This window comes from Hoplias malabaricus, chromosome 10 (genome assembly GCF_029633855.1).
Source record: "Hoplias malabaricus isolate fHopMal1 chromosome 10, fHopMal1.hap1, whole genome shotgun sequence".
NCBI classification, from domain to species: Eukaryota; Metazoa; Chordata; class Actinopteri; order Characiformes; family Erythrinidae; genus Hoplias; species Hoplias malabaricus.
The window spans coordinates 39999319-40143497 of NC_089809.1; the positions used below are offsets into that span (position 1 = coordinate 39999319).

Sequence of the window (144179 nt, forward strand, 5' to 3'; positions counted from 1 at the left end):
TTTCTATATTTCTATACAGTTAAAATATAACTTCCTATGGAAGAACTTTGGGCTTTAAACATGTTGTACTCTGTGTGAACGCATATAGAATTTTCAACACAGATATTCAGTGTGTAAATATAAAATATAAGATAGTAATAAAAATGGAAGGCCTCAAATCCAGACATAGCTGCTTATTCATAATTACATTCATTCATTTTTGCTGTCAAAAGAAAACCATGAATCACCATTTTTGTGAATTCTTACTTTATATCATTTGTAAACAGCAGGTGTCCTTCACATTGTATGTTGTACATTGGACTGTAATAAATAAACGTTAAATGCGCTATCACACGCTCATTTACACAAAATAGTTAACATGCAGAAGCTGTTTTAGGCCCATGATCAGTTTTCTTGTGTAAATGCACGTCTTTTCAATGCAAAGTTTTATAATAATAAAGAAAAAGCTTAAGTTTGTCTCTTATTAATTTGTTGTAGTGATATAAAAAGTCACTCATAGCCCTTTCAACTAACGTGGGGCTGGTTCATGTCCAGTTCACACACAATTTTTAACAATTTGGTGCATTTCCACCAACATAAATAGGTTCTGTAAACCAAAAGGATACAATGTGTGTGAGTATGTCAAGCTAATGAATTTCAATAAAAAGACTAAGAGAAAGATAGTGCAGTGGACCAGTTGAACACCTTCTGATTTGGAAAAACACAAACCCACAAAGAAAGTCAAAAAAGAGGAATTGAAAGTGCTCCGTCAGATTATTTTTTTATTTATTTATTTATTTTTTTTTTGACTGTTTGGGGCAGGGCCGGTTCTTTTCTGCTCTGCTCTTTTACAAACTCAGAGTGACAATTCTGGCACCATCACTTTCACACGTCATGTCTTACTCTGATCTCATGCTGGTGAACAGTGGATAAACCGTCCCACCCTGACTCTGACCTGTTTATATGTGGCTCTGCAATGGTTAAAACAAGCAAAACACTGACACAGCTGCCTTTCCCATAAAAATTGGAGCAGATGTGTGTGTGGTGTTGGTAGAGGGTCTCTGGATAGCACCCCGACTCCAAAATCTTGTACAAACCAGTTCAAAGCCAGAGTTTGGAATGTGTGAAGGAATAGTTTTATCTTAGAGATTGTTGATAAACAAATAAATCACTTTTCTGTCCTCTGTATCTTAAACCCTAAAAATAAACGGTGATGACAGAGCTGTGGAATATACTGTGAACTGTGTATTGCAAACCTCCCGTGTATCATTTCTTAAATGCCTGTAAAAAGATCATAGCCTCTTAGTTCATAACAATCTACAAAACTGAAAACATTTTACTGAAATTACGCAGAAGCCATCATTATATTTAAGAACTGATCCCCATGTTGAATAACCCAGGACCCTGTACCAACTCTGCAGTTTGTAAAACAATCTGAAACACTGTAGACTCTGCACTGAACTGTAGTGAGTGCATTCAAACTAGTAACAGCAATATAATTGTTTCCAGATAATGAAAAAAGCACATCCTACCGTCACTGTTGTTTTCTGTGGAAGTATTCATGTTGAATTAGTCCAAGAACTGAAGCGACACACTGTGTAGCTGCTGTATATCAAGTGGTGGAGCTTCAGTTTCCTGAGGCGGGCTTTAAAGGCACTGAAAAAAACTCTCTGCAAAAACTATTTGATCTTATCTAAATATATCAGTCTGAAGGAAACAGTGCATCAATGCATGGATGATTTGAAGTTAGAAATACGCTGGGATTATACTGTTCCATATTCCATTTTTAACATAATTTAGTTTCTGAAACCTGAGATCAGTGTCTACACTGTGTCAAATTTGCATTTGGCAGTAAGGAATATTGCATGAAGAGGTTTGCTCATACAAATAAGGAAAATGACTTCTTTCACTGTCTCTAGGGCGGTAACATTAAAGGTTTCTAGACACTAACAAACCATTTATATCTGTTGCAGATATATATTTTAAACAGTTGTGTTGACAGTAGTTGACAGTGTTGCTGTCATCACTCCAGGCTTTTACTTTTCTTATTTTAAAAGAAATAATTCATGAAGAAGTCCTGATATCCACCGGGGCCCTTTGGAAAGTGAATGTAGTTAAACTTTTTAAAGTTTCCTACAGGACCTTAAAGCCATTGCTGCATCTTTAAAGCAACATTTACACTGTGTGCTAGTTTTAGAAAAAAAAGCCTACCTCTATAATGCCTTTTGTTTCTGACTGTGTGTGTGTGTGTGTGTTTTAAAATGTGTGACAATCCTTTTTGATGGCCGATTCTTATCGCCTATGGGAATGTCTCCAAAGATGAGAATGGAATCAGAATTATTTAATGTAGTCTTTACATCTGTAACGTTGCTTACAAGGCTCTCTGGCAACCGTGCCTCTGCCACACTCACAGTGTAACTGTTGCTCAACTTCCACTGAGTGTTGTAATAGACTCAGACTCAGTTTTGTCATTCAAAAACATAAGAACAAAATACATTTGCCCAGGCTTGATGTATAACATCAAACAGAGGGGTGCTGCAGTAGCCAAATGACACTAAGCTGAAACAGTATGGCTTAGTCTTTTGTGGAGGTAAGAGCTCATACTTTTGCTCTGAAATTTGGTGAGTACAAGCTTTACTATCCTTTCTGACAATGATGAGTGTGTGTGTATAAAAACATTAGAACATGTAATAAAAATGCAGTACCTGCTAGATAAACATTTTTACTAGGGATAATTGAATTTTCACATGCTAGTAAGAAAATATATTTTTGCTAGTAGAAATATAATACTAACGTGTTATTCAGTAAGACATGATATACATCTTTTAAAATTGAATTATCATTAGAAAAAGTCATAGTTGGGATTTTATTTGAAAAAAAAAAGATATTTTAATTAGTACAAATAAATTCATACCAGTGAGAATTCTTGACTAATTTTTATTTTTACTAATTATATTTTAAAATTGAAAATTCATCTCAGTAAATTTTTGACATCAAGCATGATTTTTTTTTACTAGTAACTGTTGTTTTTGATATTAAAATATTTGAATTATTTATACCTGGAGTGTTATTGTTACCAGTAAAAATATAAATGCAGATATCAAAAGCTCATGTTTAACTAGTAAGAATTAAATGTTACATTCTATTTAAATAAATGTAAATAGATTTAATTCAATTTAATTAACTTTTAATTATTTATTTATTTATTTATTCAATCTTAACCTTCTCTAAAAGTTACATAATGCAGTTGCCCGGAGTAGCAAGGACACGGGCTTTATTCTCCCTAACTATTCTGATACCTATCCCTATTTATCACAAGAACTACCAAACCGCTGGCATTTGGCAGTTATACCTTTAACTCTAGAAGAACTGCCTTTGGCAGGTGTGAATAGCGCTTCTTGCCTCCAGTGTTATGTAAATGAGGCCATGAGTCACAGGGGTTGACATGGTTGAGGATCATGTCCAAGCCTGCTGTGTACTGTAAACCTTTGCCATCTTTGCTTCTCAGTCAACAGAGTAAGTGAAATATGTGTGGTGACGTCTCGTTATCCACATGGAAGTGGATACACACATAATCTTTATCATCATCATTCACGCTATCACCCATCACACTCATCCCTGTTCACTGTTACCTGGTACTGGCATTGTTCGATCTAATGGCTGCAACAACAACATTTTTAAAATAAATATAGAACCCATCTCAGTTACCTCCATCATGTATATTTGTAATATTGTACTATAGTGAGAAATGTTTATTCTATTTTATTTCACTCAGCATGTAGCCAGATAGGCTATTTACTTTGGTGCAGTTTATTACATAACGTTTATGCACTTTATTAACAAGTTCTCCTATGTCTGAGGTCATCTTTCTCTTTATTCTAAAACGGACACAAAAACATTTGAACTATAATTCCAAAACATCTCAAGTCTGCCTCCTTTGTACTAATTTTGGATTGTTTTCTCACTGATGATTGGTCAAAATTGCTAAAGTTCAGATTTTTTAACCATTATTTTAAGTAATTTTGTCTTTTGAAAAACTGCCACTAGGTAAAGATATTTTTACATAAATTTATACAAAAAACAACCATCAGCTACTTGTAAATAAGACATTTTTACTTAAACTTTTTTAAAACACAAAGTAAAAGAATCTTATCAGGGCATTTTGTCTTGTTTTAGGTCAAAATATCTCACCCCCCCCATTGGCAAACATTTTTTTTCTTGAGAAGTAAGTATGACTCAAATTAAGATAAAATACTATTTTTGAGCAATTTTTATTTATTAAGAAGGGTTAAAAAAAGAAGGGTTTCTTCTCCATCTGAGTCAGTGGATCAACATAGTTCACACTATCACCCATCCCCCATGTTTAGCACCTAGTAGTGACTTAATGTACATAACAAAAGATGGCCTAATGGAATGCAAATTACCACAGCACTGCCATTTGGCAGTCTCTGGTAGAATGAAGGGGTCATATGAAAATCCTGGTAATTCTAGTGTTATTCTCCCATCTCAGTGGAGCATCACAATGAATTTAAAGCTGGAATATTTTGAAATGTTGTGTTTTTTTGTATAATTCTAAATTTGTTTGTGAAACGTTTACGAAGTCTTAAAAAAAAGAAAAAACTAAACAGAAATATGATCAATTTCTCCTCAAAATGACCAAAGTTTGCTCCTCAGAGCTCTCTGAGAATGGTGTGGGCGTGACCCATTACTAATGACTGCGTTTGACTGACAGCTCACTGGAGAACATAATGCTGTTTACATTACCATGGCAACACAGCCTTGAAACAGAGAAGTTGTGGGTTTTTACTCCGAACTGCAGTTGTCATATTACACAAGATAACATTACACAATAAAATGGCCCAGGAGGGTAGAATAGGCATTATACAGCCATTCATGTACAAAACTACAAACATCTTTTGTCTTTTATGTGCAAAGTCCGGCCCCCCAGGCCAAATGCGGCCCACATTAAGATTTTAATTGGCCCGCAGCTTCACTTAAAAAAAAAAAAAAAAACATCATTAGTGGCCTGCTGGCACTTGGCAGTTTTTTTCTTTCACCAGCGCAGTGTGCTTATGTATAGGATATTGCACCACTGTGTTAATAAACCAAGCTAAACTTAAACGCCATTCATGTCTCTGTTTTAGCGTATCCAATTTGGTGCTTTCCCCCGCTGCTACTCTGCTGTACTGCCGACCGAGTGTGGCTTCTATCTCCGCTGCTTCTTTGCTGTGCACGCCAGCCCAGTGTTACTCTGCTCTACTCTTCCCCCCTGTTACTCTGCTCTATACGTGCTGCTATCTCTGTTGTACTCAATCCATTAAGGGTTGTTCTGTTTTGTTTTGTGTTCTGTTTGCTTGTTCTGTTTATGTCTTTCATTCCCTCCCAAAAGCTTGGGGTAACTGGATAGCTAGCTCGCTCACTAATAGCTCCTAAGCTTTAGCTTTTTAGTCTCTTTGATTCAGAGAGGGGCCGTGGCAGTGGCCTATGGTAGCCTTGTGATTGGTCAGGGTAATACTGACATAAGCATTACCCACTTTTAGGACTGCTCATTTTACAGGGTGGGCCATTTATATGGATACACCTTAATAAAATGGGAATGGTTGGTGATGTTAACTTCCCGTTTGTGGCGCATTAGTATATGGGAGGGGGAAACCTTTTCAAGATGGGTGGTGACCATGGTGGCCATTTTAAAGTCGGCCACTTTGGGTCCAACTGTGACATATCAAACTTATTTGGGAATTTCACAAGAAAAACAATGGTGTTGTAGTGTGACATGATGAATGTGTATTAATTTCTAATAAGAAATTTGACTTTCTGAGATTTCGCTGGTTTTCAGGGACATCCCCAAGCCACACCAAGCCAAGATTGGAATTTGACAAATTCCCTGAAGGTCTGTGCCAGAGAGTCATAAAACTGAGACTACAGGCCCTTTTAAGGACAGTTTGTGACAGTTTGAAGGGTCATGCAACTCTTCTCAAATGCAGAATGCAGAGACACACACAGACTCAACCTTGATTAAAACTGTCTTCTCACACATTTTGAAAGATTGTTGAACAAAATAATCACATTCCTTAATTCCTTGGTTTACCTGATGAATAAGTTGCCTATGGGCACAATTGTTGAAATTAATTCCATTTAGACAATCAAATATGTGGGATTAATTTACATGTGTTTGAAGTCATTTCTTTTTTTATATAAACTTATGTAGAACCAAGGGAGCCACATGCTATGTGTGTTATGTATTTAAGAATTATGTAAAACATGGATTGTCTTAATGATATTGCTTTGTGTTAACATATAATTTTTATATTGCAAAAGTATGAGTCAAAATCTTGGGGTAGTCATTCAAAAGGGATGGTCTTCAAGTCTATGTCTTGTCTAAGTTTTATGTGGTCATAAGTTTTATGTGATGTCACTACCAAGGTACAGGAAGCAGCCAATCAGAAGCAAGAGTGTCTCCAATCCTCAATCTTTGAGATCCAATCAGATATTCAAGGTCGGGTTTTCTAAATTCTGGTGTAAAAGCCCAGTGGTGCCAAATGAGACTCTCACTTCTTTCTACAGGCTTCCTCTTTTACCCACACCTTCGCTTCACTTCACACTTTTTCTCTTTTAGCCTTTTTCAAGGGTTTGAAATGACTCTGCAGGCGCCTATGAAGGCGTCAGACTCTCATGGCTTTCTTAAACAGTCTTGGGCCCCTCAAGCGGGGTCCAGATAGAACAGAATTTCTATTTTAATTTTATCTCTTGTAGAAAACTATAGTTTAATAAAAGCAATAGTTTAACTCCAGCAAAAATTCAATGCCACCCAGAGCATGAAGGAGACCTCTGATCTTCAAAGTGATAACAAAAGCTTCCGGACCAGCGATGGAGAAGGCCACAAGCTCCCTCAGAATGACCTTCTGAGAACTTCAGAACGCCACCAGCTCTGCTGGAGGGGTCGGCATGTCTGAAAAGGGGGAGAAAAGTAATGCCCGCGGTTGCGGCCTTCAAGGCCCGCGTCTGCAGTTCTCCAGGAAGCCGCGCCAGAAAGCACCGAGCGTCAGCGACATACTCCCAGTCCATCTCCACGGATACGTAAGGTCACATGGTTTCATTTCTTTAATTGCTCAGGGGGTTGGTGCTGAATTCTTGCTGGGATAAACAATAGCCTCTCTAGAATTTAGGTTAATTATCATAGAGAAATTTCCTCATATATTAATCTCCCTGTTCCCTCTTGTATCGCTGTAATCCATTTCATTATATGAATGTATAATCAATATTCATTATTTGATATTATTATTAATAAACCAGTTGTGTGATAAAACCAATCCTTGGTTATTTGTGTGTACACTTTTCTTGTACGGAATTATTCCTTCTAGTTCAGATTCAATTTCAGAGCCAAGAACCTACGACGGGTCAATGAGCATAATTCATTAATAATGATTAATTCTAGCTAATTCTGCTGCATAATATGTGAAGATGGCCTACTTGTCCAAGCTAAAATTGGACAGGTAAAGACACTACATATTATTTAATGACTCCCAAACATGGAGCTTATCAAAATGAATTAAATAATTAATTATTAATCAAATAATAATTAATTATTATTGACTCTGCTATGTAGTTTTTATTCTACCACAACGCGTGCATACTATTTCTACTACATTTATTTTATCGGCGCCCAAAACGGGAGGCTTTGAATATAATTTTGCACAGAATTTATAATTCCTGTGCAAGAAAACCGCACACCAAGTTAAGCACAAGCCTTATGCTTCAGTGAAAAGAGCGGCCTGTGTAAGAGACACGGGCCTCACAACTGGTTTCTTGCACCTTAATCCCCTCCAATTCATAACTAGGACCTGTTCCTAAGTTAAGCCTTGAATGTGAGTGATGATTGTCATTTCACTGTTGTTTTGATTTAATGATTAGTGTGAACATGCTTTTCATTTGTGAAATTATTAGGCTGCCGCCGTGCGCCTAATTGTTAAGTAATACTGTGGATATATCAGCTGTGCTGAATAAATCTTCTTGCATTTTAATCGCATGTATGAAAAGCATATGACACACCCGTGAGAAGTTAAATTAATCACTGCGCGTAAATCTCAGTGTATGTGTATGTTCTGAATCGCCCAAAAGTCTGCGAATTCCAGCTTTTGATTGGCAAATTTTGTACCTCTGAAATATGGCTTGTTAAAATATGTTCATAAACACAGCAATTGTTTGTGAGCAGCGTTGTTCAACCTGTAAGACCACAAATCCCGGCTCATAATTGCACTCAGAATCTCATGCCTCGAATTTGTAAAACAACGTGAATAGTGAACTCGCTCTAAAGCAGCCCAAAAAAAAGGTTCTTTAAAACTGGCAATGGTGTGTTTTCCCTTCAGTGTCCAAACTGAAATGGCTCCATTAAAGCCAAACCAGTCAACCTAATCTGGGGGGAGGGGTTAAGTAAATAAGGTGTCACCACTGACCCAGCCCTGGAAACACCAGGAGCCCTGTGGCTGACTTGTGCAATTGCAACTGAATTCAATTTATGGTGCCCCATTTTCGCATGACTTGCGCTACTGCATTTAAAGTTTCTCTGGTGCATAATTGTGGATGACCTGTGCTATTGCAACTGAAGTCAATTTATGGTGCCGCCTTTCGCATGACTTGCGTTACTGCATTTAAAGTTTCTCTGGTGCACCCTTGTGTATGACCTGTGCTATTGCAACTGAAGTCAATTTATGGTGCCCCCTTTCGCATGACTTGCGCTACTGCAATTAAAGTTTCTCTGGTGCACCCTTGTGTATGACTTGTGTAAGTGCAAGTTAATTAAAAGCAGTTGTCTGTCATATACTAAATTCACATGTAAATTGTAAGTTATTTTTGATGTACTGCTTGAAACTTTTACTCATTCTTCCATAAGTGGAAGTAACCAATACTTTATAACCTGATTATAAAATCTATATTGGTTGAGGTAAAATAAAATAAAACAGCATATCTAATTAAACATTAATTAGTATTAAATCTGAAACACAACCAGTCACCAAGCATCAGTGGTAAGACCCCCTGACTGAGGTGTATTTGGAATTAGCAAGCTCAACAGGAGCCACAGTATCATAATATACAGCCATGATCCACTGCGCTGAGCCCTCTCACATGGCAAATATGATGTCACAATTAATGGCCCTCCATTTAATGGAGGAACCTAAAGGCGAGGCCTTAATAAAGGTAGCCAGCCAAATGGCTACATGAGCAATAGAAAAACTCAAACACACTTTCCAGGATATAGAATTAGAAGCAGTGAACACACAAATGATGAGCCCAAAAATAGAGAACATCAGAAATGCTCGCAAAGTGCCTGATCGGTTAATGGCACTGCATGCAAAAACAACAGCAGAACTTGCTGCAGTCAAAGATGAACTCAAACTGTCTCAGCACCTGCAGTCAGCGACAGAAAGCAAGCTAAACATTGTTAAAGCAGAGCTAGAGAAGGTACACTCACAGCTATTTAGCAACCAACAGAGAACTACTCACATTCATAGGGAGCTGCAGAATCCAAAGTCCAAAGGTATCCCTGAGTCACCTTTCCCAGCACCAACAGCCCCCTACACCAGCTCCACCACTGGAGGCTAACAGAGTTTCCCAAACACAGCTGGACATAGGTTTTCTCAGTTTAGCTATGTGCCCTCAGCACAGTACCAGACTCCCTCCTATAGGGACCTGGACAGAATCGTGCGCCACATAACGCGCTTCAAACCAAAGCCGGATGGCTCAAATGAAATCTATTCGTACCTAAAAATATAGATTTCTTTTTGCAAAGGTTCCCCGGAGCCATGGTAGATGACAGAATCTGCCTGATCAGAATGACATCCAGCAGGGAAGTCAGCAGTTTCATTGAATGGCAACCTAACTATGTTTGGAAACAATATGATGTGCTCTGTGACGCTTTGGAGAAGGAGTTCTCCAATCAGCTGTCACAGGCAGGACTGATGACAGCACTGAAAGTTAAACAACAAAGGATGGAGTCACCCCATCAGTACTATCACTGCCTTAAACAAGCTTATTTCAGGCCCTGAAATGAACCAGGAATGGAAGAAGAGTTGAATTTCAAAACACTGTTTGTCCTAAATCTCCATCCCAACACAATTATCTAGGGGTTTCAGCATGTCCACACACCTTGTCTAGCAAACAGCTGCGTGACTTAGCACTCAGAGGCTTTTTAAAAGACCAGCAAACTTTAAACCAACAGCCAGAAATGCCACAAAATTTTAGCCGTTATACTTAGCCTTCCCCCATGGAGCTAAACAAAGCCCCTAGGGCTGAATCATGGTATCCAAATCCCGCTCCATCTCATAGGCTTACAGAAAATCAGGAGAAGAATAAGCCTTTGCAATCCAATAGGAGTACTCCTCACTCCAGTCCTCAATGGTCAAGTGAAACCCAACATCACTCAAACCCCTGTGTTAATCAGTTAATGTCAGGGCACTGTCAGAATAAAATCCCAGCCAGTAGGCCTGAGAATCCAGTACCCAAAGAAAAAATTTTGGACCACGGATGTCCCCAAAACTCACACACACGTGATGAAACCCTAGACAAAAGCTCCTGTCCTAACCCGACTAACAAGAACAGGGAGGAGTACTGGCACCAGTGTAAAAGCTCAGATGATGCCAATGAGCCTGAAGTATCTGGAATTTGCACAGAAATTCCAGTAACCGCTGAACAGTTGTTTTCGCACCTGTGTTAAGAGACAACTGACCTCTTCTCAGACACCTCAGGTGAAACTGAGCATTTCCCAAGGACCCCTGAAATTCAGACTTACATGTCGGACCAATTTAATAAGGGGGTGAATATCAGACTTCTCTTAATGTCATGGTTGTTCAAGGTGATCCACCTGCATCACAGTCCCTGGACCATTTAAAAGAAAAAGGGGGTGCTCGTAGATTACACCTGACCGCAGTCCTGGAAAAGAAGCTTGTACAAGAAGCTCTCTTGGACACTGCATCAGACATCACTCTGATGTCATCCATGCTCTTTGATGAAGTGTGGGCTGCAGCACAACACGCCCCATGGAGATTGCAGTTACAAAACTGTTCCCTCCAAATTGTGCCTTATTCATACACTGGTATCAAAATACAGTCCATGGCAAGAGTGCTCATAACGATAGGACCCATACGTCTGGTTCACCCTGTATATGTGTCTCCTATTGAAAACATTCCTTATTGGCAAGGACCTGCTCAACAGGCTTGAGCCACTGATTGACTTCAAGTGTTTGAAGATCTGGGCCCAGGTTCATAAACTCCTGCCCATCTCACACTCTCATAACCTTGAAGCTCAGTCCTGTCATCTAAACACAAGGTCTGCAGAGAATATCCACACATTCTCCAGCAGTGACAAAGAATGCCATGAGCAAGAGAATCTCAGTTCATGATGAACAAATGACTGTCCAAACAGTAACAGTTCCTTTTCCTAACACCCATTCGGATTCCAAAAGGCCTCCAGAAAGAGATAAACTAAAAGACCTGACAAACCAGGCTAACCACAAAAACATCCAATGTGATTTTGATCCCATTCAATTCCCAAGTGCAGAACAAAAAGTAATTAAAGTAAAACATCACAGTCCAGCAAAATATACACTGCACACAACAGGATAGGGACAGTTTGCAATACTCCTCAGAGCCGCATTTGCAGTCAGCCAACAAAGGCTGGAAAAGAGCAAAAAGGGGATGCAAAAATGGTTATGACCTAAATGTGTTCCATGAAAGGCTGAAAAGGGGGGACAAGTTGCAAAAGTACAACTCAGTTAAACTGGCCCAAAAGTCCATGAAAAGTGAGAAACAAGCTCATAAGCTCCTGCCACATGGGTCAGACCCAGACAAGGTCCTAAATCTTGCCCCCACTATTCATCCTTTTTCCAGGAATGTGAATAAAGATCAGCTGCCTTCAAATGGGTTCCTCACAACCAGATAGAAAAAGAGGAAAAGAGCAGCAGACACCCAGAATACCTTTAATGGTATTAATCGTCAGCTTACACAATCGAATACAAAAAACAAACAAACTTTCATCTGTACTTACGTTGCGTCCGCCTGATAAAGTAATTCGTGGTATATCAATCTAGAAGTAAAAATTCTAATCTCTACTTTAAGCATTGTATTCCATTCTAACTCGTGTATCGCCATCCGTCGCTATGCACAACTAATTAATTAAGCCACGACAAACGATTCAAAAGGTGGGTGACGCAGTCAGCACACAGTACTGTTTTCAATTTTTTTTTCTTCTGGAAAACTTATTTTTCTTTGTTTCTTCAGTAATCTAAGGTGACAACGCTCACATTCAATGGCTAACAGGCTTATGCCCACTAGTTATGTTAAATCAGTGTTCTTAGTAGTTAGCTTAACTATAGAGGAACACCCTGCTTATCCAGTAATTATCACTATTCAAATATTTTTTTAAGTATTTGCATGGGTAACTACCACAGAAAAATCCCTTGATAATAATAATTTTTCCTACCTAACAAACACTTTTAAAGTGTTTGTTAGGTGAACACTAATATCCTCTTACATATTATTCCAAGCCCAATGAAGGATTACTTCCATATGAAATGTTCCCAGAAAGGTATCAACCCTGAGTGCATGAATGAATGCTTCCACTGACCTTGCTGTTCACATTCATCTTCATATTGTTAATCTGATGTTTTTGGGGGAGGAAAATATCAAACCAAAAGGGGGGGTCTGTAGTGTGATATGATGAATGTGTATTAATTTCTAATAAGAAATCTGACTTTCTGAGATTTGATTTTAAATATCCAAACTTTCACTGGTTTTCAGAGACATCCCCAAGCCACACCAAGCCAAGATTGAATCTTGAGATAAGCTTTTCAGCAAGAACTGGCTCCAAACTGGTGCCTGGATGTCTGTGTCAGTGTCAAAAAACTGACACTATAGGCCCTTTTAAAGACAGTTTATGACACAGGGTCTTGGAGGGTCATGCAACTCTTCTCAAATGCAGAATGCAGAGAGGCACACAGACTCTGTGTGTGTCTTCTCACACATTTTGAAAGATTGTTGAACAAAATAATCACATTACTTAGTTCCTTGGTTTACCTCATGAACAAGTTGCCTATGGGCACAATTGTATGAAATTAATTCCATTTGGACAATCAAAATATGTGGGATTAATTTACATGTGTTTAAAGTAATTTCTTTTTTATTTGAACTTATGTAGAACCAAGGTTGTCACATACTATGTGTTTTATGTGTTTAAGAATTATGTAAAATTTGTCTTAATGTTATTGCTTTGTGTTAACATATAATCTTTTATATTGCAAAAGTATTATTCAAAATCTTAGGGTAGTCATTCAAAAGGGATGGTCGTCAAGTCTTTTTTTTGTCAAGGGTCATAAATTTTATGTGATGCCACTACTAAGATACAGGAAGCAGCCAATCAGGAGCAAGAAAGGCTCCAATCATCAATTTTGAGATCCAATCAGATATTCCAATCCATTCCGATTTTATTTATATAGCACTTTAACACTTTCACAAAAGACCAAAGTGCTGTACAAAAATAAAATACAAAGCAATATAACAATACATTACAGGGTAAAAACAAAAACAAATTGAATCAACAAACTAGGTGACGAAAGCTAAGGAGAAAAAAATAACTTTTAAGAAGTGATTTAAAAATAGACAGTGTGAGTCTAATGTACAGGGGCAAACTATTCCATAATTTATGGGCCGCTACAGCAAAAGCATGGTCCCCTCTACTTTTATAGTTGATTTTAGGCACCTTCAGGAGCAGCTGATCAGCTGACCTGAGTGAGCGGGTAGGCTTGTAGGGATGTAACAGCTCCAAAAAATAAGATGGGACAAGACCATTTAGGGATTTAAAAGTAAGTAATAACATTTTAAAATGGGCCCTAAAGTATATGGGCAGCCAGTGAAGTGAAGCTAAGATGGGGGATATGTGCTCATGCTTACGTGTGCTTGTTAAGAGCTGTGCTACTGCATTTTGTACAGACTGTAACCAGGCAAGAGAGGACCCACTGACCCCCATGTACAGTGAGTTACAGTAATCCAGCTGAGTGGTAACAAAGGCATGGATTATGATCTCAAATTGTTGTCTTGAGACAACTGGTTTTACTTTGGCCAGCTGCCTCAGATGAAAGAAGCTTGATTTGACTACCGCTTTGATTTGGTTATCCAGTTTGAGTTCTGAGTCCATTTTCACTCCCAGATTTGTGATAACGGGCTTGGTGTACTGAGTCAAAGAACCCAGATCTAGAGGTAGGGTCCTAATGATGCCACCAAAGACCATCACTTCTGCCTTATTTTCATTTAGCTTAAAAAGGTTACCCACCAGCCAAGCTTTTATGTCCTCAAGGCACTTTAACAGAGATCCAACCGAGTACTTAACTTTTTTTCTGTAGTGGCACATAGATTTGGCTATCATCAGCATAGCAGTGAAAAGCAATGCCATGTGTCCTAAATATGGAACCCAGAGGAAGTAGGTACAGAGAAAATAGCCCAGAAAATGGGCCCAGAATTGAGCCCTGTGGTACCCTACACAGAAACGGAGCAGAGGATGACTCAGAGTCATTAATTCTGATCTGAAATGTTCTATCAGTCAGGTATAACCTGAACCATTTCAGGGCTATGCCCCCAATACCCAACCACTGTTCCAAGCGGGAAAACAGAATTTCATGGTCCACTGTATCAAAAGAAGCAGTCAAATCAAGAAGTAAGAGCACAACACAATCCACAGAGTCAGTAGATAAAAAGATATAATTAAAAACTTTTAAGAAAGCTGATTCAGTACTATGCAAATCCTGATTGAAAAACCTCAAGAATACTTTGCTCCTCCAGATAAACCATTAGTTTACTGTAAACGATCTTTTCAAGGATTTTTGACATAAAAGGCAATTTAGAAATGGGTCTAAAATTCGCAAGTATTGTAGTATCTAGACCAGGTTTTTGGATCAGAGGTTGCACTATTGCATGTTTTAGATTTTGTGGGACTATACCTGTAAGCAGACTACTGTTTATGATTTCGAGAACTGAAAATCCTATGATGGAAAAAACCTCTTTAAAAAGTCGAGGAGGGACAGCATCATTTTGAGAGCCTGAGGGCTTTAACTGATCCACAATCGTTTTAATGCAAGACAGAGACACAGGCTCAAAAGAATCAAAGACGGCAGGAAAAGAAGCAGAGACTGAGGGAACATTTACGGGAGCAGTAATTTGTGCCCTAATAACAGTGATCTTATCAATAAAAAAACGTAAAAACTTTTCACAGACAGCAGGAGAGCTTTCCATACAAGTGGTCTGCAAGACATTAAGACCCCTGTTAATAGTCTGAAAAAAACATGAGGCTTGTGACCGTTTGCCAAAACAATGTCATAAAAATGTTTCCTTTTTGCATCTTTCACAGTTTTCTGATAGAGTCGTCAACATTCCCTTAGCGATTGAAAAGACACTTGCAGTTTGTCCTGCTTTCACTTCCTCTCAGGTCTATGACAAACCGTTCGAATGGCCCGAGTTGTTTCATTTAGCCAGAGCTCAGATTTAGCTTTAGGTTTCCTGGTTTTTAATGGAACCATGGAATCCATAACAGCCTTACAGGTAGAGTGGAAACAAGAGCTAAGCTCCTCCAAACTGTTTGACTTAGGCTCTTGAAGAAATGATCAGCAGTGGAAGGTGGAAGCAGCGCACAATTTGACAGTGCTACTGACTGTAAGAGCAATATCAAAAATCACAGGCATATGATCTGAGAATACGAGGTCAAGTATGTGTCCACGTTCATGTGTAGAGCCCAGCACAGTTTGCGCCAAACTAAAAGAGTCAATAAGGTTTAAAAACTCCAGCACCATTGTTTTTTTGGGACATCACACATGGATATTAAAATCCCCTACAATAAGGACCCGGTCATATTTAGGCATGATGTCAGCCAAAAAATCTGAAAAATCATTCATAAAATCCTTATTATATTTGGGAGGTCTATAAACCACTGCACCCAAACACTGTGTGTAAGCGCCCAAGCTCAAAAACACTCGATTCAAAACTGCTGGGTGAGGATAGGCGCGATAGCTGCTTACATTTATTTTCATTCTTAAAAACAGTTGTTATACCTCCGCCTCTGCCTGACATCCGCGGAGAGTTAAAAAAGTAGCAATCCCGTGGTAAAAGTTCAGAGAAGACGCCGGACTCACCAGAACCCAGCCATGTCTCAGTCACGCAGAGAAAGTCCAGTCCTTTTGAAGTAAAGAAATCATTTATGTTGAAATTCTTATTTGCCAGTGACCTGGCGTTTATCACAACAAATCTAACAGGAGCCGGTAGATCCAAAGTGTTAGGCGTCCAGGGAGCCCGACACAAGCCCCATTGTCATGGCAATATCTAAGTATCACCAGGAAGGAAGATCGATGCTCAAAGAATTCTTTGGGGAAATCAGAGGAATAAAGACACGCAGTCAAGAATTCTCTCCAATCTCTCATTTATTAAACAAAATCATGCAGTATATATATGACCCCAATCATGTACAACATCATGTCTCGTTCCATCAACCCAAATATTCTCTTATTGGTGCCTCGTTATCTCCTATTTTATTACTGTCAGGAAAAATGGTTGCAGGCGGTGAGGGATGCCCTTCACTCTATCTAGTCTCCCCTTCTAGTCTCAGAATTGTTCTGTTCAGCACTTTCCTCTTCCCGCAGTCTCCGCTATCTCCTGGGTCACAGTAACACAACACAATGTAATAAGTCCCTTCAGGTCTACACACTAAGGCCTACATAATCTAGTAAGAATTAATCAAGATTAATTAATACAATTACTCCCTGAATATATTGTGTCATTAGTTATCAATTATCATTACTCATTGGTGTTAATCTGCATTTTCCCATCACATTCCTCCCTTTTTATGATTTAAAAAACATCATAAATGAAAACTTTTAATCATAATATTGCTAAAATTATTGTGTAATTAGACCCCAGTAGAAACACTTTTTGATTTTGATCAACCACCCACATAATGGAGCAACGCTCCACATAAGGGCGCAAGTGGTTTACTACGATACACATTACGTCTTTTGACAATTTTCTGGTGTAACACTCATAGGGAGCATCCAAATTATCAACATAATCATCTGGATTTTCAATCATCCCTGTAGGGGATAACATTAAGAAAGATTTAAGCCATCTGAGACATTCATGATGTATAACTGAATAATTGAATATTTTTGAGCCAGCTGCGAGAGCACAATCTCTAGGACACATATAGCCTCCCTTTATTGACTGATCTAGGATGTCTTCATCCTTACACATTTTACTTTTATTCCCCTGAAGTAAGCATTCTATCTTTAATGGATCTGGATGCATTTCTCTCATGTATTTGGGACAAGTGGAAGCATTGTAAGGAAACGGCATGATAATGGGAACTTCCCAAGCACCCATACACACATAACATGATGAATTTGTTGCTGTTGTAACAGCATATTTAGCCTTTTGATGCCAAAGATTTATACCTGATCATATGGCGTCGTTGGGATAGCCTGAACCTTGAAATGGCCTAGTCAATGCTGGTGCCAACAACGTCAGCCAAAAGATAAAGATTAACAGTTGGAAAACATTTATTCTTGCTTCATGGCGTCGCTAGGGTTAGGGTTAGTCGTCACTCTGTAAGGTTGGTGCCTTCTTGCAGTGCGTCATGTGGATCCAAGGTGCAGGTCCCTCGACCTTCACCGCAGTCTCCGTAGTCAGCAGGACTTGGAAGGGCCCCAACTACCATTGTCCAGTGATCCTTTATCACCACCCAGTCTCCTGGTTTCAGAGAGTGTAACTTCCCCTCCAACGGTTTAGGCAAAGCTGCTGCTGCCTGTGAGTGAACAGAGCGTAAGATTGTTAGCAATTTCTTACAATAGGGCAACATGTGGTCTTCCAAGTGTCCCACGTCATCCATGTGGCCTGGTTGATACAAACCACATTTTTGTGGCCTGCCAAACAAAATTTCAAATGGGGTTAAACCAGTTCTGGTTCTGTTTCGCATGCGCATATACATCAAGAACAGTGGCAGCAGCCTGCACCCAACTGAGCCCTGTTTCTGTACAACATTTCGGTAGTTTGCTTTTGATTGTTGCATTTCCTCTTTCCACTGAACCTACACTTTGTGGATAAAATGATAATAAAATTTCTCCTTGAGCTGAGTGAGTGCTGTACAAATGGAGAGTAGTCTATTGTCACAGCCAGTGTGTCAGGGAATACTCCAATGTGGAATAATGTGCACCAAGACTCTTGCTACAGCCTGCACATCTTGCTTTCTGGTACATTCCTCCCATTTGGAACATCCACTATCACCAAACAATACTTCTTTCCCTCACAAAAATTTCATCTGTAAATGTTCAAATAGCTCATTGGGTGGAGGATGTGCCCCTGGTGTTACTTTAATCACTCGTTGCATTATGCTGGACACAAATAAGGCACTTCTCACAATATTGCAAATTGAAAATTTAAAAACACACAGAGGGCAGACATCTAAGGTCCATCTAAGGCCTGTCATACCCCGTTTGAAAACACAGCCATCTTTACGTCATACAGTATGCATCTGAGGAATGAGAAGTGAGTTCAGTGAGAAAGACGGGCTGGAACACACACTTCCTGTAAGAGAGGAAATAATTATTTTGAGCGACATGATTGACTGCTGTGTTTGTGAGTGCATTGCCCCTAACAATCTTTGAAGTGTCTTAAATGTGAGCCTGACACTTAATCACTGCAACAGATTTGGGCAAAAGGATTGCTTTTAATAAAGCCACCAGTAAATTATGATCAATGTGTTTACCTGTGAATGTAAGAAACTTCCTGTATTACCACTTTATTCAAAAAATCATGAACACAGGAATAAGCCAAATATTTGCACTCTTACCCTCAGCCAGTTTACAGGCCTCTGTTAGAGCCACCAATTCAGCTGCTTGAGCTGAGAATGACCCTGGCACCCTGCCAGAACACAAACACTCATGCAGGGACACAACAGCCAAACCCACTTGGTTCTTTCCACACGTGTCATGGGAAACTAACCCATCAACAAACAAATTAAGATCAGCGTTAGAAACTGGAATGTCCTTTAAAACAGGTCTCAAGGAGCAGACCTGAGAGATGGCTGTCAAAAATCATGAGGCTCTCCATCATCCTGTGTAAGGAGCAGGCTTTAGAATTGTAGAACACTGAGTAGTAATATTCAGCAGTTAAAGCAACAAGGCAACAAGTAACCAGCGTGCAGCTGACAAATGACATGTATCCTGTTCTGACAAAAATCATTAACACCTCATGTTGAACCACCAACATCAATTTTTTTTAATAACACCATGATATCTCTAGAAGCTAGGATCGTCAGTTTTGCTGGAGAAATATGCACCTGTGCACTTCTAACCCCATGAGAACACAACAATGCAACATTATCTTCATGACATGCTTCAACATCAGACAAACACACCAACAAATAACCTACGTACTGAAGACGTGCACTTGGAAAAAGAAGTCCTCAAATCAGCCTTAAAGGCTGCATTAAAAATGATCAGTGATTCTACAAAACCCTGAGACAATCGGGTCCATGTCCACAATTTACCCTTAAATAAAAATGCCAACCAGTACTGGATTTCTGAGTGCACCAGAATGCTGAAAAACACATTCACTAAATTAATCACAAAAATAAATAAATAAATAAGGGCTGTTAACAGGTTTAACAGGTACCTGGGATAAGACTATGTGCTTATTTGGAACTTCTGGAGAGTGACGCGCTTGAGCGGCTTTTTCGGTTGATATTCCCTTTTAGGATTAACTACTACAGGTTGGGCGCATATCATCATCCCCAACTTTATATTTGCACTTTGCATATAAGCAGTCTGGGACTGCAGCCAGATCCCCAGGAGGAACTGAAACCCATACACAGCTCTGGTTTGTGTGTGTGTTCATGTCAATTGTGAAAACAGAAACCACAGCTGTGTATTAAACGTGTAACACTTCAGATTTTTTTACCTTTTTTTTTTCACACCCCTTCCATGACTCTGCCAATCATTCAAGGAGGTGCACTTGCACTGCCATTAAACCCAGATCTCTCCACCCATCCTCAAGAAGTTTAGACAGTGATATATGAGACTCAGAATGCAAAAATATGCTTCTCTTTTGAACAAAAAGTTTAAACAATTGCTTTTGTGAGGGTGAGAGGATGATCTGAGCCACGGAGTGACAATTTTCCTCAACAGAGATAAACAAGTTTTAGTTTTTCACTTTAAACCATCAAATTCCTTTATCCTTTATGAAAAAATCTTCATCAGGCCCTTCATGCATGTGCACAGTGTAATGAAGTTCCTCTATTTACATGACATCGACCCAGTCTGTTGGGAGGTCAGTGGATTGTAGAAATTTAGACTTAACAGTGGACACTACAAATGGCTCTGGTAGTTTTTCTGAATTCTGTAATAATTTTTTCTCTTAACCATTCTAATTGTTTAGCACTGAAGTTTCCTCCCACAGGAAAACCCTTTTTAACCTACTCTTCCATCTGCCTCACACTACTTGGCCCAAACTCTTTTAGCATGAGTCGGTACTGTGAGGCAGCTTTATTTATCCTATCTTTTCCAAGAATCTGCGTCTGTGCTGTTTTGCTGTAACAACACCCCATACTTGTACTTATATCAACCCCAAGTTGATAAACTTCTTTTTTCTCCCTTAGAAACTATTTTCCGTTTCTCCCATAGAAACAAACCTGACGTCACCTGTGTTCCTCTGTAACGGACTCTTTCTAAAGGCACCTTACTCAATAGAATGTCCTGCCCTAAGAGCTTGTCAGCTCTGGAAACATAAAAATCATCAACACCTTACCGCGGTTCAATCGGTGTTCCCTCCTGGTGTCCCGTTCCTGTCCAATATCAGAGCATCGCCGGACCCGCAGCGGAGCCACCTCCCCACTCTGGAGGCTTCTGATGGTTGGCTGGATTAAGGTTTTTTAATCCAGAAACCTCCAGATGCATGAGATATCCCGGACAACAAGCCCCCAAATTGTTATGCCAATTGTCTAATTGCAACCAGGAAGGAAGATCGATTCTCAGGCCCGAGGAGAAATCGAGGAACAAAGACACAGAGTAAAGTATTCACTCCAATCTCTAGTTTATTCACACATTTGTTACAGTATATATAGGACCCCAATCACGTATACCATCATGTGTGCCACTTGGGCGTTATTACATCATGTCTCGTTCCATCAACCCAAACATTCCCTTAATTGGTACTTCGTTATCACCTATTTTATTACTGTCAGCAAAAATGGTGCTAGGTTCAAGATGTACAGGATGTTCTTCAATTTGTTGACTCTCATCTGCCCTTTTACACTCTATCTAGTTCCCCATTCTAATCTCAGAATTTCTCTGTTCAGCACTTTCCCCTTCTCACAGTCTCCGCTATCTCCTGGGTCACAAGTTCCTTCAGGTCACAAGCACACTAAGGCCTACATAATCTAGTAAGATTTAATCAAGATTAATTAATACAATTACTCCCTGAATTTATTGTGTTATTATTTATCATTAACCATTACTCATGGGTGCTAATCTGTATATTCCATCACACCAGTGTCTGTAGTTTCAGGTGCTGCACATCTCATATCTTCACAACATACACAAGATGTGCAGCACCGGAAACTATGGATACTGGAAGCCTGTGCTAGCATTTCTCCTGCGGTGTTGCTATCAGTGTGTGGAGAGTGGGAAAAGAGTGTGTGGAGAATGGGCAGCACTTTGAACACATTTTTTAAATGGTCAGAAACTTGTAAATAACTCATGAAAGAATAAAGTTACGTTAAAGCCACACCATTGTTTTTCTTGTGAAATTCCCAATAAGTTTGATGTGTCACATGACCCTCTTCTCATTGAAAAAACAAAAGTTGGATCCAAAATGGCCACCATGGTCACCACCCATCTTGAAAAGTTTCCCCCCTCCCATATACTAATGTGCCACAAACAGGACGTTAATATTACCAACCATTCCCATTTTATTAAGGTGTATCCATATAAATGGCCTGCCCTGTACATTGGAGAGAGAGCAGGTCATTTTGAGGAGAGATTTATTATATTTCTTTGAGTGTTTGTTTGAGTGTTTTTTTTTTTTTTTTTTGCTGAACATTTCACATAACACCCGAGCTTAGAATTATACAAAAAAAATTCAAAATGCATTCCCAGAGGCTTTAAAGGCAATGTCCATTATTATAATAAAACACACTTTTTATAAAGATTAGCAATAACATAGGCTGTATTCTCCCTTTTACATCTCAGTGGAGCATCACAATAATTTTGGAGCAGGAATATTAAAGGCAATGTTCGTGATTATAATAAAACAAATACTGTTTATAAAATTGGTCTAATGTGTTTTACGAAGATTTACAAAGACCAGAGAAACAGGATTTCCTTTCAGTCGTAGACATGCCCTTTAAGTGTTGCTATCAGAAACCTTTCTTTAAAGTTGTTTGGTAACTGTCCTCCTGCTACACACTGTATCACTGTATATATTTAAATGAACATTTGCTCATTTTTAATTAACTTTGAGCTAGGAAAACTTGAATTCTTTCTAATAAAATGTAATTTTTGCAAGTGAAAACAATTAAAAATTAAATTCCTCAGATAATTATATTTCTGGAACCATGAACTGAATTGTTACTTGTAAGAATTACATTTTTGATATCAAGAAATCCATTACTAGTAATGGTAGAATTTTTCACTTGTAAAAAGTACATTTTAATAGAAAATATTAAATTTCTTAGTAGGAATTTATTAATTATTACTAGTAAAACTTAATTTGTTTTTATGTTATATGCTCATTGGTCTTTTCTTGTAGAGAGAGCACCAAGTACCACATATATGCATATACATATCTGACAACATATGTGGTATTATGACCTGTGTCTTCAAGAAATACTGGAACATAATTCAGTTTTACTAGTATAAAATTTATGAAAATATTGTCATCTACAAAAGGGGGGCACAGGAGAAAAAAGGTTGGGGACCACTGGTGTAGAGAATCATTTTAGGAGAAAATCGTAAATAAAGAACAATACTTAATTTTGTATATTTTTCTAAAGAGCAAGCCCTATGTTTAATATTCAGACAATAATCTGACACAAAAAGCAGGGGGTTCTTCAAGAGTTGTTTATTAAAACAACTCTTAAAAAAACTTCATTCATGAAACCTTCATAAAAATTATTATCAAATTCTTGTGTTATTTATGAGGAAATGGACATTTCTGAAACCTTTCCACCACATTCATGAATGCTGTGTAAACACCAGATTTTTTAATAGAATGTGTGTCAGTTAATACCAGATATCCACGAATTGGAAGGGTGTGCACCTTTCTTTACAATTAACATACCACTACCATAATCTCTGCCCATGAATTTCAAATGTCCAACTCAGTAGACTGCCCACAGCTGAGACACGAGCACATAGGCCATCATCCAGCCACAGAAGAGACAAATTCTTCAGCTATTCTTATTTATTTATAATTCATATATTTACAGTTAAGAAAAGCTGAAGAATGTCTCTCCTGTGGCTGAATGAAGGCTGGGGTGTTCGTGTCTCGACTGTGGGTGGTCTACTGAGTTTGACTGCTCCCTTGTGGTCAAAGACCAAAAAAAAATTGAGGAAGGAAAAAATATATTATGTTTTTGATGACTTAAATTTTACAAGTGATGAAATATTTCTGAACTGTTTTAGGTGTGTATAACTGACAGAAAAAGTTGTTTTTTTTGCCCTTCAGGGCTTCCATAAACATAAAAGTAACTGCCTGACCACATGCGTAACACAATAACTCAGCAAACATTTAGATAATCAGATACTGGAATTTGTGCTGAATAACAGGCTGTATTAGGAAATTTCGTTTGATCATTTATTAATTTACTGTTTGATTATTTAATTATAATTTTAGTTTTATTTTTTATGAACTTTTATTTAAAGTTTAGTAATGTCAGATGATACATTGAGGAGGAGATGTACAATTTGTTCGTGCCTCCGAACATTTTGAAGAATTCTGATATTTACGGAAAAAAAAAGTTTTAAACAATATATACACGCAAATTTATTCTGCTTGCGTTTCTTAAATGAGACCCACTGATATTGCTTAGCCCATAACCCATACCCATACAACACATTCTCCATCAGTCGGAAGACTTCAACTTGCAATAATCCATTTAAGCTTGAATGGTTATTTCTGTATTTTCTATTTGATTTTTTTTCTTTTAAAAAGTACCATTTTGAAAAATGATCTATATAACACCAGACATTGTTCTGTCTTTACTTTGTTTCAAGAAACATTTTCAAAACCATAGAGAACACATTCTCAATCACTCTGACAAACCATAATATACAGAACCATCCTTTACTAATAACCCCTTGAAAAAAAAAACACATTTTTAAGTGTTAAAGTGTCAAGTGTCAATTCCCCACTCCCCACTGAAGCAGAAGCATGCTAGAATAGGCTTAGCTTTTAACAACATCTGATTAAACCAAATTAGCATGGACTTGTTTTTGATGCACCATCAGTGCTGGTCATTTCTGAGAAGTACACTGAGCTTCCCCCCTCAGACGGCTCAGTGCTGAGCATTTACACCAATTAAAGCAAACGGGAAACAACTGTTTCAAGGCCTTAAAGGAAACACCTCTGGTTGTGGGCAATTACAGTACCATCTGGTTGCTTACATTCCAAGGCTAAGAGTCTTTTAAGGTGGAACAGCATGTTTTAGGGTTAAACTACTGTTGTTTGTACATGGATTCATTTTGACTTCTCAGTAAGTTTTATTCACTGTTTGAATTACCACAGAATGCAGTTAATGCTAATGCAGTTAGCTGTCTCCTGAATTTGGAGACCTCTCCACCTCTCCACCAAAACAGCAAAAATAAGTCAATATTACCCACCCATGGATCAGGAATAGAGCAACACCCTCATCTCGGTTCGCGCTTTACAACATTTGGAGTCTCTCTGTTGTCTAAAAACTCTCCAGATGCCTCTGCCCTGAGTCGAGAGAGAGAGTCTAGCATACCTGACCGAGCCAGGTTGTCTTTTCACTCACTCACAGACAATGGGGCTTCGAAAACACATCAGACAGGATTTGAGCACGCTAACAGACTGGAGATCGGCAAATGGTGAAGAGACATCTTTTGAATTTTATTTAAAAGAGTATTTTTAGTTACAGTCATGAACTATGTCTATGGCATTGCTCAAATAACCCTTTGTAGAACCTTTATTTTTAAGAGTTTCTATGGCATTGCACAGGGTTTGGACCACATCTTTACTGAAAAACAGCTGGATGAGGTCAGAAGGGCTGTATTCTTTCTGAATATCCAGCTGAACTTCTGGGGTCCTCCTGGGACCAAACTGCAATGGAGGAGGCTTGATGTCTTCCTCTAGGTGTCACACATCTATGCTTCAGTGCGCCAGGTGGTGACAGTTTTGTGGCTCAGCTGAGGTGTGTGGTGAACGCGGTGGGTCTTTTTGATGTCGGTGCTTATGACACAAGCCTGTCCTCCAGAAGATGTGTGAGTGGGGTCTAGAGATTGAGAAATGGTGGAAGTCCTTAGAAGATAGGACAACATGACCAAATGGAAGAATATCTCAAGAAAACTGGAATGTTACATATTATGCTGGGAAACAAATAGGCTACAAAACCCTATAAATAATTGTGGATGAATGTGCAAATAGAAATGATCTAAATTAATTCAGTAAACTCTCATTTTAAATTAACTTCCATTCATTGATTTGACTTCCATTTTAAATTACCTTCAACATTAATTTACCAGTTTCTTTTTCGGGGTTTTTGTTCCACCTTAAATGGTGCAATAGTTACATTCTGGCGCCAATAGATGGCAACATATGAACATGAAATTCATATTGTGGAAAAACTACACGTTTGGTTTAACCCTATGTAGCCAAACGTATCAAATATGATACATGATCTTTAGAGGTGGCTCTTTCATCATCTGATGAAGAGAAATACAGAAACAAACTTCCATCCTTTGGGGCAGTGTTCTGAGTTCTCTACTGAACTGTGAATGAAGTGGAAGTGTTTCCATGTCTTTACCAAACCATTACAGACTACTTGTTGTCATGAAAACACAGGAGGAAATCTCAAAGCTATTTTATTTTTGTAAAACTGAATCAATTCCAGGTGTGATTTTTATGATGTTACTTGTAGCATGTATTGTACCTGTCAAATGCTCATTAATAATAAATGTTCAGAAAATTCAATCTGTTCTTTACAGCAGCAAAACACATTTAGAAAAGTGGATATATTTTTATGAAACAAAAATCTATTTGTAGTTTTCCAAAAGCCTTTGTGTGTAAATGTGTTGACTCGGTTTTCGAAATGGACTTTGTGAGACAGATTCAGAGGACGATGATGATACTGGTGAATAATGGGAGGTCTATTGAATGACCTCAGCCCTCAAGCCAAGGTTTAGACAGTAACAGAAACAACTGTAATTCCTCTGAATGTGGAAACACGGCTGTGCGAATCAACAAAAAAGAGCCTTCATGGCTTTGGTGTTTTTATTACCATCTGTTTATGAAATTCTGTTTATGAAAAGTCAGAGAAAATAACAGAGTGCTCATGGGTGAAGGACCCCTGGAGCAGTGTTTCCCATCGGCTCAATGTTACGTTTTCCTGAAAGGTTTTGAAAAACAGAGACAATCACTTGATGTTGATTGTTTAATCCATTCATTATCTGTAACCCTTATACAGTTCAGGGTCGCGGTGGGTCCAGAGCCTACCTGGAATCATTGGGCGCAAGGCGGGAATACACCCTGGAGGGGGCGCCAGTCCTTTACAGGGCAACGATGGTTTAATTGAAATTAATCAAAATTAAGAAAAAAAAATTGTAAAAGAAAATCTAAAGAACTGTTTTAACATACAAAGTATGTGCCTCAGGTGAAGAGTCAGCCCGTGACCATGAGGACAGTGAGGAGATGGTCAGAGGAGACTTCTGAAGTACTGCAGGACTGCTTTGAGACCACAGACTGGACAGCACTCTATGAGCCTCATGGAGAGGACATTGACGGGCTCACAGAGTGCATCACAGATTACATCAACTTCTGTGTAGAATCCACTGTCCCAACCAGGACTGTTAAATGTTACCCAAACAACAAGCCGTGGGTAACAAAAGACATTAAAGCACTCCTCAATAAGAAGAAGAGGGCTTTCAGAGCTGGAGACCGGGAGGAGGTGAGAACGATTCAGAGGGAACTGAAGAGAACCATCAGGGAGGCTAAGGAAAGATACAGGAGGAAGCTGGAGTGGAAACTCCAGCAGAACAACATGAGGGAGGTCTGGAGTGGTATGAGGACCATCTCTGGCTTAAGGTCCAGCAATAATAGGGGAGTAGTGGGCAGTGTGGACAGGGCCAACGAGTTAAATTTGTTTTTTAACAGATTTGACACTGTGAGCCCTGACTCCTCTGCTGTCGGGCCTCAACAGCCCACTCCACTCCCCCTCCCCCCCTCCTGTGATAGTCCACGTCACACCTCCTGTGATAGTCCACGTCACACCTCCTCTCCTCCCCCACCAGGGACCTCTACAGTGAATCTCACAGCTGACCAGGTGAGAAGACAGCTACAGAGACTCCACACGAACAAGGCTGCAGGCCCTGATGGTGTTCCCCCCAGGGTGCTTAAAGCCTGTGCCACCCAACTTTGTGGAGTCCTGCAACATGTCTTCAACATGAGCCTGAGTCTCCAGAGGGTCCCGGTGATGTGGAAGACGTCTTGCATTGTTCCTGTGCCAAAGACTCCGCGGCCCAGTGACATCAAGGACTACAGGCCGGTGGCACTGACGTCCCACATCATGAAGACCATGGAGAGACTTGTCCTGGATCACCTCCGGCCCATGGTCCAGCCACTTCTAGACCCCCTCCAGTTCGCCTACCAGCCTCGTCTGGGGGTTGAGGATGCCATCATCTACCTGTTGAACCGAGCGTATGCTCACCTGGATAAGCCAGGCGGCACTGTGAGGGTCATGTTTTTTGACTTCTCCAGTGCGTTTAACACCATTCAGCCTGCTCTTCTGGGTGACAAGATGAATGCGATGCAGGTAGACGCCCCCCTCGTGTCCTGGATTGTTGACTACCTGACTGGCAGACCACAGTATGTACGTCTGCAGCACTGTGTGTCAGACAGAGTGGTCAGCAATACTGGAGCCCCGCAGGGAACTGTCCTCTCTCCCTTCCTCTTCACCCTCTACACCACTGATTTCAACTACTGCTCAGAGACTTGCCACCTCCAGAAGTTTTCTGATGACTCTGCACTTGTTGGATGTATCAGCAGGGGTGATGAGGATGAGTACAGGGAGACGGTGAACGACTTTGTTGCGTGGTGTGAGCTGAACCATCTGCAGCTCAACGTGACAAAGACAAAGGAGCTGGTGGTGGACCTGAGGAGGGACAAAACGCCGGTGACCCCTGTGTCCATCAGGGGGGTCAATGTGGACATTGTGGAGGACTATAAATATCTTGGCGTACACATTGACAATAAACTGGACTGGGCTAAGAACACTGACGCCCTTTACAAGAAGGGCCAAAGTCGTCTCTATTTTCTGAGGCGTCTGAGGTCCTTCAACATCTGCAGAACTATGCTGAGGATTTTTTATGAGTCAGTTGTGGCCAGTGCCATCCTTTATGCTGTTGCATGTTGGGGCAGCGGGTTAAGGGTGGCAGATGCCAACAGACTTAATAAATTGATCCGTAGAGCCAGTGAGGTTGTGGGGGTAGAGCTGGACTCGCTGACGGCAGTGTCTGAGAGGAGGGTGCTGTCTAAACTGCAGGCTATCATGGATAATGGCTCCCACCCTCTTTATCATATGGTAATGAGACACAGGAGCACGTTCAGTGCAAGACTCATTCAGCCAAAATGCACTACAGAGCGCCACAGGAGGTCATTCCTACCAGTGGCTACCAGACTTTATAACTCCACACTTAAAGCACGACACCTTTCACATGTACAGTAATTACAATAGAACAAATTTTTTAAATTATGAGTGTAACAACTCAAATGTGCAATACTCATACTGCTGTATACAGTATATCCGTATTTATTATTATAGATGTGTACATATTTGTAAAAAAAATTCCTTTTGTGTTAAATTTTTATTAGAGTGTTTATTCTTTTACAACTGGCTGCTACTGTAATAACTGCAATTTCCCCCTGGGATCAATAAAGTATTTCTGATTCTGATTCTGAAATCCACGGGATTTTTTATGGTGAATATCTGGCAACCCCGAGTGAAAAAGCAGCCATAAAACTCAAGTCTTAACTTGAAAATTTTTATTTGTTTCTTAGGTGTATCTTTATCTAAAGTATACTCTGTATACATTTGGATAGATTCCAAGTATTTTGCAAACTTATTATTAGTTAAAAATTATACTAAACACATGCATAAATCAACTTATTTTTTTATAAGAAGATATTTATGTATCTGGCCTCCTGAAGGCTTTAGTCACATAAATATTACTGAGGTGTTCTGTAGACCGGGTACCTAGTGACACTGACGGGGTGGTGGTGTGTTAGTGTGTGTTGTGCTGGTGTAGAGTGGATCAGACACAGCAGTGCTGCTGGAGTTTTTAAACCCTGTGTCCACTCTCTGTCCACTCTGTGAGACACTCCTCCCTCGTTGGTCCACCTTGTAGATGTAAAGTCAGAGACAGTAGCTCATCTGTCGCTGCACAGTGTGTGTCGCTCGTCCTCTAGTCCTTCATCAGTGACACAGGACGCTGTCGGCTGGATGTTTTTGGTCGGTGGACTGTTCTCGGTCCAGACACTGAGGGATTTAAAAACTCCAGCAACACTGCTGTGTCTGATCCACTCTACACCAGCACAACACACACTAACACACCACCACCATGTCAGTGTCACTGCAGCGCTGAGAATGATCCACCACCACATCACACCTGCTCTGTGGGGGTCCTGAGCGCTGAGGAACAGGAACATGTGGCTAACAAAACATGCAGAGCAACAGATGGACTGGAAGTGTAGAAAGAAGAAGGACTTTCACAACTTCTGCTTGTATTACATCAGATTAATTTATATCTCAGCAGTGAGGAACGTTCCTAGAAAGTTTCCCTTGGTGATGACCCTCAGTTTAGTTCCAAGGGGAACTCTGAGTGAGATACAACCCAAACAAACCAGAGTGTTGATGTGCAGAGTGAGTAAAAGAGTTATTTAAAATGTGGCATGTGACAGCAGCAGTTAAAGGATTTCCTGACGCACTCCATGGTGTGTGTTTTTTTTTTAAAACACATGAGTAAATGCTTAAATAGGGAACAACCAGTTTCTGTGGCGCAGAGTCTCTGAGCGCAGGAGACACGCTAAAGAGGAGAAGACAACACTGAGATTAACTTAGAGAGCACAGTCACTGAGGGCATTGAGAGCAGAACAACACAAGCATACACCACATTACTTGATGAGGGAAGCTACTATATTTGCACAAAATATGGTGAATATGGGTTAATGAAATAAAATCAAACACTGAGAAAAGATAAAAACATGAAAGAGGCTTTTATTGGGCCTTTTGTGATCTTTTTTTTCTGTGCTTTTGTGTAATGTTACAACCAACATGTTATAAAAAGTGCATTTAACCACAGTTAAAGCGACACTAGACACGATTAGGTATTTTTGGTCCTGGGCCCCGCCTACATTTGCAGAGTGCAATTCATTTTTGCAGCATTGTCCTGAAATCAAGGGGGTGGTTTCCTACTTTCATCCTGTGTGCAGCTTCTACAGTGCTGAACCCCAAGTAGCAAAGACAAATGCTCTGTTCTCCCTATTACAGCTCAGTGGAGCATTACAATGACTTTGAAGCTGTAATTTTAAGGTAAAGAATACTACCTAGTGTTGCTTTAAATGGTAAAACCAACAGAGAGATAAAAAAAAATAAGAAAGCAGTGTAAACTAGAGCAGAGAAACCACAACTGAACAAAAAAATGTAGAAAAGCATGTAAGAGAAGTCAGAATAAGCTGAAAACGAGAGAGGAAAAATAAGAGAACTGAGTAAAAACTAGAGCAGAGGAATTGAAGCAAAAAAGCGTAAATGAGAGCTAAAAGCAAACTTGCAAATTTTAAAGGATGCAGAGGAAGCCTGCAAAACCAAAACAACAGAAATATTTGCACATGCTTCAATTAGAATTTCAGGAGGTCGAGTGAGTTTCCCTAGAGGCAGGGTGAGAATCTAACAGAGCAATAATAAAAAGACCAGATTTTTGAGTGAATACTACTTGTTATTTCCCCCCTTACCCTTTGTTTTGGAGTGTCCTGTTACCCCTTGGAGCTGAGTTACAGGGTGTAGTGGTTGAAATCTTCCCCTACAACCATTCAAGACCCTGATACGTCATAAGAACACAAATAAAGAAAGAGCAGCGCCTTATTCCCAGGCGACTAGCGGTGCTCTGTAGCAGGTCTACACCAGTCTGCAGTGATATCAGAGGAGCTGCTGGTTTTTAGTTACATTTAGGGCCTCTATTGCCTTCAGAAGCATTCCACAATCAGATGTTAATATATGCCTCCTCACTCTTCTGTGATATAGAGCTGAATTCAGATTCTTATTCTGCATCTGTTTGTTAAAATATCCAGTTTCACTTGAACTACTGTAGTAGCATCATGTACCACAACACATTTACTTCTACATTTAATGTGGACTTTTAAATTTACAGCTAGGGATAGTGATGCCTCTCCCTTTGGCTTATAATTAACCAAACAAAGAAATGCAGTGATCAGTCAGAACCTTAAAACTCCCGCCTGGTATTGTGTAGATTCACTTGTGCTGCCAAAACAGCTCTGATTCATTGAGACAGGAACTCCAAAAACCTCTGAAGGGGTCCTGATTTATCCTGGTCCTTTAAGACATTAGCCACAGATCATTAAAGTCGTGTTTCTCAAACCTCACTGCCCGTGCTTCCAACACGTTAACTCCAAGGACATTTAACTTGTTAGATACACTTGCCTCATACAGCTCCTCTGCAAAATGAGAACTTGCTGTGGCTAATCGACTCTAGCTGACTAAAAGGGAAATGGTTTTTACAGTTTCGCAGAGCTATTGCTTTAAATTAAGCACTGAACTGAAAGTGTTTGAGGAAGTAATTTGTCACTCCATATTCATCGACCTTCTAATAGTGTGTTGTGATAATAATAATAGCAATAATGTGCAATTATTTGTCATTGTACAATGTACAATGAAATGTGTCTTCTGCATTTAACCCATTGAGTGGTGGGGAGTGGTTTTTGGTTCAGTGCCTTGCTCAAGGGCCCCTCAGGATTGAGGGAGGAGGACGGTACTGTTCCTTCACTCCTATCACCCCCAATTTTCCTGCTGGTCATGGGAATGTAACCAACAACTTTTCAGTCCTAAGCTCTTGTCTCTAATCGTTAGCCCACGGCTTTTGTGTTCTCAAAACATTTGTGTTCTCACTTTGACACTTGGGAGGCACAGAAATAATAATCATTAGAAATATAAAGGCTCACAATCATCACATTTGGGGTGGGACAGGGAAACCACCGCACTGCTTTTTTTGTTTGTTTCTCTAATAGTAAAACCTCCTTTATCTGGGAAGCTACGTTATTTTAAGATGAACTAACACCACTTGGCCCTAGAGGCCAGAGGCCAACAAGTTTTCAACCCTGCACTCCTCAATATAAAGGTGTTCTTTGAGTGATGCCATAGAAGAACCACGTTTGGTTCCATAAAGAACCATGTTTGTTTAAGAGATGTGTGAGTGTTAAGAACCTGATGAAAGATTAATAATTCATCGCTCTTTACCTATTTTAACCTATCAGCAAAAATGTTTTTTTTTTGGGAACCAATTTTGGTTCTCCTATGGCATCGCTCAGAGAACCTTTTGTAGCACATTTATTCTTAAGAGTGTGGTGCAGGAGTACCTTCTGTTTTCCTGCTCAGTCCCAGAAAGAGTTTATGGGCTCAGGTGTATCAGTATGTATGGATCAGGTGTAGTTCTGGGCTACTCCAGGACCAGGGTTGGGAACAGGGGTTTTTCAGGACAACTACAGTTTGAGGACTGCAATTCTAAGACCCATGTGTTTGCAACACTGCTTTCTATCAAAGCGGATGGCCTTCTTTCTGTGTAAGTTATTTGTAAAGGTTTATTCCGCCCAAATATTACTAGTTTATCTAAATACTTTAGTTTTAATATTTTATTAATCCGGAACCCGCCCAAAATCACTGCTCAAGGCAAAGAGCACACCCTGAGCTGAGCACAAGCCCATCACAAGGCTTATATTTGATCACTTGTAGGTTTCCAGGCTTATTCTACTCAAATGTTACTACTTTATCCAAAACCATTGTTTTGAAGGTTTATTTCAATCAAATTGTACTTTAATTTGGAATTCAATTCAACTTGATCTCAAACTTATTTGAGAAACAAGAGCCTTAAAGGCAACATCTGTGATTCTGGGAACTGCAGATCTCTCTGGTTTGTTTACGTTCAGAAGCTAAACATCTTTTAAGCTGGAACGGCTGTTGTTTGGAAGTGGCTGAAGTGTAATTTGTCTGTAAGGTTTTATTCCCTGTTTGAATTACCAGAGAAACTCATTTGTAACTGGAGATGGGTTTAGTTTTGTAGCACTTGTTTTTATTGCCCTATGAGTATATTTTTCTACACAGGGAGGAGAAGTGAGGTGTGATGAGGGTGTACTCAGTGGTTTTCTAAAAGTGGAAATGGTATCAGATGTAGAAGTTCTTTTGAATTTCAAAGATACACTCTTTCTCCATGACATCACTGGTTCTAGCAAATGTGTGAAGAGTGATGATTTCTAGAAAAGACAGATATTGTATGTTCTGCCTGTGAAAATGTCAGAGAAAGTGGATCCTGATCTGGGTCATGAATCTACCAGTGTCGGATGCTGGTCTTTCAAGGAGGGGAAGCTCAATTTTGGCCTACATCATAAAATGTATCGGTTTATTTATACGTAAATTCTACCCTCCGTTCCTTTTCAAGAAAATGATCTGTGACCCTGTCGTACCAACAAGGCGTCTTTTCCAGGGACTTGACTAGTGTCCTCTCAATGGCCAGCAGAGCTAGGCTGCTTAAACGGCCTTGGCCCATGTGAAGTGTGTCTGTCTGTGAGTGCTTTGTGACGGTGGAGGGGCTCAGCAGCACCCGCTGAACAGAAACTGCGATAAAAGTCCGAAAGAGTGATAGAAGTCAGTCTCCAAACACAAGCAGCTACAAAAAACCCACCAGAAATAGAAGCTCGATTTGTCGCTAGTCGTTTTTAACAAACAAAATGCCGCTGAGAGGTTTAAGAAAATGTCCGGTTCAACTCAGAACAGAATGAAAATGTAATGCTCCCACGGATCTTTACACCAAAGGATCCGCTGATTTGCTCATATCGCTGTCAATCAAAAAGGGATACAGCCTCAGACAGATCATCCAATCATCATGCAGAAGCTGAGCGTCCGGGCCAGCTGAGGCCAGCCCACTGCCCCATAGACCCCCGGAGACGCTGAGCGTCCGATGGGCGGGACAAAGCCCAGCATTTATCCAATGACTCGTCTCATTTCGCTGCACTTCGCTGCTTTGCTATTGAACTCTGTGGACGCTCAGCGTCCTCACTGTTTAAAGCACTGTGAAGCTGCGGGAATGATTGAGAGGAAAGTCGCGTCTTTACCAGTGATAAGAAGATTCTGAACAAAAGTTGAGCGCTGTAGTGCATATTTATTCAATGACATGTACACAACAGTAGATATTTGATCACTTGTTTTTTGACATTTTAGGGGAAGCTGAGCTTCCCTTGCAGTCTTAGAGCAATCGCCTCTGGAATCTACCCAAAATTATTTGGCACAAGATTGACACACTCTTAACTCAGCACCAGTCCACAGGGCATCCCACATGTGGGCAATATCACACAGTCACTCCACCTACAATTCTGTGTGTTTGGACTGTTGGAGGAAAGCCACACAGGAACAGGGAGAACACACCACACTCCTCACCGACAGTGACCCGAGGAGACTATCCCACCCAGGACTTTGCAGCTGCACAACAGCCCTCCACCGTTAATTAAATAAAATCAAATATGGCTGATGAAACTGAACATATCCATTTTTCAAAAGTGGTTTTCTGACCACTTATTACTTCAACATACACTGCTGTAGTTCAACCTTCCTTTTTCAGCCCCTTGTATTTAAATTAGTTGGAGCAGTTTCCCCACGTCTTGAAAAGAACCCATGCATTTGTCTGATTCGGAAACAGCTGCAGCCCTTAAGGTGGAATAGAAGAAAAAGAAGCAAATGTAGCTGTTTATTTTCCAGCTTGAGGGTTTTGTCACTTTAAATGAGGCAGTAGTTTTGTCCAGGCACCTGTAACAGCTTCACTGTTTATGGTGTTTAACGAAAACTTCAAATATTCTGGTATTAGTGTGATTATGTGAAAATAGCAGCAGCATTTAAGATGGAACTAATACTAGACCGTATAAAAACCTCAGTATATGTTCACTTTTCATTTTTCAGCTTGAAAGTTTGGTTCATGGTGCTGTGGCACTGTGATTAAGGTCATGGAGGACAGCTGTGCAGTGCACGCTACCTTTAAATATATTCCCTTGACTATGTTCATAGACTATTATTTAACAATCCATCCCTGAGAAGAACAGTCACAGGTTCACCTCACTGCTGTTCCCACAGCTCAGTTTCATGGAGTGTTTTTTTTTCCTCTTTTCATTTCCTCTTCTGATTATACACAAACTCTACCTAACTTGAGATGAACTTGTGGCTATATTTGGCACAGTAGCATGCAGAGCCATCCAAGAGCTGGAAGGTCAGGCTCATTCAGCATTGGTGTCTGGCCTTTTCCGACACAGACTGAGATTTCCTGAATCTTTCACAGTGCTATTGACAGTAGAGTGTGAAAGACCTAAACTATTTGCAATCTTTGTGCTGAGATATTAGAATTTTGATGCAACCTTTATACTTGTCCTGCTTATAGTCGGCTGGTTCAAAATGACCAATGAGAGGTTCATTGAAAAACTTTGTGCATGCTGTGAGTGAAATAAAGCTTCAAAATAATGAACACATTACAGATGCTTTTTTTATTGCTTTTTAGAAAAAAGTAATTAACATTTCCCAAAATAGGTTAGAATATTGATTCATTCATTGTTTGTAATCACTTATCCAGTTCAGGGTCGCGGTGGGGCCAGAGCCTACCCAGAATCATTGGATGCAAGAGATGAACACCATGGAGGGGGCGCCAGTCCTTCACAGGACAAGGGTTAGAATATTCATTCATTCATTCATTGTCTGTAACCCTTATCCAGTTCAGGGTCACGGTGGGTCCAGAGCCTACCTGGAATCATTGGGCGCAAGGCAGGAATACACCCTGGAGGGGGCGCTAGTCCTTCACAGGGCAACACAGACACACACACACATTCACTCACACACTCACACCTACGGACACTTTTGAGTCACCAATCCACCTACCAACGTGTGTTTTTTGGACTGTGGGAGGAAGCGGGTTAGAATATTTTATTCAAATAATAGACATGTAACAAAAAAAGTAGATTTAAAAAAAATTAAAATAAACATAACAGATTTGACAAATGATGCTGAACAGTATAAAATTATATAAATCTATGTTTGAAGAGGATTTCTGTAGAGAGCTGTTTTGAAGACAGATGAAAGCACTTTCTTGTCATTTACAAAGATCCCAGAGAGATTTAGTTTTCCTCCTGTGTCTGCTTCTGTTTAAATGGTTGTATATCACTCGTCCACACTGGGGTTCTGTGAATTTTGCGTCAGGTAGCTCTTCATGAATGGCAGCTTGTTGCAAGGCGTGCGGAGCAGGAGCCTGACGAGATGCCTCTTAAACTTCTCACCCACAAAGACATAAAGAAAGGGGTTCAAACAGCTGTGGAAATACGCCAAGGCTTCAGTGATCTGTAGACTTCTCTGAATCATCCTACTGGTGTTGCAGTCTGTATGGATGATCCCCTTCAATTCCAGGCCTTTTAGGAATGCTGCGATGTTGTATGGCGTCCAGCAGCAGAAGAAGACCACCATGACGAGGATGACAAGGCGCATGGCGTATTTCTTGGCTGTGCGAATTGTGAGGAGCCTCATCAGCACCATCATGAAGCAGTATCCCACAATGAGCAGTGTAACCAGCAGGCCCAGAATGTTCATTTTAAACAGACCAATGACTTTCAAGGAATGATCTTGTGTAAAATTTTCTTCTAAGCTGCTGTCTAGATATGCACTGCAAATTGTGTCATTACCTGTATCCTTAGTCTGAATGTACACCAGCTCAGGGAAAGATGCAGAGACAGATATGATCCAGATAATCAGACTCGCCAGAACCACATACATCTTGGTTCGAACCCTCAGGGCAAAGACGTCAAGGATCACAACCAAGTACCTGTCGATGGTCATCAACATGATAAGGAAGATGCCACCGTAGAACCCTACGTAATACATGCCTAGGACCAGTTTGCACATGGCCTGCCCAAAAATCCAGCTGTTGTTAGAGTAGTGAGCCAGGAAAGGAAGAGATAGGACCAGGAGGAGGTCGGCTAGAGCCAAGTTCAGAAGGCACACGTCTGTCATGCTTTTCAGCTGAGCTCCCATCATGATGACCCACAGTACCAGCACATTGCCAAAGAAGCCCACCAGGAAGACCAGGGAATAGAGTACCGGCAGTATATGGTTCCTGTGTGCTCTGTATACACAGGGTTCATGTAAAGTCAGGTCATCAGTGTAATAGCCAGAGTAGTCGTAGCTGGAAACAGGAGAAATTAGTGGTTACTTCTAGCACATCTTTACCACTCATCATTTCACTAACAACATGCAAATTGTATGCCCAAAATTACTAATCAACTACTAGTAAATTCAGCTACTTTAAAGTCCATAGAGACGATTCTATAATCTCCATAAAAATCACTGCCAATGGGATGCTCTGGAGTGGACATTTTCACAACGCTCAATATCCAGTGACAAGTGAGGGTTAGAAACGAATAAGCACTGGGCTATGGAACTGCATTCGCTGCAATGATGGAGCTGGAGTGTTGTGCTCTTTTTTTTTTATTTTATTTTATTTATTTATTTATTTTTTTCCTGAAACACCACTAATCATCTGAAACTGACCACACTAAAGCTTTTGTGGCTGAATATAATACAATAATCACAGCCGTTCTTCAAAACCTGGTGTAAAACCTTCCCACAGCAGTAGCCCAGATGACACGTTGATGTAAATCATTACTTGAATTTCATGACTCTTAGACCTGGTGGACAGTTAGTTGTCTGGTTTACTCTCGATCATCAGCGCAGAGTAAGGCCCTTTAATTAATTAATTGGTTTATAAAGATATAGTTTTAGAAAATACAAGTTCTCTAGATCTCACCTGTACTCCTCAGTAGTGGTGGTGGTTAAAGTTGTTAACTCCTCACTCTGTGTGCTCCACGACATGGTGATATGGAGAATGGCCAAAGTGCTGCTGGAAGGGACTTTATTTCACAAATTAAGCCCTAAACAGTTTGTGTGAAAATGTGTGTTATTTTATTATAGTTCATAATCCTTAAAAGAAGGTTTAACTCAAAATGCTCACCTGATTACGGTTATATCCAGAATCGTAGTTGAATTCACTTTCGCTGCCAGTCCAACAACAACTGAATCAAGAAAGGAACAAAGGTTGTAAATAACACTAGCGTTTTTTGCTCTGTGAGCCACATATGACCAACAAATGTCAAACTATTCAGAAAATATGAAGGAGCAGCTGCTCCACTCCGAGTCTTTCCGGATGTCAGAGTTCCTAATCTAAGGGAGAGTCCAGACACCCTGCGGAGAAAACTCATTTCAGCCGCTTGTACCCGCGATCTCGTTCTTTCGGTCACTACCCAAAGCTCGTGTCATAGGTGAGGTTTGGGACGTAGATTGAACGGTAAATCGAGAGCTTTGCTTTTCTGCTCAGCTCTCTCTTCACCATAACGGACCGGTACAGAGCCCGTATTACTGCTGACGCTGATCTGCCTGTCAATCTCCCGCTCCATCTTTCCCTCACTCGTGAACAAGACCCCGGGTATTTAAACTCCTCCACTTGAGGCAGGATCTCACTTCCAACCTGGAGAGAGCACTCCACCGTTTTCCGACTGAGTACCATGGACTCGGACTTGGAGGTGCTGATTCTCATCCCTGCTGCTTCACACTTGGCTGCAAACTGGCCCAGCAAGAGCTGGAGGTCCCGGTTTGATGAAGCCAACAAGACCACATCATCCGCAAAAAGCAGACATGGAATCCTGAGACCACTGAACCGGACACCTTCCATTTTTGGCTATGCCAAAATAAAATAAAAATTACTGCCAGCCATACGAACCAGACTCCTGCTCTGTTTATACAGGGACTGGATGGCTCGTAGCAAAGAGTCCAGTACCCCATACTCCCAGAGCACCCCCACAGAATATGCAGAGGGACACAGTCGAATGCCTTCTCCAGATCCACAAAACACATGTAGACTGGTTGAGCAAACTCCCACGCGCCCTCCAGGATCCTAGCAAGGGTAAAGACCTGGTCCTATGTTCCATGACCAGGGCGGAATCCGCATTGTTCCTCCTGGATCCGAGGTTCAACTATCAGTCGGACTCTCTTCTCCAGTACCCCCGCATAGACCTTACCGGGGAGGCTGAGGAGTGTGATCTCCTTATAGTTGGGACACACCCTCCGATCCCCCTTTTTAAAAAGGGGAACCACCACCCCAGTCTGCCAGTCTGCACTGCCCCCGATGTCCATGCGATGTTGCAAAGACGTGTCAGCCCGGACAGCCCCACAACAGCCTTGAGGAACCTGGGGCAAACTTCATCCACCCCTGGGGCCCTACTGTCAAGGAGTTTTCCTACCACCTGGGCCACCTCAGCTCCAGTGATAGACGAGCACCTGACAACTCAGCACCTCTCTTCACCCGATTGCCCAGAACATATGGCCGCAGGTCCGATGATACGACTATAAAGTCGATCATCGAAATGCGGCCTAGGGTATCCTGATGCCAGGTGTACTTGTGGACACCCTTGTACTCGAACAATGTGTTCGTAATGGACAAACTGTGACAGGCACAGAAATCCAATAACAGAACACCACACGGGCATAAGCACAAACAACCGTCAGAGCCCTTTCCCCAACCCGAAGGCGCAGAGAAATTACCCTCTTGTCCATTGGGGTAAACCCCAACGTACAGGCGCTAAGCTGGGGGGCTATGAGTAAACCCACTCCTGCCTTACACCTCTCACCCTGGGCAACTCCAGAGTAAAAGAGCATCCAGCCCCTCTCAAGGAGATTGGTCCCAGAGCCCATACTGTGTTTTGAGGTGAGCCTAATTATATCCAGTCGGTACCTCTCAATCTTCCCACCAGAGAGGTTACATTCCATGTTTCAATAACCGAGGATCAGAATGCCAGGGCCCTCGACCCCGACTGCCACCCGATCCACAATGCACCAGACCCGGATTACTACCTCTCCCACAGTTGGTGGGCCCATGGGAGAGTGCACCCTGTTGCTCCTTCCGGCTGAGCCGGCTGAACCAGGTGCTTGCCAAGGAGTGCCTCCCCCAGGCCTGGCTCCAGGGTGAGGCCCCGGTAACACTACTCCAGGCGAGGGAGGCTGTGTCCCTGTTCTTAATTTCTTCATCCTTGTCTTTATGGATCACTCTTTGTCTGGCCCATCACCTAGGACCAATTTGCCTTGGGTGACCCTACCAGGGGCTATTGTCCCCGACAACATGGCTCCTAGGCTCACCCAGGCACGCAAACCCCTCCACCGTGTTAAGGCGGTGATCAGTGGAGGGGCTTTTTTTCACCACTGTATAAATTAAATAGACAATGTATATATGTCTTGGTTTTCAACAACAATAAATATTCACCAAACTGCTATTTCAAATATTTACTGAACACTGAATATTTTAGCATCCCATCAGACATGATTTAAAATGAAATAAAAAGAAAACAGGGAAGGGGAGAGAGACCCCTGTCCAAAAAAGAGGCGCGAAGATTAATGTGTACAAGGGGTCAGAGGGGACACTCGCGCCCTTCAGGTGTTTACATCACTTCCGGTTAAACACCAAACATTTAAATTTATGGCCTTTTGGCAGACGCTCTTATCCAGAGCGACCCTGAGAGCAAAGAGACAGTGGACCACTGTTGACCCTGTCACATCCTGGCCCAATCCTGTTTATTTTCCCCTGCCATGTGGCTCTGTCTGTTTGTTGTTATTCCTATCTCCGCCCTCGTTCCACCCTAGCTCCACCTTTGTTCCGCCTCCTGGTCATTTTCCCTCGTTATCTGTGTCAGGTGTCTCTTGTTTGTTGATGTATATAAGTTCCGGTGTTGTCACTTCCTGTTATCGGTCATTTGTTATTGTATTGTATTGTTTGTTTCCTATCCCAGTCGTGCCATCATTCCTAGTCATTTGTTGTTGTTTTGTTTCTCTAGCTCGTTTCTTGTTCTCGTTCTCGTTCGGTCTCTTGCCTGTTTCATGCCCCAGTCCTGTATTGTTGTTTCGTGGTTTTTTTTCGTATATTCAAAGCCTTGTTATTTCGTGTTTCTCCTCAAGTTCGTTTGTCTTTGTTACTTCTATAATAAATTATTTGTGTTGTAGCGAGTGTGTCCGCTTCCGTTAGTCCACCCTTCATGTCCCCGTGACAGACCCACTGAGGGCAAAGTTGGAGGTCCACTAGTGTTTTACACAGCGTTTTCTGGGAGGACCACTGATGATTAAACAGAATTTTAGACAAAATGCCACATTTTAGCACTTTTTCATTCACAGTCCAATTTACATTTTTCTCCTTCATTAGGTTCTTCTGTTGTTCTTTATAAATAAGATTAGTAAATAATTGTAATCCAGCACAGTGTCAACATTTTTATCATTTAATCATTTTATATCAGACTTATACTCATTATTATATCTCTCATAGTTGTTGGTAATATTTGTATTAGTTTGTTTTCCAGAATAAAATCTCTGTGAATTTAAAATCTGTTTGAGGAGATTATAAATGAGTGGTCCGATGGTGGACCAGCAGTTGTCTACAGTCAGTGGTGTTCCAGCCTTTTTATGCCAGTGTACAGATATATGCTCGCTGTCTGGGGGATTACACGATTACTGGTATTACAGGTAGACACGCACAGTGTTAGGAGTCTTGCCCAAGGTTTCTTATTGGTGCACAGACTGGTTGTCCACACCTGGGATCGACCCCTGGTCTCTCACACCGGAGCCTAGGTGTTACCACTGTACCACACCAAACACCGCGGCTTCCAACCAAACTGGGCTCAATTTTACAGTGTTATTAGATACTAAAATGTGTATTTATTATATCTTATGAATGTTTGGAGGCTGTGACAAAAATGATCTAATCTCTCCCTTAAACCCTCACAAATACATTGGACAAACCTGTTGAACATGTTATTTATAAAAGCCACAAAAACAGACCGAGTCCGGTAAAGTTTGGTTTCATTTTCGGATTTTTTTGTCTTCAATTGCTCTCGAGCGGTGCGTGTAAATGGGTTAATACTTACATATTATTGTCTCTGGGCTCCGAGACAAGCAGCTACAACTCCTTTGATGTTCATGCGCTCTGTTTTATTTCTATACGCTGCCCACAACTCAGCAAGAGCTAAGGGGCCATCTACAAACTACACTACACAGTAAAAACGCAGCTGACGATTAGAGGGGTAAAAGGACTTCGTGTTTATTATTTGAAAATCGAGACTTGGGTGTCACCAATAATAAGTGAGAGGTTTGATAATAAACCTTTTTCTTAATATTTCTCTGTGTAGTGGCAAAATAATAATAAAAATTAAATTAATACATAAAGCCTGGCATTGCTGGTGATTACAGTTGCAGGGCATAATAAAACAATACATTTTAAAATATAGTTTTCTGTATATTATCAGAAGTTAGTAAAAGTAATATTAATAATAATAATATTTGCTCAAGTATAACCCACACGACATACCTTATATTGATAAATTGAACCATTACTGACTTGTGGTGATGGGTTTTTGAGGAAATAATTTCAATAGCTCTTGAAAATGATTGTATCCGTACACATGAGCTTAACAGCAGACCCGTGTGATGTTTAGGGTCCTTTTCTTGTCAGTAATTTGTAAGTATTTTGACCAGAGGAGGATAGGGTCCCCCCGTGTGAGTCTTAGTTCCTCCCAAGGTTTCTTTCTCAGCTCTGAGGGAGTTTTTCCTTGCCACTGTTGCTCCTGGCCTTGCTCACCTGGGGGATTTAGGTTTCATATTACAACTTTGTTTTGTACTGAGATTCTGTGAAGCTGCGTTGTGTCATCAGTTGTGAAAAGCACTATACAAAAAATCTGATTTGAGTTCTTGTGTTGCAGTCACACAGCTCCAGGGACATGAAGTTGTGGGTTCGAGTCCCGCTCCGGGTGACTGTCTGTGAGGAGTGTGGTGTGTTCTCCCTGTGTCTGCGTGGGTTTCCTCCAGGTGACTGTCTGTGAGGAGTGTGGTGTGTTCTCCCTGTGTCTGCGTGGGTTTCCTCCAGGTGACTGTCTGTGAGGAGTGTGGTGTGTTCTCCCTGTGTCTGCATGGGTTTCCTCCAGGTGACTGTCTGTGAGGAGTGTGGTGTGTTCTCCCTGTGTCTGCGTGGGTTTCCTCTGGGTGCTCCGGTTCCTTCCCACTGTCCAAAAACACACGTTGGTAGGTGGATTGGTGACTCAAATATTTCCGTGTGAGTGAATGTGTGTGTCTGTGTTGCCCTGTGAAGGACTGGCGCCCCCTCCAGGGTATATTCCCGCCCGGATAACGGTTACAGATAATGAATGAAAGAATGAATAAATAATGTGTAGGTAGACTGACCAGAGGAGGATAGGGTCCCTCCTTGTGAACCTTTATTCCTCCCAAGGTTTTATCTTCAGTTCTGAGGGAGTTTTCCTTGCCACTGTCGCCCCTGGCCTCACTCTCCTGGGGGTTTTGTTTCATGTTAAAACTTCTGTCTTTGCTAGAATTCTGAGAAGCTTATTGTGTGACATCAGTAGTTGTAAAAAGCGATATACAAATAAATTGGATTTGATTTGTTTTGTTTCAGTGCTAAACACTTGTGGGCGAGTCCAGATTTCCATTGCTGACTCTTACAAACTGCTCTTAGCAAAGAGGGTTCTTCACGTGTTCTTTATTAAAGGCATGTATTGTATTGTATTTGCATTGTATCAGCACTTTTCTTAAATGTCCAGCTGGTTACAGTAGAAAACTCGACTTTGGTGCAGTAGAGAAAATCATTTTTAAAAACGTGCTACAAAGATCCACAGACAACATACTCTCTCTGTCAGAAGAAGCAGTTCACTGAGCAGAAACTAACTATTTTACATGGTTCTATAGAGATCTCATTAAGAAAGGAACAATGTACTGTATATTTTACTAAATACAAAGCCATATGTTTAATATTCAAACAATAAGCCTACACTCTTACAACAAAGGGTTCTTAAAGTGTCCTTTATTAAAAACAATTGTTTAGAACCATTTCAACTTCAGAGAAGCATTTAAGTATGAAATAGTTCTTTGTGTGTAATTGGTTTTATATAAAATTCCTCAAGGAACCTCCTCTTTAAGGAAACCTTAAAAACTGCTCATTGTATAGTTTACTAATTTACTAAATAAAAACTCTTATTATTAATGGTCAAATGATAATCCCACACTCTTTAAAAAAGTGTTCTTCAAAGGTTATTAATAATGACAATGAAGAATCACTTGAATGACTGAAGTGTTTATTGGATGGTGAACTGTTTGGAAGATTGTTGGAGAATGTGTTGTATGTTGATGAATGATTTCACCAGGTGCAGAACCATTTATTCAATTGTTTGTGGTTCTGTACAGAACCCTTGAAGAACCATGTTTTTTTTAAAGAATGTAGAGTTTAAGGAGTTATTTAGATGAAAATTCCTGTCATCAACTGGAAAAGGAATCTAATATTAATATGCGGTTTCATGCTCTCATCAGTCAGGTGCAGCAGAAGCAGGCAGAAGCTTTTATTGTCCTCTGATTAAAACATATTATCGTGGACTGTGGCTACTCATCGTTGGTCGTTCCTGTGGAGCCTGAGTACACCGAGCCCTCGCCCCCAGACGGTTTAGTGCTGAGCGTAGTGCACTTGTTGAAGCAAACTGGAAATGACTGTTTCAGGGCCTTAATGAATAACGTCCTGAACTTCTGGCCAACGAAGGCGTAGATGATGGGGTTGAGGCAGCAGTGACTGAAGGCAATGGTCTCCACCCACTGCATGGACAGGCCAAGGTTCTGCTGCCATTCACAACTTTGTAAGTGCCCCGTATGATGAAGGAGGTACAGGAATGTGACCACGTTGTAGGGCGTCCAGAAGACAAAGAAAACTATAATCAAGACTATGATGAGCCTGATGGATTTGTGCTTCTTCTGAGACCTCATGTGGTACAAGGTGGGGATGATCTGAGAGTAGCAGAACACCATGACGGAGAGGGGGAGGATCAAGCTGATGATGTTCAGCTCTATGTAGCTGAATTGCCTCCAATAGGTGTCTGGGGGATATTCTGGTTTGCATGTTGATCTGTTAGACTCCTTCTTCTCCTCTGAGAATATCATGATTGGCAGGGAAGCCATCAGACTGAGTAACCACATAAAACCAGCCAAACCCATTCCCGCTTTGGCTGAGTGGTGCTGGGAAAATAGAGAGGCGTGTGCATGGACAATAACAACATAACGATCCACCATCATCAGGATCATGAAGAAGATACTGCCGTAGAAGCCCAGCATGTAGAAGGACGTCACAGCCTTGCACATGAAGTTCCCAAAGGTCCACTGGTTCATGGCGGCGTAGTGGGCCCAGAAGGGCAGAGAGATGAGGAACAGCAGATCAGACATCGCCAGGTTCAAGAGGCACACGTCCATCATGTTTGATCTCTCGCGGTATTTGATGAGGACATACACCACCAGGCCGTTGCCAATGAAGCCCACTATGAAGACTATGCTGTAGAGAGTGGGGAGGAAAACTCGGCCGAAGTCCTTTACATTGCGGTTGTTGCAGGGTGTGGCCTGTTCTTCATCATAACCGTAGTAATCATCAAAGTTAATGTCTGTTTAAAAAAGAAGAAAAGACCCAGAAAACCCATGGACTAATATTAATACACTGGAAATGGACAGTGTGCTGGATATTCATTAAACAACAAATCATTTTCACCAACAGTGAAACACTTTTTAAACAGAGCACATTTACAACAAAAGAGCTGAATGATCCATTCACCAGTTCCCTAATTGCTGTATAACTTGTATTAACCCCCACCAAAATATAGACAGGTTCAGTTTTGCAGATACAAAATTTGTATAAATTGTGCTGTAGTTTGAATGTTAGATCCTCTTTTGTAAGTCACTTTGGATAGAAGCGTCTGCCAAATGCATAAATGTAAATGTAAATAAATGTAAATGTATTCCCACCTTGTGCCCAATGATTCCAGGTAGGCTCTGGACCCACCGTGACCCTGAACTGGATAAGGGTTACAGACAATGAATGAATGAATGAATAAATAATGTGTAGGTAGACTGACCAGAGGAGGATAGGGTCCCTCCTTGTGAACCTTGATTCCTCCCAAGGTTTCATCTTCAGTTCTGAGGGAGTTTTCCTTGCCACTGTCGCCCCTGGCCTCACTCTCCTGGGGGTTTTGTTTCATGTTAAAACTTCTGTCTTTGCTAGAATTCTGAGAAGCTTATTGTGTGACATCAGTAGTTGTAAAAAGCGATATACAAATAAATTGGATTTGATTTGTTTTGATTCAGTGCTAAACACTTGTGGGCGAGTCCAGATTTCCATTGCTGACTCTTACAAACTGCTCTTAGCAAAGAGGGTTCTTCACGTGTTCTTTATTAAAGGCAGTAGTTCAGTTTTAAATGTCAGAAGTTCATCAGAACGTATTGTATTTGCATTGTATCAGCACTTTTCTTAAATGTCCAGCTGGTTACAGTAGAAAACTCGACTTTGGTGCAGTAGAGAAAATCATTTTTAAAAACATGCTACAAAGATCCACAGACAACATACTCTCTCTGTCTGAAGAAGCAGTTCACTGAGCAGAAACTAACTATTTTACATGGTTCTATAGAGATCTCATTAAGAAAGTAACAATGTACTGTATATTTTACTAAATATAAAGCCATATGTTTAATATTCAAACAATAAGCCTACACTCTTACAACAGAGGGTTCTTAAAGTGTCTTTTATTTAAAACAATTGTTTAGAACCATTTCAACTTCAGAGACATTTTTAAGTATGAAATAGTTCTTTGTGTGTAATTGGTTCTATATAAAATCCTTGAAGGAACCTCCTCTTTACGGAAACCTTAAAAACTGCTCATTGTATAGTTTACCAATTTACTAAATAAAAACTCTTATTATTAATGGTCAAATGATAATCCCACACTCTTTAAAAAAGTGTTCTTCAAAGGTTATTAATAATGACAATGAAGAATCACTTGAATGACTGAAGTGTTTATTGCATGGTGAACTGTTTGGAAGATTGTTGGAGAATGTGTTGTATGTTGATGAATGATTTCACCAGGTGCAGAACCATTTCTTCAATTGTTTGTGGTTCTGTACAGAACCCTTGAAGAACCATGTTTTTTTTAGGAATGTAGAGTTTAAGGAGTTATTTAGATGAAAATTCCTGTCATCAACTGGAAAAGGAATCTAATATTAAAATGCGGTTTCATGCTCTCATCAGTCAGGTGCAGCAGAAGCAGGCAGAAGCTTTTATTGTCCTCTGATTAAAACATATTATCATGGACTGTGGCTACTCATTGTTGGTCGTTCCTGTGGAGCCTGAGTACACCGAGCCCCCGCCCCCAGACGGTTTAGTGCTGAGCGTAGTGCACTTGTTGAAGCAACCTGGAAATGACTGTTTCAGGGCCTTAACGACTAATCTCCTGAACTTCTGGCCAACGAAGGCGTAGATGATGGGGTTGAGGCAGCAGTGACTGAAAGCGATGGTCTCCACCCACTGCATGGACAGGCCCAGGTTCTGCTGCCATTCACAACTTTGTAAGTGCCCTGTGTGATGAAGGAGGAACAGGAATGTGACCACGTTGTAGGGCGTCCAAAAGACAAAGAAAACAATAATCAAGACTATGATGAGCCTGATGGATTTGTGCTTCTTCTGGGACCTCATGTGGTACAAGGTGGGGATGATCTGAGAGTAGCAGAACACCATGACGGAGAGGGGGAGGATCAAGCTGATGATGTTCAGCTCTATGTAGCTGAATTGCCTCCAATAGGTGTCTGGGGGATATTCTGATTTGCATGTCGATCTGTTAGACTCCTTCTTCTCCTCTGAGAATATCATGGTTGGCAGAGAAGCCATCAGACTGAGTAGCCACATAAAACCAGCCAAACCCATTCCCGCTTTGGCTGAGTGGTGCTGGGAAAATAGAGAGGCGTGTGCATGAACAATGACAACATAACGATCCACCGTCATCAGGATCATGAAGAAGATACTGCCGTAGAAGCCCAGCATGTAGAAGGACGTCACAGCCTTGCACATGAAGTTCCCAAAGGTCCACTGGTTCATGGCGGCGTAGTGGGCCCAGAAGGGCAGAGAGATGAGGAACAGCAGATCAGACATCGCCAGGTTCAAGAGGCACACGTCCATCATGTTTGATCTCTCGCGGTATTTGATGAGGACATACGCCACCAGGCCGTTGCCAATGAAGCCCACTATGAAGACTATGCTGTAGAGAGTGGGGAGGAAAACTCGGCCGAAGTCCTTTACATTGCCGTTGTTGCAGGGTGTGCCCTGTTCTTCATCATAACCGTAGTAATCATCAAAGTTAATGTCTGTTTAAAAAAGAAGAAAAGACCCAGAAAACCCATAGACTAATATTAATACACTGGAAATGGACAGTGTGCTGGATATTCATTAAACAACAAATCATTTTCACCAACAGTGGAACACTCTTTAAACAGAGCACATTTACAACAAAAGAGCTGAATGAACCATGAATGAACCATTCACCAGTTCCTTAATTTTGTATAACTTCTTTTAACCCCCACCAAAATATAGACAGTTTCAGTTTTGCAGACACAACTTGTGTTATATCTATAGAAAGCAGTCATTTATATAGAGGGATTTGAAGCAACTGCACATGAACCTAAGGTCATCACACCAAGTCAGGTGCTAAGCACAGGCTAGAGGAGTGTAACCAGTCCATCCACTGAGCAGCAGACCTGTTTACTTCTGAGTGTTGGCACATCATTAAATATCTTTGGGATTTGCTGGAATGGAACGAACCACTCTCCATCAGTTCACTAATGCCCCTGTGTCTGAACCTTTCTGGACCCTCACAGAATTTCTTCTCTTTAAAACAAACAAAGAAACAAAACACAGTTTGGACACTTGCACATTCAAAATGTCTTCTCAAATGAAGGCTATTAATGGGATGATCAGGTGTTACAACACAGTTGGACATAGTGTAAAAACTTATGGTCTGTCCATCAGAAGGAAATAGTAGAAATAGAAAACAGGAATGGAAAGTGCTCCATCTGTGTTTTTTCTTTGGTTTTGGTTTTTACGAGGCTCAGCAACAATACAAACTTTGAACTGTAGCAGACAGAACTGTGTCATATCTCACTCTGATCACCACGCTGTAAACAGTGGATAAGCCATGGCTCTCTCCTGACTCTATCCCTTTATCCCTGGTTCTGGGGCTGCTCTGGTTCAAACAGACGGTGGAGATGTGGGGGAGGTGGTGTGATGGAAAGCACACAGGTTCATAAAGATTAGAGCTTGGTTGAAAAGGACTATAAGGGATAGAACTATTGAATTTGCAGAATGTTGATGGACAATTAATTTTTCTGTTCTCTTTATCTTAAAACCCAGCTTTGGTATGAAAATGAAACTGTGGAATGATAACAATGATACATTTCAAGTTCGTGCTGTAATGTGAAGTATTGACAACGGTCAGTGATCTTCATGTCACTCGCACCGCAACCTTGGACCACAGCAGTATCTCATATAACAGGACGGACCCGAGTGTATTACTGCTTAAATACAAATCAAAAAGACCATGGAAATCCTGTTACTCTCTTCATAGCAAACTACAAAACTGAAGGCTGTACTGTACTGAAATAACACTAATGAATTACATTTAAACCTAACTCCCAGGTTTAAAAACACGGGACCCTGTCCCAAATCTGCAGTTTGTAAAACCATCTGAAACACTGTAGACTCTCTACACTGCACTTTAGTGTCTGCATTCAAACTAATAACAGCAAAGCAGTGGTTTCCAGATTTTGCAATAATGAAAAACTTACAAAAGCTGCTGTTGTCTGTGAAGTAGTCCATGTTGCATTAGTCCAAGAGCTGACAGTGAAGTCACAGAGGCAGCCCACTGTAGCTGCTGTGTATCAAGTGGCGGAGCTACAGTTTTCTGAGGCGGGTTTTAAAGACACTGAAGAACTGAAAAATTCTCTCTACCAAAACTATTTGTTCTTATCTAAATGTATCAGTGTCAACACATACCCTGGCACACTGAGTGTGTATTATATATAGTGTGATATATAGATGACTTAAAAATGTACTGAGATTCAACTGTTACTTATTCCATCCTTGTTGTAATGTAATATAGTTATGTAATATAGTGTATACATGGTGTAACCCAGTGGTTCTCAAAATATTTATATATCATTCCCCATCTCAGACGAAGGGGGATTTCCGTGCCCCACCTGTCCCATATCGCCCCCCCCCCAAAAAAAATGGTAATAAAACACACATGCAAAATATGCATTACAATTTTCTAATATATGTTAAGCTACTAAATCAGTAGCTTAACTTTATAACACCAGAGACAACATTAACATCACTGTTCAAACATTCAAAAATACAGAAAATTGACCAAAATACAGAAATATTTAAACTGTGGTTAAGTTTCTGTGCAAAAATGTGTAAAGGCAGGTGCAGGGCGTAGGAGTGAGTTTGATATTGGGTGTGGTGTGTTCTCCCTGTGTCTGCGTGGGTTTCCTCCAGGTGACTGTCTGTGAGGAGTGTGGTGTGTTCTCCCTGTGTCTGCGTGGGTTTCCTCCAGGTGACTGTCTGTGAGGAGTGTGGTGTGTTCTCTCTGTGTCTGTGTGGGTTTCCTCCGGGTGCTCTGGTTTCCTCCCACAGTCCAAAAACACATGTTGGTAGGTGGATTGGTGACTCAAAAAGTATCCGTAGGTGTGAGTGTGTGTGTGTTGCCCTGTGAAGGACTGGCACCCCCTCCAGGGTGTATTCCTGCCTTGTGCCCAATGATTCCAGGTAGGCTCTGGACCCACCGTGACCCTGAACTGGATAAGGGTTACAGATAATGAATGAATGAATGATTCCTATGTAGATAAGGCAGTCAAATACTGCATTTATAATGATGTGGAAGAGCATTTCATTAACATTGACGTTAGAGAGTGAGGCTGTGTTCCAAAAAACACATTATGGAACTTTACATACTACACTACAGAGACACTGCTGAGGGTGGTATATAAGTGCCGGTCATACAATTAGAATATCATGAAAAAGTTGATTAATTTAGTAATTCCATTCAAAAAGTGAAACTTGTATATTATACTCATTCATTACACACACATTGATATATTTCAAGTGTTTATTTCTTTTAATTTGATGATTATAACTGACAACTAATGAAAACCCCAAATTCAATATCTCAGAGAATTAGAATAATGTGAAAAGGTTCAATAGTGAAGACACCTGGTGCCACTCTCTAATTAGCTAATTAACTCAAAACACCTGCAAAGGCTTTTAAATTGTCTCACAGTCTAGTTCTGTAGGCTACACAATCATGGGGAAGACTGCTGACCTCACAGTTGTCCAAAAGAGAACCACTAACACCTTACACAATCAGCGCAAGACACAAAAGGTCATTACTAAAGAAGCTGGCTGTTCACAGAGCTCTGTGTCCAAGCTCATTAATAGAGAGGGAAGGGAAGGAAAAGATGTGGTAGAAAAAAGTGTACAAGCGATAACTGCACCCTGGAGAGGATTGTGAAACAAAACTCATTCAAAAATGTGGGGGAGATTCACAAAGTCTGGACTGCAGCTGGAGTCAGTGCTTCAAGAACCACCATCACACAGACGTATGTAAGACATGGGTTTTAGCTGTCGCATTCCTTGTGTCAAGCCACTCTTCCAAAATGGACTGGACTGCTGTTGAGTGCTACACAGTGATGTTCTCTGATGGAAATAAATTTTGCATTTCCTTTGGAAATCAAGGTCCCAGAGTCTGGAGGAAGAGAGGAGAGGCACAGAATCCACATTGTTTGAGGTCTACTGTAAAGTTTCCACAGTCAGTGATGGTTTGGGGTGCCATGTCATCTGCTGGTGTTTGTCCACTGTGTTTTCTGAGGTCCAAGGTCAAAGCAGCCGTCTACCAGGAAGTTTTAGAACACTTCATGCTTCCTGCTGACCGAGATGCAGGAGATACAGATTTCATTTTCCAACAGGACACAGTGCACAGCCACTATCAGAGCAAGCTGGGCTCTCATAACACCTGAGTAGTGCCACAGACTGATCGACTCCACGTTGCACCGCATTGCTGCAGTAATTCAGGCAAAAGGAGCCCCAACTAAGTACTGAGTGATGTACATGTTCATACTTTTCAGCTGTACAGCATTTCTAAAAATTCTTTTTTTTTGTATTGGTCTTAAGTAATTTTCTGAGATACTGAATTTGGGGTTTTCATGAGTTGTCAGTTATAATCATCAAAATAAATAAACACTTGAAATATCAGAGTATAATAGTTTCATATAAGGTTTCAGTTTCTGAATCGAATTACTGAAGTAAATCAACTTTTTCATGCTATTCTAATTTTATTACCAGCAGGTAGGTGTCGCAGTCACACAGCTCCAGGAACCTGGAGGTTGTGGGTTCGATTCCCGCTCCGGGTGACTGTCTGTGAGGAGTTGGTGTGTTCTACCCGTGTCCGCATGGGTTTCCTCCGGGTGCTCCGGTTTCCTCCCACAGTCCAAAAACACACTTGGATAAGCGGTTACAGATAATGAATGAATGAATGAATGAACTCTCAGATCCTCCTCTGTTTCCCTAACAGTTAAATACAAGCCTCTTTCATAACTGTAAATAGCTGCTGTAATGTAAAATTGTTTAGACATGTATTTCAATTACATTCTGATGTAAATAGCTTTATTTAAAAAGCTGTGTTAACAGCACAGTGGTGCTCCAGGTAGCGTCTCTGTCACGCAGCTCCAGGGTTGTGGGTTTGAGCTCCACTCCGGGTGACTGTGAGGAGTGTAGTGTGTTCTTCCTCCCACACAGACTCAGAGAGAACACACCACACTCCTCACAGACAGTCACCCGGAGGAAACCCACGCAGACACAGGGAGAACACACCACACAGACAGTCACCTGGAGGAAACCCACGCAGACACAGGGAGAACACACCATACTCTTCACAGACAGTCACCCGGAGCGGGAATCGAACCCACAACCTCCAGGACCTTAGAGCTGCGTGACTGCAACGCTATCTGCCGCGCCACCGTGCCGCCCTACATTTAGACAAATATATTTAAAATATTCAATATTCAGATTCAAATATTTGCCATTGATTTAGATCCATAGTCTAATGTTTTTACTCATAATACCCTTTGTTTTAATGTGATGTGACAGTAAACCTGCTTTGTTTTGAATGTTTTCACACAGAAAGCTAAATCTAAGCTTGGTTTAATGTAAGACTTTTAACTTGAAATTCCCAGAGTTTATTTTCTTTCTGTCACTCCATTAAACCCTGTTCCTGAACCTGAAAATGTAAAAAATGAAATGGGTATAAATGTATGATCAGGTTCTCTTTGTGTTTCTAGTTGCGTTAAGCCCAGTATTCCCCAGCAGAGGGCGCTGCTGGCACGCGAATAAATTCTGTGAGTCCGGATGGCGCTAAAACTTGGGTGTTCACAAACTATTAGGACTTGTGTGAAGTGCAGGGCTGTTAAAGGACATTGCTCACTTTGGTATTTACTGCATTTGGCTTTTTCACTCGTCTGTGAAAATGTAAATACTGTATGTTTAGTTAAAAAGCTTCATCATCATCTTCATTTTTGGAAGATGGGGCCACCCAGAACCACAGGGAGCAAAGCTGGAACACAACCTGTCACTCACTCACTCACACTGTCGAAGTCACTCACACGCTCCCCTGTGGACAGTTTCACACATTCACCCAGTCACCCACACACACACACCTCTGAACAGTTTTACACACTCACCCAGTCACTCTCTCTCTCTCTCTCTCACACACACACACACACACACACCTGTGGACAGTTTTACATACTCACCCAGTCACTCTCTCTCTCTCTCTCTCACACACACACACACACACACACACACACACTCACACCTGTGGACAGTTTCACACACTCACCCAGTCACACACACCTGTGGACAGTTTCACACACTCACACACACATACCTGTGGACAGTTTCACACATTCACCCAGTCACACACACACACACACCTGTGGACAGTTTACACACTCACCCAGTCACACACACACACACCTGTGGACGGTTTCACACATTCACCCAGTCACTCACACACACACACACCCAGACACACACACACACACACACCCCTGTGGACAGTTTCACACATTCACCCAGTCACTCACACACACACCTGTGGACGGTTTCACACATTCACCCAGTCACTCACTCACTCACACACACACACACACACACACCTGTGGACAGTTTACACACTCACCCAGTCACACACTCAAACACACACACACACACACCTGTGGACAGTATCACACACCCATCCAGTCACACACACACACACCTGTAGACAGTTTCACACACTCACCCACCACTTACCAATGTGTGTGTTTGAACTGTGGGAGGAAAGTGGAGCACCCGGAGGAAACCCACACAGACACAGGGAAAAAGACAGTGACCTGAGGAGAGGAGCCCACCCAGGACCCCAAGCCCCTGCAGCTGTGTGACAGTAACAGCACCTGCAGCGCCCCCATGCTGCGTGGAGCTAATGTAAAAGCGAGGACTGCACACTGTTGTAGACGGTTTGTAAAGATGTAACTATGTAACACTGACTTATGGAGTGTTCACATCTGAGCAGTATCTAATCTGTTTAAATATAAACAACTACATTTAACCCCTTGAATCCCAGATTAATGTAATCCTCAGGCTTATTATTCTGCCGTTCTTTTATTTACAGTTCAAACAGGGCTCTTCTGAAGCTCTAGAAGTATTCATTAACGTCCAGCACCACAAGGTGTCAGTATGGTGCCTTTTACTCTGTGTGCAGTGAGGGGGTGGGGGATGGTGAGGGGGGGGGGGGGTCCGATAAAGCTGGTGCAGGTAACTAAACTGAGTCAAGTGTATTTTCACAGGTACTGTCAACAGGTGGTGTGTGTGTGTGTGTGTACTCATTTGTGTATTTGTATCAGCCTTAACGTTTGTGTTCTATAAGTTTCTATATGTGTTTGTAGTTTGGAGTGTTAATGTGAATGTCTTTGTGTTTATCTGTATATGTATGTGGTGTGTGTATGTATTTCTGTTTTGTATTAGTGGGTCTGTGTATGTTCATATGTATAAAATTGTGTGTGTGTGTGTGTGTTTCCTGAGAGAGAGAGTTAATGTCTGTGTGTGTGAGAGACAGAGAGATATTGTGTGTGTAAGTCTGAGTGTTTATATGAGTTTGGTTTTGTGTGTGTGGGGTGGGGGGGTGAAAAATGTGCATGCAGGTGTGTATAATTCTGTGTGTGTGTGTGTGGGGGGGGGGGGGGGGGGGGGTTGAGTAGGATCTCATTAAATGTGTGTATATGAGTTTGATTGTGTGAGTGCGTGTGTGTGTGTGGGGGGGGGGGTGAGTAGGATCTCATTAAGTGTGTGTGAATCAGCTCTCGGTGTGTGTGTGTGCTGCTTTGGCTGGATGCTGCACTCTGATTGGCTGCATAAAAAGTACGCTCAGCAGATAAAGGGCCAGACTCCTCTTCACCCCTCCACTCTGCTCTGAGTGTTTACGTGTGTGTTTATGTGAGTGTGTGTGAGTGTGTGTGTGGGTGGGTGTGTATTCTGTGACCCTGCAGAAAGAGTGTGCTGTGAGCACAGAGGAAGAGGACGACAGAGCTTTTGACAGACACTGTGAGTATGGCACTGTCCCTAATGTTGTCCAGTGAATGAGAGAGAGAGAGAGAGAGAGAGTATGTGTGTGTGTGTGTGTGAGAGAGAGAGAGAGAGAGAGAGAGAGAGCACCTGTTGAATGATTAGACAGAGAGCAAGGTTCAGTCGTAATGTGTAAGTGCTTTTAAGGAATAAAGTGGGACACGGTTCAGTTCTTTCTCTCTGAAGTGTTGGGGTTATTTTGGAGATGTATATAGTGTCACTGTCCAATAGAAAACCTATCTCTATGCATTTGTGGATGTTTAGTTTACTACATCATTAGTGTGAAAATATGGTGATGAATGAACCAATAGAAACGCTCTACTTATTTTGAATAAAATCTTTTTTACATTGACTTTAAATGAAAGTTATGAAAGTGTGAAGTTGATGTTGCAGAAAGAGAAAGGGTCAGTGTAAGGATCAGAGGGCCACACTGTGATGGTTGTAATGTTTTGGTCAGTCTCCAGAACTAAGGGCTGTTCCGGGTGTGTAGCGGTCAGTACAGACCCAAAGCGGCCTGAGGAAGGACGGTGAGCGGAGGCAGGGTCCTGGGTCCTCGTGTATCAGCGAGGAACCTGAAAGATCAAGTAAAAACAGGACTTTCCAAAACTGGGGTTTTGAAGAAAATAGGGCTGTTACTAACCTCTGCCACACTTCTCATTCTCAATCAGTCACCATCAGATACAACCACTTTCTCCTTCATTCAGAGACACGAGGAGCTCTACTCTCTCTTGTTTTTTTTTACTGAGGCTTAAAAATAACGAACTGACAGGTAATGGTCATTGTGACTGAAAAAGAAACACATGAACGTGTGGTTTCTGTCTCTGTGCTGTTCTGTGTGTGCAGTCTTCACTGGATTCACAGCTGATGCCGTTTGTGGAGGTGGAGATATCAGCTGGAGATTTTTAGGTGGTGGTCCACTCTCAGCCTTAGCACTGACTTTAATGTTGTAAAACTCCAGGGACATGTCTAGGTTTGCTACAACGTACAAAATGGGTTGTTTTGTTTTGATTTTGTTTGTGGCACATGTAATACAAGGAAATTGTATAAGATTTACATGAAATAATTAAATTCAAAAGTCATCAGTTTATTGGGTAATTTTAGCTAAACGTCGCACTGTAACTCAATTTTTTGCCCAATTATATTGTGTTGCCACTGGGTGTGGGAGGAGCTGAGGTGCTCACGGGGGAGCTCCCAGCATGCCCCGCGGCCACCATTTAGGTGAGTCCTGGGGTCATTTAAGAGGTGTGCGTGTTTTGTTCTGGTGAAGGGATTTTGTGTTCTTTTTTGTCGTGTGTGGTGTTTTCCACTAGTGGAGCAGTGATGTCTTATTTCTGATCACCCTCCGGTGATGTCATACTGTTATTATTGTGTATACATGCGCATTAATCACAAATTACCATTTAGAATTTATATTACTTAATTTTTAAGACCACTTTTGCAGTTATTACAGTGGTAAAATAAATCTAAAGATGCTAGATCAGAGATGTACAGTGCATATTGTTGCATGAGATTTTTCAGTAAATTCAACACTATATTTCAGTGTAAAAACACCTCAGTGTCACTGCAAGGTTAAGAATGAGAGACCATCCCAATTACATTTGGCCAGTGGTGGTGCTGCGATCAGACACTGAGCAGTGGTGAATGATTCAGTAGCACTTTACTGTACGGAGGGGTAATAACTGATACTACATTCTTAATACTGTATTTCCCCATAAATTAATTTACAAGTTCATAGCTGTTAGTGAATAATGATTCAGTAAGTGCAGCTGTAGAGAGGTGTGTGATATTAGGGTCTTTACCACAAACGTACACCAAAACACGGCTCAATTTAAACAGGACGTCTTCACTGTCTTTCGGATAAAATGACACTAATATCACATCTTACTACATCAGCAGCTACTGCAACCTGTTACCACCATATTTCCGTATTATTACTCACTTCTGCGTGATCTGAAGAGTTGTTAGTGACCCTTTTATAATAAAGTAGACAGGTCCATTTATTGATAACGAAGTGAAGCGGGAGGTTGAGGGTAAAGTTGTGGAGACCAGACTTTTATGGGTTTGTTACTTACTGCACATCTGCGTTTTCATGTGATTTACTCATAAACTGATTTCTCTCTCTCTCTCTCTCTCTCTCTCTCTCTCTCACATACACAGCTCTTGCTCTTCCTCTCAAACACACACACACACACATTTATACACGCACACTTATGTGCTTTGTCATATTTCGGTATGTTTATGAACATATGTGAAGTTTGGAAGGTCAAATGGTGTGTGAAATAACTTAACCCCTCCTTTCTACAGGATAAATGTTAGTGAACATTTTCCACATAATCCCTAAAAAAAAACCCCAACATAGGTGCCATATTATAAAAAAAATAAAAAAATATGTTTAACATGGGGTCGGCACCGTGGCGCAACAGGTAGTTGTCACAGTCACACAGCTCCAGGGACCTGGAGGTTGTGGGTTTGATTCCCACTCCGGGTGACTGTCTGTGAGGAGTGTGGTGTGTTCTCCCTGTGTCCGCGTGGGTTTCCTCCGGGTAACTGTCTGTGAGGAGTGTGGTGTGTTCTCCCTGTGTCTGCATGGGTTTCCTCCGGGTGACTGTCTGTGAGGAGTGTGGTGTGTTCTCCCTGTGTCCGCGTGGGTTTCCTCCGGGTGACTGTCTGTGAGGAGTGTGGTGTGTTCTCCCTGTGTCTGCATGGGTTTCCTCCGGGTGCTCTGGTTTCCTCCCACAGTCCAAAAACACACGTTGGTAGGTGGATTGGCGACTCAAAAGTGTCCGTAGGTGTGAGTGTGTGAGTGAATGTGTGTGTGTGTGTGTTGCCCTGTGAAGGACTAGCGCCCCCTCCAGGGTGTATTCCTGCCTTGCGCCCAATGATTCCAGGTAGGCTCTGGACCCATCGCGACCCTGAACTGGATAAGGGTTACAGACAATGAATGAATGAATGAATGAATGAAAGTTTAACATGAATCAATCATCTAACGTGGCATATTAGTAGTTTCATTACGAGAGGTAAACACAGCGTCGTGATCACATCTCATCACACTTACTGTTTCCCTCTCACTCTCTCTCCTTTGTTTTTTCCTCTCGTGCCTGTCTCATTTCTCTCTTACAAAGCTGTTGGAGCTGAATGTGGAGGTGTGTTAGTGTCTGAGCTGTGAGCTGCACGCTGCAGTTTTCTCGATTAAAGCTTGTCGCGGAGCTTCATTGCGTTTGATGTTAACCTCTCTCTCCCTCAAACGTTCACTCACCAAAGTGAAGTTTCACACCTACTCTGAAATGTTATAATAAAGTTTGGTTTGGTTTCCTCTAACAGCTCTACACATTTATTGGTTTCATTTCCAACCCCCAAAAATTAAAATAGATACTAGCATTTTAGCCTGTGTTTAATTATGGAATGTCAATGTGATTAACTAAAATTTTAAATCCGCTGACACCACTAATTGTAAGCTAGTTAGTGTTATGCTAGTATTAGTTATGGTTTAGTTTAGTGTGTGTGTGTGTGTGTGTGTGTGTGTGTGTGTGTGTGTGTGCGTGCGCATGGCTCCTTCAGAATGGTAGGGCTTAAGAGCTTTAACGGTATTGCGATGGTGTAATGAAGTAGAGGTGCACACTGCTGGTGAGCTGATGACCTCCATGCTGCTCTCGCGCCTCACCTGCATTAGACTGTATTAATGTGGATTACACAGAGGAAAGTGTTTACTCCAGGGAATCAGGGCCAGCAGGACTTGGAAGATTATTAGCCTTCGTGCTCTCTCCCTCGCATCCTCTCTCCTCGCGAGAAGAGCTCTCTTAACCTGGGGCAAGCCGTCCAGGACAGTCATGAATCCATGGTGCTTTATACAATTCACGTATTATTTTTACCTTAAAATCACAGCTTCAAAACCACTGTGATGCTCCCCTGAGCTGTAACAGGGAGAATAGAGCTATATCTGTTGTCACTTTGGGCTCAGCAGTGTAGAAACTGCATTATGTAACTTTAGGAGGAGGGTAGGAAACCAGACCTCCCTCCCTCTGCCTCCCCCATGATTTCAGTATTTAGTTTTCAATACCAAATTTTACCTAGTATTCCTTTAAGTACATGAACATTTTTAACATTGTTTGACCATCAAATTTCAAATTAAGGATTTACACTACATGTCCTAACATAGCTGTGAGGATTTGATTACATAATGCAACTTGAAGATTGGGTAATACGGTGGTGCAGCAGGTAATGTCGCAGTCACATAGCTCCAGGGGCCTGGAGGTTGTGGGTTCATGGGTTTCCTCCGGGTGACTGTCTGTGAGGAGTGTGGTGTGTTCTCCCTGTGTCTGCATGGGTTTCCTCCGGGTGACTGTCTGTGAGGAGTGTGGTGTGTTCTCCCCGTGTCTGTGTGGGTTTCCTCCGGGTGACTGTCTGTGAGGAGTGTGGTGTGTTCTCCCTGTGTCTGCGTGGGTTTCCTCCGGGTGACTGTCTGTGAGGAGTGTGGTGTGTTCTCCCTGTGTCTGCGTGGGTTTCCTCCGGGTGACTGTCTGTGAGGAGTGTGGTGTGTTCTCCCTGTGTCTGCATGGGTTTCCTCCGGGTGACTGTCTGTGAGGAGTGTGGTGTGTTCTCCCCGTGTCTGTGTGGGTTTCCTCCGGGTGACTGTCTGTGAGGAGTGTGGTGTGTTCTCCCTGTGTCTGCATGGGTTTCCTCCGGGTGACTGTCTGTGAGGAGTGTGGTGTGTTCTCCCTGTGTCTGCGTGGGTTTCCTCCGGGTGACTGTCTGTGAGGAGTGTGGTGTGTTCTCCCTGTGTCTGTGTGGGTTTCCTCCGGGTGACTGTCTGTGAGGAGTGTGGTGTGTTCTCCCTGTGTCTGCGTGGGTTTCCTCCGGGTGACTGTCTGTGAGGAGTGTGGTGTGTTCTCCCTGTGTCTGCGTGGGTTTCCTCCGGGTGACTGTCTGTGAGGAGTGTGGTGTGTTCTCCCTGTGTCTGCATGGGTTTCCTCCGGGTGACTGTCTGTGAGGAGTGTGGTGTGTTCTCCCCGTGTCTGTGTGGGTTTCCTCCGGGTGACTGTCTGTGAGGAGTGTGGTGTGTTCTCCCTGTGTCTGCGTGTGTTTCCTCCGAGTGACTGTCTGTGAGGAGTGTGGTGTGTTCTCCCTGTGTCTGCGTGGGTTTCCTCCGGGTGACTGTCTGTGAGGAGTGTGGTGTGTTCTCCCTGTGTCTGCGTGGGTTTCCTCCGGGTGACTGTCTGGCTTTAATTTCAGTGTAAAATAAATGAACATTCAACAAAGGAGTTCTAAAACTCCTTTAGAAGAAACGGGGCGTATGAAGTCAACACAAATTAAAATCTAAAATTATAATAGAATAAGAAAATTCTAGAAATTGTGTTCCGTAGTTAAAGGTACGTATATGTTCCCTTGAAAGCACCCACCACTGTGACATTAAGATGTGCGGTTTTACCGCGTTGTATTTTAATGATAAAGTTTTGTAACTTATCGTTTTTATTTTTATGTCAATTATGTCATGAAGCTAGATGACACCTCAGCTAAGAAAAGCTGATTTAAAGCCCCAGATCATTGACCTATGGCACAGTGGAGCTGAGGAATGTCAGTGGTGATGGATCGCAACCTCTGCTTCAGCTCATCACAAATGCATCAAATAGAGCAGAGGTTGCGATGCAAAATTATTCATCACTAATGTTCTCCTGGCGAACAGCCGTCAAATCGCTAGAAACGGCTCGTGTAAAGTCTTTCTTGAATAGTAGAGGCTTTTATAGCAAATATATTGCAAAGTGTCCACAAACTTTTGACAGCACTACAGGCTTTATTGTCTTCTGCTGGAGCAGTAACTAAAAAGGGCCATTTGTGATTTGTGGGATTACAGAGTTCAGAACTGTTGCACTTTGTACACTGTGCTCTATCCTTATCTCCTGGAGATGTGAAAAGCTCAGAAATGTGTAAGAGGTCTGCCTGGGGCTGGGGTGAGGCTGCTGGCTAAGCCACCCCCAGTCACTAGAGGGTGACAGAGACACTCTTAATTTGGGGCAATTGGTTCCACCTGGGCTACTCCTACTTAAGGGAAAGCCAACACACACCTCAGTGCTCAGTCTTGGGTTTCTCTTCTCAGAGTGCAGTGCAAGCCTGGCCGATAATTTGGTAAAGGCTCTTGAGTTTTCTCCTGGGTCTCTATCTTCTTCTCCACCAGAGCTTTCCTTCTGGTTTGTCTCTTGGGATTCAATATTTTCTTTTCTTTACCATTTTTTAGTGTAAATAAATAATTAGAAATAAGTTGTGTTCTATCTTTAATTTCTTTTGTCTCGTCTTGTCCCTCCCTTTTGTTTTGGGAAGCTCTCTCGCCTTTGTTTTCTTTTGCTCGATTCTGAGCTGATCAGTTTTCCCCTGACATCTTAAGTTTTCCTCTCATTTCATTTAGTCTCGGTGTTCCTAACGTCCAGAGTTAGGGTTGTTTGTGTGTCTCTGCACTTGAGGCCTATTTCTCTAGTGCTCTGTTGGTGGCTTGCCCTGTTTCAATCCACCCCTGGGTGAGCTGTCACATTACAAAATGTGTGCAGAATGTTCCTCTCTTTGATCTTATATCCACCCATTGTTCCCCAGGTAGCGTCAGCAACATTGTGAGGAGAAAAGGTGCAGAGGAGGAATATCTCACATGCTCCCAATTTAGAAAATGTCTCATGAAACCTCCTGTAATGTCCAGTAGTTTCTAAAATGCAGCCAATACAGATTGATACACACAAACCCTTCTGTGTACATGGAGTACAGAGCATGTAAATCAGTGCTAACCAGCAGTGCCCCCCACAGTTTAGTTCCAATTGTGCATTTCCACCAAAGGTCTCTGGATCTTGAACAGGTCCTATTCCATATTTTAATGGAAGTCAATGTAAAAATATTTTATTCCAAGGAATATTGGAGCAGGGGCAGCATGGTGGCGCAGCTCAGGGTGACTGTCTGTGAGGAGTGTGGTGTGTTCTCCCTGTGTCTGCGTCATTTTCCTCCGGGTGCTCCGGTTTCCTCCCACGCTCTAAAAACACACGTTGGTAGATGGATTGGTGACTCAAAAGTGTCTGTAGGTGTGAGTGTGTGTTGCCCTGTGAAGGACTGGCGCCTCCTCCAGCGTGTGTTCCTGCTTTGCGCCCAGTGATTCCTTGACCCTAAACAGGATAAGCGGTTATAGGCAATGAATGTATGTTTCATGTATCATGAAAGTTTTGCACAGTGTGAGGGACAGATGCTGTAGTATTTATTTCTGTTGTATCTATTTCTAACACTCTGTAATTGACACGTCCAGCTCTACTGCAACTTAACGCTATATTTGTTGCTCTGGAGCTTCTTAATCTAGACTCGCCCTCAAACTGTGTCACGGTTCCTTCTGAAGAACCCACTGGTCTTTGGTTGCAGCTCGGACAAACATTTCAGGATCTGTTTCCTCACTGGTGAAAAAAAAAAAAAAAACGCTAAAAGAGTTCTGTCTCTAACTGTTGTAGAATTGCAAGGGAATTATGGGTGACGGCACAGGGTGTTTATAATGATCGCTATGGCATTAATGTGAATATGTACATTTATAAAACAATACCCCTGACCCACCCCCTGTCTTTTGACCTGCTCTAAAGGTTTCAGGATGGACACTGCAGAGTTCCGCAAGAGAGGAAAGGAGATGGTGGACTATGTGGCTGATTATCTGGAGAACATTGAGGAGAGGCAAGTCTACCCTGAGGTGGAACCTGGCTACCTGAGAAACCTGATCCCAGAGGAGGCGCCGTATGAGCCGGAAACGTACGAGGAGTTGACCAAGGACATTGAGAGGGTCATCATGCCAGGGGTGAGTCAGCGATGATGGAATTTGAGATTTCTGATGTTACTGACATTAACAACATTACACGGATCATCTTATTGAAATAGGTTACAGAGATAGTATGTAACATTAGGAGTCTGGCCCAGGTATACTGTGGTGTCCAAGGTGGGGCTCACAGACAGCAACAATGTGACCAGCTACATTTATTCAGGTAAATGTATATTGTGTGAAATATTGGAGGTATATCGATTTGTTTGGCATTTTGTATTTAGAATATTTTAATGTTAAATATTAGTGAATAAAGGATCTACTTTTTACAAAGTTGCATTTTAGCAGCTCATTGTTTGTTAACGTTTTGTTTTCATTGTTATTTTTGCTCAGCAACTTTTTCATATTTAGGCAACAAAATTACTTTGGAACAAAAGAATAAAGTAGGGCCTATTGTGTTCCTCTGTACTTTACCCAATGGAGGGCAAGGCTAATTTTGTGTAATTTATTTGTGTTTTATTTAAATGCCGAGACAATTGCTATGTGTTTACATGAAACATTCACACATGCCAAGTTTCACTGACCCACGTAACTCAAATATGCCATGATTTGTAATGTAAATATGTAAATTCATATGTAAATGCTAATTCAATTTTAAAACCTACATGAATTTGAGCTTTTGTTTGATTAAAAAAGAAAACAGTCAAACAGCTGATAAAGTGAGAGTCAAAAAACTCAAATGTTGTTAGGATTTTTGAGCCAAATGCTACAAACTGTTAATCTGATTTCTGTCAGATTTGATCATTGTATTTTTTACATTTTTTTTTTAATAATACTGCAGATTTTCATTTTGGAATCATATAATTATAATAATGATAATAATAATACTTCTTAACTAGCATGATATCTTACACCAGCTGTTGATTAATGAAAGTTTGTGTGTTTATTGTGGTTGAATATTAATCAGCAACTTCTCTGTCAGGTTCTATTTGTTTATATTAATTACTTATTCATACATGTCAAAGCCCTTTTTTACAGTGAGTTCAGATCAGTGTGATAAAACACTTTATGAAAATATAAATCACACCTAATAACAGTCATCAAATGTAAACATGCTGTTAGTTTATTTAACCCCTTTACACAGCGTGTGTTGAACTCTGCGTAGAATTGGGAAAGGAATACATCAAATTCACTGAACTAATCAAGTACATATTTACATTTCTTAATCCATTTATTAATTATTTATGTGCTTTTTTTTAAAAATAATTAATTCATATTATAAATCAAATATGACTGTTACATATTATGTTTCACAAAATAGAGGCACATTTAAACAAATATAAAATGTTTTTATTGTTCATATGTCATAAAATAAAATATTTCATTAAAAAAAAAAATATATATATATATATATATATTTACAGAATAATTACCTACTTTTTTGTCTCTATTTTGTGAAGTATTTAAATAATTTATATAATTTTATTTAATTACATGTATTTTTGTGTCTTTATATATCTGAAAAAAAGTTTTAGAATATGTGAATACCCTGGTTAAACAAATCAAATATACAAAATATTTATCATTTTTACAAAATATATATAATTTATTAATACTATTTAAATATAAAATTGATGATTTTAACTATACGGAGATCTTCTGCCGTAGGTCTTTTTTGTTCCATGGTTTTCCATAGACACACAGTCTCAGTGTGAGTGAGATCTGGAACATGGAAGAGTTCAAAGTAGCTCAGTAATATTTACAACATTCAGAAGAAAGGTCAATGATATTCTTGAAGATATGAATTCCCAGCTGAATTTGTGCATTGTTTCTGCAATGTGCTCTGTACAAAACCAGTGTTGGATTCTGATACAGCGCTCTTCCTGAATATTCTGAACAGCCGGTGGCATAATTTATTTACTCTTCATTTATTGAAGTACACGTTTTATTTTGTGGAACATGCACAATACACTATTGGAGTGAGATAACACCTTTTAAATGTAAAAATTTTGAATATTACCAGCCATATGAAAATATGTGGTGTGCATCTAATACAGACAAAACCTTGCTATTTCCACTACAAGAGCCCCACAGGGCGACTATACCTCACTATACCCCCTACAGAAGCCCCACAAGGCGACTATACCTCACTATACCCCCTACAGAAGCCCCACAAGGCGACTATACTTCACTATACCCCCTACAGAAGCCCCACAAGGCGACTGTACCTCACTATACCCCCTACAGAAGCCCCACAAGGCGACTGTACCTCACTATACCCACTACAGAAGCCCCACAAGGCGACTGTACCTCACTATACCCACTACAGAAGCCCCACAAGGCGACTGTACCTCACTATACCCACTACAGAAGCCCCACAAGGCGACTGTACCTCACTATACCCACTACAGAAGCCCCACAAGGCGACTGTACCTCACTATACCCCCTACAGGAGCCCCACAAGGCGACTGTACCCCCTACAGGAGCCCCACAAGGCGACTGTACCTCACTATACGCCCTACAGGAGCCCCACAAGGCGACTGTACCCCCTACAGGAGCCCCACAAGGCGACTGTACCTCATTAAACCATTATAGAGCAATTAACCCTCACCCTAGCGGCGGTAGGCCCAGCACAGGGAAATTAAACATCACTATACCCGCTATAGGAGCTCCACAGGCCAATTATACTTTGCTATGTCTGCTACAGGAGTTCCACAGGGTGATTAAACCTTGCCCACTATGCCCATTCCTCATGCCACCCCTGTGTGATGACCTGCCAGTCTTGCAAAAGATTTAAAATGTGGCCTGTGCAAAAAAAAAATATATATATATATATTAATCATCACAATATTAATCAAAAACACTTTTTATAAAATTCTGAGGATGTTTCCTCACCATTTGCTGCTCTCCAGTCGGTTTAGGCGGGAAAATGGTCTAATGTTTTTACAAAGCCCCAGTTTCTATAAGTAGCTTTTTAAAAAAGGTGTCTCTGTCCGGTACTAGGCTTTCTCTCTCTTTCTCTCTCTGCTCACGACAGAGAAACACCATCTGGAGATTTTTAAACAATGGAGAGGCTCCAAACATTAAAAAGCATGAATTGAAATGAGGAGTTTGCCTTGTTCCTGCTCCAGAGGTTGGTAATATTGACTTTTGATGTAGATGGAACTGACTCTAAATTTGGAAGAGCGCTACAAATTCGAGATACAAATGAGTTACTGTGGTAAAGTTACACTTCAGCCACTTACAAACAACTTTTCTCCCAAACACACAATTCCACCTTGAAAGACATGACACTTCTGAACATAAACAAACCAGAGAGAACAATGTTTCCCCACAATAATAGATGTTGCCTTTAAGGCATACGTGTTCTTTCTTTGTGTGTGAACTTTTTTTTAATTTCAGTGTGAAAATCATTAGAAAGTGTATTAGCTGTGCACCAGCGTATTCTTTTAATCTGTTCCTAGGGGAAATATTAAAGAGGCACAAGGAAAATATGAATGCCAAACGTTCTCACTTATCTTTTGCCCTTTCTAACTTTTTTTTTTTTTAACTTTCCTCTCAGTCCTAATTAGATCCTGGGTGTGGTTGAAGCCTGGTTATTATGGTTTATCAGTGTTCAGAAATTACTCACAGTGGGAAACTCTCTCAAACTGTCTCAAGAACACAGACCCATGCTGCTGTATGCTTGTTCATTCATTGGCACGGAATTTCTTTGTCTTTCAGGGAAAACCAGGATGAAGTGATCACATTTATCACCCCCGGGAGTCTAAACTGATCAGGGGTGTGAAACACAAAGGATGATCAGGATGTGACTATGACATGTAAAACCTACAATGTTCCTGTATCTTTATTTATTTATATCCTTGTGCAGATCACTCACTGGCACAGTCCATACTTCTTCGCGTACTTCCCCACTGGCAGCTCCTTTCCTTCCCTACTGGCAGACATGCTGTGTGGAGCTATTGGCTGTATTGGATTTTCCTGGGTATGTTTCATTCTCATAACATCTTTCCATCCAACAAACCATCAATCCAATCTTCCTCATGGTGGTAGATTCGATTTTAAAATAGGCTAGCAATGGAGGACCTGAAAAAGCTGATGCACACAAAGCAAGACAAGGTTTTAAAGTCGTAGCAAAATGTTTTCAGCTTTCAAACTCCAATGTCTGAAATTTAATTAAGAAATAAATAATAAGCAGTGATCTATTGAACGTACACACAATAGGGACAGTGACCACACACATACACACGCACACACTTCAGCCGCAGAAAGTGGGGAATAGTTGGCGGTTAGTGATCTATTACTGTACCTAATCACTAGTGTGTTTACTGTACCCACGTGCGTGTGTCTGTGTTTACTGTACCCACGTGCGTGTGTCTGTGTTTACTGTACCCACGTGCGTGTGTCTGTGTTTACTGTACCCACGTGCGTGTGTCTGTGTTTACTGTACCCACGTGCGTGTGTCTGTGTTTACTGTACCCACGTGCGTGTGTCTGTGTTTACTGTAGCCACGCGTGTGTCTGTGTTTACTGTAGCCACGCGTGTGTGTCTGTGTGTTTACTGTACCCACGCGCGTGTCTGTGTGTTTACTGTACCCACGCGCGTGTCTGTGTGTTTACTGTACCCACACGCGTGTCTGTGTGTTTACTGTACCCACACGCGTGTCTGTGTGTTTACTGTACCCACACGCGTGTCTGTGTGTTTACTGTACCCACACGCGTGTCTGGGTGTTTACTGTACCCACACGCGTGTCTGGGTGTTTACTGTACCCACACGCGTGTCTGGGTGTTTACTGTACCCACACGCGTGTCTGGGTGTTTACTGTACCCACACGCGTGTCTGGGTGTTTACTGTACCCACACGCGTGTCTGGGTGTTTACTGTACCCACACGCGTGTCTGGGTGTTTACTGTACCCACACGCGTGTCTGGGTGTTTACTGTACCCACACGCGTGTCTGGGTGTTTACTGTACCCACACGCGTGGGTGTGTGTACTGTACCCACACGCGTGGGTGTGTGTACTGTACCCACACGCGTGGGTGTGTGTACTGTACCCACACGCGTGGGTGTGTGTACTGTACCCACACGCGTGGGTGTGTGTACTGTACCCACACGCGTGGGTGTGTGTACTGTACCCACACGCGTGGGTGTGTGTACTGTACCCACACGCGTGGGTGTGTACTGTACCCACACGCGTGTGTGTGTGTACTGTACCCACACGCGTGTGTGTGTGTACTGTACCCACACGCGTGTGTGTGTGTACTGTACCCACACGCGTGTGTGTGTGTACTGTACCCACGCGTGTGTGTGTGTACTGTACCCACGCGTGTGTGTGTACTGTACCCACACGCGTGTGTGTGTGTACTGTACCCACGCGTGTGTGTGTGTACTGTACCCACGCGTGTGTGTGTGTACTGTACCCACGCGCGTGTGTGTGTGCGTTCATTGCATATGTAAAAAATGTGCTACTTGTTTAATCCATTTACTCACATTCACTCATTTATCTTTATTTTATATTGAATTTCTTTTTGTCTTTCATTCATTTTCAGCCTCCTCTCTTTTACACATGAACTAACAGACTTTCTGTGTGTGTGTGTCTGTGCGTGTGTGTGTATCAGGCGGCGAGTCCTGCCTGTACGGAGCTGGAGACGGTGATGATGGACTGGCTGGGGAAGATGCTGCGGCTGCCTGAGGAGTTTCTTGCCGGAACAGAGGGGAAAGGAGGAGGTGTAATACAGGTCAACAGATTCTCATGTGTATTATTTATAGACTGTTACTGAACAGTGGAGTACAGTCCTTTCTCTTTCATTCCTTTTAAACAAATTACAGGCCAATTTCCAGAAAATACATTGTTAGCACCTTTTCCCCTGTTCTTTAAAGGTCAGGACCCCCACAGAGCAGGTGTGATGTGGTGGTGGATCATTCTCAGCGCTGCAGTGACACTGACGTGGTGGTGGTGTGTTAGTGTGTGTTGTGCTGGTGTAGAGTGGATCAGACACAGCAGTGCTGCTGGAGTTTTTAAACCCTGTGTCCACTCTCTGTCCACTCTGTGAGACACTCCTCCCTCGTTGGTCCACCTTGTAGATGTAGAGTCAGAGACAGTAGCTCATCTGTCGCTGCACAGTGTGTGTCGGTCGTCCTCTAGTCCTCCATCAGTGACACAGGACGCTGTCGGCTGGATGTTGGTGGACTACTCAGTCCGGCGGGTTTAAAACTCCAGCAGCACTGCTGTGTCTGATCCACTCGCACCACCACCACACATAGTAACACACCACCACCACGTTAGTGGGTGCTCTGTGGGAATACCTTGAGGTCCCATTAGTTGACTTCCTTCAGGTTAAAATACCAAACGTTAGCGACACCTCCTCGTCTCACATTTTTTCCTGGTATTAAAAGAACTCTTGTCTCGTTGCACAGCAGTTACAGCTTCTACACTTGTGGGAAAGCTATATAATAGATGCAGGGACATACCTGTTTGAATTTGATAAAGCTGAACACAGCTATATATCACTAGCCCACCCAGGGTGACTTTAAGCTTGCTGCAGCTGCTCCACACTGTCCCTAGAGATAGCAATGTGTGTGCCTCAAAGTAGCAGCTCTCATTCATTAGAACAGGTGTCTACACAATGTCTGATATGTGGTGTAGGTGTTTTCACGGTAAGAGAAAATTGTGATTGGAACTCAGTTGACGTCGCTGCTGTGTTAGATTCTGACACCAGAAAGGTTACAGACAATTTAAGTGCCCTGCAGGGAAAAAAAAACACAAACCAAAACATTGCCAGCTCTCACAAACAACAAATTTGTGGGTCATTGATTTCACTTTGAGCTTTAGGGAGACATGCTGTCGGCGGGAAATTGCCTTTTACCGTGTCAGCTGAAGACAAGACGAGTTATCACAGCGGAATGAGATGGCGCCAATTTACCTTCATTCATCCAATCAGCATTCAGCATCGTAGGGTTTTGACTGTAGGAGCAGGTTATTGATGATGGATCATTTCATTGCTTTGGCATAGTGTTTTCTATTTTGAGTGCGTGCTTATGTTGTGTGTGTGTTCACATATGTGCCCTCCTCCAGCATCTGTTTTGTCTCTGGCCCTTTCACTGATGCTCACTATGGCAACAAACTGCACTCACTTCCTGTACGCCTGATGAGGGCTTGATGGGTTGTGAGCTTTTGAAAATTATGCCTCTGAGTAGAGAGGGATGGACAAAGGCAGGGATTGTCATTAAAGCACAGTCTCAGACTCCAACACCCTTTTAAAACGAGGCTTTTAAAATGTTCAATAAGAATCTGGATCACTTTATCACACGCAGATCAAATTTCTATGTCTAAATGTGTAATCACTCCTGCTCACCTGCTTTTACAGGACAACTATGCGAATATGAAAAGAAAAACCTGTTCAGTGCATGTTCATATTCATGTGTGGGCCACTCACTATGAAACTAGAGCGACCAGTCGAGTTGAGAGCGCAAATACGAGGTTAAACACAGCGAAACAGACCCAAAGAGTGCTGAGAAATAAGAGCACTGAGTGAAAATGGAGAAGAAAGAGAACCAAGCGAAAACACTCTGACCCTAACTCTAACTCACTCCTGTGCGCTCGGGGTCGGGGTGAACAGCGAGCGGCTCGTTATCATTTAAAGGAACAGGGCGTTCTGAACAGGGGCTGTTTACACAGGGGGAGAACACTGCTGTGGGGCTCATGAAGTTTTGAGCAAAGCAGGTCACGGCCATTTCATTAAGAACCAGAGCTGTGGACAATGTGGAAAGAAGCACGTCCACTTTAGGAATAGACCTATTTACAAAAGATGTAACATTCACAGATCATTTTATTTCACATTGATGGAGCATGGCACGGCTTTGCTGCAGCTTCGTTATGTGATGGCTGTAAATCCTGGCCTTAAAATCCTTTCATTACCTTCTGAACAGCGATTACAGGCTGTGTTCACGATCATTAGAAAGACGTCTCAAAATTGACATTTGGGATCAATAGAGGCTCAGACGCACATGCCTATTTTCACGGTAATGTCTGAATAATTGTCCAGTGGCGTCACGCGGTGGCTCTACTTTGTGGTAATGAAGCTGTGGGCGTGCATTTTTCACCTAAAGAGAGAGATCAAAGAAAGGCCCTGACGTCCGGCCGAGCTCGTCCCACACACACTGAAGGAGCTTGAATTAAAGCCACCCCCCCACTCACTGAGACAGAGAGGACGGAGAATAAGAGACACGCTGATTCAGATGCACCTGGAGTTAAAGAAGAAGCCGTGCTGATCGTCTTCTGAGCACTGTCTTCACAGCCAACCCACATTAATCAATATCAGGAAAAGACAGCACCACCACCAGTTCTGCTCATATTCATTTGTAAATATTGCTTATAAGAGTAGATCAATGGGCATGTGTCTGTTAAAGGTGCTGTATATGATTCTGGATCATGACCTTGATGGTATTTAAACTTAATGTGTGGATCTATGCATATGCAGGTGGTCCCTGCCTCTCTCTCTCCACTAGAGCTGGGCGATAAAGCTAATAATGTTAGCAAAAGACATTTTTCTATAATGATTTATCTAGATAATTATTATGATGTAAAATTTTGCAGCACTGTTAGAGTTTTAAAGGACATCCCTCTTAAAAATGCAGACAGAATCCACCAAATATTCATTACTATGAAAATGAATCAAAGCCATATTCATTCATTATCTTACATCATTCATTATCTGTAACCCTTATCCAGTTCAGGGTCGCGGTGGGTCCAGAGCCTACCTGGAATCATTGGGCACTCACACATTCACTCACACACTCAAGATAAATTAATATAATAATAATAATAATAATAATAATAAACCCTCCCATGGGTGGCACGGTGGCACTGCAGGAAGTGTCGCAGTCACACAGCTTCAGCGACCAGGTAACTGTCTGTGAGGAGTGTGGTGTGTTCTCCCTGTGTCTGCGTGGGTTTCCTCCGGGTGACTGTCTGTGAGGAGTGTGGTGTGTTCTCCCTGTGTCTGCGTGGGTTTCCTCCGGGTGACTGTCTGTGAGGAGTGTGGTGTGTTCTCCCTGTGTCTGCGTGGGTTTCCTCCGGGTGACTGTCTGTGAGGAGTGTGGTGTGTTCTCTCTGTGTCTGCGTGGGTTTCCTCCGGGTGACTGTCTGTGAGGAGTGTGGTGTGTTCTCCCTGTGTCTGCGTGGGTTTCCTCCAGGTGACTGTCTGTGAGGAGTGTGGTGTGTTCTCTCTGTGTCTGCGTGGGTTTCCTCCGGGTGACTGTCTGTGAGGAGTGTGGTGTGTTCTCCCTGTGTCTGCGTGGGTTTCCTCCGGGTGACTGTCTGTGAGGAGTGTGGTGTGTTCTCCCTGTGTCTGCGTGGGTTTCCTCCGGGTGACTGTCTGTGAGGAGTGTGGTGTGTTCTCTCTGTGTCTGCGTGGGTTTCCTCCGGGTGACTGTCTGTGAGGAGTGTGGTGTGTTCTCCCTGTGTCTGCGTGGGTTTCCTCCGGGTGACTGTCTGTGAGGAGTGTGGTGTGTTCTCTCTGTTTCCTCCCACGCTCAAACACACGTTGGTAGGTGGATTGGAGACTTAAAAGTGTCCACAGGTGTGAGTGTGCGAGTGAATGTGTGAGTGTGTGTTGTTCTGTGAAGGACCTACAGGGTGTGTTCCTGCCTAGCGCCCAGTGATTCCAGGAAGGCTCTGGACCCACTGCGACCATGAATTGGATAAGTACTTACAGAGAATGAATGAATTAATGAATGAATGAAACCTGTGCCCCGAAAGCCCCGCCACTCGAGAGGATTGGTTCTTTAGGTGTGTGATGTATGATACCTCTGTCTGTCTGAATCCGTGTTTCTGAAAAACCACAGACACTTACAAACAAACTAAACACCACCCACATGCTGACAAAGTTAACCCTTGACTTTCAGAACAGTGCTTCTTTAAGGCTGAGGTGCCGGTTGTGTGTTTTTCAGGGGACCGCTAGTGAAGCGACTCTGGTTGCGCTGCTGGCTGCTCGCTCCAGAGCGGTGAAGCAGATATTGGCTGAGGATCCCGAGCGCAGTGAAGCCGACATCATCAGCAAACTGGTGGCCTACGCTTCCGAACAGGTCAGAACCTGCAGATTCTCAAAGTTTAATGGATAAATTCAGAGGCTCGATTTCCCCAAGGGGACTGATATGGTGCTAAATCAATGACGTAAGTGTTTGAATGTGAATTTTAATTTAATTATATTCCAAATATAGTTTAAATGCAAATACCTTTGTATATTTATTAACTAGAACAATGTGTGCACTGTGTGCAGTGGAGGCCTCGTCTAAAACTAATTTGACAAAAAATAAAAGCACTCATGGCCTTGGAATCCGGAGATTTGCCCTGTTTTTGATGTAAAGTTACAGTTAAACGTCAGAAGGAAATTCAGTCAGTATTTGTCCAGTTAAACACTGTGCTCAATCTTTCTGTGGAAGAAGCCCGCTGGTTGACCTCTGGCCTAGATTAGTGTTTTTGAATTTATGGGTCTGCGTTTTTAAATCTGAATATTTCACCACCCAAGAAATGTAACAAATGCCATAACAAAAATAACTGAAATATGAAATATTAAGGTAAATATAATTCAAATATTGAAATAAATTCTTATTTCTTTTTCTTTTTATTATTATGGTCTGTTTTTGTGTTTTATACTTGTTCCTTTTCCTCTTCTGCTTCTTCATCTTGTTCTTCTTATTAAACTTTGAAAAGCAGGAGTTCAGAGTTTAGTTACAAAATGTACAGGTTAGGAGCCGTTCTTTTGTATCCTTCTGTGTCACTGAAAAATGTCAGCACCACAATTTTGGGGCAGCCTTGGCCTAATGGTTAGAGACCGGGCTTGGTACCGGAGGGTTGCCGGTTCAATCTCCAGGACCAGCAGGAACATTCATGACTGAAGTTCCCTTGAGCAATGCACTGAACCCCCAAACGCTCCCGGGGACCGCAGCCCGCCGCTCTGGGAGTGTGTTCACAATCCCTAGTGCACTAGTGTCTTTGTGTGTTCACAAGTAATAGCACATTATTATTATTATTATGACAAGGCTGCTATTGTGAGGCTGTGCTGGTTAATGCAATCAGACGCCCTCTTTAAAAGTGCTCAGTATTTTAAAACTAATGGAAATGGCTGTGATCTTTTAACATCGGCATATTCAGCATTGTAATGTACTGAGGTGTGTGTTTATGTGTTAAAGGCTATGGGAAGCATATATTTAGAGAAAACCTTAGGGGAACATGTGGCAGCTCTTATTAGAAATAAATATAGATGATAAATGAAAGTGTCTTCGATTCAATCCTACAGATTAACACCCTACAAATAAATGAGCAGATGTCCCCAGAATTAATGTGCATTAAAGGTGCATTAGATGATTTCAACATGTGTGTGTTTTTACAAACAGGTTTCCCCAGGCGTAGAAGGCATTCGTTCTTATACTGTTACTAAAATAACATACATTTTTAAATCAAGTTCTTCATATTTTCCACTTCATCCGTTCACCTGTTCATAACCAAGGTGAATAAATAAAGTACCTTACGCTCCTTTAACATTGTTTACAAAAGCTGTTTGTACTTTAATGAATGTAATACCGAGAATTAAACATAAGAAATATAAACCTTAGCAGGTAAAAGCAGTTGTTCAGTGTAAAGGGCTCTTGCTAAATGTCTTGAAATGTTTGGAAAGTTTTGACTGCATCAGATCAAAAAAACAAACCCCTGCAAGTCATTCTGGGTAAACTCTGTCCTTCTCAAAGCCTTGAACCTGCTGCTTTGGGACCGACTGCAATATTCTTTCCCGACAGGCTCATTCATCAGTGGAGAGAGCGGGTCTGATAGGAGGAGTGAGAATGAAAAAAATTCCGACTGACAGCAAGTTTTCCGTCTGTGGAGAGATGTTTAGAAAGATCCTTGAAGAGGACAAAGCAGCCGGCCTCATCCCTTTCTATGTGAGTTATGGATTTTAGCAGAACACAACACAGAGGACCAGAAACACACAGCATACATGACACACACCACTAGCTGTCAAAGACATACATTTTATTGATATAGCACTTGTTTCCAGAACGCACACTGGTAACACCTGCTATCTGAGGCTGTTGGTGTTCTCCTCCGAGTGTGTTTAGCTTTCCAGTGGCATTGTGTTAACAGTTCCAACAGATTGAGTAACTTAGACACGCTGCTAAAGATTTATGAATGGGGGATAAATATCATCAGTGTCCAGTTAATAACATGTATCTCCAAATTAGTAACTTTACAGGAGAAGGAAAAAACCTTCTATAAAGCTTTCAATGGAAGTCAATGTAAAAAGAGTTTATTCAGAGTAATTTTGGAGCGTTTCTATTGGTCCATTCATCATTACATTTTCACACACAGTGTGAAGGACAGCGCCTGTGTTCAAATGATGTAGTAACTAAACATCCATAAACATGGAGATACAGGTTTTTCATTGGACACTGTTAATCCTGGTGTTACAATGTTTTAATTTACGTGACATTTTATTTACATTGTTTTCTTGGAACTGAAACACCTGTTAACCCCCTGCTCTGGGAGCTCTCCTTGTCTTTTATTTTTCACTGCATCAGAAAAGGACGAGGTGTGTCTCTCTCTCTGTCTTTTTCTTCCTCAGGGACTGTGGCGGCTTCTGGAACTAACACTGTGTATTTTCTTATTATTATTAGAGTTATTCACTTTGCTGAGTAGACATTTAGTTGGATTATGAAGCGGTTAAACACTCTGTTAAATTAACACTAACAGCTGCATGGAATGAAGGCCGTGTGTCTTCAGTTTGTCCTGACTGCAAAATGACTGTCTAGCTTATATAAATCTAGCATTAAAAGAGACAACTACGATTGTGGAAAAACACAGTTCTCTCTGGGTTGTTTACGTTGAGGATCTCGGCAGCTTTTAATATAGAGTGGTGTGAGGGAAAAAAACTACTTGTTTGAACGAAGTGTAACTTGTCGGTACATTTTTATTCACTGTTTTTATTATTTTTGTTATTATTATATTATTTATTGTTTTTGCTGTTTTGGATCACTTAAGGTGGAAATGTCTCCAAATTCAGGAGACGGCTAATTGCGTTACCGACAGTGCTATCTTAACTTACAGGGGTTAGACAATGAAAGTGAAACACCTGTCGTTGTAGTGTGGGAGGTTTCGTGGCTAAATTGGAGCAGGCTAGTGGCCAATCTTCATTAACTACACACTGCACCAGTGAGACCATGTGCATCCAATGGTTCAAACATTGTGTCCTGAAGGCGGTGCCGTGTATCAGGACGACAGTGAACCAATACACACAGCGAGACTGGTGAAAGATTGGTTTGATGAACATGAAAGTGAAGTTGAACATCTCCCATGGCCTGCACAGTCACCAGATCTAAATATTATTGAGCCACTTTGGGGTGTTTTGGAGGAGCGAGTCAGGAAACGTTTTCCTCCACCAGCATCACGTAGAGACCTGGCCACTATCCTGCAAGAAGAATCAAATCAAATCAAATCAAATTTATTTATATAGCGCTTTTCACAACTGATGTTGTCACAAAGCAGCTTCACAGAATTCCAGTAAGACTAAGATTTGACATGAAATGTAAAAACAAATGTAAAACCCTCAAGTGAGCAAGCCAGGGGCGACAGTGGCAAGGAAAAACTCCCCCAGCTGAGGAAGAAACCTTGGGAGGAACCAAGGCTCACAAGGGGTGACCCATCCTCCTCTGGTCAATCTACTGGTGATGATAGTTAGTAGTCCATGAATGGCTTCCAATCCCTCTGACCACTGTGCAGGACTTGTGTATGTCATTCCCAAGACCAACTGACGCTGTATCGGCCGCAAACGGAGGCCCTACACCGTACTAATAAATTATTGTGGTCTAAAATCAGGTGTTTCACTTTCATTGTCCAACCCCTGTACTGTTTTGGCGAAGTTACACTTCAGCCACCAACAAACAACAGTTGTTTTTCTCTTCAAACACTCTATTCCACCTTAAAAGAAACTTGGCTTCTGAATGTAAACGACCAGAGACAACTGCCTTTACCCACCTATGCATACAGCTACTACAGCGCTGCAGTATTTTTCTTTTCTTTTAAAGCCTTTATTACTTATTATTTTTGAGAGTAATTAATGCACTTTTTGAAAAACAGTAGTCTTAACTACTAACCATGCTAACCACAGAAGCCTTTTTAGTGCTGTATGCAACCATTTACAACATCTAAAACACCTGATACAACACACTCTCAGTCCGTCTGAAGAAGAGTTTCACAGTTTGAAACTCGTGGTTCTAAAGAGAGGCCCTGTTTTAAATTAAGAACCCTTGAAGAACCTTTTTTTGTAAAATGCTTCATGAACGAGTGCCTCCTGCTAAGGGCAGTGACATTCAGGCAGTGGGACACTCAGACAGTGTTTCAGAGATCTTGTGTTGCTCCATTTCAAATTAATCAGATTTTAACGTCAAGTTACGCTGTAGCCATAGGGTCACCACTTTTATTCACACCAACACTGCAGTCTCCCAACAGCAGAACAGTCCCGAAACATGTTGGAACACATGCAGTCCACAGGTGTGTGTGTGTGAGAGTGACTGGGTGAGTGTGTGATGCTCTGGTGCTCTGTCCAGGCTGTGCTTCTGCCTTGAACCCAGTGATTCCTGGTAGGCTGTGAGCACACACCGTGACCCTGATCAGGATGAAGGGGATACAGAAGATGAATGAATAAATGAATGAATGGTTATGAAATCCACAGCCTGTAATGGCCTAGCTCTGACTGATCTAGTATCTTACTGATCCATTGTAGCACTGTATCTCTCCTGGACTTGTTCACTTCTTCACAGGCCGGCTTTCTAAAAACTCTTAGGATGCCTTACATCTCGGGGGGTGGAATGTCATCTTCCTATAACAAATATAACCCCTTAATCCATAAATAGAGCACTGCAGTATTTTAAAAATGCATTTGACTTATTATTTTCAGAGTAATTAACGCATATCGTCACAGTTAAAAGAAAACCCTGTATCTCCGTGTTTGTGAAAGTTGAGTTTACTGCATCATTTGAACACAGCAGCTGTGTGAAAATTCCATGACGAATGACCAATAGAAAGGCTCCAGAATGACTCTGAATTAAATGTTTTTACCTTGACTTCCACTGTTAGTTGAGAAGGTTTTTTTTACTGTTTTGGAGATGCATGTTGTTCTTTAGACAGTGACGATATGTATTTGGCTTTAACAAAACTATCTGAATGTTTACGAAACCTCTCGATTACATATGGACTCTTCTTACTTCCTCAGATTTGTGCCACGCTGGGAACGACTCCGTCGTGTGCATTCGACCGCATCACGGAGCTTGGACCCATATGTGAGTAATGGGGCTTGGGCTCGACTCGCTTTTAGCTGGTCACTTTTCCACTAGCACTGCTCCCTGAGAAATAAGCCAGTGACATCACAAAACCCCGTCTCTAATGTGAACTGCGAGCTTTGAAAACCACAACAACAGCAGATAATGGCAAGTTTGGACTGAACACAGCTTTGAGCCCCAGTTCTCAGATCAGTTTTCTTTGTTGCACATTCAGATTTTGCTGGAGATTTTCGTCAGCCACCAGCCCAAGGGGCGTTTGGACCTCTGTTATGAGCTGCTGCTGTGAGTCGGATACAAACAAATGTGAAAGCTACTGTAACTTCAGGGATTTCACAAGCGACGAGTTTGTGCTAAAGCTCTGTGTTTCATGGTGATTGACAAGTGCTCTGCAGGGTTTACACATGACCATTTAGTACCTACTCAGCTCGGTTAGAAATACCCCGGTTCCAGGGACCAGGACCAGATTTGGCCAGTGGAGTCGAGTCATGCAGTGGAAAAGGGCCATAAGAGTCTTCTGATTTTCCCCAGTGATTTGTTCCAGAAATGGACAGGGAACTCTTCATGGTTTTGCTCCCTGTGGCAGGTAACTCCGAGGGGATATGGATGCACATCGACGCAGCCTACGCCGGAAGTGCGTTCATCTGCCCAGAGTTCCGACCCCTTCTGGATGGTGTGGAGGTGAGATAACCATGTTCTCCAACAGGGTCATCAAGGAAGAGTGGGAAATGTCGGAGGGCACTGTCAGTCGAAGGGCAGGGAGCGCTGTGGTCCACATGCGCACATTCAAACGTATTCAAATGTCAGAAATGACGCTGGCTAGAATGAGCTATGTGTTGAAATATTGGCGGGAAGTTAAAGATCCTTTGAGCTGCCGTGGCTCCCAGCGGAGGGTCCTGGAGATAAGGGTAAAGTAATTTCCTGAGGCACGCACAGACCTTTAGATAAGCCCCTCCCCCTCCGCCTTTCTCTCCGTAACCAAATCTCAGTGTTTATTAGCAGCAGTTCAAATAAAGCTGGAGGCTGTGCTCGGCTGAAGCCGCTCTGTTCTTTATCGTGGTCCTGAATGACAGCCCCCAGGTTTTCAGTTGCCAGGAAGTGAATGCCAAGCATGGCAACAATCAAGAGTCCCTCACAGTGGCTGTGGTTTGTTCTAAAGCCCTGTTTCGGCCCTTATTGCGGCAGATGGAGAGGATATTGGTGAAGGGAAAGGTGTGCAAACAGATGAGAAGACTGATACAAAGGCTGTGATGTGGCAGCTGTGACAGCTCGCTGCTTTTTTTGAAACCAATATAGTGTCTGTTTATGTCCAGAACAACTGCTTTTATGGGCATGAGAAAGCGCTGGACGTGTCGATGTGTACACGGTGGTCATTTACTGTTACAGAGTATTGTTCATTCTGAATCATATGAGCTCTGTAATGTTCTATTACAGTAAAACACAAACAGCCATAACCTTTAAACCCACCTCTACACTCACTATCCATTTTATCAGCTCCACTGACCACACTTTAGTTCCACAGTTACAGACGTGGGCTGTTTTTGGTTGTTTGAGCGGGTCAAAAACTCCAGCAGCACTGCTGTGTCTGATCCACTCTACACCAGCACAACACACACTAACACACCACCACCACGTCAGTGTCACTGCAGCGCTGAGAATGATCCACCTGACCCTTGGAGAACAGGGGGAAAGTGGGTTAGCAAAGTATGTAGAGCAACTGTTGGACTGCAGGATGATCCTCTGTCAGTGGAGCTCAGTGAGTGGACAGTGCTTTGCTGAGGTAACTGTCTTTAACGGTTTGATTGTATTCAGACATTAGAACGTTAGTGAGGTCCAGAAATGTCCACTCATCACAGAGGTCTTAAATTATACCTCATCACTCCAGAGGATGTACCTCCACAGCTTCACAGCAGTGTGCTAGGGGATTTATACCCTTCTGGACAGCCCTTGGCACTGAGCATGGTGTTTCTAATCTGACGTATTAAAGCCAGTGCACAGTTTGGGAACAGGATTTCATCTGTGATCCAGAAATGATCGACATCAGAACCAGACCTCACTTATGTTCTCATGGCTGAACGCAATAAAATCCTAGATGCAATATTACAGTCTACTTTGAGTCTTCTCAGAAGAGTAGAAGCAAATGAAAGACATACCACCTATTTATTCCCTTCATTTCAGAAGAAATACAGGATGAGCAGGTGTTCACAAATATTTGGACAATACTGGTTCTGTGAAACTGAGCCGTTTGAAAATGACAGGAGGCAGCGTAATGAACTGTGCATCAACAGATGGAGGTGGATGTAGCGGGTACAGTGTAGAAGTTTCAGACCCGGTGGACGCTGAATTTAACTAAAATAAACAGCTGTTTTAAGTGTCTGTTTGATGTTAATGTATGTTTCTTTTCAGTTTGCCGACTCCTTCAACTTTAATCCCCATAAATGGCTCCTGGTGAACTTTGACTGCTCCACCATGTGGTGAGTAGTTTACTGTCTCCTTGTGTGTGTGTGTGTGTGTGAAAATTGATTGAAATCAACATTCAGAATTTCAAATCCACTTTATCTTGTATATATCAATTAAACTGGGTTTTCTTATAAATTATTTAAATCATTTTCTTGTGTGGTAACTCTGTTAATACGTCCCCACTGTGTGTTCCTATACTGCCCCTTTAAACCCACACTACCGCGCTGTAGTCATGTGAGTCTGCCCAATTCAATCTGCCACATGGAAGCAAAACGGAGGAGAACCTAAACACAGAGGCAGACCGAGCGACTTGAGCAGCTCGTACCAAAATAAAACGCTGTGGGTTTGACGTGTTTATTTTAACTTTAGTGAAGACGACACTGAACATAAAAAAAAGTCAAATGTAAACTGTTAGGGCAATTATCTAAGTGCCACCAGGAACAGAGACCAAGTTCCAAAATGAATCTCAGGCCCGAGGAGAAATCAGACTCAGACTCAGAGTCAAGCATTCACTTCAACATCTAGTTTATTCAAGCATCTGTTGCAGTGTATATAGAATCTTTGTCACGTCCACCATTGGTCATGTGTGCCATTCGGTGATTATTACATCATGTCGCATTGCTCAAACCCCAGACACTTCCAAACTGGCATCTTATGTTATACAGATTTCGTTTTGTTTTCTCTTGTCAGCATAATATTTGGCGCTCAAGTTTTCCGCTCAGGATGTTCTTCATCATATTCATTAGAATTCTCTAATCTATCTAGGGACCTTACTTCTGTAATTTAACTACAAAAGTGCAATGTTCACCACCCCCTCCCTGAGTCATGTCCTGAGTACGTCATGTAGAATAAGCACTTTAAAGTCACAAGTCTGAGCAAAACATGTTATATACTTCAATCAGCCTTAAAAGTAATAATCATTACAAAGTAACTTCGGTTGTCCTCATTATTACTCGTTACAGTGCTAAGTTGCAGTTTCCCTTCACAAATTGTAAACACAAAGAAAAACTAGTTTCAGACAAAGTTAATCCCCAAGTCTGTTTCACACTGAACACAATCACACACAGACGGAGCTCCCAGCTACATCCGAAACATATATTATCATTATCTGTAACCCTTATTCAGTTCAGGGTCGTAGTGGGTCCAGAGCCTACCTGGAATCATTGGGTGCAAGGCAGGAACACACCCTGGAGGGGGCGCCAGTCCTTCACAGGACTCACCTTTAATATTGGAAAGTGTTTACAGTACAAGACTCGTCAATGAACTATGAAAGAAAGAAACAACAACAAAATAATCCTTCATTAATCATAATCGAGGTTTGATTCCCGCTCCAGGTGACTGTCTATGTGGAGTGTGGTGTGTTCTCCCTGTGTCTGCGTGGGTTTCCTCCGGGTGACTGTCTGTGAGGAGTGTGGTGTGTTCTCCCTGTGTCTGCGTGGGTTTCCTCCGGGTGACTGTCTGTGAGGAGTGTGGTGTGTTCTCCCTGTGTCTGCGTGGGTTTCCTCCGGGTGACTGTCTGTGAGGAGTGTGGTGTGTTCTCCCTGTGTCTGCGTGGGTTTCCTCCGGGTGACTGTCTGTGAGGAGTGTGGTGTGTTCTCCCTGTGTCTGTGTGGGTTTCCTCTGGGTGACTGTCTGTGAGGAGTGTGGTGTGTTCTCCCTGTGTCTGCGTGGGTTTCCTCCGGGTGACTGTCTGTGAGGAGTGTGGTGTGTTCTCCCTGTGTCTGCGTGGGTTTCCTCCGGGTGACTGTCTGTGAGGAGCGTGGTGTGTTCTCTGTGTCTGCGTGGGTTTCCTCCGGGTGACTGTCTGTGAGGAGCATGGTGTGTTTTTCCTGTGTCTGCGTGGGTTTCCTCCAGGCAACTGTCTGTGAGGAGTGTGGTGTGTTCTCCCTGTGTCTGCGTGGGTTTCCTCCGGGTGCTCCAGTTTCCTCCCACTCTCCAAAAGCACACGTTGATAGGTGGATTGGCGACTCAAAAGTGTCCGTAAGTGTGTGTGAATGTGTAAGGGAGTGTGTGTTGCCCTGTGAAGGACTTGCACCCCCTTCCAGGGTGTATGACTCTGGACTCACAGCGACCCTGAACTGGATAAGGGTTACAGATAATGAATGAATGACTGAATAATCATAATCGAGGTTAAATGATCAGTTAATCGTGAAATTGACTTGCGCTCACTTGCCCAGCAGTAGTGTATGTATTGGACTACTTTCACCAGCACTGATCCGGAGATTATTCTTGTCTGTACCAATAAAGATAGAACAAGGGATGCACCCAGCTGCCATTTCTGTCACCACCATCCAAACACACACAGGGACAGAATGCAGGGGAAGCCCGTCCACTTTTAATAATAGAGGCACAGTGTAATGTTAGGAATATGTTGTTCCACCTTAAATTTGGCAGCACTTACATTCTGTTGCTGAGTGTTTGATGGACACAGCATCATTTATGTATTTCAGCTTATGTTTCTGCACTGTTCACATGTTTCGTTATCAGCTCCACAGTCCACACAGGAGCACTGTGTAGTTCTGTGGTTACAGACTGTAGTCCAGCTGTTGCTCTGCATACTTTGTTACCCCACTTTACCCTGTCCTTCAGCACTCAGGACCCCCACAGAGCAGGTGTGATGTGGTGGTGGATCATTCTCAGCGCTGCAGTGACACTGACGTGGTGGTGGTGTGTTAGTGTGTGTTGTGCTGGTGTAGAGTGGATCAGTAGAGTGGTGTGTGTGTGTCTGAAAGAGTGGAGGGTCATTTCAGGGCATGCACTGAGGTACAATTCTTAACTATGACTCACCTCGGAGCTCTTTTTCGGAAACCCCACACAGTTTTTAAAGTCTGTAAATGATTCACATGCTATGCTGCATTAAATAAATAATTTAGGGTTAATTACACATTCATTTTAATGAAACCTGAAACAGGTCAGGCATTTTTAAGCTGAAGATCTCAATCATGTTTTCAGAAAAGCAGATAGTAGTCATTTATCACAGTAAATATAGTCCTCATATAAACCAGCCCTGTCTTTAGAGAGTCCTAAAGCATGCAGAAACCCACAGACAAACTTGAAAGGGTATTTGCTCACTTCCTTATTTCATGCTCAATGAAACATCAGTGGGAGCTTCTGTAGCCTGTGTTTAAACAGTGTGGGCCAGACTTGACAAGGTCAGTGTAAAGTAATACAAAGCACAGTAGTGGCGGTTTGTCCTTCCTCTCATTTAAAACGCATCCTTTTCCCATTAACGTCCAGGTCTGAAATCACGGAGCTACAAAGGGTTCCTGTGTGGTCACTGGGGGTGATTATATGAACGATGAAGGGGGGTACTTTTAATGTAAAAGGTGATCTGTGTGAAACTAACGGAAATGGAATTTTGTTCAGGGTGAAGAACAGGGCTGATGTCATCGGGGCGTTTAAGATGGACCCACTTTACCTGAAGCACGACCACCAAGAATCAGGTATTCACACTGCACGCGGAAACTCTGCCTCAATGGTGACGTTACTAGTGCATTACATTAAAAAACATAATGCTATAGAGGGTCACAGTCTCTTAAATACAATCTCTGTTTTGCATAATTTGAAAACTGCAGTCTGTGTCCAAACTTGTGACATTTTATTCATTCATTCATTGTCTGTAACCCTTATCCAGTTCAGGGTCGCGGTGGGTCCAGAGCCTACCTGGAATCATTGGGCGCAAGGCAGGAATACACCCTGGAGGGGGCGCCAGTCCTTCACAAGGCAACACACACACACTCACACATTCACTCACACCTACGGACACTTTTGAGTCACCAATCCACCTACCAACGTGTGTTTTTGGACTGTGGGAGGAAACCAGAGCACCCGGAGTAAACTCACACAGACACAGAGAGAACACGCCACACTCCTCACTGACAGTCACCCGGAGGAAACCCACGCAGACACAGGGAGAACACACCACACTCCTCACAGACAGTCACCCAGAGGAAACCCACGCAGACACAGGGAGAACACACCACACTCCTCACAGACAGTCACCCAGAGGAAACCCACACTCCTCACAGACAGTCACCCGGAGGAAACCCACGCAGACACAGGGAAAACACACCACACTCCTCACAGTCAGTCACCTGGAGGAAACCCACACAGACACAGGGAGAACACACCACACTCCTTACAGACAGTCACCCGGAGGAAACCCATGCAGACACAGGGAGAACACACCACACTCCTCACAGACAGTCACCCAGAGGAAACCCATGCAGACACAGGGTGGGGGGGGGTGATCAAAATATTGATTCTATCATCGGGAAACAAATGAGTCAATCCCCCTCCTCCCTGTGATGATGATTCTAATAATAATAATCATCATCATCATCATAAAATCTCAAAACATTTAAAAGAAAACGAGTAAAAATTGTGTTTAACCAAGATCCAATTTCCGTCAACACACCGTCACATTAACTTTCGCTATTTAACCCCATGACGGGTCAAGACCCCGCGTGTCGTGACGGTAGATTATTTTGCGTTTGAGCGCATCGGAAACTGGGCACTTTCCCGCTGGTAAACTCAGGATTCTATATGACACATGAGTTTATGACCTTTTACCTCTTTCCCTGGAGACAATGGCAAATACGTATTTGACTGGTCTCTTTACGGATGTTTTCTTTAAATAAAAGTCAAATATTCGGTTCAGATTTATTACTCATTAAAGCGTTTTGTTGTTATTTAATGATAACTCACTTTTTGGCCACACGTTGAAGCGTGGGCGGATCTTCAGCCAAGAGCCAGAACAGAGCGAAGTCATATTTACCACTTAACCACCACCTAATTTTAAAAAGATTTCCACCACAAAGTTTTTAAAACTTCCCTCCCACCTTTAAATTACTTTTCTGTTGGTGTAAAATCTCTCGGTTGATGGTGATGTTTCTTCATTTTGATTGTTTTAATAAGACAGTAACACAAAAAGCATTCATCCATCCACTTGCGCCTACACTCGTTTCTCTCTCGCTCTTTCTCTCTGCCATTATTCCTCCTCCTCATCCTCGACAGAGCTGCAGACTCTAATTACCCATCATGCTCTCTGCTGTCTGTTGCTCATCTGCCATTTGTAACTCAGGGGGAGGGGGCGACAGCAGCTCGTCCAGTTTCAGCTGTGCAGCTGCAGCCGGCCACTTATTGTGCTGACAGCAAAACAAAAGGACCACCACACACACACACACACACGCACGCAAACACTTTACAGCCCTATCCATTGCTCACAATGGCCAGTCGCTCCCTTCTCTCACCTCAAACAACAGACAGCCAGTGAAATTACAGGTTAGCAAAACACCGCCTAGGGCTCTTCTCTCAGAGGGAGAGAGTTGTACAGACAGATGCTGCATTTGTTCTGAAGTCATTGTGTCCGGGATGTGGTGTCTCCTATGTTTTTTATTTATTTATTTATTTTTTTTAAGAAAAGCCAGGCTCCGCTTTCATTTGTGGTTTTAGTCAAAAAATGCCAAGTATTATTCATTTCTCTCATGATTTTTCTGAGAAAACTGGACATAAAATTAATGTAAAGAAGAGCAACGATGAGGAAAAATAAATAAACATATAAATCAAATTTCAAATCAAATTTATTTGTATAGCGCTTTTTACAACTGATGATGTCACAAAGCAGCTTCACAGAATTCCAGTAAGACAGAGTTTTGATATGAAATGTAAATAATATGAAGAATGTAAAGATGTAAAAATCCCCAGGTGAATGAGGCCAAGGGCGACAGTGGGAAGGAAACACTCACTCAGAGCTGAGGAAGAAACCTTGGGAGGAACCAAGGGTGACCTATCCTCCTCTGGTCAATCCACTGGTGATAACAGTTAGGAGTCTGTGAGAACTTCAGTGTAGGGGCAGCTCCAAGGCACTTGGTGGTGGCTGGAGCGTGGGCAGCTGGTCTGAGGCGTGGAGGAGGAGCTCCACAGTCATCCATCAGTGTCCTGTGACAGGTGGGGGGTCGTTTACTCAGAAAAAGGTAGAGGGGTGGAGTTAGTTGTGATCTGTTTGGGTGAATGTAGAGCAGAGAATGTGAACATTTACAGAGTGTGTCTAATGACTCCAGGAGATCTGACTATGACAGGTTTAACTAAAAAGAGAGGAACCAGAAGGACACACAGACGCGGGAGCTTCCTGAAACACTGGCATCCCTCCGCTCCACTGTCAACAAACCTGAGTGATCACGTGAAGCGGTGGACGACACCAGCGCCTCAGTTTACTTTAATTCCCTGTGTCCATGGACCCCATGGAGGAGCATTAACTACCAAAAGATAAACTAAACCAATGAGTTTTTAGCCTCGATTTAAAGATTGTGACTGTGGCTGAGTCCCAAACATTTTCTGGAAGATCATTCCAGAGTTGGGCTTTTTTTAGAAAAAGCTATTTCCCCAAAATAAATAAACAAATAATTAAAAAAGAGAGGAATTAAGAAACGTATTCAAAATAATACTGAATTTCTGCTGGCAGCACCGTGGTGTCACAATCTCACAGCTCCAGGGACCTGGAGGTTAGGGGTCCAAGTGAATGAATGTGTGAGTGTGTCGCCCTGTGAAGGACTGGCGCCCCTCCAGGGTGTGTTCCCACTCTACGCCCAGTGATTCTGGACCCACTGCAACCTTGAACTGCATGAGTGCTTACAGACAATAAATGAATGTCTCCACCAATCACACACAGTACAACTACAACACCAGAGTGAGAAATGATTTTGGATCTCTACTGGACGAGTAATGAACGTACAGTGCTTTAGATCATGGTGGAAACATCAAGGAAAACAAACACAGGTGCTGTGTTGGTTCTCGTGGTTTGAAATAATTAAATTAAAATTTTCTTTCTGTTTGCAGGCCTGGTGACCGACTACAGAGTGAGTGCACTGTGTTTAATATGATTCCTGGGTTTCTGCAGCTGTGTGTAACAAGTTTTACTCACATTTTGAGGTCCAAAATCTGTTTACACACACATTTTAGGGCCTTGTGTTTTGTTGTGGGACACACACACACACACACAGAACAACCATAACCTTATGACCACCTCCTGGAGTTTTTAAACCCCCCAGTGTCTGGACTGAGAACAGTCCACCGACCAAAAACATCCAGCCGACAGCATCTTGTGTCACTGATGAAGGACTAGAGGACGACCGACACACAGCTACTGTCTCTGACTCTACATCTACAAGGTGGACCAACGAGGGAGGAGTGTCTCACAGAGTGGACAGAGAGTGGACATAGGGTTTAAAAACTCCAGCAGCACTGGTGTGTCTGATCCACTCTACACCAGCACAACACACACTAACACACCACCACCACGTCAGTGTCACTGCAGCGCTGAGAATGATCCACCACCACATCACACCTGCTCTGTGGGGGGCCTGACACAGTGTTCAGAGTTTACTCTACTTCAGTGTGCTCCTGTGGACAGTGGAGGTGAGAGAGTGGACAGTGAGTGTAGAAACAAGGAGGTGGTCATAATGTAACGGTTGATAATTGTATATATTTAGTAAATGTGTGTGTATGTGTGTGATATGATGTATCATGTGTAATGTCTGTGTGCAGCACTGGCAGATTCCTCTCGGACGGAGGTTCCGCTCTCTGAAGATGTGGTTTGTTTTCCGCCTGTACGGCCTCCGAGGCCTGCAGGAGCACATCCGCAAGGTAAAGAGCCTCTACTGCTGTCAATCTCTCTCTCTCTCTCTCTCTCTCTCTCACACACACACACACCCCAATCAAATCAGACCTGAGCCTGAAATACACACCAGTCACTGATCAGCGCCTCAAGCTCTGAGCCCAGTTCCTCACTGAGTGGAAATGATGATGGTACATATATTACATTTAGAAAATACACACACACACAGCTGTTGCTGGTTCGGTGCCTTGCTCAAGGGCCCCTCAGCCGTGGACTGAGGGAGGAGGACAGTGCAGTTCCTTCGCTCACACCGCCCCTATCTTTCCTGCCGGTTTTGGGAATCGAGGCAATGACCTCTCAGTCCTAAGCCCTCTTTTCTAATCATTAGGCCACGGCTGCCCTCATAGTTTTGTTAACTGAGGTGCAATTACTTACAAATGTATACACACACTAATTAAAGCTGTTTGATGAACTCATTGACTTTATTCAAGCCCAGTTTTTGCTGAAATTTCTTCCCATTTATTATTTGTCACCCCATCAGTCTGATCCTGTTTCTTCAGATATTGTGAATCCAGTCCACCTCTTCTTTTCAAACTGTGGACGCAAAACTGAGCAACTTGAGGAGAATGCAAACTACCCACATCTGTCACATCAGCTGTCACACTCTTATTAGCTAGCACTGTGAGCAGAGAGATGGGGGAGAGTAAGGATCATCCAACGAGCCCAGAGAGTGAATCAGATGATCAGAATATAATTTAAAGTAAATATATTCCTCAAACTGGACACACAGAAGTGGTCTCAGAATGAGGATTAAACAGTTAAGTTCCCTAAATTTTAGCCGGTTGTATTTCCATGCTTTAATCCTACACTTAAATCCTCTCAGGACTAAAACATTTGGCAGCCCTTCTCTAGAGTTTCCGCCGACTGAATGACCACACACTGGTGTTTCTCAGGTCTGCTGGTGGCCAGCGTTGTCCGTTCAGTTGTCCAGTTTGACTGAGTCATGTAATCGTTAGCTGCGCTACAGTTCTGCTAATGATCTGCTGGCTGAGAATGAGGAAATGGTTGAACCACTTCTGTTTCTAATCATATTGACCTGATATCACTGGCTCGGAGGTAAAGCTCTGTGGAAAAAGATTTTAAAAGGAGTGATGAGAACCTGCGTCACTCAGGTTTAAGAGCTGTGGGGTTCTGAGAAAAGGGGATCGGGGCAAAACTGCCCCCTGCTGGAGAAGATCTGGTATTTACAGACATTTATTTCTATGAGCTGTGAGGACATTATTGATTCACCTTCAGTTCATGGAGACTTACCTTACCCCATTAATACCACAAGCTTAACCCTAACCTTTAAACACATCATCACCTTATAAGGGAACATTGACCGTTTTGAACAACTGCTTCATCCCGTTTGTGTTCATTCAGTAGCTCCGCATCTTTTAAAGTGGAATGGTGTGTTTGAGTAAGAAGGGACTGCTGTTTGTATGTTGCCGAAGTACTTATTCACTGTTAAATTCCCACATAAACTCATCTGTAACTCAAGTTTTTAGTTTTGTAGCGAATTCACTCTGTGTTTACTTTCATGTAGTTAGCGCTCTCCTGCATTTAGAGTCAGTTCCACCTTAAATAATGTTACTGTAACAGCAAAAATAAGTCAGTGTTACCAACCTATGACGCAGGAATAGATCAACATCATCTCATTTCATTGATATTCAATGTTCAGAGTCTCTCCACCGTCCAAACTGTGGCTGAGAGAGAGGGAAAAGGTCTGAGCCTTTTAGAGGCCTTAGAAATGTCCAGACATGAGGGTGATGATGAACATACTGTTGATAATAAGGATGATGATGATGATGATGATGATGTCCGTGTTTCAGCATGTTCGCATGGCAAAGGAGTTTGAGTCTTTGGTGCGAGCGGATGATCATTTTCAGATCGCGGCAGAGGTGGTGCTGGGGTTGGTTTGCTTCAGACTGAAGGTGAGTGATATACAGAAGCTCCCAAACTGCAGCTGATTGCTATTGAAGTTTGTGACAATTCAGCACCTGAATGAACTAAAAGAGGACATATCCCCTTCCATTTCCACAAGTGTATAGAGTTCTGGAGTCTTAATATAATATTTGTAGTGGATCTTTCGCAAAGCTGCAGTGAAGAGTGGTGTAGAGTGGATCAGACACAGCAGTGCTGCTGGAGTTTTTAAACCTCTTAATGTCTGGACTGAGAACAGTCCACCGACCAAAAACATCCAGCCGACAGCGTCCTGTGTCACTGATGAAGGACTAGAGGACAAGCGACACACACTGTGCAGCGACAGATGAGCTACTGTCTCTGACTTTACATCTACAAGGTAGACCAACGAGGGAGGAGTGTCTCACAGAGTGGACAGAGAGTGGACACAGGGTTTAAAAACTCCAGCAGCACTGCTGTGTCTGATCCACTCTACACCAGCACAACACACACTAACACACCACCACCACGTCAGTGTCACTGCAGCGCTGAGAATGATCCACCACCACATCACACCTGCTCTGTGGGGCAGAGCAACAGATTACAGTGTGTAAACGTAGGGCTACAGAGTGACCCGAGTGTGTAACAGCAAGCAGGAGTTTCTAATAAAAACCCCAGGTGCCTCCGAGTATCTTTTCTTTTCTTAAATGTACCGAGGTGTTCTCTTTTTCTCACCCTCAGGGCTCTAACGTTCTGAACGAAGCTCTGCTGAAGAGGATAAACAGCGCTCGGAAGATTCACCTAGTGCCATGTCAGCTCTCCGGCAGATTTGTGCTCCGTTTCGCTGTGTGTGCCCGGACCATCGAGTCTCGGCACATCCACGAGGCCTGGACACACATCTCCCAGCTGGCCACCGAACTGCTCCGCGAGTCCCTAGAGTGACCTGAGTGCTTACTGCCATTCTGCTTATTCACACACTGCTCAGATTCTCTTATGTGATGTGGGGTGATTAACCATTTCATAGCAAATTAATGCTGTCCCAGGTCTGTAACAACACACCCCCACACCTTCCCCAACCCCAGCACTCCCAGTGGCCACACGAGAGCCATGTCAGAGGTCACTTTTTTGACTAGGGCCAGCAGCACTGCAGCTTTGCCAGAAGTGGCCCATATCCATATGACATCTGGGTCAGAACCGTGTTCAGAATATACAGTAAGGAAGTCAGAGAACACCTGTGATGTGCTTTATATCCAGTGAATATAACCTTCATGTACAAGTTATTCATTTTCCAGCAGCTGGAGTAAAGCAAACAAGTTATTTCTAGAGTCTTCGCCTGTTTTTCTACACTTTAAAGTCTTAGAAATTCATTGGTTTTACTGCTTCTGGTTTTCCAAACTCATTCGGTGATGTGGTCTAGACTCATCTCGTATCTACACATGCTTTCAGGCCCATCTCACAGTGAAAGGATGGACACAGACATCAGTGCCTGTGTTCAGATGTGATACAAGAGGAGATTGATTCTCTGCTCAATCTCAAAGATGATCAATTTAATCACAGTTTATTACATGGGGTCTTTTTAAACTCTAGACTGTGCCCTGCCTTATATCTAATCTTCTTTCACATATCTACTGAAAAATGATTAACTTGTACTTAATGATAGGGGGGTCTCTGACTTTTGGACTGTACGTTGATTTAAAAGCATTTTGACGTTTCTTATCCAAAAGCTGTTCAGTTTCACAGCCTGAGCATGACATAAGAAGCAGAATGAGCTGTGTGTGATTAAGGCTAATGACCACACTGTCTTACACCTGTCCTGCTGCTACACTTCCCCCTGCTCTCTCTGCGTTTGTGGACAGTGTGTGTGTGTGTTTGTCTCAGTCTCACATTTTTATGATGTTGTCAAAGTCTTTCTCGAAACGTGTGTCCACTGTAAAGCTTCTGTGTTCAGTGTTGACCAATGAGGTGTGTTTTAGAAAATATCGAGGATGTATTACTGTTGACTAGAACCTTGCAGAAAATGTACTGGATATCTAGGTTTATATCGATCTCCCCCAGCTTCCAGATCATTTAATCTGGGTTAGTTCCCAGAGCACAGGCGTAACGCTGAATTAAATCATGCTCTTAGTGCCATTTCCGATATTGCTTTCTTCAATCCTACATTTGCAGCATGCAGTTCTAGCGTCTTAGAGTCTCCTCACAAAATGTGCATTGTGTGATTTAGGTCAGGAATTCAACTCTATACTGAGTTCAAATCATTGGTTGGAGTTAAAACGTTTTTGTAAATCTTCCGCCCCCAAATCCACCTGTCGTCAATGGCTGCCATATTTTGTCATTGATACATTACTTCAGAAATAAGTGATAAAATATATTTGACTTTTTCTCACTGATACAATGATAATACAACAGCGTATTAATGCAATTACACCCCTTTAAAGAGCAATGAACTTGACCAAAAACTCAAAGTGGAATATAACTAATGTTTAAACATCCTAAATCAATAAAACAATCCAATTAACCCTGAATTAACAGTTATCTTTTCAACAGAGCCGCTGTCCTTCACACTGTGTAAAACACACAATCACAATGAAGGGACCAATAGAAACGCTCCAAAATGACTCTGAATTACATCTATTTACACTGACTTCCCCAAAAAGGGTTGTTTTGAACACTCAGAGCTCAGGTTTCTCTGTACTCGTGTGTTTCGTTGTGTTTATCCTCGTCTTTTGCGCTCTCGCATAAACGTGGGTCGAGCGGTGTGATTGGACAGACTCAGACGAGGTGGCGGGGCTATTCTAAAGTCTCTGAACCTGACATCAGAAGCAGAGCAGAATCAGAACGGCTCGTTTATCCCGTGTTTTCTGACTTAGGCAGTGCACTGAAAACTAACTTGGGAGGGTCTTGTTTCACAGTGTGTGGGTTGGTGGATTCCAGATTCATGTTTTGAACATGTAGTGTTGTTTTTTTTTTTTTTTTTAAACTATAATGTCCCCTTTAACGTGTCGCAGAAAATGAAATGTATTTCAGTGTTTCGCAGGTGGACTGTGCCACCGTGATGTTGTTGTTGTTAGATGTACCTTGTTCGCCGGCTGTGGATGTGTTTCAAACCTGAATGTACTGAAAGGAAGGTGCTGTCTGCTCTTGTTTGGGATGAAGGTCCTGATGAGAACAGACAGCCGTAACGTTGCAGCCCTCAGGGCCTGAAGCCTACGCTGCACTGTGCGACCGTCTGCTTCTTGTCTCCTTGGTAACTTCCCAACGCTGCGCTCATTTCCGCTGTTTATACCGTTAAAACACAGCTGGAGGGCAGTGTGGCTGACGTTTGAGCTGTACCAAAAATGGCGTAGATGGACCAAAACATCTGTACTCACATACAATGAGCTGAATTAAACACTGCTATGAAATAAATGAAGATTCATATCTAGTTCATTTATGTTCCCAAACATTACACACACATTCAGTAGGAGTCAAGCAAGGCCCGGTACAATCAGTGAAGCAGCCCTGAGTCTGTAAATCACTGGATACGCATCGGCAAGATCTCTTATAATTATGGTGAAAGTAAGAGAGAATAAAAACACATTAATCTACTAATAGAAAAAGGTACTGTAGTATTCAGAGGTTCTGCAATGATCTCAGGGGTCTGCCCTCATTTCCCTTCAGTTAAGAAACATACCATGTATGACCAAAGTCCTGGGACAACCATAAAGCAGCAGTATTAACAGATAGTCTGTCCCCGTTTGTGCAGTAACTGCTTCTATTCTCCTTGGAAAACTTTAGACTAGAAACTGGAACATTTCTGTAATTTGGTTGAATTAATTAACCTTAAAAAGTGCTAAAATTATTTATTAAAAGAGCGTCTACAAAGTGTTCCTCACCCAGGAAGGTCCTCTGTGACGTTGAATAGTGAATAAACTGGACATTTTCTAAAACGTTGGAAGCTTGAAAAATAAAAATAGATTCAGTACACGTTTCCCAGTAAACATTTAGCCGTTGATTCAACGTTGAAATAACGTAATGACTGCCGTCTAATCAACGTTCTCCTAAGGTTGAAACTGAAAATTGAAAAGACCACTTCTAGACGTATTTTGGACGTCTATCGACGTTAATTGGTCCCGAAATAAATTACTTGTATAAAACGCATTTTGGACGTCCACTGATGTTATCGATTGGTCACCACTTGATAACTAACTTAAGATGGATTTTGGACGTCAATTGACGTTTAAAATATGTCCTTGAGGGACAGACTACTTTTAGACCTATTTTGAACGTTCAGGGACGTTCCTTGTTTACTGGGTTAGCTCGTGTCACTAATAATTCGAATAACGTTATTAAGGATTAAATACATACAGAATACATTTAGTCATTTTTAGAAATAAAGGTAAATGTAATTTTAACAGTCTTTCGCCTGGATTTGAAGATCATTTGGGAGTAATTCTGTCATTTTTATGAGACAGAAAAAACAGTTACGGCCAGTTTACATGGGTTTATCCTAGTGGTGATTAGTCGTATCCACCAAGGCATGAGCATTTTTAATGTCTACAAAGTAGAAGCACAACTTATCGGTGGAGACTGAGGTCTACTGATTAATCCAGTGGAACCAAGCAGGCTCCTGAGAAACTGACATCTCTGTGGAGAAGTTTGGAGATCCCTGGTTTAAGCAAAGTCTTATTCTGCCCCCTTGTGGAAGGAACACGGTACTTCATCAAGGCCAGATGGACACCAAGGCATGAGTGCGCTTACCAAGTACCAAGAGGAAAATAGAGGTGATAAAAATCCACATTAAGTAAAAATCCTATCAACAAACTTCGGAATCAGATTTAAATTTTTGTAACAAAGGTTGCACCCCAGGGTGGGACTAACACGCTGATAAAATTAAAGATGAGTAAAATGCAGGTCAATTAAAATAAAAGTGGAATAATATTAAATTAATTCACTTAAAATATTTATACTTTGAGAAGCTTTGTGTTTTTCATAATTTAACATTTAAACCACTGTCCACTCATTTTCATATTTTTCCTCTGACTGTTATCTGTGTGTTTAGTGATGAATGTAAGGCTTTTTTTCAGGAAACCCACGCAGACACAGGGAGAACACACCACACTCCTCACAGACAGTCACCCGGAGGAAACCCACGCAGACACAGAGAGAACACACCACACTCCTCACAGACAGTCACCCGGAGGAAACCCACGCAGACACAGGGAGAGCACACCACACTCCTCACAGACAGTCACCCGGAGGAAACCCACGCAGACACAGGGAGAACACACCACACTCCTCACAGACAGTCACCCGGAGGAAACCCACGCAGACACAGGGAGAGCACACCACACTCCTCACAGACAGTCACCCGGAGGAAACCCGCGCAGACACAGGGAGAGCACACCACACTCCTCACAGACAGTCACCCGGAGGAAACCCACGCAGACACAGGGAGAACACACCACACTCCTCACAGACAGTCACCCGGAGGAAACCCACGCAGACACAGAGAGAACACACCACACTCCTCACAGACAGTCACCCGGAGGAAACCCACGCAGACACAGAGAGAACACACCACACTCCTCACAGACAGTCACCCGGAGGAAACCCACGCAGACACAGGGAGAATACACCACACTCCTCACAGACAGTCACCCGGAGGAAACCCACGCAGACACAGGGAGAACACACCACACTCCTCACAGACAGTCACCCGGAGGAAACCCACGCAGACACAGGGAGAACACACCACACTCCTCACAGACAGTCACCCGGAGGAAACCCACGCAGACACAGAGAGAACACACCACACTCCTCACAGACAGTCACCCGGAGGAAACCCACGCAGACACAGGGAGAACACACCACACTCCTCACAGACAGTCACCCGGAGGAAACCCACGCAGACACAGGGAGAATACACCACACTCCTCACAGACAGTCACCCGGAGGAAACCCACGCAGACACAGGGAGAACACACCACACTCCTCACAGACAGTCACCCGGAGCGGGAATCGAACCCACAACCTCCAGATCCCTGGAGCTGGTGACTGCGACACTAACCTGCTGCGCCCACATGAACATACACTGAATAATAATTTTAAAAAACAACCGTTAAAAATTGATATAATCAATATAGACAAGATTATGTCGATTAGAAGTTCTAAATGTCAATTTCGATTCATTTTCAATAAATTGCCCCGCCCTAATTATTATGAATACTGTTATCTATCAGCGATTTGCTGCATTTAGATTTTTAAATTAACGGAACACACCTTTTACTTATACATAACAATTAGTTCATAAGATATTACAGTTTGTCTGATTTAAATCTAAATTATTCCAGATTTTCTAACATGATACTCACCACAGCTCTCCTGGTCATAGCACCCGACAACAGTATTTAATGTGCTCTGCGCCCCTACAGTTCAGATCCTAGAATTGCCTTTTTAAAATATTAGTTCCTCAGAAAACACAGGAATCACATACTCACTGTAAAGTCTGTAAACATGGCATTAGTGCAGTGTGCTTTTTGTTGTTTGCTATTGTGAAAGTGGTCTTAATTTTGCCTCTAAGCCTGAAAAAAGACACAGACTCATTAACAGCTTAAAACTGGAGCCACATTCGTAGTTCATCTTTTCCCAGTCTTTTGAAATCATGCTTAAGATATTTTTGTATTTATTTGATCAGTTTAAACAAGCAAAGAGTCACTTTTACCAATAAAACCTAGTATTTTTAGAGAATTTTTTTTTAAATGTTTCACATTGGATGAAGTCTTTATGCTCCACAGCCTGGAGGTAGCCATGTTTAGAAAAGATGTAGTAGAGAATTTCTGATACATCCAAGCCACTGGATGTCAGCATAATTACTGTTTCAAAACATGAAGAAACATCATGTTTTCAGAAATACTTTACTTTTATTGCTTTGTGCCTGAACTATTTTACGTTTCCCACTTACCTTCAGTGAAAACAATGCCCTGAAATATCTCTAGCATGTTTTATTCATTATCCCACACTTATCAAAATCAAGCCAGCAGGCTCAGCCCCGTGGTTGTGTTCCTGACCGTGTGGCGAGGAGTCGACTCTGTACTGACCACGAGCTCAGCCTGTTTTCTCATTAAATGGTTGCTTCAGCCTGTGTTCAAATTCTGAGCTCATTATCAGTCGTGTGTGGTTCTTGAGACACATCATGGTGTTTTACATGAAGAAAATTCTCTATTTTTAATGATATATTGCAATAATTTGATTATTCAGCCCTTAAAGATTAGTGCAGTGTCAGTTTCACATGTAACCTCTAAACATTGAGAGTTTGAGTGTCTCTGTGAAAAGGACAGACGACACTAAGAGATTATTCCAAATAAGTTTAGCTTTAATGAGTAGCGCATTAAGAAACTCATTCTCATAAAAAGTGTGAGTGGTAGACGCAGAGAACAGAAAGTTGTTGCTCAATGCGGTATTCACTGCTTTATTATTTTGAATGGAGAAGTGTGAGACAGGAGTGGCATCTGTGTTGATGCTGGATTCACTGAGGGGACTGCTGCCAAAGGTCGTCATCTTCATCAGCAGATAGTTGTCCTGAAAAATGGAAGACAAAACAGAGTTAAAGATGCAACATTCACAATTGTAATTTTTTAAAAATATATAAAAAAATAAAAAGCACAACAACACACTTTTATAAAATGTATTTTGATAGGCATTAGTTATATCATCATCTTGCCGGAAAGTGTGAGGTGATTAGTGATATTTTCATGTGGAAACAAAACTGAGGACAAATCCCAAATGCCTCCCTACACCCTACATAGTGCACAGTGTAGGTCATAAAATAACGGTTTCTACTTTCACCTAGTGCGTTATACGTCGGATTATAAAATAATCTATATTCAGCAACAAGCTACACATCTCCCTGTCAAATAAGTGCCATGTGCACCCTGTCCAAATGAGAACTTAAAGTTTTGATAAAAAACAAATAATTTTTAATATCAGTTTTTATTTGAGATTAAGTAATTCCTTTAAATGTCAGCTACAATTCATAGTGAATTCACCTGTAACCTATGTATACTTTATCAGTATATAAATAACCCTGAAACAAGATTATGTGGTTATCGCCCTAGACCTCTGCATTATTGACTGCACACCAAAACAAATAAAACCTTAAGCTACTGAGCAGAGCTGTTGAATTTCACATGACACATCTACATCTCAGCTGAGGGTTGGTGTGCTTTCAGAAACACCCAGATCCTTCTGAACATGGTAAAATGTATGGGACTACAGTGGTGACCACGGGTAAAACAAACAAACAAGCCGTTTATCTGTCAGGAAAACATTCATTATACTTATTTAAACATTGGTGACTTATGATTTACAATGAAAAAAATGCATAAACACTCACCCAGGCTAAAAGAGCAGCTTCTTTTACTGGATGTAAAAGAGTCATTGCTGGAGTCATTGCAGCCAGTGGAAATGTAATAAAATATTTCACAATCATCAGTGAGACTCCCAGTGTGGGTGTATAGACTGAATGAATGCACAGATTAAAATTCTACTCCAGAATGTGTCAGGACGTACAATAAAGGTGGAAATATGAAGAATGATCTCAAGAAGTATTTCTCCATGGTGCTTTCTGTTTGCAAGACAAAGCCTTCACTTTAACTGGCACAATCTCATCCATAACACTAACAATTTTGAATTAAAACTATTCAGCAGATCATCAACAGAGTTGGATTGTTCACATGGTGTAGTGCACATTTTACTCATAAAAAATGTAGCTGTGCAGTCCTTTATAATCCTTTTCTTAACACAAACTCTTCTGCCCGTGATGACTGGTAAAGCCCACACATCAAAGAACACACAGTACTGATCTGACAACGTGACGTCCTTCACAGTCACTGATATGTTGAGACTCTTTGAGATAATAATATCCATTGAGTGACCATGACAATGTGTCCTGCCTGTAACATGCTGGGAAAGGCCAAAAGAGTCCAATATGGTGTGAAGTTCATTGGCTAAAATTGGCTCCCAGGGAAAGAACTGCTGGAGACATAGCTCTCTCTCCACGGGTCCTCTGCTCCCAAATTGTCCTGCCAAAGACACATTTGCTTCTTTTTATGTTTAATTTATTCCTTTTTTCACAAGTGGCATCACACTTAACAAACAATTATTTATCTCACACACAGCTCCTCTGTGCTGGAGAGTATCTTGGCTGAAATATTTCATATTTCAGTTCGTATTAATGAAAATGAATTAGATCCGTCCATCCATTATCCACTGCTTATCCGGGTCCGGGTCGTGAGGGAAGCAGTCTGAAAGCTCAGACCTCCCTCTCCCCAGTCCCCACCTCCAGCTCCTCCGGGGGTATACCGAGGCGTTCGAGACATGTAGTCTCTCCAGCATGTTCTTGGTCTGCCCTGGGGCCTCCTCCCCGTTGGACATGCCCGGAACACCTCACCAGGAAGGCATCCAGGAGGCATCCAAACAAGATGCCCGAACCACCTCAACTGGCTCCTCTCAACGTGGAGGAGCAGCGGCTCCACTCTGGGTCTCTCCCGGATGTCCGAGCTCCTAACCCTCTCTCTAAGAGATAGTCCAGACACCCTGCGGAGAAAACTAATTTCAGCCGCTTGTACCCGCGATCTCAGCTTTGTACCCAAAGCTCGTGACCATAGGTGAGGGTTGGGACATAGATTGAACGGTAAATTGAGAGCTTTGCTTTTCTGCTCTTCACCTCAGCGGACCAGTCTGCATTACTGCTGATGCTGCACCGATCCACCTGTCAATCTCCCGCTCCATCTTTCCCTCACTTGTGATCAAGACCCCGAGGTATTTAAACTCCTTCACTTGAGGCAGGATCTCACTTCCAACCTGGAGAGAGCACTCCACCCTTTTCTGACTGAGTATCATGTACTCAGACTTGGAGGTGCTGATCTTCATCCCTACTACTTCACACTTGGCTGCAAAATGGTCCAGCAAGAGGTCCCGGCTCGATGAAGCCAACAAGACCACATCATCCGCAAAAAGCAGACATGGAATCCTGAGACCACCAAACCAGACACCTTCCACCACTTGGCTACGCCGAGAAATTCTGTCCATAAAAATTATGAACAGAACCGGTGACGACGGGCAGCCCTGACGGAGTCCAACTCCGACTGGACTTACTGCCAGCCATACGAACAGACTCCTGCTCTGTTTATACAGGGACTGGATGGCTCATAGCAAAGAGCCCACACAGTCGAATGCCTTCTCCAGATCCACAAAACACTTGTAGACTGGTTGAGCAAACTCCCCCCCAGGGTCCCTAAACTCTACTTCCTCTGTGGTAGACATGCTGGTGGGATTGAGAAGATCCTTAAAGTATTCCTTCCACCGCCAAATGACGTCCGACCGAAAGTCGTTTTCCATGTTCTCACCAAACTCCTCCCACACCTGAGTTTTTGCCTGAGTGACAGCCGAAGCCGCAAGTCGCTTGCCCTGGGAAGTGTAAAATTCATAAAAGGACTCAATATCGTGAATGTCATCAACTCCTATTTTCTCGTTGAGAGGCTCACCATGCTCGTCTGCGCTGGCATCCCCAAAGTGCAGACTAGCTAGTTTCCCTGGTGCTCAGGGGAAAGACTTGTGCAGTGCAGTTGTGGCGTATGACCAGCTGAATGGCACTGAAAACACAGTTTCTTCTCATGGCAGTGAGAAAAAAAAGAATGAGCTTAGCATTTCTATGTGATTTTCAGTGTAATATTAGCATCAAGGTAACTGGATGCTAGTTTAGTCATTCTCTGTTGTTTATGAGGTTTAATATGACTGGGTGAGTGCTAGTTTAGTCATTCTCTGTTGTTTATGGGGTTTAATATGACTGGGTGAGTGATAGTTTAGTCATTCTCTGTTGTTTATGGGGTTTAATATGACTGGGTGAGTGCTAGTTTAGTCATTCTCTGTTGTTTATGGGGTTTATTATGACTGGGTGAGTGCTAGTTTAGTCATTCTCTGTTGTTTATAGGGTTTAATATGACTGGGTATGTGCTAGTTTAGTCATTCTATGTTGTTTATGGGGTTTAATATGACTGGGTGAGTGCTAGTTTAGTCATTCTCTGTTGTTTATGGGGTTTAATATGACTGGGTGAGTGCTAGTTTAGTCATTCCCTGTTGTTTATGGGGCTTAATATGACTGGGTGAGTGCTAGTTTAGTCATTCCCTGTTGTTTATGGGGCTTAATATGACTGGGTGAGTGCTAGTTTAGTCATTCCCTGTTGTTTATGGGGTTTAATATGACTGGGTGAGTGCTAGTTTAGTCATTCCCTGTTGTTTATGGGGCTTAATATGACTGGGTGAGTGCTAGTTTACTCATTCCCTGTTGTTTATGGGGCTTAATATGACTGGGTGAGTGCTAGTTTAGTCATTCCCTGTTGTTTATGGGGCTTAATATGACTGGGTGAGTGCTAGTTTAGTCATTCCCTGTTGTTTATGGGGTTTAATATGACTGGGTGAGTGCTAGTCTAGTCATTCCCTGTTGTTTATGGGGTTTAATATGACTGGGTGAGTGCTAGTTTAGTCATTCCCTGTTGTTTATGGGGCTTAATATGACTGGGTGAGTGCTAGTTTAGTCATTCTCTGTTGTTTATGGGGTTTAATATGACTGGGTGAGTGCTAGTTTAGTCATTCCCTGTTGTTTATGGGGTTTAATATGACTGGGTGAGTGCTAGTTTAGTCATTCTCTGTTGTTTATGGGGTTTAATATGACTGGGTTAGTGCTAGTTTAGTCATTTCCTGTTGTTTATGGGGCTTAATATGACTGGGTGAGTGCTAGTTTAGTCATTCTCTGTTGTTTATGGGGTTTAATATGACTGGGTGTGTGCTAGTTTAGTCATTCTCTGTTGTTTATGGGGTTTAATATGACTGGGTGAGTGCTAGTTTAGTCATTCTCTGTTGTTTATGGGGTTTAATATGACTGGGTGAGTGCTAGTTTAGTCATTCTCTTTTGTTTATGGTGTTTAATATGACTGGGTTAGTGCTAGTTTAGTCATTCTCTGTTGTTTATGGGGTTTAATATGACTGGGTGTGTACTAGTTTAGTCATTCCCTGTTGTTTATGGGGCTTAATATGACTGGGTGAGTGCTAGTTTAGTCATTCTCTGTTGTTTATAGGGTTTAATATGACTGGGTGAGTGCTAGTTTAGTCATTCTCTGTTGTTTATGGGGTTTAATATGACTGGGTGAGTGCTAGTTTAGTCATTCTCTGTTGTTTATGGGGTTTAATATGACTGGGTTAGTGCTAGTTTAGTCATTCCCTGTTGTTTATGGGGTTTAATATGACTGGGTGAGTGCTAGTTTAGTCATTCCCTGTTGTTTATAGGGTTTAATATGACTGGGTGAGTGCTAGTTTAGTCATTCTCTGTTGTTTATGGGGTTTAATATGACTGGGTGAGTGCTAGTTTAGTCATTCTATGTTGTTTATGGAGTTTAATATGACTGGGTGAGTGCTAGTTTAGTCATTCTCTGTTGTTTATGGGGTTTAATATGACTGGGTGAGTGCTAGTTTAGTCATTCTATGTTGTTTATGGGGTTTAATATGACTGGGTGAGTGCTAGTTTAGTCATTCTCTGTTGTTTATGGGGTTTAATATGACTGGGTGAGTGCTAGTTTAGTCATTCTATGTTGTTTATGGGGTTTAATATGACTGGGTTCGTGCTAGTTTACTCATTCCCTGTTGTTTATGGGGCTTAATATGACTGGGTGAGTGCTAGTTTAGTCATTCCCTGTTGTTTATGGGGCTTAATATGACTGGGTGAGTGCTAGTTTAGTCATTCCCTGTTGTTTATGGGGATTAATATGACTGGGTGAGTGCTAGTTTAGTCATTCCCTGTTGTTTATGGGGCTTAATATGACTGGGTGAGTGCTAGTTTAGTCATTCCCTGTTGTTTATGGGGCTTAATATGACTGGGTGAGTGCTAGTTTAGTCATTCCCTGTTGTTTATGGGGTTTAATATGACTGGGTGAGTGCTAGTTTAGTCATTCTATGTTGTTTATGGGGTTTAATATGACTGGGTGAGTGCTAGTTTAGTCATTCCCTGTTGTTTATGGGGTTTAATATGACTGGGTGAGTGCTAGTTTAGTCATTCTCTGTTGTTTATGGGGTTTAATATGACTGGGTGAGTGCTAGTTTAGTCATTCTCTTTTGTTTATGGTGTTTAATATGACTGGGTTAGTGCTAGTTTAGTCATTCTCTGTTGTTTATGGGGTTTAATATGACTGGGTGTGTACTAGTTTAGTCATTCCCTGTTGTTTATGGGGCTTAATATGACTGGGTGAGTGCTAGTTTAGTCATTCTCTGTTGTTTATAGGGTTTAATATGACTGGGTGAGTGCTAGTTTAGTCATTCTCTGTTGTTTATGGGGTTTAATATGACTGGGTTAGTGCTAGTTTAGTCATTCCCTGTTGTTTATGGGGTTTAATATGACTGGGTGAGTGCTAGTTTAGTCATTCTCTGTTGTTTATGGGGTTTAATATGACTGGGTTAGTGCTAGTTTAGTCATTCCCTGTTGTTTATGGGGTTTAATATGACTGGGTGAGTGCTAGTTTAGTCATTCCCTGTTGTTTATAGGGTTTAATATGACTGGGTGAGTGCTAGTTTAGTCATTCTCTGTTGTTTATGGGGTTTAATATGACTGGGTGAGTGCTAGTTTAGTCATTCTATGTTGTTTATGGAGTTTAATATGACTGGGTGAGTGCTAGTTTAGTCATTCTATGTTGTTTATGGGGTTTAATATGACTGGGTGAGTGCTAGTTTAGTCATTCTCTGTTGTTTATGGGGTTTAATATGACTGGGTGAGTGCTAGTTTAGTCATTCTATGTTGTTTATGGGGTTTAATATGACTGGGTGAGTGCTAGTTTAGTCATTCTCTGTTGTTTATGGGGTTTAATATGACTGGGTGAGTGCTAGTTTAGTCATTCTATGTTGTTTATGGGGTTTAATATGACTGGGTGAGTGCTAGTTTACTCATTCCCTGTTGTTTATGGGGCTTAATATGACTGGGTGAGTGCTAGTTTAGTCATTCCCTGTTGTTTATGGGGCTTAATATGACTGGGTGAGTGCTAGTTTAGTCATTCCCTGTTGTTTATGGGGATTAATATGACTGGGTGAGTGCTAGTTTAGTCATTCTCTGTTGTTTATGGGGTTTAATATGACTGGGTGAGTGCTAGTTTAGTCATTCCCTGTTGTTTATGGGGCTTAATATGACTGGGTGAGTGCTAGTTTACTCATTCCCTGTTGTTTATGGGGTTTAATATGACTGGGTGAGTGCTAGTTTAGTCATTCTATGTTGTTTATGGGGTTTAATATGACTGGGTGAGTGCTAGTTTAGTCATTCCCTGTTGTTTATGGGGTTTAATATGACTGGGTGAGTGCTAGTTTAGTAATTCTCTGTTGTTTATGGGGTTTAATATGACTGGGTGAGTGCTGATTAAGGTTTTCTCAGTAGTTTCTGGGGGTTAATTAAGCTGAGTGTCTAAATTTGTATTATTCTATTATTTGTTCTGATTTATGAATATTTTTCAGTGGTGATGCGTCTCTGGAAGATGGCTGTCTTGGGAGACTTGTGAACGATGACCATTTTAATCCAAATAACAAAATGAAAACAATCACAATTGCAGGAACACCCCATCTGGGTTTATTTGCAACAAGAAACAAATCCCGCAGAAGAGATTACGTACAACTATGGTGACTCTGAATGGCCATGGAGATGCAAGGTATTTAATGAAAAGCATTCGCTGTAAATAAGAAGTACAAAAATGCAAATCTAACAGTAATATATTGCTCTTAAATTTGTTGCTCTAATTCATTGTATCTGTTTCCAAAGCCTGCAGTTATCAATACCAGCCTACAGACAGTTAATGAGGGAGACCCACTGCAACCGAAAAAACAGATACCTGAAGCAACATGTGAGGTAAGTAGTGATGTGTGAACATAATACAGTTATTTCTCATAGAATTGATCTAATGTGTGTGTGTGTGTGTGTGTGTATTTGAGCTGTATATGTCCAGGTACAGTATGTTTAATAAGGACATACATATGTACTGAAAAATGTCTCAGTTCTTTGTATCGATTAATGGAAGATCTGTGTGTTAATGTGTGTGACAGAAACCTTTTGTATATGGACTTTAGTACTTACTGGGACTGCAGTGTTTACTGGGATTGTGTGTGTGTTAGTGTGTAAGTCCACAGGGACTCTGCAGAGACTTAGTTCATACTGATGGCAGCCTGTGTATATAGTGTGAGACAAAATTGTGATCTCGATGGCATCTGTTTCTGAAGCTTTAGGACATGTTACACTGTGTGATCCTCAGGACAATGACTGCAGAATTTTAAACTATGATTCTCCACATTTTAATATATTTTCTGATGAGGAAATATCACTTTTATCACCAGAACTGTGAACATGAAATAGTCCTTGCAACGGTTTCAAGCATGAACAAGTGTGTGGAATGTGTTGGACCAGTTGCATCACTCAAGTGGATTGGTCTACAGTGTAAAGGTCAGTAACAATTATTATTTAGATATTATGACAGAAAATGATTAATGGTATGTCATTATGGATGTGCCTGTGAACTGTAAACTGTTTGATATGTCATTTTTTTAAACTGATTGTTAGTTGATGAATGAAAACATTTTAAATTCTAGATTTTGTTAAAATATGTACCATATATACCTTACTCATCTAAAGTATTTGGACTGTTTCCACATAATTTACAATACATTTTTTAATTGGTCTTGTACCCCAATTTAAAGTATGATTGTTTGTAATATTGAGTGAAACCAGTCTAAACAGTTTAGAATAAAGTGGTGGGCTACATCAGATGAGTTCAGTTGAGCTTGCATTAGAATGTGCAAACAAGAGCCAAGTCAATGAGCAGAAAGTCTATGAACGCAAAGGCAGTGTCTAAAGCCCAGGAAAGAAGCATGTTTGTATGAAGAAGCTGATTTATTTTGCTATGAGGAGCAGTTGATTGGTATAGAGTCAAATCATGAATTTTTCACTCGTCAGTTGCCCTTAACTTGACAAGTGGATCAAAATAAATCATCCTAAGTTGCTTGTAATAAAATCATGTTACACTTGAGTTATAAGTTGGAAATACAAGGTTTTGATTCAGCAGCAGTGATATCTTGCGTAACTTGTCCTTTTAAAAGCTAATGTAATGAGTTACGAGATCAACGCAACTGAAGACAGCAATGAAAGTGAACCTGATAATGAGACAGTGGATGATGCTATCAGTGCCCTAAGACCGACCAGTGAATAAATATATATATATATATATATATATATATATACATACACACACACACAGCACAGTGCAGTACACCACCTCATTTAATGTTTATCTTTATTTTATTTTATTTTTTTCCACCATTAATGCAGTTCCCTGTCTTTTAGGGATGCAGAAGACCCAAAACAGTTTGAACAGTGCTATTTGAAGGGCTCATGGTATCTTATAGCCATATTTTATTTGTTCTGTTATGATTTGGGGTGTCACGGTGGAGCAGCAGGTAGTGTCTCTGTCACAGCTCCAGGGTCCTGGAGGTTGTGGGTTCGAGTCCTGCTCCAGGTGTCTGTCTGTGAGGAGTGTGGTGTGTTCTCCCTGTGTCTGCGTGGGTTTCCTCCGGGTGACTGTCTGTGAGGAGTGTGGTGTGTTCTCCCTGTGTCTGCGTGGGTTTCCTCCGGGTGACTGTCTGTGAGGAGTGTGGTGTGTTCCCCCTTTGTCTGCGTGGGTTTCCTCCGGGTGACTGTCTGTGAGGAGTGTGGTGTGTTCTCCCTGTGTCTGTGTGGGTTTCCTCCGGGTGACTATCTGTGAGGAGTGTGGTGTGTTCTCTCCGTGTCTGCGTGGGTTTCCTCCGGGTGACTATCTGTGAGGAGTGTGGTGTGTTCCCCCTTTGTCTGCGTGGGTTTCCTCCGGGTGACTATCTGTGAGGAGTGTGGTGTGTTCCCCCTTTGTCTGCGTGGGTTTCCTCCGGGTGACTGTCTGTGAGGAGTGTGGTGTGTTCTCTCTGTGTCTGCGTGGGTTTCCTCCGGGTGACTGTCTGTGAGGAGTGTGGTGTGTTCTCTCTGTGTCTGCGTGGATTTCCTCCGGGTGACTGTCTGTGAGGAGTGTGGTGTGTTCTCCCTGTGTCTGCGTGGGTTTCCTCCAGGTGCTCCAGTTTCCTCCCACACTCCAAAAACATACGTTGGTATGTGGATTGGAGGCTCAGAAGTGTGGTGTAGGTAGGTGTGAGTGTTTGGCTGAATGTGTGTGCTGCCCTGTGAGGGTCTGGCACCCCCTCCGGGGTATATTCCTGCCTTGTGCCCAATGATTCCAGGTAGGCTCTAGACCCACCATGACCCTGAACTGGATAAGCTGTATAATGAGTGAATGTTATGATTTGTTTTTCTAAGCCATTCTTTGAGAAAATGATCCTTGTTTGTGTGCTGTGCTTGGAATAAATATGATCTGCCCCATTGTTTTTATTTCTTTTATTTTTTTAATTCTATTCCCAGAAATGTCTATCCTGCCATGGTAATCAATTGGTTAATCTGACTTTTTATTTTCTTTGATCAGTGTGCACTGATCACAGCCCAGAAGAGGTTGAAAACACTAGGAAGAGGACAAGAACACTGGTCTAAACAGGAGGTGATGGCTGTGATGAAACCTTTCAAGCCTCACATAATGAAAGGAAAACTGGCCACAATGGCAGAATGTCAGCGGTGCAAGAATGCTGAGGATCCTGTGTTGAAGGACCGAAGTGCACAAAATATGAGACTTTGTTAAAAATAGAGGGATCACCTTTAAAAGGCAAATTCAATCTAAATGAAGATTTACTTCAAGGACATGGGCTTGATTTTTGTTGACTTAGTTCTTTAACAATCTGAGAAAAGTGTGGTGTTACACCTGCAGCATGTTAATTAAAGATGTGTTTAATTCTTTTATTAGGGGTTCGAGCACGAAGTGCTTGAAACCCTATTGTGTTTGTTCTGATTTTAATTTGTTATTATTAGGGGTTCGAGCACGAAGTGCTTGAAACCCTATTGTGTTTGTTCTGATTTTAATTTGTTATTATTAGGGGTTCGAGCACGAAGTGCTTGAAACCCTATTGTGTTTGTTCTGATTTTAATTTGTTATTAGGGGTTCGAGCACGAAGTGCTTGAAACCCTATTATAATTGTTAGGATTTTTATTATTATTATTCTTCCGGTTCTTTTTCTGCACTAAAAGTGATCGCACAGCCCAAACCGTAAGGCCTACAGACTTGAGGCTTGGCCAGTAGGTAGTAAACCCTCCCGCTACTCAGGCGCAAAAAATCAGACTGATTGGCCTCATGGGGGCGCTACAGCGAAGGACAACACCTTTTCTTACGGGGCTTCTACCACGTGAGGCGTAGAGACGAAATTTTTTTTCCCCCTGATTCCTTGAGTCCTGCCGAATCAAAAAGGTCGATACAACCACTAAGCTCCGCCCACTTAGATTTTTTGCTATTTTGCATAATTTGCAAAACCTACTTTTGCGTACTAGTCTGTGGATTTTTGTCCAATTTTCTTGAGCTTGGTGTCAAAACGTTCGCAGGAGTCTGAAGCTTAATAATCATCAAAAAAACGTTGACATTTCAATTCAATGTAGCTGCCATATGCAAATGAACCTTATCGGCTTATCACCCTTTTTACATGAACAGCTGTTACTTCTGCATACTTTACTCAAATGGGTTGCAATTTCAGATTCTGCTTAGGGACATGATTTTGAGGTAGCATGTCGTCGGTGGTGCGAAAATTCACATAGGGGGCGCTCTAAATACTAGAAATTCATATCTCAACATCCGCAAGTCCGATCGGTCCGCCGCTTGGAATACAGCTGCTTTAGGCAAGGCTCTAAGTGGAAAATAAAGGACAAGTTGATACTCGCCAAATTGTAACGTCATCGGCCAATCAGAACTCAGCAGCTCCCTGACAAGCTTGACAAAGGTCAATCATTATGATACTTGACTGGCATGTCCATGGACGCACTTCCTAAGAGCAGAAGACGTTTCGTAACGATAGCCACTAGGGGGCGCTATAACAAGAAAATATGTAATATCTCAGCGAAAATTAAGCATATTGACATGCAGTTTGCTGGACTCTGTACTCTTTATATTGCCTAACAACTTTGTAATAGCAAGTATTGTCAAGAAATGTATTGTTTTTTCTCAATGGCCAGTTGTTTGAAAATTGAGGTTTTCGAACTAGTCCGTGGAATCTGATGCTATTCCCAAACAATTGGTCTTGTTGGAATCTGTAGAGTCTGTAGATAAATAATCTTTAAAAAAAAGTATGACTTTTTAACATTATGTTGTTAAACCATGTCAACAAACTGAAGTGTGAGCTGCTTTATAGATTCTTTCATCTATAACTCCAAGAAAAGAAGCCCAATCCAGACCAAACTTTATAGGATTATGTAAGACCATACCCTGAAGGAGCATGTCTATTATGGCCTAAATCCACCCAAGGGGGGCGCTACAATTGGACAATAACTTATTAAAAAGTTTTTTTTGTGTTATAGCGCCATCTAGGATTGCAGTGGCACCACAATTTAATGATGACATCTGCTCCTCAGGCTTATCAAGCTTGTGAAATTTTGAAATTTTTGGTGAAATCGTTTTTGAGTTATAGGTGTATATATGTGTACATATATAGCATATATTTGACTTGTGGAATACATGCTGGATCTCTCTTATTGGGAGGGGCCTGTAAGCTACATAGTAATAGAAGTGCAAGTTTTTTTTGATAATTATTACAGTTCAGATCCTTAGGATTCAGCTGATACCACATATGTCCATGTAAGGTAATTATCCACATAGGAGTACACGCTCAAATATTTCTGTTAGTGAAATATTTCTGATCCAAACAGACTGCCATCTGCTGGTGAGAAATAACAGCTTTCTCACATAAGACTATACATTGTGATGTTGAACTACAGTGGATCTGAGGCAAAATGCAATGTTGAGCAAAGACCATAAGGTCCAGAAACACTTCACTTGCCAGCAAGGTACAGCAGGTATGACATGACTCAGCCAAGGAAAATGACACTCTTTGGCCACATGGTGGCGATATAGAAAAGGGATACGCGTTTAGGTCTATATCTCCTACACCGTAAGGCCTAGAGACGAAATCTTTTTTTTCCCTGATTCCTTGGCTTAATTCAAACTAATCTGCCATTTGGACCATTTACCTCCGCCCACTTAGATTTTGAGCTAATATGCATAATTAGCTAAACTTACTTTTTTCCACAAGTCTGTGAATTTTTGTCCAATTCTCTTGAGCTTTGTGCCAAAACGTTCACAAGAGTCTGACCATGTCTAATTATAGAATGAATGTTGACATTTCGATTCAAGATGGCTGCCATGTGCAAATGAACCTCTTCGGCTTATCGTATGTTTTACTTGAAAGTCTGTAACTCCTCCATACTTTATTCAAATGGGTTCAAATTTCAGATTCTACTTAAGGACATGATTTTAAGGGTACCATATCAGCGATGTAGGCCTATTTTTTCCAAACAGGCCTATTCTGCGAGAACCCCGTTAATTGTCGCTTGCGGCTATATTTAGGCTTCCGAGCACAAAGTGCAAAGGAAGCCTATTGTTTTTGTTCTGATTTTTATTATTATTATTATTATTATTATTAGGCTTCCGAGCACAACGTGCAAAGGAAGCCTATTGTTTTTGTTCTGATTTTTATTATTATTATTATTATTATTCTTCCCCCAAAATTCACCTGAAACGGATCGCACAGCCCAAACCGTAAGGCCTACAGACTTGGTACTGGGTCACCAGATAAATAAGGTCAGACTCTACGATCGTGCAAAATAACAGCGTATTTGGCCTCAAGGGGGCGCTGCAGCGAAGAAAAACGCTTTCATTAAAAGATTTTCCACACCGTGTGGCGTAGAGATGAAATTTTTTTTTCTACATGATCCTTGAGTGCTGATGAATCAAAAAGGTACATACAACCACTAAGCTCCGCCTACTTAGATTTTTTGCAAATTAGCATAATTTGCAAAATCTATTTTCGTGAACTAGTCCCTGGATTTTTGTCTGATCCCCATGACCTTGGTGTCAAAACGTTCACAGGAGTGAGCTGGTCAATAATTATCACAAACATCCTGACATTTCGAAACAAGATGGCCGACATATGCAAATGAATGTGTACCGTGAATTGCAAATTTTACTCAAACATCTGTAACTCCTTCATGCTTAACTCAAATCTGATGACCTTTCACACGTTGCTTCTAGACATGATTCTGAGGTAGCATGCATTTGCTGTTGCATGAAATATTATAGGGGGCGCTGTTATAGCTAACAATGTCTTTTGGCTAATATCTCAGGATCTCCAAGGCCAATTAAGTTGACATTTGGCATGCTGGTTCTGTCAGCAAGCTTACATATGGGAAATAAAGGACGACTCAATACGGGCACGTTTAACGATGTCAACAGCCAATCAAAGTTCAGTTTTATTTCATCATTTTTTTGACAGGCTTAACAATGTCCAATCATCATGGCATTTGCATGGTATGTTCATGGACACACTTTGTATTTGCAGAAAAATTTTCGTGTTGATAGCCACAAGGGGGCGCAAATTATTTTTTAAACATAAAATATGGAATATCTCAGTGAAAATTTAACCTATCGACATGGTAATAATTTCATAATACACTCTACGTAGTGTCTAACAATATTGCAATTGCAACTATTTAGAAAAAAATTATAGATTTTCTTCAATTGTCAGGTATGTGATTATGGAATTTATCGTACTAGTCCGTGAGTTTTGGTCCTATCAACACACAATTGGTCTCATTGCAAAGTGTATTGCCTGTAGGTACATAATTATCAAAAAAATGTTTAGATTTAGACACGCTGTTGCTGCAATAGGTCAACAAACGCGAGTGGGCGGAGCCCGATTCACTCTTTTAGCTATAACTCATTCAAACTTCACCCAAAACAAACCAAAATGGGTACACATGTGCAAGATGTTCCTCTGAAGAAGTGTTTCAAATATGATCAAAATGCACATACAGGAGGTGCTAGAATTGGAAAAAATACTTAAAAATAAGTTTTTTATTTGTTATAGCGCCACCTATGGATGCAGTACCAACAAAACGTATTGATCTGTTCTGAAGCACATATGAAAGAAGCTTGTGTTTTTTCATAACATTTGGCAAAAGCATTTTTGACTTACAGCTGTTTATGTGTCATGTTTGGAATGCAAGTTACACACCAGTGTTAAGCAGAACCAGGATGCCATGCAGTAATGAAATTTCAACTTTTTTTTGATAATTATTAAACTTCAGGTTCTTGTGATTCTGCTGATACCACACATGTCCATATTATGTCATTAAGCACAGACTAGTTCGCGGTCAAACATATGTGAGTTATTCTCAGCAATGTATTCAAAGGCATTATTGAAGAGTCCCCCTTCCCCCCTTCTCCTTCTGACATGCTCTCTGCCTCTTATCTCTCTCTCTCTCTCTCTCTCTCTCTCTCACATTCAAATAGCTTTACTAAGAGACAACAGTAGTAAATAATAAAAATAATAATTAAATTATATATTTTTCCAACATTTACAAATTGATATAACATATGAATATATATGTATATATATATATATATATATATATATATACACACACACAAGCTGTATATGTGTACCTATATAGCATATACATACATACTTATTGGGCATATGTTGTAAGTAGTGATACATGGGTTTTACTGAATTCGGTGCTACCCACTGTCTCTCAGGCAGTGACAGATTGATACACACTGTGCAGTGAAGAGGGCTGAGAGCCCATCATCCAAGGATTATCTTGTCTTATCTTATTATTAGCAAAATGTAATGATTTGTTTTGGAGCACATATGAAAGAAGCTTGTGACGTTTCATAACATTTGACAAAAGCATTTTTGAGTTACAGCTGTTCATGTATGATATTTTTAAGGCAAGTCACAGAACTCTTTTAGTAGCATCTGGATGCCATGCAGTAATGGAATTCCACATTTTTGTTAATAATCCTTAAGGTTCAGGTTCTTGTGATTCTGCTGATACCAAATATGTGCATATCAGGTCATAATTCAGATTGTAGTTCATGTTCAAATGTATGTGGGTAAAGCTCCAACAGCACTGCTTGGTTTGATCCACAAGGTCTAGTACAACACACCACCACCAGATGGCAGTGTTGCACTGTGAATAATCCACCACCCATCTCATAATGCTTAGCAATGGTGCTTGAGGCTCACAGACAGATCAAAATCAGAAATTTTGGATCTCTTAAGTAAGCAGAGAGTATGCAATGTTGTGTATGATCTCAAAGTGGCGAAAGTAAGCAAATTTATTGCCTAAAAAGCGAGGAAGCCGTAAATCGCCGCTTGCGGCTATATTTATTATTATTATTCTTTTTCTTTTTCTGCCATAAAACGAATCGCACAGCCCAAACCGTAAGGCCTAGACACTTGAGACTTGGTCAATAGGTAGTAGTCGGTCTCGCTACTCAGGCGCAAAATATCAGCCCAATTGGCCTCAAGGGGGCGCTACAGCGAAGGAAAACGCTTTCATTAAAAGATTTTCCACCCCGTGTGGCGTAGAGACGAAATCTTTTTTTTCCCTGATTCCTTGGGTCCTGCCGAATCAAAAAGGTACATACAACCACTAAGCTCCGCCTACTTAGATTTTTTGCTATTTTGCATAATTTGCAAAACCTACTTTTGTGTACTCCTCCGTGGATTTTTGTCCAATTTTCTTGAGCTTGATGTCAAAATGTTCGCAGGAGCCTGTAGTTTAATAATTATCAAAAAAACGTTGAAATTTCGATTCAAGATGGCCGCCATATGCAAATGAACCTCTTCGGCTTATTTTATGTTTTACTTAAAAATCTATAACAAACTCATGGTTTACTCAAATGTGTTTACATTTCGTATTCTACTTTCAGACATGATTCTGAGGTAGCTTGTCAAAGGAGAAGCCAATATTCATATAGGGGGCGCTGTAAATGCTTCAAGTTTATATCTCAGCATCCGTAAGGCGGATCGGACCGCCGCTTGGCATGCTGCTTCTATGGGCAAGGCTGTAGAGGGAAAATTAAGGACAACTCGATTCGAGCAAAATTGTGATTGTCATCGACCAATCAGATGTCATCAGCTGTTTGACAACCTTAACAAGGTCCAATCATCATGGGATTTGACTGGTATGTCCCTGGGAGGCCTCCCTAAGAGCAGAAAAATTGTCATAACGATAGCCACTAGGGGGCGCTATATCAAGAAAATATTATATATCTCTGTGAAAATTAAGCATATTGACACGCAGTTTGCTTCTTTTTATACTCTGCAGAGGGCCTAACAACTTTGTAATTGCAAGTGTTGTCAAAAAATGCTTTGCTTTTTCTCAGTTTCCAAATGTTCAAAATTGAAGCTTTTCAAACTAGTCCGTGGAATTTTGCGATATTCACAAACAGTTGACCTTGTTGGAATCTGCAGAGTCTGTAGGTAAATAATTATCAAAAAAAGTTCAACATTTGGACAAACTTTTGTTGTAATAAAACAATTAATTGAAGTGTGGGGAGCTTTAAACATTCTTTTAGCTATAACTCAAACAAATTAAGTCCAATCAAGACCAAACGTGACAGAAGTATGTATGGTCTTGTCCTGAAGACGTATGTACAATATGATCAAAATTTACCAAAAGGGGGCGCTACAATTGGACAAAAACTGATTAAATGGGCTTTTTTATGTTATAGCGCCATCTAGGAACGCAGTGGCACCCCAACTTAATTATGACATCTGGTCCTCAGTCTGATCAAGTATGTGACATTTTAAAATCTTTGGGGAAAGCATTTTTGAGTTATAGGTGTATATTAGTGTACACATATAGCTTATATTTTACTTGAGGAATACATGCTAGATCTGTGTTATTGGGAGTGGCCTGTAAGCTACATAGTAATAAAAGTGCAACAATTTTTTGTTAAAGTTCAGATCCTTAGGATTCAGCTGATACCGTACATGCCCATGTTAGGTAAATATCCACATAGGAGTACATGCTTAAATCTTTCTGTATGTGCTTTCATGGCTGATCTAAAAATATGGGAAAGTAGTCATTTCTCACCAGCAGATGGCAGTCTAAGACTATACATTGTGCTGTTGAACTACAGTGGCTCTGAGACATTATGCAAAATGCAATGTGGAGCAAAGACCATAAGGCCCAGAAACACCTCCCTTGGCAGCAAGGTCCAGCAGGTGTAAAATGACTCAGCCAAGGAAAATGACATTCTTTGGCCAGATGGTGGCGCTATAGCAAAGGGAAAAGCATTGAGGTCTATATCTCCTACACCGTAAGGCCTAGAGATGAAATCTTTTTGTCCCTTATTCCTTGGCTTAAGACAAACTAATTTGCTGTTGGATCATAAAGCTCAGCCCACTTAGATTTTGAGCTAATTTGCATAATTTGCAAAACATACTTTTGTCAATAAGTCTATGAATTTTTCACCAAGTCCCTTGAGCTTGGTGCCAAAACGTTCACATGAGTCTGACCCTAGGTAATTATAGAATTAATTGACATTTTGATTCATGATGGCAAATGAACCTCTTCAGCTTATCACAGGTTTTACTTGAACATCTCTAACTCCATACTTTGCTCAAATGGGTTCAAATTTAAGATTCTACTTATAGAAATGCTTTTAAAGGTAGCATGGCAGCGATGTAGGCCTATTGCTTCCAAACAGGCCTGTTAAGCGAGAACCCCGTTAATTGCCGCTTGCGGCTATATTTTGTTGTTATAACTGGAGCTGCAGTTAACGCTAACACAAGCGAGATGCTCATGTCCAGTGTTTGTTGTTTACAGGGACCGGTTCTGCTTAATCACATGTGTCTTTGGAATGCAGAAAACTGTCATGTTTGTGTTTGTGTGTGATCAAGTACCAGTAAACCACCTCTGTCCTTACAGTGAAATGGCCTTCTTTGTGTATTGTTAAATCAGTGTCCTGGTAAAGTAGGTATGACCTCACAAACCACAGTGTTGCCGTAGGCGGGAGATTTTCAGGATGTCCCCATATACAAGCATGTTGTCAGGTGGACATAGTAAGAGCTTACATTTGTGTAGAAACAAATTAAGGTGATATTTGTGTTCTGTAAAAAGAGAGAATGTTTTTGGTGTTTCCAGCAGCGCTGTAGGGAAAAGGGAAAGGTGGGTGCCAATAAAACCACGTTTTAACTGGTTTGGCAAGGGATGTCCTCATAAGACTTAGACGTGTATGTGTGTGTGTGTGTGTCTGTGCAGCATATAATCTCAGTTTAAAGTTTAATCATTCTCCTGCTCCTTAATAATATTTTTCAACAAAAATTGAGTAGTTTGAAAATGGCGAGTGAGGAGAATTCATCACTGAATTCAGGAGTATTTGAATTTTGAATTAAACGTTAAACAAAGGTGTACAAAGAAGTTTGAAAGCATTTAATGCTTTCCTTAGCTCTTGAAAATGATTTAATGTCTTGTAACTGAAATACTTTATGAAAAATTAAAGAAATTGAGTGAGAGTTATTTCCTGCTTCACTCAGATGTTCACAACTAAGCCATTTTCTATTCTTTGTCTCACAGCTAAATGGTAAACACTGATCCTGGGTCTGTGTGTGCACAGTCTGGAGAGTATGGCTGTTGTGATATCTGCAAACCACCAGATGTCACTGTTTTAAGCCTTTAAATCTTCTGGCCAATCTGGATGAAGCTTCAAAACAGCCTCCACCTGTCTGGGACTTGAATGATTACTAATTGGAGTAAGCGGTGTTGTCTCGGTTCGGTTCAGTTCAGCAGTTTTCCCAGCAGTCTTGTTGCTTTCTGAAAATAGGACTTTATTTTGTTGTTATTTTGGCTGTTGTCTTTAGATGAAGCTGAATTTGGGTTCTCTTGGGTAAATGCGTTTTTGAGATTTCTGTTTTATTAATTGCTTGATTGATTTACAGTTTTGACACAATGAATGCTGTAAACAAGGGTTGTTTGTAGATTGTAAAGTTCATTAGCTCTTTATAAATTGTTTTTAGTTTCTTTGGAGATTTGTAGTTTTCTGTTATGACGAAATGTGCTGTTTTTGTTAGGTTTTATTCTGTTGAATCTGTTGGGTTCTGTTTGGAGACTTTCAGGTCTTTGTTGTCTGAAAGGGCTTCTATGTTTCCCCAGGTCCATTCAGTAAGGGGCAATAACTGAATCCGTCTGAAGTTAAAAAAAGAGACTTTCCATTCAATCCACTCACATCTGAAAGGGCTTGGTTCCAGTCTGTACGGCCAGTGTGATCCTCTTGAAGAGATGTTGAGCAAGGTCTATGAGGTAAGTCAGAATCTTTTTTTGCTCTCGTGTGTTTTTCACCTCTCATATGAAGAGCCATTGTCCTGGTCTATGGAGGCCACCTGTTTGTTTGGGGCAGGATTAGGAGGAAGTAACAAACTGTTTACCCTCACAACACACAGAACAAGCCATAAACATGTACGAAATATTTTCTTTGTTCTTTTACACAATCGACAATTATTTTGTTTATTTAATATTAAAGGTCTCTGCAGTTTAATTTTAACCAGTCCGATGTCTGCAGATGGGCTTGGATAAAACTTTCCGGATCAAACTGAGACATTTTTGGGAAAAAATTTAAAAAATACCAAAAGCCCCCAGCCGAAATGAGGACAGACCAGAGACCCCTAACTATAAGGCTACTAAAATTCAAACACCAAGAGGTAACCTATATTCCCCTATTGGCCTAAAATCCCTAAGTACCACGAAAGTATGACTACAAAACTAAAAGTACTTGACAATTTTGGCCACCTTACCTCAAGTCCTCTCATAGGACTTCTGAAAGAACACATACAACTCAAGAAGCCCCAAGTAGGCCACAATTTCCAACAGGTATTTTTGAGTCAAATCCACACCACCAAATCAGATTTCCTGAGAACTCAACCAAACATACCCAATTACCAAAGGTCTAGACTGTATACAATCAAGCAATTCTGCAATCCAATACCCACCTTAGCAAACAGCTAAGTCAAATCCACACCACCAAATCAGATTTCCCGAGAACTCAACCAAACATACCCAATTACCAAAGGTCTAGACTGTATACAATCAAGCAACTCTGCAATCCAATACCCACCTTAGCAAACAGCTAGCCTCAACAGAGCACAAGACTATCAAGTTACAATCACACAGCCAACGATTAGATCAAAATCAATCCCAGGAGAAGCCCCCACTTGCTACGAACCACTAGCCAACCCCTTTTCACCATGAAATTGTCTAGAGGAAAGAAGGGTAACTAGTGTCCCTAGCCTAAAGGCTATGTGTTGCAAGTACCTCAATATGAAAATAAGGTGTTGAAAGCTATTGTGATGACATGAGAACTCAGGAGGGTTCACTCTTCTTACCTAAAGATCCTCGAAGAACCCAAGCGCTGACTCCATGATCGACCAGCCCAAGCATGTAGAGATTATTCAAAAGGGTAGGTAGTAATTCTGGAGGTGCAACAGTTTCCAGAGCGCTAGAGAAAAATTGGCCCCAAAACTTCCACCATCTTATATATATCTTAAACCATGCTCCAGTATCCGGCCTCCAATACCAGAGGTCCTCCCCTTTAAAGGCTCCACTTCAAGATCTCAAGAAAAGTAAGCTAAACCTTGCTAAAACACGGAGCTTTTAATTAAACAGAACAATACAAAACAGACTTAAATTAAGGAAACACGATAACTGAAAAACAAATAACGATCGAGGAAACCAAACGAGGAACAGCAGTGATAGACTGGACTTAGAAACGAAACAAAACGAAGACATGAAAAACAATGACCGATAAACTGCGGAGACAGACAGACTTGAGAACGTAACAGAGACCAACAAATGATAACGAGTATGAAGACAATACAAAATGAACGACAACAGGAAGTGAGGAAAGGGGACTTAAATACACAACACAGACGAGACGCACCTGGACAGATAACGAGGAGGACGGGTTAACACATGACACAGACGAGGAGGCGGAACAAAGGCAGGACCAGGGCGGAGACAAGGACAATAACAGACAAAGCCATGTGCGGATAAAGAACATGGCAGGGACAACAAACCTGACAGGATGAGGGCGTGACAGATGCCCCCCCCTGAACGCGCAACTCCCGGGGCGCGTACAACTAAACTCCGCAGGAGCTGGCACAGGAGAGGGCACGGAAAACAAGACATACTAGGACAAGACAAGGAACCATTAGGAGACAGGACTCAGGACAAGACGGGAACAGACACAGGAAATGGAGCTGGGAACTTGACGGGAGTGGGGACATGACATGAGACTGACAAAGGGGGGCAAAAAGAGACTGGAAAAGACTAGACTGGACGGGAGTGGACACATGAGACTGGACAGGGTCTTTGACATTGGACAGGAGACTAGATGGAACTGGACATTGGACAGGACTAGAAAGAGGAGAAGAGACTTGTGACCAGACAGAGGACAGAATCGGAGACAGGACTGGTGATTGGACTTGAGACAGGACAGGTGATTGGATTGAGGCTGGGTACTGGGACTGGACAGGTGACGGAATGGAGAACTTGGAATGGACAGGGGACTGTACATGAGACGGGACTTGAGGCAGGACAGAGGGTTGAAATGGGGACTGGACCGGAGACGGGACTTGAGACAAGACAGGGGTTTGAAACAGAGACTGGACTGGAGGCAAGACAGGTGATTGAACACTGGACGGACACGGGGACTGGACTGGACTAACAGGGGACTGGACTGGACTTGGCAGGGGAACAGGGACCAAGACATTCAGGGGGACAGACATGAAATGTTTGTGGGGCAGTCTGAGGAACCAGCCTGGGCACAGTTCTAGGGATCGGCCCCGAAGTCCTTGGGGCCGTCCCACGGGTACGATCAGGAGCGGCCGGAGCCACCATCACGGGTGCCGGAACGTCCGTAGCCACAGTCACGGGGGCAGAAACGGCCGCAGCCACAGTCACGGGGGCAGAAACGGCCGCAGCCACAGTCACGGGGGCAGAAACGGCCGCAGCCAAACGGCGTCCACGGAGGCAGGGGAACCTGTAACGTCGTCCACGGTGGCAGGGGACCCTGTAACGACGTCCACGGAGGCAGGAGAGGCGGGAAGCGCCACGCTCACGGAGACAGGAGAGGCGGGCGCCGCGCTCACGGAGACAGGAGAGGCGGGCGCCGCGCTCACGGAGACTGGAGCGGCTGGGTTCGCCGCCTTCACGGGGACAGGAGTGATTGGAGGCGCTGCGCCCAGTGGAGCAGCAGCGGTAAGCCTTCCTGCGATGACATCCTCGGAAGCAGGGGGACCTGCGACGACGTCCACGGAGGCAGGGGAACCTGCGACGACGTCCACGGAGGCAGGGGCTTGTGCTGCTCGCAGGCCAAGTACTGGAGCTGTAGACACTGTATCCGGAGCAGAGAATCGTTCTTTAATGAGTTCCAAAAAGGACTCCACTGTAAGATCCCGGGCCTTTTCCCTGATTAACTGTTCCGCCCACAGTAACGCCTCTCCTCTAAGGAGAGATTTGACAAACAAGACCTGGAAAATGACAGGAGGAGGAGAACAGGTCAAATACTCAAAATAGTGTTTACACTGCAGAATAAAACCCATACAGATCGAAGCTCCTCCAAATTCAGCAGGTACACCCATGACAGATTGTACACTGGCCGGCTGATCACCAATCCTTATGGCCAGTATTTTCTCTGCCATAGCAATAGCTTCCTCTGAAGACATGGTAGTGTCAGCGCGGTATTGTCTATAAAAGTTCTCCAGATATGAATAGATGTTTGTAAGCTTATCCTGGAAATTCGGGGAGACCGCAGTGACATCCTTGGAAGCAGGGGGCCCTGCGATGATGTCCACGGAGGTAGGGGGCCCTGCGACGACGTCCAAGGAGGCATGGAGTAGCGCTGCTCGCGGGACACTTACTGGAGCTGAAGAGGGTTTAGGGGGACTGATGGGCGCACTCTTGGGGGATTTCTTTAATCCTGGATCCCCCCCGAGGTGTGCCCGTTAGCCTCACCTCCCTTGTCCTGAGGGGAAAATCTTCCAGGGAGGGGGAGACTCCAGCACACCGCTTTCGCCGACTCTTTTTATTCCGATTTCCTCCGTTGGAACATTCAATTGATTCCGGAGTCGATTCCTCTGAAGTCCTTGACTCGATAAGTGCCTGTATAGGTGACGCTTGGACTTCTTTCAACTTCCAACTTAGCTACGCAGCTAAAACGGAAGGATTCTGTCGAAAGTTGGAAGAAGTCCAAGCCTTTTGGTCGTTCATTCTGTCACAGATCACGGAGCGGACTGACGGAGGCAGACGCACTTGCTAAAACGCGGAGCTTTTAATTAAACAGAACAATACAAAACAGACTTAAATTAAGGAAACACGATAACTGAAAAACAAATAACGATTGAGGAAACCAAACGAGGAACAGCAGTGACAGACTGGTCTTAGAAACGAAACAAAACGAAGACATGAAAAACAATGACCGATAAACAGCGGAGACAGACAGACTTGAGAACGTAACAGAGACCAAAACAGGGAAGAACAAATGATAACGAGTACGAAGACAATACAAAATGAACGACAACAGGAAGTGAGGAAAGGGGACTTAAATACACAACACAGACGAGACGCACCTGGACAGATAACGAGGAGGACGGGTTAACACATGACACAGACGAGGAGGCGGAACAAAGGCAGGACAAGGGCGGAGACAAGGACAATAACAGACAAAGCCATGTGCGGATAAAGCACATGGGAGGGACAATAAACCTGACATTACGAGGGTGTGACAGTGGCCTTAAAAAGTACACTTACCGTATAATATAGCGTGATTCATATATAAAAGTATATGATCACATTCTAAAGTTGTCATATTGAGAAACAATGATAGAAAAAAAATTAATTCTTAACCTCTTAAGTAGACTGTAAGTAATTATTCAAATTTCAAAATTTAATGACCTGGCTATTAGCTCGGACATTACATAATGTGGGTTAAAAGCTAACTAGAACACTAACTATTCGTCATAATGACACGTTGGCTAGCTGCAGCAAACATTAGAAAAGTAAGCCTAATGCAATAAAAAGTTTTGATGACTTTGTTCACTTGAGATGGCTAAAGAAAAAACCCCACAAACTTCAAACAAAATGTCCGTTACCAACCTGACATGGCGCGCGCTCCTCTGCTCTTTGGGGCTTGAAAACTCCAGAAGCCGATAGCTGCTAATCACAACATATTAGTTGACTACACAAATGTCTTGTCACACAGTCCACAACACCAACTCACGTTTTTCAGAACAAATTCAACAAAAGCCACACCGAATTTCAGCTGTCTACACTCAATCGTTTTCCAGAATAAAACAATGGAAAAAACAAACCGAACCCACCTAGCTTCGTCCAGACTTGTTACACGTGGAACGCACCTCTCTTCAAATCTTGGCATTTTAAATCACTTGTAAACATGTACTATAATTTCAAACTTAATATTTAATGTCCCTTACAGTTGCAGGAGATGTTCAGCACCCCTGGAAATCACGTAAAACATCGATTAAAATTTAGCTTTTGCTTGCTCATCATGTGAATGTGTGGTTTCCTGCGTAACACGACGTTCCGGGGCTCTTAGAACCCTGGCAATGGGACGTTTCTGCGTAAAACTCTTCGAGAATTGCATGCTTAGGGCGTTCCTTCCGAGAGTCTGCAGTCATTGTGGACCAATATGCATCTGGGAGTCCTGTGGCAATGGGGGAAGGGTCATAAATATACAAGATAGATAGATAGATAACTGATGATGGAAATGTAATCATTTTAGAAGGATTTTCTGAATTTTATAAGCACAAAGTAAGGAAAAATCAAAACAACAACTTATTCCAAATAGATGTGAAATATATTAAATATTGCTTAATCCACTTTACTTTAAATGTATTCTAAAGAGTAGTAAAATTAAGTCCTCCAGATTCACATGTATTCATAAGAACAGATTTTTTTTTTTTAATACAATGGATTTGTTTTTCTAAACAAAATTAAAATGCATAGTATCCTCTAGCAGACTCTGTGGGGGTGTGCAGGGTCCCACTTTGTGCCTCCATGGTTGAAAAAACTTCACTATGGTGCCCTATAGAGTGGCAAAAAAAGAGACAAGTTGCCCAATCGGCTGCCCTTCATATGGCAAATAAATAACGGGAGTCCCCCGTGGGTACTGTTTCTTGCGATAAATTAAGATGATGTGCCATCTAGAGCAAAAAAATGGTGCCATGAAAATTTGCAATGCAATATGTATTCAAATTTCCTAACAATGTAATGTTAAATTTACATAAATCTAGGATGAAAACTAGGTGCTTTTTATTTTTTCGCCCCTGCCCTTAAACAGTCCTGAAATGTTAGGCCTTTCTAAGACAACTTAAGCAAAAACAGTCAAGTATTATGGATCCAGATAACTATGGAATGCTGGCACAGAGTTGGGCCTAAGTCGTTTTCTTGAGGTTCTTGAAGTTGGCCCAGCGCTTGGCCCAGAAAACGGCTGTTAACCGAAGGTGTTTCGGCTTTTGTTATTGGTCCATTTTTGTGTTCCATTAATGGCAGTTTCATGAATATTCAAATATTATGAGTCCTATAGGCTATATAGATGTATATGAAAGTTATATAACATGTTATTTATAAATAATAATTAATAATAACCACTGACATTATTTAAAGAACAAAACTTACGTAACCATTACATTCTCACTTACTGAAATAAGTACTAAGGAATATTAAGTTCTGTCATTAAGCTTAAAGAACACAGTTATTGTGAAGTGTAAAGAAATGAAGCATTAAACTTTAAAAGAAACAAGCTTTGTTTTATCCATGTTACAGCTTCAGCAGATGAAACAAGAATATACATATTTATAACAGCAACCATGCTAAAACATTCACCTTCTATCAACAATATTTTACTTTCACCATCTAGAGGAGACAGACTGCAAATTAGTAGTGGGTATGTTTTTAGATGCATAAAATATAAATACTAACTTATAAAATTATGCATAAATTAGTCCATATCTGAACACATTTCAAACAGGTTAAAAAAAAACTAAGGTAGCATTGATATCCAATAACAGGACAAAAAAAATCAACAAACCAAATGTTTAGCTATTTCTGAATTTACCACCAATACAAGGCTTTAGAGTGGTGCAGCTTACCAACAAACAACAAAACCAGACAAGCTGTAATGATTTTTGAAGTGTTTCATTAAATCCAGTTCCAAAGTGGTGCAGTTACCGACCCTGCAACGCTACAGTTCTCTAAAATAGACTTAATTCTTGAAGGACATCACATTGATAAGTGTGGGTAAAAAACTCAAAACCTACCAGCAACACTTTCACATACTATCTATGGCTTGAAGACTTTCTTAAGGACTGAACGCTGTAGGTGCATTCATCTCTTAGTCCAACAAAGATGTTTTACGCTGCATTAAATGTTTATGTTGGTCCCTTTGGATATTTCAAGTTCAGTGCCTACAGCAGTCCAAAATGCTTCATGAAGGCTGTGGTAAATTCAAAGACTGCTCATTACCACTGCTGCAATGCCCATTATCACAAGTGTCTGTGGTGCTGCATCAGCATTCATCCTCCATCAGTTCAACAATTTTTTTCTCCTCGTGTAAGACACCTCTGGATTGGTATCTTATGTGGAAAAAAAAAAAATAAATACACACACACACATTATATTAATTAATTATATTCTTATTGAAAGATGATACAGTAAACATATTAAAAATATTTCAGTGCAAGATAGTTTTCTGGTTCAACTTACAATGAACACTAATTATACAACTTTGCTATAAAAACTTTACCATGGAGGTAGTTTAGACCACAGTCCTAATAAAATACCACTCTAAACACACCCTTGTATTTACAGAAACTTTACAGAAAAAGCTAAACTTTTTAAGAAATATAATTTAGTTTAAAAATTTCTACAAAAAACAATAAACAAATTTCTTAAAATTGTGTTATTTGTGTTTGGTAGATTATTTCCTGGTTGTAACAATGCTTCTTGGCAGTATTATCTCATACCGTTGGAAAGCCTGTTAATTTCCCCTTTAAACGGTGCCACATTTGTAAGGAACATGCATTTGTGGGCTGAGCAGTAGAGCTGAGAATGTGGGTTGCGCTTCTTTAAAAGGTAAATGTGGCATCATTTTACAGGCTTTCCAACTGTATAAGATTTATTGCCCAGAAGCATTGCTACAACCAGGACATAATCTACCAAACACAAAAAACACAATTTTAAGAAATTTGTTTATTGTTTTTTGTAGAAATTTTTAAACAAAATTATATTGTGTGTGTGTGTGTGCTTTTAAACGTATTTATATATGTATAATGTTTATAAAAAAATATGGTCAAATCCAACACGTTTAGAGACCAACGACATTCCATACACCTGGACCCCCATGACTACTGACGAAGAACACTCAGAAAAGTGACACTGAGCCTGCTGTGGGCCAGCGCTGTTTTCTGACTGTGACTCTGAGCCGAGTGTAGTCAATTCACAAAAAAACATTATAAGAACGCAGTACCAAAGCATGGCTCAATGTTGTATGTAGGTATTTTAGTATACACTAAGTAGGCTACGAGTTTATTGTTTTTAGTCCAATACACTTTATAAACTTGAATTCCTCTGGTTTTTTTTTCATTTGTTTTAAATTATGATATAAACGTGTTTGATTCTCCGTGTTAACACGAAATTATACGCTACGTGTTAACACGGAGCTAAGGTATTTACGTTAAGAACGTGTTAACACGTTAAGTTTGTGTATTTCGTGAATCATGATGCTTTACTGCCACCTACTGGTGCATGGCGTTATTGCTGAAACAACATAAAGCCTTAACTTACCAAATAACGGAAAAAATCCAGTGTTTAATGTTCTGAACAATGTTTTTTATGAGATTTTGTATAAACATTATACATACGCGCACACACACACACACACACACACACACACACATATATATATATATATATAAACCCCTCACTTCAACCACCACTGAATTTCGTTCATTCATTCATTCATTCATTCATTATCTGTAACCGCTTATCCAATTCAGGGTCGCTGGGTCCAGAGCCTACCTGGAATCATTGGGCGCAAGGCGGGAATACACCCTGGAGGGGGCGCCAGTCCTTCACAGGGCAACACACACACCTACGGACACTTTTGAGTCGCCAATCCACCTACCACTGAATTTACTGCTGAAAAAAGCCCTTTTTTAATTCAGATTTCTTTTGTTCAATTTAATTTTGAAGGAGATTTATCCTCTCTTAACATATATAAATATATACACATAATTAAATAACACATGAGTAAATTAATGTATCTTTAAACATAGTATACAAGTTTACAGAAAGGGGAGGATCTGGAAAGTTAATTTCACTATGGGTTTGTATTGACACCGTATTGTTTAGCAGTATGCTATTAAAATAATGCACATAATTAATCAATGTGAATGAATTACGCCTCAGTATGTGTCATACACATAGTGTGAGTGAATAGTGTTGTTTGTTTGTTATAAAATTATGAAAAGCTTTAGAGCATGTTATGAATGAAGTTATATAATAATATGCATGTTTACAAATTTTAAGGTACTAAACACCAGTTTTTTTTATTGTGAAAAATAAACTTCCAGTTGCTATGGGGATCAGCTTACTAGTATTGCTGTCTTCACACTGCTCACGTAGGGCTCAACGTAGCCATAGGTCAGCGCTTAGCTCACTATGTTATGAATAATTCAGATGAAACGTAGGGACTACGTTCACAAAGGATTTATGTTTCGTGTCAGCTACAGGGTGTGATGTAAATCCTATCATGAATATGTAAGTACGCCCGGATTTGAGGCCTCCCATTGGCGAAAACCTTAAGAAGCGTGTAAACGTGTCAATTTTGGTCACGTTATCACGACAAAATTTTATGTGTCAACACGCAAATTTTTAATAACGTGTTAACGCGCATGTGTTCACATGTTTAGAGCCCAACGGTGTTCTATAAGAGACCAACGCCATTCCATACACCTGGACCCCCATGACTGCTGACGAATAACATAAGGTTTCGTAGTTACGGCTGGTAAAATGTAGCGCGGATAAGCCCATTGCAGTGGGCAGACAAGGTGCACTATATTCTGAAGCAACTTTGCAGTTTTATAAGGGTTGTATTTCTGGTTGTACACAAGGAACCAAAAACTAGCTATATGTTGCTGAACAGCTTTTGATTTGCTCTACAACATTTCTTGTCGACTTTTCTTAGTAAGATAGGGATATCCAAACTCAGATATTTCTGTAATGGTAATTTTTATGTCTCTGTTGAAAGAACTTGTCTGCTTGTTTGTCTGTATATTCATTTCTAATCGTCAGCAGAACTCACAAACTAAGTGTATGTCAGGTCAGCTCGAGGTCAATGCTTTATTAGAACAAACCACATCTTGTATATCAAACTGAGATGTCTCTAAGGAAACTAAGCTTGCAGAAACATCGAGTGATTATCTTATGATTATGACATATAAACTACCTATATAAATATCTCTGTGAAAACATCTTCTTTGTCCACATTCACATAGTACTCTCTTGCTATTGTATGTTGACCACCTTAAGGTTAAATCAACTACTTTCTGATTCCAAATGCTCTGTTAGATTTCAATTCTTAATACTTGTACTTATTTTCTCCATCACAATTTCAAAAATACATATCAAATTCAAATGTGTACACAGTACACATTTTAAAATGCTTGTGACAATGATACATGTGTACGTTGAACGTTTTCGAATCTATGCCTTCTTTTTTGTACAAGACTCTGTGTATAATCAGTAATGTTGGAATTGAAATATCCAAAATTGGAATAATCTGAAATATGTAACATGGAAAAGGTTAAGTACTAGCTGCCTGAGTACCATTTTCAAATGACAAATCATATGTTGCATTAACTTAATAAAAAATACACAGACATACTACCATCTGGCCACAAATGGGAGTATGTGTCCACAATTCCATTTAGACCTAACAGGTGGTGATGGGGTCTTAGTTCCAAAAGGCCATTTAGTTGAGAAAATAGCAGTTGCTTACCTCTTCGAAGTACCACACCATCCCAATCCATGGTGTCCAGGGGCGCCCCCTAGACAATTTTTTTGCGGAGCCCGGGGTCGGGTCTTGGGCACACGTGGTGAGAGCTAAAAATCCTCAAAGTTTGGGCCTTTTACCCGCAATTTTGCATCAATCCACCAGGTGGCTCAAGGAACGTCCAGATTCCAATATATTCCATTACAGGTAAATATATTGGGATTGGGATGGCGTATATATATATATATATATATATATATATATATATATATATGATTCATTGAAGTGTTTTGTAATGTTTATAATACTTTTAACATGCCCAACATCCATAGACATTAACATTTTTAAAGTGTTGGCTCTTTGATAAGGCAACACAAATGTCCTTTCACAAAGTTTCCAACTATCTTTGATATATTTATAATGCCAGTAAACCGACAAACACGTAACCACAGTGAGCCAGCCTGCCCTTCTGAAACTCTTGTCCGAACACCTTACTTTCAAATTTTCAAGTTAGCTAACGTTACTGCTGCATTACTTAAGGTGAAAGCGAAAAATTTAAAAGTTTCTGAGCAAACACCAGTCAGAATCCGAATGTTAAACAATACACCTGCATATAGTCAGCACAAAAAGATTGCTCACACATTAAAATCATGCCCAAGATAATGGAACAGCGATGATCAGAAGTAAGTTATAATCCAGCGTCAGGTAATTTAATGTGGAAGCGAAGAGTTGCAATACAACATTGAGCTTCTGGGCAACCTCAATGTTTAGAATCAGTAGTTTAAAAGTATACAAGCACATACAGGTGCTGGTCATAAAATTGCAAGGCATGGGTTTCAGCTGTCATGTTCCTTATGCCAAGCTACTCTTGAACAAGAGACAGCATCAGGAAAAACGACTGGACTGCTCCTGAGTGGTCCAAAGTTATGTTCCCTGATTAAAGTATATTAGATTAGATTAGATTCAACTTTATTGTCATTGTGCAAACAAGTACAGGGCCAATGAAATGTAGTTAGCATCTAACCAGAAGTGCAATATATAACATTATTTACATAATTTACATAAAGTGCCATGATTTGGGTGGGTGACGTCCTTGACGATATTTCTTGCCCTGCCCAGGCATCGTTTATGGTAGATGTCCTCGAAGGAATTTGAAATTGGACACCTGATCCACTGCAGTTCCGTTGATGTAAATGGGGGCGTGAGCTTGGTTCCTAGTCCGTCTGAAGTCCATGATGATCTCCTTTGTTTTGAGCGTGTTTAGTACCAGGTTATTATTTTGGCACCACAAGGACAGATGCTGTACTTTATCCTGGTAGGGCGTTTCATTATTGTCTGTAATCAAGCCTTTCACCATGGTGTCATCTGCGAATTTGACTACGGTGTTTGAACCACAGGCAGGTACACAGTCATGGGTGAAGAGTGAGTACAGAATCGGGCTAAGAACACAACCTTGTGGAATGCCAGTGTTCAAGGTGATGGTTGATGAATGAAGGTTGCCTAATCTAACAGATTGGTGTCTGTTAGACAGGAAGTCTAAAATCCAGTGGCAGAGTGATGTGCTGATACCCAGATGGTTGAGTTTGGATATCAGCATAGACGGAACCACTGTGTTGAATGCAGAACTAAAATCGATGAACAGCATTCTCACCTATGAGTTTTGACAGTCCAGGTGGGTTAGTGCAGTGTGTAGTGCTCTTGAGAAAGCGTCCTCGGTGGATCTGTTGCTACGATAAACAAACTGGTGTGGGTCCAGCAAGCAGGCAGGCAGGATTTCAAGTGAGAAAGAACTAGTCTTTTAAAGCACTTGGAAATTATTGGGGTGAGTGCTACAGGCAAAAGTCATTAAAGTCTGAAGCAGTAGAGTGCTTAGGCACAGGCACAATGGTGGCTGACTTAAAGATAGATGGTACAGCTGCCTGGGCAAGCGAAACATTAAAGATGTGAGTGAAGACACCCGCAAGTTCCACAGCACAAGCTCTTAGCACACGTCCAGGTACAGCATCAGGGCCAGCTGCCTTCCGTGCATTCACTCTGCTCAGCATGCGACTGACGTCCGAAGTGGAAAGTACAAGTGGGTTGTCGTCGGTGGAGGATCGTTTATTGAAGATATCAATTCCTGATTAGGGAATGTTAATTGTTATGGCAAACTTAATTAATGATTAATTATCACCAGGAAGGAAGATCAATGCTCAAAGAATTCTTTGAGAAGAAGAGAGGAATAAGACAGACAGTCAAAGATTCTCTCTTATCTCTTGAGCTTATTGAACAAATCCAAGCCATATATAGGACCCCAGTCACGTACACCATTATTACACCATGTCTCGTTCCATCAACCCAAACATTCCCTTATTGGTGCCTCATTATCTCCCTTTTTTATTTTTAAATTTGCCATAACATTATTATTGTCTTTTGTGATGTCACTCTGTCCACACAGTTGTTGATGTGTTTCAGGACAGAGTTAGTGTAGGTGTCCAAGTGGATGTGTGAGCCTGTGGTGGCTCAGGCAGCATACTCACTCCAGTCGGTGTGCTGGAACTGTTGCTGAAGGAAGGAGTCAGCCCCATCCATCCAGATCTTTACAGTTCTGGTTGAAGGCTTAATCCTCTGCATGACTGGAGTGTATTTGGGAAGCAGGAACAAAGAAAGATGATCGGAAAGTCCAAGATGGGGGAGGGGTGTTGTTTTGAAGCTGGTTAAAGTCGAACCGTTGCGTGAATCCGGTGTTTGTGCAGTGAATGTTAATTTCCAAAAGTGTCTGTCTGTCGTAGCTGTAGTTCGCAAGAGTTATTTGCGCAAGAAAACTGGAGATAGCTAAGTACAGAAGTATAACATTGCTAAAACTGGTAAGACGCTGAGCCTCGCAGTGTGATCATGACGCCATTTTGGTCCTGGGAGACCAAGGACCAAGGACCATTTCCTATGGAAATCAAGGTCCCAGAATCTGGAGGAAGAGAGGAGAGGCACAGAATCCACGTTTCTCAAGGTACCCTGTAAAGTTTCCACAATCAGTGGTGGTTTGGGGTCCCATGTCATCTGCTGGTGTGGGTCCACTGTATTTTCTGAGGTCCAAGGTCAACGCAGCAACCTACCAGGGAGATTTAGATTACTTAATGCTTCCTTATGCTTCCAAGCGAGATTGGTTAGTGCAGTGTGTAGTGCTGTTGAGATAGCATCCTCAGTGGATCTGTTGCTATGATAAGCAAACTGGTGTGGGTCCAGCGTAGTAAGCAGGCAGGATTTCAAGTGAGAAAGAACTAGTCTTTTAAAGCACTTGGAAATTATTGGGGTGAGTGCTACAGGTCGAAAGTCATTAAAGTCTGAAGCAGTAGAATGCTTAGGCACAGGCACAACGGTGGAAGTGGAAAGTACAAGTGGGTTGTCGTTGGTGGAGGATCGTTTATTGAAGATATCAATATCATCTGGTCGAACCGAGCGTAGAAGTTGTTCAGCTCATCAGGAAGTGAAGCACTGTTGGTAGATGGAACAAAGCTAGTTGGTTTATAAGTCAGTCAGGGCATGTATTCCCTGCCACATACGCCGAGGGTCAGAGGAGGAAAAGTGCTCCTCAATCCGACGTTTGTAGCAGGGCTATAGCTATTAGTCTCTTCATATTGCCAGGAACCCCAGTGGGCGGTACAAAGGACGCTTGTACCCTGAGCGCTTCTATGCTGAGGAATGCCATGCCAAGAAATCTCGGACCATCAGTTTTGTTTTTTTGTTTTTTCCCCTTCTTTTGTATGCATTAGGTTTTTCCATTTATGTGCATCTGCTTTTGTTTTTTTCTTTTTTCTGTGAATCAAGCTGAACTTTCCCACCTCAAACCAGACTCCAAGGGCCAACCGTCCTCTTTGTATTGCCAGGAACTCCAGTGGGCGGTACAAGGACACTTGTATGAGCGCTTCTATGCTAAGGGAATGTCATGTTAAGAAATCTTGGATCCTTGTCAACGTCAGAGAGGATCCCAGGCATGTTGCACCCTTTCTGCATAGGTTATTTTGGGCGGGCCGAGCACAATGTGGGCATGGGCGTTTCCAGTATGGGGCCGTCAGGATTTCAGAGGGCAGTACGAAATGAAGGTGTCTGAATGATGACAACCGAAGTGGAGATGCTGCTCTACTGGAAAACCAGACCCGCCTTGGGTAGGCACCTGCCAGGCTTCATAAAAAGAAGCAGAGGGATCCTACCCCATGCTGCGGGTTAGCTTCCAGGGATGGGTTTTGTTAACCCTTCCCATACCTATCTTTGGGAGACTTAGGCGGCCAGTCCCCTACGCTGAAAGGGTACAAAGGGTACCCCTTTGTGTTTTTTTTAGACTCAATTTTTGACCGTCTCAGATTTGTTCCAAACTCACGATGTTGATTGAGCAGGTCCTGACTTACACAGGGGTGTGATTATTTTCAGCCTATCTCATCCCAAAGCTGAGATACGAGGACTAACGTAACTGGGATTTTCTCTCAATAGGTTTATTGGTGTTGAATATATGGGAATTAAATTTATGAGCTTGTTATACGTCCAATAAAGCAAAATACAGATGCACTGTAGACTATATTGGACTGACTAGGCGTTTCTGATCGCACCCTTCTAGTCATGTGTTTACCTAGCTTCACTGGAAGTAGGAATACACACACTGTGCTTCTTAGGCACAGTTTGGGACCTTCATTTTTTTTACCACCACTTCCCCAATGTTAATCTAGCTGTTTCTTCTAACTATACGATGGCGCGGGTAACCTGCTGCGGTCGCGTCTGTTGCACACACCTAACCCCTGTTTATGTGAGTGTACAGACGGAAGCTAATTTCGCTACAATGTTGTACTTGTATAACTTTGTATGTGACAATAAAGATCTATCTATCTATCTATCTATCTATCTATCTACCATCATGAAATTTACAGTTATACATTTTATGCAGCACAACATGTCCCTATATCTCAGCTTTGGGATGTAGTAGGGCAAAAATTACCACACCACTGTCTTCGTCAGGACCTCCCTGACACACGGTGTGGGTTTGAAGAAGATCTGAGGAGGTCACATTTATCACCCAAAAAAACACTAAGGGGTACCCCTTTGTGTTTTTTAGACTCAATTTTTTACCGTCTCAGATTTGTTCAGATGTTGATTGAGCAGGTCCTGACTTACACAGAGGTGTGATTATTTTCAGCCTATCTCATCCCAAAGCTGAGATATGAGGACTAACGTAACTGGGATTTTCTCTCAATAGGTTTATTTGTGTTTTTTTAGACTCAATTTTTGAACATCTCAGATTTGTTCCAAACTCACGATGTTGATTGAGCAGGTCCTGACTTACACAGGGGTGTGATTATTTTCAGCCTATCTCATCCCAAAGCTGAGATATGAGGACTAACGTAACTGGGATTTTCTCTCAATAGGTTTATTGGTGTTGAATATATGGGAATTAAATTTATGAGCTTGTTATACGTCCAATAAAGCAAAATACAGATGCACTGTAGACTATATTGGACTGACTAGGCGTTTCTGATCGCACCCTTCTAGTCATGTGTTTACCTAGCTTCACTGGAAGTAGGAATACCATCATGAAATTTACAGTTATACATTTTATGCAGCACAACATGTCCCTATATCTCAGCTTTGGGATGTGGTAGGGCAAAAATTACCACACCACTGTCTTCGTCAGGACCTCCCTGACACACGGTGTGGGTTGGAAGAAGATCTGAGGAGGTCACATTTTTCACCCAAAAAAACACTAAGGGGTACCCCTTTGTGTTTTTTTAGACTCAATTTTTGACTGTCTCAGATTTGTTCCAAACACATGATGTTGATTGAGCAGGTCCTGACTTACACAGAGGTGTGATTACTTTCAGCCGTTCTCATCCCAAAGCTGAGATATGAGGACTAACGTAACTGGGATTTTCTCTCAATAGGTTTATTTGTGTTTTTTTAGACTCAATTTTTGACCATCTCAGATTTGTTCCAAACTCACGATGTTGATTGAGCAGGTCCTGACTTACACAGAGGTGTGATTATTTTCAGCCGTTCTCATCCCAAAGCTGAGATATGAGGACTAACGTAACTGGGATTTTCTCTCAATAGGTTTATTTGTGTTTTTTTAGACTCAATTTTTGACCATCTCAGATTTGTTCCAAACTCACGATGTTGATTGAGCAGGTCCTGACTTACACAGGGGTGTGATTATTTTCAGCCTTTCTCATCCCAAAGCTGAGATATGAGGACTAACGTAACTGGGATTTTCTCTCAATAGGTTTATTGGTGTTGAATATATGGGAATTAAATTTATGAGCTTGTTATACGTCCAATAAAGCAAAATACAGATGCACTGTAGACTATATTGGACTGACTAGGTGTTTCTGATCGCACCCTTCTAGTCATGTGTTTACCTAGCTTCACTGGAAGTAGGAATACCATCATGAAATTTACAGTTATTCATTTTATGCAGCACAACATGTCCCTATATCTCAGCTTTGGGATGTGGTAGGGCAAAAATTACCACACCACTGTCTTCGTCTCTTCGTCAGGACCTCCCTGACACACGGTGTGGGTTTGAAGAAGATCTGAGGAGGTCACATTTTTCACCCCAAAAAAAACTAAGGGGTACCCCTTTGTGTTTTTTTAGACTCAATTTTTGACCGTCTCAGATTTGTTCCAAACTCACGATGTTGATTGAGCAGGTCCTGACTTACACAGAGGTGTGATTGTTTTCAGCCTATCTCATCCCAAAGCTGAGATATGAGGACTAACGTAACTGGGATTTTCTCTCAATAGGTATATTTGTGTTTTTTTAGACTGAATTTTTGACCATCTCAGATTTGTTCCAAACTCACGATGTGGATTGAGCAGGTCCTGACTTACACAGGGGTGTGATTATTTTCAGCCTGTCTCATCCCAAAGCTGAGATATGAGGACTAACGTAACTGGGATTTTCTCTCAATAGGTTTATTGGTGTTGAATATATGGGAATTAAATTTATGAGCTTGTTATACGTCCAATAAAGCAAAATACAGATGCACTGTAGACTATATTGGACTGACTAGGCGTTTCTGATCGCACCCTTCTAGTCATGTGTTTACCTAGCTTCACTGGAAGTAGGAATACCATCATGAAATTTACAGTTATTCATTTTATGCAACACAACATGTCCCTATATCTCAGCTTTGGGATGTGATAGGGCAAAAATTACCACACCACTGTCTTCGTCAGGACCTCCCTGACACACGGTGTGGGTTTGAAGAAGATCTGAGGAGGTCACATTTTTCACCCAAAAAAAAACTAAGGGGTACCCCTTTGTGTTTTTTTAGACTCAATTTTTGACCGTCTCAGATTTGTTCCAAACTCACGATGTTGATTGAGCAGGTCCTGACTTACACAGAGGTGTGATTATTTTCAGCCTATCTCATCCCAAAGCTGAGATATGAGGACTAACGTAACTGGGATTTTCTCTCAATAGGTTTATTTGTGTTTTTTTAGACTCAATTTTTGAACATCTCAGATTTGTTCCAAACTCACGATGTTGATTGAGCAGGTCCTGACTTACACAGGGGTGTGATTATTTTCAGCCTATCTCATCCCAAAGCTGAGATATGAGGACTAACTTAACTGGGATTTTTTCTCAATAGGTTTATTGGTGTTGAATATATGGGAATTAAATTTATGTGCTTGTTATACGTCCAATAAAGCAAAATACAGATGCACTGTAGACTATATTGGACTGACTAGGCGTTTCTGATCGCACCCTTCTAGTCATGTGTTTACCTAGCTTCACTGGAAGTAGGAATACCATCATGAAATTTACAGTTATACATTTTATGCAGCACAACATGTCCCTATATCTCAGCTTTGGGATGTGGTAGGGCAAAAATTACCACACCACTGTCTTCGTCAGGACCTCCCTGACACACGGTGTGGGTTTGAAGAAGATCTGAGGAGGTCACATTTTTCACCCAAAAAAACACTAAGGGGTACCCCTTTGTGTTTTTTTAGACTCAATTTTTGACCGTCTCAGATTTGTTCCAAACTCACGATGTTGATTGAGCAGGTCCTGACTTACACAGGGGTGTGATTATTTTCAGCCTATCTCATCCCAAAGCTGAGATATGAGGACTAACGTAACTGGGATTTTCTCTCAATAGGTTTATTTGTGTTTTTTTAGACTCAATTTTTGAACATCTCAGATTTGTTCCAAACTCACGATGTTGATTGAGCAGGTCCTGACTTACACAGGGGTGTGATTATTTTCAGCCTATCTCATCCCAAAGCTGCGATATGAGGACTAACGTAACTGGGATTTTTCTCAATAGGTTTATTGGTGTTGAATATATGGGAATTAAAATTATGAGCTTGTTATACGTCCAATAAAGCAAAATACAGATGCACTGTAGACTATATTGGACTGACTAGGCGTTTCTGATCGCACCCTTCTAGTCATGTGTTTACCTAGCTTCACTGGAAGTAGGAATACCATCATGAAATTTACAGTTATACATTTTATGCAGCACAACATGTCCCTATATCTCAGCTTTGGGATGTGGTAGGGCAAAAAATACCACACCACTGTCTTCGTCAGGACCTCCCTGACACACGGTGTGGGTTTGAAGAAGATCTGAGGAGGTCACATTTTTCACACAAAAAAACACTAAGGGGTACCCCTTTGTGTTTTTTTAGACTCAATTTTTGACCGTCTCAGATTTGTTCCAAACTCACGATATTGATTGAGCAGGTCCTGACTTACACAGAGGTGTGATTATTTTCAGCCTATCTCATCCCAAAGCTGAGATATGAGGACTAACGTAACTGGGATTTTCTCTCAATAGGTTTATTTGTGTTTTTTTAGACTCAATTTTTGACCGTCTCAGATTTGTTCCAAACTCACGATGTTGATTGAGCAGGTCCTGACTTACACAGAGGTGTGATTATTTTCAGCCTATCTCATCCCAAAGCTGAGATATGAGGACTAACGTAACTGGGATTTTCTCTCAATAGGTTTATTTGTGTTTTTTTAGACTCAATTTTTGAACATCTCAGATTTGTTCCAAACTCACGATGTTGATTGAGCAGGTCCTGACTTACACAGAGGTGTGATTATTTTCAGCCTATCTCATCCCAAAGCTGAGATATGAGGACTAACGTAACTGGGATTTTCTCTCAATAGGTTTATTTGTGTTTTTTTAGACTCAATTTTTGACCGTCTCAGATTTGTTCCAAACTCACGATGTTGATTGAGCAGGTCCTGACTTACACAGAGGTGTGATTATTTTCAGCCTATCTCATCCCAAAGCTGAGATATGAGGACTAACGTAACTGGGATTTTTTCTCAATAGGTTTATTGGTGTTGAATATATGGGAATTAAATTTATGAGCTTGTTATACGTCCAATAAAGCAAAATACAGATGCACTGTAGACTATATTGGACTGACTAGGCGTTTCTGATCGCACCCTTCTAGTCATGTGTTTACCTAGCTTCACTGGAAGTAGGAATACCATCATGAAATTTACAGTTATACATTTTATGCAGCACAACATGTCCCTATATCTCAGCTTTGGGATGTGGTAGGGCAAAAATTACCACACCACTGTCTTCGTCAGGACCTCCCTGACACACGGTGTGGGTTTGAAGAAGATCTGAGGAGGTCACATTTTTCACCCAAAAAAAAACTAAGGGGTACCCCTTTGTGTTTTTTTAGACTCAATTTTTGACCGTCTCAGATTTGTTCCAAACTCACGATGTTGATTGAGCAGGTCCTGACTTACACAGAGGTGTGATTATTTTCAGCCTATCTCATCCCAAAGCTGAGATATGAGGACTAATGTAACTGGGATTTTCTCTCAATAGGTTTATTTGTGTTTTTTTAGACTGAATTTTTGAACATCTCAGATTTGTTCCAAACTCACGATGTTGATTGAGCAGGTCCTGACTTACACAGGGGTGTGATTATTTTCAGCCTTTCTCATCCCAAAGCTGAGATATGAGGACTAACGTAACTGGGATTTTCTCTCAATAGGTTTATTGGTGTTGAATATATGGGAATTAAATTTATGAGCTTGTTATACGTCCAATAAAGCAAAATACAGATGCACTGTAGACTATATTGGACTGACTAGGTGTTTCTGATCGCACCCTTCTAGTCATGTGTTTACCTAGCTTCACTGGAAGTAAGAATACCATCATGAAATTTACAGTTATTCATTTTATGCAGCACAACATGTCCCTATATCTCAGCTTTGGGATGTGGTAGGGCAAAAATTACCACACCACTGTCTTCGTCTCTTCGTCAGGCCCTCCCTGACACACGGTGTGGGTTTGAAGAAGATCTGAGGAGGTCACATTTTTCACCCAAAAAAAAACTAAGGGGTACCCCTTTGTGTTTTTTTAGACTCAATTTTTGACCGTCTCAGATTTGTTCCAAACTCACGATGTTGATTGAGCAGGTCCTGACTTACACAGAGGTGTGATTATTTTCAGCCTATCTCATCCCAAAGCTGAGATATGAGGACTAATGTAACTGGGATTTTCTCTCAATAGGTTTATTTGTGTTTTTTTAGACTGAATTTTTGACCATCTCAGATTTGTTCCAAACTCACGATGTTGATTGAGCAGGTCCTGACTTACACAGGGGTGTGATTATTTTCAGCCTTTCTCATCCCAAAGCTGAGATATGAGGACTAACGTAACTGGGATTTTCTCTCAATAGGTTTATTGGTGTTGAATATATGGGAATTAAATTTATGAGCTTGTTATACGTCCAATAAAGCAAAATACAGATGCACTGTAGACTATATTGGAGTGACTAGGTGTTTCTGATCGCACCCTTCTAGTCATGTGTTTACCTAGCTTCACTGGAAGTAAGAATACCATCATGAAATTTACAGTTATTCATTTTATGCAGCACAACATGTCCCTATATCTCAGCTTTGGGATGTGGTAGGGCAAAAATTACCACACCACTGTCTTCGTCTCTTCGTCAGGACCTCCCTGACACACGGTGTGGGTTTGAAGAAGATCTGAGGAGGTCACATTTTTCACCCCAAAAAAAACTAAGGGGTACCCCTTTGTGTTTTTTTAGACTCAATTTTTGACCGTCTCAGATTTGTTCCAAACTCACGATGTTGATTGAGCAGGTCCTGACTTACACAGGGGTGTGATTATTTTCAGCCTGTCTCATCCCAAAGCTGAGATATGAGGACTAACGTAACTGGGATTTTCTCTCAATAGGTTTATTGGTGTTGAATATATGGGAATTAAATTTATGAGCTTGTTATACGTCCAATAAAGCAAAATACAGATGCACTGTAGACTATATTGGACTGACTAGGCGTTTCTGATCGCACCCTTCTAGTCATGTGTTTACCTAGCTTCACTGGAAGTAGGAATACCATCATGAAATTTACAGTTATTCATTTTATGCAGCACAACATGTCCCTATATCTCAGCTTTGGGATGTGGTAGGGCAAAAATTACCACACCACTGTCTTCGTCAGGACCTCCCTGACACACGGTGTGGGTTTGAAGAAGATCTGAGGAGGTCACATTTTTCACCCAAAAAAAAACTAAGGGGTACCCCTTTGTGTTTTTTTAGACTCAATTTTTGACCGTCTCAGATTTGTTCCAAACTCACGATGTTGATTGAGCAGGTCCTGACTTACACAGAGGTGTGATTATTTTCAGCCTATCTCATCCCAAAGCTGAGATATGAGGACTAATGTAACTGGGATTTTCTCTCAATAGGTTTATTTGTGTTTTTTTAGACTGAATTTTTGACCATCTCAGATTTGTTCCAAACTCACGATGTTGATTGAGCAGGTCCTGACTTACACAGGGGTGTGATTATTTTCAGCCTTTCTCATCCCAAAGCTGAGATATGAGGACTAACGTAACTGGGATTTTCTCTCAATAGGTTTATTGGTGTTGAATATATGGGAATTAAATTTATGAGCTTGTTATACGTCCAATAAAGCAAAATACAGATGCACTGTAGACTATATTGGACTGACTAGGTGTTTCTGATCGCACCCTTCTAGTCATGTGTTTACCTAGCTTCACTGGAAGTAAGAATACCATCATGAAATTTACAGTTATTCATTTTATGCAGCACAACATGTCCCTATATCTCAGCTTTGGGATGTGGTAGGGCAAAAATTACCACACCACTGTCTTCGTCTCTTCGTCAGGACCTCCCTGACACACGGTGTGGGTTTGAAGAAGATCTGAGGAGGTCACATTTTTCACCCCAAAAAAAACTAAGGGGTACCCCTTTGTGTTTTTTTAGACTCAATTTTTGACCGTCTCAGATTTGTTCCAAACTCACGATGTTGATTGAGCAGGTCCTGACTTACACAGAGGTGTGATTATTTTCAGCCTATCTCATCCCAAAGCTGAGATATGAGGACTAACGTAACTGGGATTTTCTCTCAATAGGTTTATTTGTGTTTTTTTAGACTCAATTTTTGAACATCTCAGATTTGTTCCAAACTCACGATGTTGATTGAGCAGGTCCTGACTACACAGGGGTGTGATTATTTTCAGCCTATCTCATCCCAAAGCTGCGATATGAGGACTAACGTAACTGGGATTTTTTCTCAATAGGTTTATTGGTGTTGAATATATGGGAATTAAATTTATGAGCTTGTTATACGTCCAATAAAGCAAAATACAGATGCACTGTAGACTATATTGGACTGACTAGGCATTTCTGATCGCACCCTTCTAGTCATGTGTTTACCTAGCTTCACTGGAAGTAGGAATACCATCATGAAATTTACAGTTATACATTTTATGCAGCACAACATGTCCCTATATCTCAGCTTTGGGATGTGGTAGGGCAAAAATGACCACACCACTGTCTTCGTCAGGACCTCCCTGACACACGGTGTGGGTTTGAAGAAGATCTGAGGAGGTCACATTTTTCACCCAAAAAAAAACTAAGGGGTACCCCTTTGTGTTTTTTTAGACTCAATTTTTGACCGTCTCAGATTTGTTCCAAACTCACGATGTTGATTGAGCAGGTCCTGACTTACACAGAGGTGTGATTATTTTCAGCCTATCTCATCCCAAAGCTGAGATATGAGGACTAATGTAACTGGGATTTTCTCTCAATAGGTTTATTTGTGTTTTTTTAGACTGAATTTTTGACCATCTCAGATTTGTTCCAAACTCACGATGTTGATTGAGCAGGTCCTGACTTACACAGGGGTGTGATTATTTTCAGCCTTTCTCATCCCAAAGCTGAGATATGAGGACTAACGTAACTGGGATTTTCTCTCAATAGGTTTATTGGTATTGAATATATGGGAATTAAATTTATGAGCTTGTTATACGTCCAATAAAGCAAAATACAGATGCACTGTAGACTATATTGGACTGACTAGGTGTTTCTGATCGCACCCTTCTAGTCATGTGTTTACCTAGCTTCACTGGAAGTAAGAATACCATCATGAAATTTACAGTTATTCATTTTATGCAGCACAACATGTCCCTATATCTCAGCTTTGGGATGTGGTAGGGCAAAAATTACCACACCACTGTCTTCGTCTCTTCGTCAGGACCTCCCTGACACACGGTGTGGGTTTGAAGAAGATCTGAGGAGGTCACATTTTTCACCCCAAAAAAAACTAAGAGGTACCCCTTTGTGTTTTTTTAGACTCAATTTTTGACCGTCTCAGATTTGTTCCAAACTCACGATGTTGATTGAGCAGGTCCTGACTTACACAGAGGTGTGATTATTTTCAGCCTATCTCATCCCAAAGCTGAGATATGAGGACTAACGTAACTGGGATTTTCTCTCAATAGGTTTATTTGTGTTTTTTTAGACTGAATTTTTGACCATCTCAGATTTGTTCCAAACTCACGATGTTGATTGAGCAGGTCCTGACTTACACAGGGGTGTGATTATTTTCAGCCTGTCTCATCCCAAAGCTGAGATATGAGGACTAACGTAACTGGGATTTTCTCTCAATAGGTTTATTGGTGTTGAATATATGGGAATTAAATTTATGAGCTTGTTATACGTCCAATAAAGCAAAATACAGATGCACTGTAGACTATATTGGACTGACTAGGCGTTTCTGATCGCACCCTTCTAGTCATGTGTTTACCTAGCTTCACTGGAAGTAGGAATACCATCATGAAATTTACAGTTATTCATTTTATGCAGCACAACATGTCCCTATATCTCAGCTTTGGGATGTGGTAGGGCAAAAATTACCACACCACTGTCTTCGTCAGGACCTCCCTGACACACGGTGTGGGTTTGAAGAAGATCTGAGGAGGTCACATTTTTCACCCAAAAAAAAACTAAGGGGTACCCCTTTGTGTTTTTTTAGACTCAATTTTTGACCGTCTCAGATTTGTTCCAAACTCACGATGTTGATTGAGCAGGTCCTGACTTACACAGAGGTGTGATTATTTTCAGCCTATCTCATCCCAAAGCTGAGATATGAGGACTAATGTAACTGGGATTTTCTCTCAATAGGTTTATTTGTGTTTTTTTAGACTGAATTTTTGACCATCTCAGATTTGTTCCAAACTCACGATGTTGATTGAGCAGGTCCTGACTTACACAGGGGTGTGATTATTTTCAGCCTTTCTCATCCCAAAGCTGAGATATGAGGACTAACGTAACTGGGATTTTCTCTCAATAGGTTTATTGGTGTTGAATATATGGGAATTAAATTTATGAGCTTGTTATACGTCCAATAAAGCAAAATACAGATGCACTGTAGACTATATTGGACTGACTAGGTGTTTCTGATCGCACCCTTCTAGTCATGTGTTTACCTAGCTTCACTGGAAGTAAGAATACCATCATGAAATTTACAGTTATTCATTTTATGCAGCACAACATATCCCTATATCTCAGC

At 41.5% G+C, this 144179-nt stretch overlaps 5 protein-coding genes across 7 annotated transcripts in view; 1 reads left to right on the plus strand and 4 right to left on the minus strand.

Annotated features, from left to right (window-relative positions):
- The window catches only part of LOC136708794 (C-C chemokine receptor type 5-like), a 5189-nt gene extending 3557 nt beyond the window's left edge, over positions 1–1632 (minus strand). Inside the window, exon 1 of the mRNA XM_066683598.1 lies at positions 1512–1632. Coding sequence (XP_066539695.1) covers positions 1512–1542 — 31 coding nt within the window. The 5' untranslated portion in view covers positions 1543–1632. The remainder of the gene's footprint in view (positions 1–1511) is intronic.
- Positions 1633–36079: 34447 nt separating this feature from the next.
- LOC136708951 (C-C chemokine receptor type 3-like) lies at positions 36080–42580 on the minus strand. Of its 2 annotated transcripts, XM_066683874.1 has the most exons (4): positions 42498–42580; positions 38549–38609; positions 38345–38468; positions 36080–37723 (listed from the first exon to the last, which is right to left on the minus strand). In XM_066683874.1, exons 3-4 carry the CDS (start codon positions 38407–38409, stop codon positions 36709–36711), a joined length of 1080 nt encoding a protein of 359 aa, XP_066539971.1. In that variant the 5' UTR covers positions 38410–38468; positions 38549–38609; positions 42498–42580; the 3' UTR covers positions 36080–36708. The 2 variants fall into 2 exon arrangements, with proteins under 2 accessions (XP_066539971.1, XP_066539972.1); XM_066683875.1 differs by lacking the exon at positions 38345–38468 and having other exon boundaries at positions 42498–42508.
- Positions 42581–44885: 2305 nt separating this feature from the next.
- LOC136708056 (C-C chemokine receptor type 5-like) lies at positions 44886–46643 on the minus strand. Its single transcript, XM_066682317.1, has 2 exons — positions 46517–46643; positions 44886–46052 (listed from the first exon to the last, which is right to left on the minus strand). The coding sequence occupies exons 1-2, from the start codon at positions 46641–46643 to the stop codon at positions 45013–45015; spliced, it is 1167 nt and encodes a 388-aa protein (XP_066538414.1). The 3' UTR covers positions 44886–45012.
- Positions 46644–46908: 265 nt separating this feature from the next.
- On the minus strand, positions 46909–50302 carry LOC136708057 (C-C chemokine receptor type 5-like). Its single transcript, XM_066682318.1, has 2 exons — positions 50272–50302; positions 46909–48795 (listed from the first exon to the last, which is right to left on the minus strand). The coding sequence occupies exons 1-2, from the start codon at positions 50300–50302 to the stop codon at positions 47756–47758; spliced, it is 1071 nt and encodes a 356-aa protein (XP_066538415.1). The 3' UTR covers positions 46909–47755.
- A 5726-nt stretch (positions 50303–56028) lies between these two features.
- On the plus strand, positions 56029–94635 carry ddc (dopa decarboxylase). 2 transcript variants are annotated; one of them, XM_066683868.1, is made up of 14 exons: positions 56029–56119; positions 63733–63941; positions 67774–67887; positions 69520–69639; positions 73853–73987; positions 75698–75841; positions 79168–79234; positions 79818–79912; positions 81638–81705; positions 85058–85134; positions 88529–88548; positions 89237–89335; positions 91178–91279; positions 91989–94635. In XM_066683868.1, the coding sequence occupies exons 2-14, from the start codon at positions 63741–63743 to the stop codon at positions 92187–92189; spliced, it is 1443 nt and encodes a 480-aa protein (XP_066539965.1). In that variant the 5' UTR covers positions 56029–56119; positions 63733–63740; the 3' UTR covers positions 92190–94635. The 2 variants fall into 2 exon arrangements, with proteins under 2 accessions (XP_066539965.1, XP_066539964.1); XM_066683867.1 differs by lacking the exon at positions 56029–56119 and adding an exon at positions 62212–62260.
- Positions 94636–144179: the final 49544 nt, after the last annotated feature.

Bases quoted from the DNA above. Each gene is read 5' to 3' on its own strand.
- ddc (XM_066683868.1), top strand. From the start codon at position 63,741: ATGGACACTGCAGAGTTCCGCAAGAGAGGAAAGGAGATGGTGGACTAT. The intron at 75,842-79,167 runs GTGAGTTATGGA...TTACTTCCTCAG, and splicing joins CCGGCCTCATCCCTTTCTAT to ATTTGTGCCACGCTGGGAAC. The intron at 85,135-88,528 runs GTATTCACACTG...TTCTGTTTGCAG, and splicing joins GCACGACCACCAAGAATCAG to GCCTGGTGACCGACTACAGA.
- LOC136708057 (XM_066682318.1), bottom strand. From the start codon at position 50,302: ATGGACTACTTCACAGACAACAGCAGCTTTT. The intron at 48,796-50,271 runs GTAAGTTTTTCA...TTTTTTAAACAG, and splicing joins CACAGACAACAGCAGCTTTT to ACATTAACTTTGATGATTAC.
- LOC136708951 (XM_066683874.1), bottom strand. From the start codon at position 38,409: ATGTCGTGGAGCACACAGAGTGAGGAGTTAACAACTTTAACCACCACC. The intron at 37,724-38,344 runs GTGAGATCTAGA...TCCTGTTTCCAG, and splicing joins ACCACTACTGAGGAGTACAG to CTACGACTACTCTGGCTATT.
- LOC136708056 (XM_066682317.1), bottom strand. From the start codon at position 46,643: ATGAAACAAAACCCCCAGGAGAGTGAGGCCAGGGGCGACAGTGGCAAG. The intron at 46,053-46,516 runs GTCTACCTACAC...TTTTTTAAACAG, and splicing joins ACCCTATCCTCCTCTGGTCA to ACATTAACTTTGATGATTAC.